This window comes from Oncorhynchus tshawytscha, linkage group LG20, assembly GCF_018296145.1.
Source record: "Oncorhynchus tshawytscha isolate Ot180627B linkage group LG20, Otsh_v2.0, whole genome shotgun sequence".
NCBI classification, from domain to species: domain Eukaryota; kingdom Metazoa; phylum Chordata; class Actinopteri; order Salmoniformes; family Salmonidae; genus Oncorhynchus; species Oncorhynchus tshawytscha.
Window position 1 is genome coordinate 24409890 of NC_056448.1, and position 126920 is coordinate 24536809.

The 126920-nt window shown below is 43.8% G+C and overlaps 1 protein-coding gene across 1 annotated transcript; it reads left to right on the forward strand.

Annotated features, from left to right (window-relative positions):
• Positions 1–2466: 2466 nt before the first annotated feature.
• Positions 2467–106967, forward strand: mmp17a (matrix metallopeptidase 17a). Its single transcript, XM_024382236.2, has 10 exons — positions 2467–3079; positions 51290–51422; positions 55733–55868; positions 77210–77496; positions 81725–81901; positions 93261–93363; positions 95179–95261; positions 97629–97781; positions 102122–102379; positions 105808–106967. Exons 1-10 carry the CDS (start codon positions 2843–2845, stop codon positions 106134–106136), a joined length of 1896 nt encoding a protein of 631 aa, XP_024238004.1. The 5' UTR covers positions 2467–2842; the 3' UTR covers positions 106137–106967.
• The last annotated feature ends 19953 nt before the right edge of the window (positions 106968–126920 follow it).

Sequence of the window (126920 nt, forward strand, 5' to 3'; positions counted from 1 at the left end):
CCCACAAACAACAGGTGGGAAAAGGCTGCCTAAATATGATCCCCAATCAGAGACAATGATAGACAGCTGCCACTGATTGGGAACCATACCAGGCTAACAAAGAAATAGAAAACATAGATTGCCCACCCTAGTCACACCCTGACCTAACCAAATAGAGAAATAAAAGGATCTCTAAGCCATATTCTAAAATTAATAAAATGTGGAAAACGTCAAGGGGTCTGAATGAACACTTTCCGAATGCGCTGTATAGCCAAGTTATTGTTACTCATTGTGTATACACAGGGTACCAGTACTGAGTCGATGTTCAGGGATACAAGATAATTGAGGTAGATATGTACATATAGGTAGGGGTAAAGTGACTAGGCAACAGGATTGATAATAAACAGTAGCAGCAGTGTATGTGATGAGTCAAAAGAGAGAACAGTCTGTGGCTGGAGTCTTCGATAATCTTTAGGGCCTTCCTGTGACACCGCCTGGTATAGAGGTCCTGGATGGCAGGAAGCTCGGCCCCAGTGATATACTGGGCTGTACACATTACTCTCTGTAGTGCCTTGCGGTTGGATGCCAAGCAGTTGCCATACCAAGTGGTGATGCAGCCAGTCAAGATGCTGTCAATAGCGCAGCTGTATAACTTTTTGAGGATACAGACACCCATTTACATACAAAGCCTTGTATCATAGGACTATCACTGGATATTAATTCAACTTGTTACAGTCTCTCTACTTACTTGTGACTGTGAACGCCACAACACAAAGATGAAATAATGTATATCCACAACAACTAATTGTAACTCATCTGCTAAATAAGAATATGGATGATGTGATTGTCTGTTTTCAATTGTGAACCCCTCTGTTTTTGTGTAATTGTGATGATCTCTACTTTTTTCCAAATTGGTTTGTGGTTTTCTATGATGTCTTTTGAAATGCCAGAGTAATGAGGGGGAGAAAATATAACCGCTTCTGTATTTCAGAGGCATACGCATTATTTTCAGTCCAAAGAGTTTGCTGCTGGCGATATATGTATATTTAATTGGGTGTCAGTTGGCTCCCTGAACACTCACTTGTACATTCTGGGGGCTCCTGGTCTCTAACAACTACAGAAAGCCGTAACATGTATTCCTGGTTTGCTAAACACCCCAACTAGTTAACAAATTATGATATATCTATTTATGGTTTTATACAGGAACCGTGTTTGAAATGCAGATCCATAGGTTCAGGAGGAATGGATACTTAACTATTCTTTAAACTTCATGATAGATTCAGCCTATGGATTCCTATAGCCTACAGTCAGGTCAGGTGGGGCAGAGAATGATGGATAAATGGGGATCATTAGTGAGGCAGGAATCTGCTTTAGAGGAAAGTATATGTAGTATTCAAATAGATGGAAAACTTCTGGTGTGTGTGTGTGTGTGTGTGTGCGTGTCTGCGTGCGTGCTTGCCAGACAAAAATAGTAAATTACATCAGTTATTTGGCTCTAGAAATAATTGCAGGCCGGTGGGCCCTTATTGCGTATCATAATTTTCTAGATACTGCAAGGCCCCATTTGTCAATCATTTCACCCTGAAAACAAATGTCTGGAGAACATCTTACAAACGTCCTAACATGGTCCTCAATTATGTCCTTTTAACTTGCAGGGAACTAGACAAAGGTCCAACAGAGAACGTTCCCTTGGGACCATCACGTGATGTCCTGAAGACTAGTAAAATGAAAGTCCTGAGAACATGTAAAGATTTTCAAAAAAGCTATTGACATGGTCCTCAGTGATATCCTGGTAACTTACAGGGAACTAGGCAAAGGTCCCCCAAAGAACGTTTCCCAAGGACCATCAAACCATGTCCTGAAGAGTAGTAAAATGAAAGTCCTGAGAACGTCCTAAAAAGGTCCTAACATGGTGCTCAGTGACTGACATCCTGGTAACTTACAGGGAACTAGACAACAGTCCCCCAGAGAACGTTCTCCCCATACACTTAACCTAGCACCTTGCCCATGCTAAGCTTAAAGTCTACCTAACCCTCTACACATCGTTGTTTCCACATCAGCTACTGTAGGCTTGCTTCATGTAGTCTACGCATAGGCCTAGGTAACTTTGCAACATCACCAGGTACTATAGCCTATGGGTATGCCTATATAAAATCTCTGTGTTAGGCATGGCCATTTAACTATGGGTTTCACCTCTATAATTTATTTTGGCTAATGATATAGGCCTATATTTTAACCTGTGGACTAACATTGTTTTCATTCGAACAAATCTATTCAGAGATGCCAGACATCTCCAAACTGTGCATGTCTGTCTGATGCACACTGTTGCACCTGTAACTCTGAAACCGAGGTCACAAAATGAAAAGGGTGTCATAGATTCAATACTATGCCCATTCTATGTGGACTGAATTAGGCGCCTTTATTCTCTCCTCCCTTCCCTGGCTAAATTCCTCTCCACTCTCTCACCGTGCGTCAGTCTCAGTTTCCAATGCCCTGCGCAGGGAGCGCAAGCCTACCTCCGTTTGCCGGTATTGCAGTGTTGCAGAGGGAATATTAATTGAACGGATTCATTTTCTTTGCCCCGTGGGTATCTTGAACATTCTGAGATAAATAGCCTACATACTCCTATGCCGGGAAATATAAGTTATATGTATTTGTAAATAATTGTCGGCGTAATGTGGTCCACTGAGGAACAGCAATAGCCTATGACTGAAATGTTTTTTCAGGACGCGGATCTTGGTGGAAACTAACTGCAAAATTCCTCAATGTTTTTATTGGCATCTTCTGCTCTGTGTGATATGTGTTTCATGTGTTTACGCGCAACAGTGAGGTAGACTTCTCTTCCATTCCGTTTTGGAAACGGATGCGAGGGATCCGGACCTGGGTGATTTATTTGGTGGTGCGGGGGCAGGGACCCGTGTCTGAGCGCTGCATGAGCAGCGAGTGGCAGGGCATGATGTGTCAATTTTTTCGTAAGTGGAAATCCGTGCGGCGCGTTTGGATTATTTCTCCAGAGATGCTCCTGCTGCCTATGTTTTGGTTTTTATCTCAGGCTCGAGCGGCACCCTCTCTGACGGCTGAGCAGATGGACATGGGGGTGGTAAGAGCCTATAGTCTTTCGACACTTTTACAATGAATCTTTGAACCTAGGCTACTGCAGTGGACACACATCTTTATGGGTTAAATACGTAGCCTACGCAGTTTCTGGAATAATATAGCTGAACTTTTATCCACATAGGCCTACATGCAGGGCTGTTGAAATAAACTACCTCATAGTTCATCATCAGCATATCAACATGATGCCATCTCTGGTGTGTAATTGTAAGCTAACTCCTGCGCATTCAGTGAACATTGAGAAATCAAATAGGTTGCTTTATAGTCCATGGCATGGCAGTGATGGGGAAACGTCACATTTAGTTGTAACCTAGTTATTGGCTTCAATCATTTAGAAACAGAAGTAGGGCAGATAATACATAATTGGGAGTGAGTAGACTATCGTGCGTCCTGTAGTTTCTCCGGAGCGTTTGCCTAATATATAAAAAATACATGTTCTATGAAACCAGTCTCACTTTGGGTAAATATTTTAATGGTAGGCTTATGATAATTATTTGGGCATACTTCATGGGCTATTCTATGTGAGCGATTGCTCCCTTAATGTCTGTCAGTGGTCAATGTATAGGCTAGATGCCAAGCTCGTTTGAGAGAAAATAGCTCTGCATGGTTCTCTATAGCACTGTACAGCTTGTAATAAATCTTAAAGTAAGGATAAATACAGGAATGACATATAAATCCAGCCCTGTATTTATCCGTGTCCACTTGCACAATGTGATGTATCCTACAATTCCTGTGTCATAATTATATGTAACCTGGTCTCAGAGCATTTTGTTTCATTCTGTATGTAATTTCGAGTATGATATGTACCTTTGTATGGGGTTTATTCATTTGTGTATGTCCATCATCCATTTCGTATCATATGTGAAGAATAACAATTCGTATGATATGGTACGAATTTGCAAAACATACAATATGTTCCTATTTGCAAAACATATGAGATGTTACGAATTCCCATTTGTTGTGGCTAACGTTAGCTAGCTGGCTAAAGTTAGCTAGGTTAGGGGTTAGGGTTAAGGTTGGGCATTAGGATAAAGGGGAAGGGTTAGCTAAAAGGGTTAAGGTTTTCCCAAACTTGTTCCTTGGGACCCCAAGGGGTGCATGTTTTGGTTTTTGCCCTAACGCTACACAGCTGATTCAAATTATCAAAGCTTGATGATTAGTTGATTCTTTTAATCAGCTGTATAGTGCTAGGGCAAAAACCAAATCGTGCACCGAGTTTGAGAAACCCTGGGTTTGTGGAAGGGTTAGCTAAAATGCTAAGTAGTTGCAAAGTCGCTAAAAAGTAGTAAGTTGTTGAAAAGTTGCTAAAATGCTAAAGTTGTCCTTGATGATATTCAAACATGCAACCTTTGGGTTGCTAGACGTTCGCATTCTACGTCCACACATGTCTTATGTAACTATACCAAGCGTAGCATATCATACTAATTTGAGTGTCCCGGATGTAGTTTTATATGTTACATCTAGTCTATGAGACCCTGCTGTGTGGCCACATTTATGCACATGCCACATAACCTTGTATGAATGCTTTGAAGATTTAAAGACACAAATCAGAATCATGACTGTCACATCGCCTTAGGGTGGAGAGGTGAGAGAAGAATTTGCTACCAAAATGTTAGCAGATTTCAAACACAATATCGCCCAAGTGTGTAATCATGGAACCATAGGATTTTGGGGCTCATGGAGAAGTGACCCCTGAAGACATGTCTTACTGTGTGAAATTGCATTTTACTGAGTGGTTCAATATTTCTGCTCGCCAGAGGAGCCACGGGTGATGGTGAAACGATGGCGAGGATGCTCATGCCTCTCAGGTAGTTGACAAAAAATCACCATTAAAATTATCCATTCATAGGTCATTTACACTAATAATCAAAGCATTGAATTAGTTGAGAGTTGAGAAATTCTCTAAATGGCCCTCATTTACCCATTAAAGAAGTTGCCCAAAGCTATTTGATTTAGACTGTATTATCAGAGTAAAATATATATTTTCTCATTCAGGCTTGTATTCAATAAGCACTATCCAAGCTTTATAATGATTGCCCATTCTATTGAGAGGATTATTATCATCCTCAAATTACTTTTGTACAGCATTACAGTAATCTGTCCTGCTCCTACCCTACCCTACTCTACCCACCCCACCCCAAACACCTCTCTCTCTCTCTCTCTCAATTCAATTCAAGGGCTTTATTGGCATGGGAAACGTGTTAACATTGCCAAAGCAAGTGAAATAGATAATAGACAAAAGTGAAATAAACAATAAAAACGAACAGTAATCTCTTTCTCTCTCTCTCTATCACTCTCTCTACCTCATGTAAACACAACACACAATATGTAGCTGTTCCTCCCTAGTTTTCAAAGTTCATTCTCTAATATGGAGACTGTAGGGGCAGAATATGATATTTTCTCAGTGATAGCCCATAAACAAGGGTCACACAAAGGTTTTTTTCTTGTGCTGACCTCCACATGACCCTCTTGGAGCCCAGTGAGTGGTGTAGGTGCTGTAAGATCGCACATTTAGCAAAGCTGCTCCATGTCTCTGTGTAGCTGACACATTAAACCCAGTGGAAACTCTAATTGCTCAGGTGTTACTGTGTGGACCAGGGCCTGCTGGCACCATTGCTGGGACGTGTCAGTGCAGAAGTTGACCAGCTCAGCGGGTAATAGGTTGGCAAATGACTGAACCTTATCAGTGTAGCACAGCAAGGAAGCAGAGGGCTTAGCGAGGGGATAAATCTGCACAACCAGTCCATCCACACCACATGCTTTACAGCAGAGATGTGATCAGGTGATTACACAGACGATTTAACGTACAATACGTAGAAGTTCCCACTACAGGAGGATGTTGGTCAATACCCTGACAGACAGTTTGAAAGACTTCTGTCCCCTGGATTGCCACCCCATCTCGCCTCCTTCTGCGGCCGGCTGGGTTTAAAGTAAGGTTTGCATGGGGCAGGTGGGTGTGTTGCTCACTGAGAGGCCATTTCCCCTGCTCAGCAGAACCATGTCTGAGACTACAATGCACCAGGGGCTTGGGGTGAGCCCCCCTTCAGACAGCCCACCAGAGACACACCAGACACTGTCTCAATGTCGGGATTATTGTAATTGTACGTCACATGCACAGTCCAATATGCAATTTCACAACATACGTCAAATAGACACATAAAAGGTCTAATCAGCACTATATGCTTTCTGCCCATCATATCATTTTTCCAATGTGGTTTTCAGTCTGCTGGTACTGAGAGCCCTAGCTCCCCAGGGGACAACTCTCACAGCTCTCAGACTTCTCTTTAGATGTCATATAGGCCAGTTGAGGAAGCACTGCATTTCTAATCAGCCAGCAAATCACTATTGTATAGGACATGTATTCACAATGAATTGCAGTAGAGAGAAAACAACGTCTTTTGCAAAACTGGAGTTGTTATCACACCCTATATTTAGTCACAGCTCTTATGAGAAACAGTGTGAAATGGTTCTGGCTGAAATGAGTGAAATGTGTGAAGATATGAAGTGATACTGTTTGACTCTTTCATCCTGTTTGGAGATAGGCAGGATGGTAACGACCATACCTCACCAGCCTGTCTCTGTCCTAAAGTGGAGAATCTCATTTTGCTGAAATTTCTTTAATATGACAGCACCATCTGGTCCCATCTTCAATGGAGTGGAGAGGATAGGAGGATACCACTCCCAGAAATATCTCACACAGCCCCGCCAGGCACACCAGCACAGCCACCCTCATGAGGACACTCCCCCCTTGAGCACCACACAGTCCAGCCGTGCCACTTTCTCTCAACTCACTCTGTCCCACCTATAGTGCTTCTCCTCTGGAACTCTATAGATAGGATGCATTCCTTCACCAACACCTGGCTGTTCCAATTACCCAGAGATGCGTCGTCAAGAGAGGGATGAAAAATAGGGATTGATTGACGGGTAAAGGAAAATGGGTAGGAGTTAGTGTGGCTCTGAAAGGAGCAATCAAACAGAGGCACAACAAAGTGCACACCAAACAAAAAAAGCTGTCACCACTTAGACAAGGGGCCCACATGAAATCAAAATTGTCTCTGCATCTGGGAAGGAACTGTCTCTCTGGACTAATGCTTTGGGGAGAGATTTGCAACTGTGGAGAGGAGAGAGAAGTTTTTATTTAATTGTCCTCGTCAGCTGTAGTCGTGACCAACATCAAATCAAATCAAACTTTATTTGCCACAAGCGCCGAATACAACAAGTGTCGACTTTACCGTGAAATGCTTACTTACAAGCCCTTAACCAACAGTGCAGTTCAAGGAGAAGAAAGTATTTACCAAGTAGGCTAAAATAAAAAAGTAATAATAAAAAGAAACAAAATAACAATAACAATAACGAGGCTATATACAGGGGCTACCGGTACCAAGTCAGTGTGCAGGGGTACAGGCTAGTTGAGGTAATCTGTACATGTAGGTGGGGGTGAAGTGACTATGCATAGGTAACAAACAAACAGTGAGTAGCAGCAGTGTACAAGGGGGGGTGTTGATGTAAATTGTCCAGAGGCGATTTTTATGAATTGTTCAGCTGTCTAATGGCTTGGGGGTAGAAGCTGTTGAGGAGCCTTTTGGTCTTAGACATGGTTCTCCGGTACCGCTTGCCGTGCTGTATCAGAGAAAACAGTCATTAACTTGGGTGACTGGAGTCTCTGACAATTTTATGGGCTTTCCTCTGACACCGCCTATTATATAGGTCCTGGATGGCAGGAAGCTTGGCCCCAGTGATGTACTGGGCCGTTCGCACTACCCCCTGTAGCGCTTTGCGGTCAGATGCCAAGCAGTTGTCATACCAGGTGGTGATGCAACCGGTCAGGATGCTCTCGATGGTGCAGCTGTAGAACCTTTTGAGGATCTGGGTGCCCATGCCAAATCTTTTCAGGCTCCTGAGGGGGAAACGTTTTTGTCGTGCCCTCTTCACGACTGTCTTGGTATGTTTGGACCATGATAGTTCGTTGGTGACGAGGAACTTGAAACTCTCAACCCACTCTGCTACAGCCCCATTGATGTTAATGGGGGCATGTTTGGCCCAACTTTTCCTGTAGTCCACGTACAGCACCTTTGTCTTGCTCACATTGAGGGAGAGGTTGTTGTCCCGGCACTACACTACCAGTTCTCCGACTGTATACACAACATGTAATTGATGGGATTGGAACCAGGTGTGATGGAAGACAAGACAAAACCAATGGAAAATGAAAAATGGATCAGCGATGGCTAGAAGGTCGGTGACATCGACCGCCGAACACCGCCCAAACAAGGAGAGGGAACAACTTCGGCGGAAGTCGTGACATTAACACTGTTAACGGTTCCCTTTACTGTGGGAATTGTGATCGAATCAACGCAAAATTAGCCACTTTTAATGCAACATACCGAAACAAAACAAACAACGCAAGAGATTTTGTTGTATGCAGAACGCATCAGACACACACAGTCGTCCGTGTCAATGCAATAGAATACTACTCCGATGCGTTCAGCCCATACTCTACAGACCAGTGCGGCATAACCAATCATAGCTGCAGTAGGCCTACAGTATTTGGAAATAGACCATTGCCCAGTGGTGGGAAAATAACCCAATTGTCAAACTTGAGTAAAAGTAAAGATACCTTAATAGAAAATGACTCAAGCAAAAGTGAAAGTCACCCAATACAAGTAATTGGTTTTAAATATACCTAAGTATCAAAAGTAAAAGTTTGAATAATAAAAAATTCCTTATATTAAGAAAACCAGATGGCACAATTTTCTTGTTTTTTAAATTACGGATAGCCAGGGGCACACTCCAACAATCAGACATCATTTTCAAACAAAGCATTTGTGTTTAGTGAGTCTGCCAGATCAGGGGCAGTGGGGATGACACTTTGGTCAGGGAAAATGTATGGAGTAAACATAATTTTCATTAGGAATGTAGTGAAGTAAAAGTTCAAGTTAAAAAATATGTATAAATAGTCAAGTAAAGTACAGACACCCCCAAAAATACTTAAGTAGTACTTTAAAGTATTTTTACTTAAGTACTTTACACCACTGCCATTGTCATATATACATCTGTGCCATTCACAGTGCCATCTGGGCAATAGAGTTCATGAGTAGATGCACTTGTTTTGAGATAAAAGCGAGAACTGTGCACATTTTATTCATATCCTTTACTAGTTAGTGAGTTATTAGACCAGTTATAAATAATTTGTAGTCAGCAATGGGGGAGTGATTGCTTCCTACAAGAGCACAAACATGTACCTTTGTAGACATCTTTGAAAAGTGAGTCAGGTAAAGAGCTTTTTTTCATCTTAAATGGGCAGTGTTGTATTTTGAGACAGGCTTGAATAAGCTGTTCCAAATATTTTTTATTAAACACACAAGAATGGTGTATAGGTATACAAGACACGTATTCAATTCTTATCTAAACATAAAAGAGCATACAAGAACAACAAGACCCAGAGTTCTGGGTGTAGAACAAATAATACAAAACACGACATACAAAACAAGGACACGTAGAAAGAAAGAGGGAAGATGTCCCCCCCCACCCCACTTATTTCCCCCTATTCCCCCAACTGCTCGGGTGGCAGGGCCAGCACATGCTGCCCAAAGGTAGATTAAAATATTACAATTGAGAGTGCGTTAATAAGTACACATTCACAGCGCCGACTCGTCCAAGTAGGAGAGGAAAGGCTGCCAGATTTGATCAAATGTTGATAATTTATTGTTCAGAATATATCTAATTCTTTCTAAGTGTACAGTGTTTGCCAATTCACTGAGCCATAATTTGGTAGAGGGCGCTTCCCTCCTTTTCCAAAACAACAAGATTAGTTTTTTTGCCGAAATGAGACCGTACGAGATTAGTTGTTTTGGGGGGTTGGTTAATCCGTTTAGGGACTCAGATACTCCCAGGATTATCAGAAGCGGGTCTGGATCTATTGAAGTCTCCAAAACTTCAGAGAGGATCCCAAAAATTCCACACCAATAGCCATGCAAGCTAGAGCATAGGGCAAAGCAGTGGAGTAGTGTACCCTGCGTAGCCTGACATTTATCACATGTAGGGGATGTATCAGGAAATATCCTATGCAGTTTAGTTTTGGAATAGTGTAATCTGTGTAATACCTTGAATTGTATGAGACGATGTCTGGAATTAATGGAGCATGTGTGAATATACTCCAAGCTCTCTTCCCAGTCTGCCACCGAGATGTCAGTCCCTAGTTCTTCCTCCTATTTAGCCTTGATGGCATCTGTAGAAGGTGTGCTAACAGATTGAAAAGCATCATATAGACGCGATATCAGTTTATCTGAGGTGGGGCATATTTTTATGCATCCGTCAAACATGGAAGGTTTAGCATTCCCAAATGTTGGGAGGTGTTTTCTAACATAGTCTCTAATTTGTAGCTATCTGAAAAAAATACTTCTGGGAAGATTATAAGTTTCCCTCAGCAACTCAAAGGAAGCAAAGGTCCCTTCTATGTATAAATCCCCTATGGTACTTATCCCCAGCTCTCCCCATCACTCAAAGGTGTTATCAAGGTTAGAGGGGGCAAAGGAGGGATTCCTGGCGACAGGGAGCATGAATGACATTGGTCTAAGCTCAAAGTGGACTTTAATTTGCTTCCAGATTCGGACTGTGCTATGTATAATAGGATTGTTACAATAAAGTGACATCTCCAGATTGACAGGTGACAAAATCACAGCGCCAATAGAGAAGGGGTGACACTCCTCACGCTCCATACTAAGCCAGCTGGATGCTGGAAGTGCTTCATTCAGCAGAAACGTAACAACGCGGAGGTTAGCAGCCCAGTAATAAAATATTAAATTTGGGAGAGACAATCCTCCTTCCATCTTGGAATTACAGAGGTGTTTATTACCTATCCTGTGTGTTTTATAATCCCAGATGAAAGGATTGATAATTGAGTCCAGTTGTTTATGAAAGGATTTAGGTATGAATACTGGGATGTTTTGATATAGGTAGAGCAGTTGTGGGAGGAAGACCATTTTAATAGCAATAATTCTTCCGAGCAGAGAAATTGGGAGAGTTCTCCAAAATAGTATGTTTGCCTTGAGTTTTTGTATCAGAGAGGGGAAATTCTCTTTAAATAGTAAGGAGTATTGTTTGGTAACTACAATTCCTAGGTAGATTCCTAGGCCCGGGGTCTTGCCACTCTTTAGAGATTTAATTGTTTCTCGAATTTCATCAAGAGATATTTCCTTATTCAGGAAGTTAGAATCTTCCTGGTTCAGGGCAGGAAGATTACAGTCCTCCAAAAATGTTTGCATAATTAAGGGGTTAGGATCCGCTTTAGATGTATATAGAGTCTCATAAAACTGCCGGAATCTGTCATTGATGTCTTTGGGGGAAGAGAGTAATTCCCCAGATGCAGATTTAACTTTGTGAATCATTCGGTCACTCACATTTTTTCGAAGTTGTCTGGCGAGTAATTTGTGTGGTTTGTCACCAAACTCAAAATATTTTTGCTTGGCATAGAGGAAAGATTTAGCAATTTTAGTTGAGAGAATCTGATTATATTCAAATTTTAAAGAGGACATTTTTAATGTTTCTCCATAGATGGGCGGCTAGCATTCTCCCTATCCAGTAAGTGAATTTGTCCCTCCAGTTCTTCCAGTTTTCCTCTGTTTTGCCTACTCCTGGCAGCCTGAAAGGAGATGATACAGCCTCTCAGATAAGCCTTCAGTTTTTCCCACAATAATGCTGGGGAAGTCTCTGTGTTGTCGTTGGTATCAAAGAAAAATGTAATTTGGTCTTTAAGATATTCACAGAATGTTGGTTATGTGAGGAGCTGAGGATTCAACCTCCAGACCCTCTCGTTTGGTACAATGTCACCCAATCTCAGGGAGAAGGTGAGTGGACTGTGGTCCGAGATTATAATATCATGATACCTCACATTACAGGTATAGGGGAGTAGTCTAGCATCCAACAAAAGTAGTCAATTCGAGTGTAAACATTGTGAACATGAGAGTAAAAGGAGTATTCCCTACCCGTAGGGTTAGCGATCCTCCATATATCAAATAAGTTTGATTTTTTAATGTAGGTATTCAAGAATTTGCTTGAATAGGAGGTAGGGGTTCGCCGGGTAGAGGATCTATCCAAATATTGGTCTAGCACACAGTTAAGGTCCCCTCCAATGACCAGGTTAGTATGGGAGATATCTGGAATCAGGGCAAGGACTCTTTTGAAAAAAGAGGGGTTATCAATGTTTGGCCCATAGATATTTAGTAGAGTTACTGAGGTAGAGTGGATTTCTCCTATTACGATCACATACCGACCCTCTTTTTCTGCAATAGTGGTTTTATGTAGAAAGGGAATTCCTTTCCGTACCAGAAGCGCTGTGCCTCTCGTTTTGGCAGAGAAGTTAGAGTGATACACTTGCCCCACCCACCTACACTTAAGTCTGCTATGAGAGTTATTCTTCAGATGGGTTTCTTGCAAAAATATAATATCAGACGAGAGTGCTTTCAAGTGGGCTAGGACCTTGCCTCTCTTAATTGGTTCGTTTAAACCCTTGACATTCCAGGAAGTGAATGTAAGCCCCGCCCTCCTCTCGTTTGTAGTTCCTATGATGGCCTGCATACCATGTAACTTGATAAAAAGGTAAGAAAGCGCACCAATCCATCACGATCAGCATATGTAGCACCTACACCCGAGCAGTATCCAACCCACCCCTCCCCCCTGCAAGCACCTTTACTTCCCACCCTGTTCCCCTAATTTCCCCAACAATTTCCCAATTCCCCAATTTCCCCAACAATTTCCCAATTCCCCAATTTCCCCATCAACCCACATTTAACAGGCATGCACAAACAGGGAAAAAAAAGGAAAAATAAAAATAATAAACACATTGTCTGGCCGATGCCAAAAAAGCACGGCGCGACCTCGAACAAGAGGTAAAACAAAAATAAAATCCCAACTATACGTTCACCTCTCACTATCCTAGAACTTCTACTAACATATGAACTGAGGAGGCTCCCGCGAATAAAGTGTTCAGTTAGCATCTAATAAACCTAAACAGAATAAGTTGCAACTTAAACATATTGCACATTTAAGCGTCATCCATCATCCTGGGTCCATCCCAGAGATAAGCAAGATATAGCCTCAAGATTATATTGCTAAGCACTGCCGGTCAAAAAATAAACCATCCGCAACCGACATAGTCAGCCATACCTTTACATACTGTGGGTCAGGAGATCAGAACAAGGATTTGCTAAATTAAATGTTCCCCCAATTAAAAAAAAAAAAATGTAATAAAAAAAAATATATACACATACACATATACATACATGCACACATATATATATACACATACACACGTACACATACATACATATACACATACATACACATACATACACACAAAAAAATCATATATATATTTAAAGAATATGTATATACATCCATATACACATATACACATACAAACATTCATACCCCAGAATAACAATCTACAACTTGCTAACCAGGTGTCTGCGTCTGCCCCCTCCCAACCATCACCCCCCTGCAAGCAATAAATAAATGGTATGGTAGTAAGAATAATGTAAGGACTGTAAAATAAATAACGAAACAAAACAAAAGTGGGGGAATGTAAGTATATCCATCCGAAGGTGTCAGTGATCAAACCTGGAAGTAAAAATATGCATCGCTCTGAGCACAGCCGGGATGAAAGTGAATTTAGCGTTAAATGAGAGCTCTGACCGCCATCCATTGGTCGGCTCAGCGTCTTACATGTTCGATAGCCCTTGTTGAGCCTGTTTAATACGGTTTCACCCAGTATGGTATAGTATGGATTCGAGTCCATGAGCAGACCCTAACACGCAATGACAAGGCACTCTAACCTGTACGGGGGGGGATTGGTGTATATCCCGGATAAACTTCTCTGCGTCCAAAACCGAGGAGAGCCAAATCTTCTCACCGGAAGGCGGGGTAATTCTTTTAGGGAAGAGTCTTGCAGGGAAGAGCAAGGCTGGGCGAAGATGGAGTTTGTAGAGTTTGGTCATGACATCTCTGTAGTCGGCGCGATGCTTTGCCACATCGGGCGCATAATCCTCATATACACGGAATGGGTGCCCTTTATGTGACAGGTTGCCCCTCATTCGAGCGTCACGCAGGATAAGATCCTTGGTCTTGAAATTGTGACAACAGATGATTGCTGGGCGAGGACGTTGGCCCGGTCCAGGCACTGGGACAAGGGAGCGATGTGCGTGGTCCAGCTGGGGATCCGAATCCAAAACATCCGATCCCATTGCATCCTTCAATAGCTTGGCGAAGAAGTCGGTGGGGCGAGGGCCCGCCTCTACCCCCTCTGCCAGACCAACAACGCGAAGGTTATTACATCTGGATCGGCCCTCCAGGTCCACCACTTTCACAGAAAGCCTCTGCACAGTATCCTGCAATGACGTGCATAGCTTCTCTAACTCGTCGATCCTACCAGCGTTGAATTCAGAAGCTTTCTCAAGGTCCACAATACTCTGGCCATGCGAAGCAACCGTTCGAATGATGCTCTCAATTTTGGTGTCCAGTTCAGCAATAGTGGCCTTAAGATCCTCAGCTATAGCAACACGTAGCTCCCCCAAAGCCCGGGTAAGTTCTGTAAGTGTCACGTTGTTGCATGTGCCTCCCGCCATGTCTGTCTCGTTGTTTAGTGGGGAGCAGGCCTCCGGTGTGGATTTATTGTCCTTTGGTCGCTTATTACTCGGCATTTTCATATAAAAAGTTACAATCTTGTATTAGAAAGAAACATTTGTTGTAAAAAGTGCCATAAAGTAGGTTAGATTAGATTATTTTGCAAAAATGTTGCAGGAGCCTCTCACGCACAGCCATTCACTCCAACATGCTAGCTCCGCCCCCCGGCTTGAATAAGCTAAGTAGCAATAGGCAGAGGGTAGCATAATTTGTCTGATTCTCTGTAATAATGGTATGGGAATAATAATGCATTTTATTTTGTAAAGTGGTTTCTTGCATCAACAACACAACATTTTCAGTCACCTCCTTGTCTGAAGGACAAGTGGATAAACAGGTTAATGTCAAGCCCTGCATGTTTTTTCAGAAGTCTCATGGAATGTAGGCCTACATTGAACACCACACATTGGCTGCTACTGAAGGCTGAATGATAGAACAGCTATTTCCATGTTGAAATGTTATGGGATGCATTTTCTCCGTCGTTTTTGATGGTAGGTCCCTCTGGTAGGCCTACATTATGCTCAAATAGCCACAATAGCCTACTTGGCCACTGTTAAAACTGTAACTTAAGCAGGTACAGCCTCCGTGTTCACAGTAAACTCATGCCAGAAGTTGCAAAGGAATTTTCACAAGTTTGCGCTCAGGAAACCTGCAATTTGCTGTGTCGATCAGAATTTGAGGGAACATTGGTCTTGACTAAAGTGTGTTGAGTTATGTGACTAGGTCAAAATTGTGACTAAGAAAACTGCCTTTTCTTTCTCACAATCCTCTGGTTCCAATGCAGTCCACTTTTAGCACCTCTGTCCTACTTTCAGGAGGCACTGTGGACGCCTGTGACCTCACATCCATTGCACGGTAACGTGGGGGCTCAGATTTGGGGCAAGGAGATTATTTCAGGAACAATGTCTAGGGGGAGGAGGCCACAGTACAAGAGAGAATATTACGGTACGGAGAAAGAGGGAGAGAAAGAGAGAGAGGCACTCAGATGTGTGATATAGTATAGCCATACCCACTCAGAAAGAAAGTGAGATCTAAGACAGCCCTCCAATCCCTCCATATCCAACCTGTCATCCCTTCCTTGTTCAAGTGCATTACGGTGCCGACTGTAGGTTCTTGAGGAGATTGTCAGATTTGCTGAAGGGTTTCGGACAGCATCAAAGGCCCTATCCGTGAGGTTTTGCAGATCCTGACACCTCATTGGCAGGAATCCCAGCTCTGCCTTCTGGGATTCCTGCTTGGCTGCTGTGCTGACCTCATCCTGACCCTGTCAATCAACATGAAGACAGACATATCCAGACCCTTGGTAGATCAAACACTCATACTTTGCAGTATAAGATAACAAAATCAAGAAGTTTGTTCTTGTGAAGCGACCACACGCCGAACAGCCACATAAGCATACATAAATTTACACACACCAAATTGGATTACCTCATAATATTCCGAGCAACATTGACTATGATCAGAGAAACAATACTTCACTGGCCAGAAAGCTGTACTTGCAATCTCTAGATGTATTGCAAGCCATTGTAATCTTGAATGCATCAACAAAAATGTTCAAGGAAATTCCGAATTCCAGAAAGGATGGCAGACAGTAGTAATGGATCACATTGTGTGGGTGATGGAACGGGAATTACTTTTCTCTGCAACAGAGCTGCACGCAATCTCCCTTTTCTCCATTCGCTCACAAGGATTTTTTAAACTGAGGTTTACGAACAAAGCTGCTCCACTCCAAGGCAACCATATTGAAAACCCAAAATCACCTCCATATGCTCCCCTATCTTATGTTATCCAAAGGGGTCCCTGTCCCATCTCAGATCAAAGGAATAGTCACCATCACCATCCAAAGGAGCACGGAGCTCTTGTAATTACTGTGGTTTCTGGTGTTGCGCTGGCTTGCCTGTCGCAGCTCAAAATAACCCAGAACCCAGAGGCCAGCCAGCCATTCTGGCAATGCACAACCTTAAAGCACTATCAAGGAAACGCCAAAGCAACAACATAGGTCCTCTTAGATTGCTTGCAGAAATTAGCAGAATAAAGAAACTGTGTGTATTTGGAGTATACCAAGCAGGCCAAATGAATGTAAAAGGCAACCAGTTGCGGATGTGGTTGACAGCCCCCTTTGGCTTTTAATAAGTTTGTTCATTTTCCATGTTGTTCTGAGCCATGCAGCAGGTTATCCTGCCGTTTGGCTCTCATTAGCATTTGTCAGTTATTAACAAGATGAAGGAGAGCAGAGGAGATCAAAAATGGAAGGGAAAAAGCTTCTTCAGATGCAAGGAACGTCAGAGAAATCATTTTGGTGAGTGGAGGCGTTTGATGTGCAGCCTAGGATCAGCTTCAAGTCTGCCGTGTAATGTTCTCATGACGAGACCCCATTCCTCTGCTGGTCCTTACGGAAGAAGGAAGGAAGGACCAGGCTGGGTTAGCTAGCAGCTTGTTTTCAGAGGTCTGCTAGTGCTAATGGAATTATGTTTAATTTACAAACGCGAGAGGCTGATGCGATCAGGGAATGGAATTGTATTGAGTTATTAGGTGAGAGTAATCAGTCTGTGAAGAAAATCATCTTAACCACACATACAGTATTGGAGAGTAATTGTTACATTCAAGGTTGCATCTATAGGTCCTCATTAGTGCAACAATTAGTTATTGACAGGATTTTCTCTCAGCAGAGCCCGTGGGAGACAAAGAGAGGTGAGAGTCTATTCTCTGTATGAATGTCTTAATGAAAATGTAATGAATTAAAGTGCTGTGTAAAAGAAGTTCAGAAGAAAATAAGTTACTCCTTGATTGACACTGCTTCTCTAGATTTCTCACAGCCCATACAAAGTGCGAAACCACCACGTCACAAACCTGTATCAGTCTATGAGAAATGTTCTAGGGGGAGAAGGCAGGCAGGATCCCTGTGTGGACTGGGTTGGCTCAGTAGGGAGCCAACTAAAGGTAATGCCCCTCGCTGTGTCCTTGATATGGACTCCTCACCTCACTGGCTTCAGTCAAAATGGATTTTCAATAAATGGATTACTGCCTCTGAGTATGACAACAACATTGTAAGTCACACTGGAAAATGTGATCTGCTCAGAGAATAGTGTATATCAGCAGGGATAGAAATGGGCTTATGCTTTAACCTCTTCGCTGCTTGTGGCTTTTAGGTATTCCTGTACTCACATACATTTCACTGGCTTTGTAGAAAAGTCCACAGATCTGCTAAAGAGCTCTTCCCTTCAGATGGAATGGGATGGTTAGTCCCCAAAAGCCAGAGCCGAAGCTGAAGATGAGCTTATTCACAGCGGCACAAGCGGCATGATTTTTGTTTCCTGATTGGTTCATTCTCTGATCTTTATAACAGTGTTGCAGTCGATTCTAGCCCTATACAGGGGGTCGGTATAAAATGTTTGATGTAGACACTATGTTATGTTGTGATACAAGAGGTGCTCAATATCTTACTCTCATTCTCTCTTTGCCATCTCGTTCTTCTCCCACTCTTTCTCAACTCCCTATGACTTTCATTTAAATAACCTGCACCTCCCTTTTTCTTCTTCTCTCTCTCCCATTCTCCCCACCCTCTTTCTCTCAATCCCCTCTATGGCTTTGGCACAGAAACTCATCCCTGGGAAGATGCATAGTGATGCAACTGGAAGCCGGTTGGCATTTAATAACCCAACAAGTCAATATGACCTCTATGGTTGGTCGCTCATTAAGTAATGTGCCGCGTCATCAGTTACATAATTTTTTTTGCGCCATTATTAATTTGATTTCAGCCTGGCGCTGATCTGAGGGGCCGTTATTGGCACATCGACCAGGAGTAATGGGCCGAGCCCAGCTAGAATGAAGCTGGTGCACTTAATAGCAGGGTCACAGTAGGGTGTCTTTTATGTTTATGTACAGCCGTGGTTCCCAAACTTTTTATAGTCCCGTACCCCTTCAAGCATTCAATCTCCAGGTGCGTACCCCCTCTAGCACCAGGGGCAGCGCACTCTCTAATGTTTTTTTTTTTGCCACACGCACACTATACAATACATTTACATTTATTAAACATAAGAATGAGTGTGTTTTTGTCACAACCCGGCTCGTGGGAAGTGACAAAGAGGTCTTATAGGACCAGGGCACAAATAATAATATAATAATAATCAGTCATTTTGCTCTTTATTTAGCCATCTTACATATTAAACCTTATTTGTTCATTAAAAAAATGGAATAACTCACCACAGGTTAATGAGAAGGGTGTGCTTGAAAGGATGCACATAACCCATAATGGGTTGTATTGGAGAGTCTCAGTCTTAAATAATTTCCCACACAGTCTGTGCCTGTATTTAGTTTTCATGCTAGTGAGGGTCGAGAATCCACTCTCGCATTAGGTACGTAGTTGCAAAGGGCATCAGTGTCTAAACAGTGCGATTTGGCAAGGCAAGAACCTGTGAGCGCAGCCCTATCCAGAAATCTGGCAGTGGCTTCTGATTAAATTACATTTTCACAGAACCACTTGTTGCAATTTCGATGAGGTTCTCTTGTTCAGATATTGGTAAGTGGACTGGAGGCAGGGCATGAAAGGGATAACGAATCCAGTTGTTTGTGTCATCCATTTCGGGAAAGTACCTGCGTAATTGCGCACCCAACTCACTCAGGTGCTTCAATATATCACATTTGACATTGTCCGTAAGCTTGAGTTCATTTGCACACAAGAAATCATACAATGATGGAAATACCTGTGTGTTGTCCTTGTTAATGCAGACAGAGAAGAACTCCAACTTCTGATTCATAGCCTCAATTATGTCCCACACATTGAATATAGTTGCAGAGAGTCCCTGTAATCCTAATTTCAGATCATTCATGAAAGACAAAACATCACCCAGATAGGCCAGTCGTGTGTGAAACTCGTCATCATGCAAGCGGTCAGACAATTGAAAATTATGGTCAGTAAAGAAAACTTTAAGCTCGTCTCTCAATTTAAAAAAAACGTGTCAATACTTTGTAAAAGCGTTACATGGTCGCTGCCCATATTGCATAATGCAGAAAATACAGGAGAGTTCAGGGGCCTTGCTTTAACAAAGTTAACCATTTTCACTGTAGTGTGAAAATGTGAATCACATTTTTATTTGGTGTACCCCAGTTTGGGAATAGCCCATGTACAGTATAGGATCGGAAATATGAGCAGCACAATGATGCCCTTAAAGTGACCAAGAGTTCTTACTTACACAAAGACACCTTAAGAGCATGTTTTTATTTAGTGAGGCAAGTCAGTTCAGAACAAATTCTTATTTTTAATGATGAACTAGGAACAGTGGGTTAACTGCCTTGTCAGATTTTTACCTTGTCAGCTCAGAGTTTCGATCTTGCAACCTTTCGGTTACTAGTCCAGCACTCTAATCACTAGGCTACCTGCCGCCCCAAAGAGATCCTATGTAGCCCAAAGAGATCCTATTAAATTACTATTATGTCATTCTAGGATGTAACCTATGTTCAGTATTTTGTTCCTGTATTCATGCATGCACTGTTCCATTTGGTAAACAAATAAAACCTTGCCATGTTCAGCTCTGCAATATCCAATTTTCCTATACATCACTTAACAAAAATATAAACACAACATGTAAAATTTTGGTCCCATGTTTCATGAACTGAAATAAAAGATCCCAGAATTTGTTAATCATCCAGCTGACAGGTGTGTCATATCAAGAAGCGCATGTGCACCTTTTGCTGTGGACAATAAAGGCCACTCTAAATGGTGCAGTTTTGTCACACAACACAATGCCATAGATGTGTTACGTTTTGAGGGAGCATGCAATTGCCATGCTGACTGCAGGAATGTCCACCAGAGCAGATAATTGAATGTTAATTTCTCTACCATAAGCCGCCTCCAACGTCATTTTATATCATTTGGTAGTACTTCCAACCGGCCTCACAACCACAGATCACTTGTAACCATGCCAGCTCCGGACCTCCACATCCGGCTTCTTGACCTGTGGGATCATCTGAGACCAGCCACCCGGACAGCTGATGAAACTGAGGAGTATTTCTGTCTGTAATAAAGCCCTTTCATGGGGGAAAACTGATTCTGATTGGCTGGGCCTGGCTCCCAAGTGGGTGGAGCTATGCCCTCCCAAGCTCACCCATGGCTGCGCTCCTGCTCAGTCGTGTAAAATCCTTTCATTAAGTCTTAAGGAATTTACTTCAATTGACTTATTTCCTTATATGAACGGTAACTCAGTAAAATCATTGAAATTGTTGCATGTTGCGTTTTTGTTCAGTATAATTACCTCTGCATCTAAAAAGAAGAGTTCGGAGAAAGAGAGAGAGGTTCTGTTCTTCCGAGTCTTGTGTGGCATGACTGTTCCTTTTCCTTCCCCATTCCAAGAGTATGGGGACCCAGCTGAATCCTCTACTTTTGTGTGCACTCTCTCATTGTTCAGAAGAATCTTATGATGGACTAAGTCAGGATTTTCAGCGCAAGGTGAAGATAATAGAGAACAGGCTTACTGTGCTCTGCGTCGTGTTATTCTCAATTTCTCCAGATCAATTGTCTCCTCCATCTGCCTGTGGTTTGCATCCCGCAGCCCTAACCACCTTTTCCACTTTACCAATACACTGCTTTAATGAAATGGTTCTGTTTCACCATGTGCCAATATGTCAGACTATAAATACATTTGACCGGGAGACAGTCCCACAAAAAAATCCTCCGGATTCACACGAATATAAACACTCAAGATTTTCCCTGTTTTGGTGGAACGATCTGAAGTCGATGAATATGGTTTGCGATAACTTATGGAAGTGTGTAAACAGGTGAAGTGTTAAATGATATATTTATAATTTAACACATAAGCAGGCATTCTATTAATTTGCTAGTCGCATTTGTCATAGAGCCCCGTAGCCCACTGCTTGCTGCTGCCTGGCTGCCAGACTGCCAGACTGCCATTCATGAATGTTACATTCATGTTTCTGTCCTCTTAGATCTCCCTGCTCTGCCTAGGGGTAAGTGTCTGGGGCTGGGGTTTGACAGCAGGCCCTGCAATAAGGCGAGCCCCATGGTCCCAGTGTGGCGTCACAGACTCATATACATGAAGACGGGATTTAGGGAGAGAGGAGACTGAATAGCTAATTAACAGTCATTAGTCTCATTAGTGAGATGGCTACTGTGATCAGTGGGTGCTGCTGTGTGGGGTGGTATCACTACCCACCCTTCCTACCATGTCAGCTAAGCTCTATATGGGCACTCCTCCTCACCATCCAGCATGGCAAATGAGATCTAATTTAGCATGAGCCAAGCAAGAGGAACTCACAGGCCACTGCATACATTGGATCACTGACACACCCGCACGCACGCACACATACACACATACACACACGCACACTTTCACACACGCACACATACCCACACTCACACATACACACATGCACACAGTGCTGTAATGCCACAGTATGTGGGTTATTTGAGTCCAGACCATTTTATTAATGGGAGTGTTGGTGGAATTTGAACTTTGGCACAATTTCTAAGAACAATCCTGTCTAGGGGTGCCAGGTAGCAGCTAGTGTCCCCTCAGTCTCCAACCAAAACACAATCTCCTGCCTCACCTTATTTCTTCAGAATTGGTTGTCCATTTTCAATTTAAGAGTTTTTTGCTTCAGCAGTACTTGTTTTAACTTTGTTCATTCAAAGTCTTTGCCTCTGCAAATAGCCTTTTCTCCATCACTGGTTGACGGTGATTCACAGTGCGACGTTGTTGTGCTGTTTCATGGCCATAGGTGTTGTGTTCTCTCCATTTCTCTCCATGAACAAGACACAAAATATCTAGACTATGTAGACTGTCTTCGGCCCTGCCATTCTAGTGGCCCCTGGCATTCCACCCACTCTGAAAGCTGCTGGCACAGTCCCCGTACTCAGGTAACATAGGAAAACTTTATGTCACAGTAAGTCCTCGTCACCCAACACTGTGATGCACTTTTCACCACCCGGGGCAATTCTGAAATGTTGTTTTCATTGTGTTATTGTGATGTTCCACTTCCTACCTTTTCTGGGGAAACTGCTAGTGTGTCTAATGCAGTTTGTTGCAGCTAGGGGTTGTAACATCCTTGTGTGTGAAAATGGCAGTAGAAACTTTCACACTGTCTGCCTTGCAGGATGAAAAGTTTGTTTATCCTGTGGCATGATGGGGCTTGTAATATCCATTGTCAGGATTTTTTTGTATGTGGTTTAAGTGTGTGTGGGTTCAAGGCCAGTTGGTGCTATTACTCAATGTGTTGTCAAGGAGGCTCACAGCTTAAACTAGGAGGGCAAATCTGTCTCTATGCCACTAGTCTTTACCTTCCTGGCCATGAATTACATACAGACACATACATAAATACTTACACACATAGTTGTACATAGACATACACACCAAAATATAAGCACAACATTTAAAGTGTTGGTACCATGTCTCATGAGCTGAAATAAAAGATTACACAAATGTTCCATATGCACCAAAAGCTTATTTCTCTCAAATTTTGTGCACAAATTTGATTACATCCCTGTTAGTGAGCATTTCTCCTTTACCAAGATAACCCATCCACCTGACAGGTGTGACATATCAAGAAGCTGATTAAACAGCATGATTATTACACAGGTGCACCTTGTGCTGTGGAAAATAAAAGGCCACTCTAAAATGTGCAGTTTTGTCACACAGCACAATGCCATAGATGTCTCAAGTTTTGAGGGAGCGTGCAATTGGCATGCTAATTGCACAAATGTCCACCAGAGCTGTTGCCAGATAATTGAATATTAATTTCTCTACCATAAGCCCCCTCCAACGCCATTTTAGAGAATTTGGCAGTACGTTCAACCGGCCTCACGATCGCAGACCTTGTGTATTCACGCTAGCCCAGGACCTCCACATCTGGCTTCTTCACCTCCGGGATCATCTGAGAACCAGCCACCCAGACAGCTGATGAAACTGAGGAGTTTTTCTGTCTGTAATAAACCCCTTTTGTGGGGAAAAACCCATTCTGATTGGATGTGGGTGGGCCTATGCCCTCCCAGTCCCATCCATGGCTGTGCCCCAGCTCAGTAATGGGAAATCCATACATTAGGGCTTAAGGAATTTATTTCAATTGACTAATTTCTTTATATGAACTGTAACACAGTAAAATCATTGAAATTGTTGCATGTTGCATTAATTTTTTTGTTCAGTATATATACACATACTGACACTCAACCTCATTCATTTAAATAGTAACAATAACACTTAGACCTACACAAATAACTGCATATGCATACAGTCACACTAACGCACCCTGGCTAGTACACACATTAATAACTCACAGACAAACACAAACCACTCACCTATTCAACCAGCCTGAGGATTTGCATTCTCCCCGGCACGCACACACAATTTCATAGTGTCCACACACACACACACACACACACACACTTAGGGATTCTCCATAACACTGGATGGCGTTTAACAGTTATGCAGGTGTTCCTTGGCAGGTCTGGTGGATGGCAGTCAGACTATGTGTGTGACTGTGCATGTCTTTCTCTTCCCTCTGTGACATATGGAATAAGTATCACAGTAGGGCACCAGGCCAGCTTTATTCAATCCTTTAGTGTGTGGCGTTTGGCACGGCACCATGTCAAATTGGTACCCAAAAGAGATCCAACATCAAATGGTTCTAGAGGTTTGGACCCACTTTGGCAGTTAAATAAAACTACTGTTTTAGGGGGTCTCCAAATTGGCTCCGACATCACAGTTTGTTTATTTTCTAACTTGAGCTGACTTATTTACCGTGCGTGTTCTCCCTGGCGGGGTTAATTCAGAAGCACACATATAAACCGCTGACTAACTGAGAGCCTCTGATGTGGGATTTGGTCTTTATTTTCAGTGTAAATACTTGCCAAGTGGTGATGGGGCCAGAAATGGGTACTTCCTCCACCACAGTGAAAAGGTGCCAATGATGGGATGGATAATATCTGTTATCAGAAGCTGTATTTAGGTGCGCCTTCGCCTCCATCACTGTCACGTTACCACTGTGAATCAGTCTACAGCTAGACCTCCTTCGAAAAAATAGCACGCCAGAGGAACAGCTGCCCTCCGGAACAGCCCCATCCTTCCCCCTTCACACACAGACACACACTTGACTGGTCCAATGCAGATCGCTCTCATCGAGCTGACAACAGTTACCATTAACCGGTTGAGGTAAGCCCCACACAGAGGGCCAGTGTGAAGGATCTGCCATATTGATCCCCCCCCCTTCTCTCTCTCTCTATCCGTCCCGGTAGGTTTGAATGAATCACCTGTCCTGTGTCTATGAGGGGTGACTTGCCTGTTCAATAGAGTCTGATACCCATTAGCCTCGTGTCACTGATGTGCCTGCTGGGACCATGCTGACTGTCTCTCCATTTCTCTTTTTCTATCTCATTTTCTGTCTCTTCCCCTCTATTTCCTCCCTCTCCCTTCCACCCCCCCCCCCTCTCTCTCCACCCAAACCCTCTCGCTCTCCTTCCTCCCTCTCGCCATCTCTGTCAGCAGCCAGTCCCTCATCATCAATTCAAATTAAATCAGATTATATTTGTCACGTTACCTTACAATGAAATGTTTACTTACTTACAACAATGCAATTTAAGAGTTAAGAAAATATTTACTAAATAGACTAAAGTAAATAATATAATAAAAAGTAACACAATAAAATGACATAACAATAACGAGGCTATACAGGAGATACCGGTACCGAGTCAATGTGAGGGGGTACAGGTTAGTCGAGGTCATTTGTAGGTAGGGGTAAAGTGACTTTGATTGGATAATAAACATTGAGTAGCAGCAGTGTAAAAACAAAGGGTGAGTGTCAATGTAAATAGTCTGCTGAACAATTAATAAAATGGTCACCCAATCTTATAGCTTTCCAGCAGGTCAGTTCATCAAATTTCTGTCCTGCTAGAGCTGCCCCGGTCAACTGTAAGTGCTGTTATTGTGAAGTGGAAACATCTAGGAGCAACAATGGCTCAGCCTCGAAGGTAGGCCACACAAGCTATCAGAATGGGGACCGCCGAATGCTGAAGAGCGTAGCACATAAAAATCGTCTGTCCTCAAGTTGCAACACTCACTACCGAGTTCCAAACTGCGTCTGCAAGCAATGTCAGCACAATAACTGTTCGTTGGGAGCTTCATGAAATTACTTTTCTTGTGGCTGAGTGGAAGCAAGAATAGTGGAGGCTGTTATAGCAGCAAAGGGGGGTCCAACTCAATATTAATTCCAATGATTTTACAATCAGATGTTTGACGAGCAGGTGTCCACATACTTTTGGTAACTTAGTGTATACTGTGCAGTACCCTGTCCTTTGTGCACTTCTACAGTAGTACTCTAATGAAGATGGCATGGATGAAGACACAAGCTACTGCAGCAGAAACATTGTATTGAAGTAGTGAGATATAGTGAAGCACTTGGGAGAAGCATTATACAGTGTTTTCTTTCCTTCTTGACTCCCTGTGTAGAGAAACCCCTAGTCATATGAAAGTAGTCATTTATCATCAGGTCTCTCGCTCTCTCTCTCTCGTAGTGCGGTAGATGATATATAGTGAGGAAGCAGTGGGCCTTAATCCTCTCATTATCTACAAAGCCCATTGGAATGATTAAGTGTGTAAATATCCCCTGTACCTGTTTTTCCTCCATGTTAAAAGCTCATATAAAGAGGATGTCTCTGCTTCGTGTGCATATTATCGATGTGTCCCAAATGGCCTACTATTGCCTATATAGTGCACTACTTTTAACTAGACCCATCTCTGGTCAAAAGTAGTGCCCTAACTGGTGAATAGGGTGCCAGTTGGGACGAAGCCTGTGTGTGTGCTGTGCATAAACATGCCGATGTAATGTAATGTAGGGCCTTCGTCTGGATGGGCACACTTAATGGACATGTTATCGCAATTTATTATGCATCCTCTTCTAACATCCACATTATACTAACCTCTGAAGATACATAAATTGTGTTCTCCATTATGCGCCATGCAGCAGCATACCTTTCAGCTGTGTTCTCCATTATGCGCCATGCAGCAGCATACCTTTCAACGGTGTTCTCCATTATGCGCCATGCAGCAGCATACCTTTCAGCGGTGTTCTCCATTATGCGCCATGCAGCAGCATACCTTTCAGTGGTGTTCTCCATTATGCGCCATGCAGCAGCATACCTTTCAGTGGTGTTCTCCAAGTGACTGCGTTTTGCTTGTTGTTGTACTGCATTATTAATTTATTATTAATAGATAAAAGGAAAAAGTGTGGTGGTGTAATGATTTCTATATAATCTGACTGTTTGAACATCTAAAAGCAATGTTCTTGTTCATAGCAGACAACCTTTGACTAAGCTGCCTCCCAGTGTAGAAAGTGTCCTCTGGTAATACCACATTTTGGGAGAAGTTTGACTGGGCTGCTTTGGAGATCTGTTTGAACAGACATGGAAGGCAGGAGGATAAGAAAAGGTAAAAGTATTTTCACAAAGTGTTTGCATGTGGGCGTGCATATGTTTAAATACATTTGTATTTGATAAAGTGTGTGTGTGCGTGCGTGCGTGCGTGTGTGTGTGTGTGTGTGTATTCTCCAGTAGTGGATGGCTTTCGTCTGCTAGATGATCAATCCCCCTCCTGCGGTGTGTATTAATGTAATTCTGTGTTGAATGCTAAGAGGTGCCATTGTATTGATCGACCTAGACCTGTTTGTTTGTGCTGCCAGCAGCTTCCTGAATATGGATGTACTGGAACAATGGAACTGGCAGCAAGGAACACCCTCTCTTCTCTTGTTCTCCCGCTCTTTCTCTCTCCCTCTCTCTTTCTGTCTCTCTCTCTTTCTCTCCTGCTCTTTCTCTCTCCCTCTCTCTTTCTGTCTCTCTCTCTTTCTCTCTCTCTCTTTCTATCTCCCTCTCTCTTTCTGTCTCTCTCTTTCTATCTCCCTCTCTCTTTCTGTCTCTCTCTTTCTATCTCCCTCTCTCTTTCTGTCTCTCTCAATCTCTTCATGCAGTTTATTGTTTTCTCAGTCGAATGTTTTATGGTTAAGTTTGATAGGAACATAAAGCATAATCCTGCATCTATCTTGGCTTGTGGTCCCCTGGAGAACTTTGCTACTTTGATGGAAGTTACATATAAAGCACATTTACTTTAAGTACCCCCTCTTTATTTTAAGTACACCTATTTTATGTCACTTCTCTATCTGTCACTTTCCTCCACCCTTCGCTAGTCAGTACTTTGTCCATCCTATGGTGTTAGATGGAGTTGAGCATTTGGACTGCTCGCTAGCTGGGTTTCCATTCCCTGCTTCACTTGTTTTGGTGGTTAAATCCCCTCTTTCCCTTTAGCTCCTGTAGCTGTTTGTGTGTGTGTGTGTGGGGGGGTGCGTGTCAGTCTCGCTGGTGATTGTTATGGCCCAGGTCCAAAGTATGCCCTCCACAGACTGCACACAGCACAATATGGGAATGAACCAGCTGTCAGTCAGTTGATGTCTAGCATACAGACTATACGCTTCATAGCCTTAGTTAAGGTCATGTTTGGTCCTTTATTATTTATTCAGAACTTGACAGGACATGCATTTTTTTTTACATTAAAGCTGATCTTAGATATGTTTTTACTGGCAACTTTTAGCCAGAGCCGACAACTGCAGTCAGCATTTCATAAGTGTTTACTGTTTTTTCCAGTTATCAGCCTAAGAGACAATTACATCTTTCCTGGGAATTTGTGAGTTCAACTGAGCGAGTTGTGTTTGATAAGGAAACTTTTGATTAACGCCAGGATGATATGGGAACAGAGACCGTTGGAGACCTAACCTCCCCCTAACAACCCCCAGTCCCCAGAAACACAACTCCTTCTGTATTTTGAGAGAAGAGAAGATAGAAAAAAGAATCAAAGACGCAAGATAGCATCAAGACAGGGATTCATTTAGCTCACTCATAATCCACAGCACATCTGGTGTTGGATAAAGTGTCTGTAAGGTTCTGAAACCCCCCAAGCGTCGCCTGCACCTCTCTTCTCCATCTACTTCTCTTATTCTCCTCCCTTGCTCCACTCGTCTATTTCCACAGGTGAGCTCATCCCTCACTAAACTCTGTTTACTCTCAAAGACAAACAGTGTTTTGCTTCTCGACTCCTCTCCTCAGCCAAGCTCAGAGCACATGAGTGTTCAGAATTCCCCCGTCGATATATCACAGACACAAAGAAAGCCACATAAATCGTTTCTCTGAGATTATAGGGCTTTTGATCGGAAATGGGGAGATGTAACTGCTTTGGCGAACGATAAGAAGTTTTTGGCTGTAATGTAAAAGGATCTTGACAGTTTTTGAAACTACCCGGCTTCATTCTTTAAAAAAAAAAGTTGATGCTGTGATGTAATCTCTCGATCAGGAACAAAGAGCCTCTCTGAATATTCTGAACCGGAACAGTTGTGACTATGTGTGTAAGTGTGTGTGTGTCTCCGTAGGAGTGTTTTTTGTTGTTGGACTTTTCACAAAATATGCTAAGTAAAATCAGCCTTTCTTCGATATCAGATGTGCTACTTTTCTGTTTACACTATCCTTTAATTAGCATTGGATGTGGTGTGGCCAAAGCCACGTTCACACTTCATTAGACTTCATATCGTGGAGGAGGTATCAGCTCATCTGATCTAATCTGACCTGGCCCTGCCATGAAATAGCTGTGTAAACACTATTTGGCCAACCCGGGTACTGAGGGCTAGGAAGTACTATGAGAGACAGAGGGGTCAGGGGTTGAGTCTGGATTGATGATTCACTTCCTGTCAATAAGGCAGATGAGGGATCCCTGGTCTGCAGCTGGTCCTGAGGGCCCCACAGAGAGGAGCATTGTGGGATGGAGAAGGTCATCAGAGGGGGACACAACAGGTCCCGCTGTTCGTGGTGGGTGTGGTGGCATGGTGAGTAGGACCAGCTGACTAGTTACAGTGGGGTGGCAGGACGGAGGAGGAAGGGGCAGGGTTGTGCACTTTGACCTCTCGGAGCTCAATGTGAGAGTCCTCCCTTGTTGTCCAATGGAATCTCCCTGCCTCATCTGACAACATGTGTTAAATGTGATCCTGTCAGTGTCCGAATCCACACCAGGAGGGACTGGAACTAAATACAAGGCTCTGTTTAAGACTTGGGTTTCTTTCTTTCTCTCTCCTCCTCCTCCTCCTCCTCCTCCCCCTTTCTATATATCTCTCTGTCTTTCCCTCTGTCTCTGTCTCTCTTTATTTATCTCTCTATTGCCTCTGCCTCTCTCCCTCTTCTCTATTTACTCTCATTTCTTCTAAATGTTCCCTTCCCTCTCTCATGGGGAGCTTCACTAATTATGACATCACTCTTGTTTATCAGAGCATGCCAATATACATGAGACATCCAGCAGATGTGCAGCTGGATAGAGGGATAAAGAGGAAGAAACAAGCACTTTTCCTTTTCCTACGTCTGTTTCAGGGTCCCTACTGTATCATGCTCCGCTGCATGTTTTTAGACGATTAGGATTACTGTTGGTGACTGGTGAGATTAGGGATTACACAGAGAAAAGAGGGAAAGTCGTTTTATTTTACTCTCACAGCGGAATAAAGGAAAAACCTATAACTCCAAATATTACATTCTGTGGATACTAATCTGGTGACTGAAACTCCACATCGGAGTGTGTGTGTGTGTGTGTGTGTGTGTGTGTGTGTGTGTGTGTGTGTGTGTGTGTGTGTGTGTGTGTGTGTGTGTGTGTGTGTGTGTGTGTGTGTGTGTGTGTTCTCACAGCCAGGTGCTAGTCTGTGTCCCCTGCCTGCTCTGAAGCCCACTCTGACTCTGTGGTCTAAAGCATGTCCAAGGTCTCAGAACAACCCAGGGGAGCACAGTATCCACCAGTATCCTCTACAGACCTTCTTGGTGTCCCTTTAAGCCATATGCTCCCCTAATCTGACCCTGAAAGTGAAAGGGTCCAGCAGTGGCTCTCGGGGGGATTGGGAGTTTAGAGGGAACAGGGAAGTGTTTCCTCTCCAGTGTGTGACTGGAAGTCTGAGACATGATCAGAGAGCTAGGACAGCAAGACATACTCTACCAGCCCTGCCTCTGCCTCACTATACTGCTTCTCACCATCTGTTTTATACATACTCTACCAGCCCTGCCTCTGCCTCACTATACTGCTTCTCACCATCTGTTTTATACATACTCTACCAGCCCTGCCTCTGCCTCACTATACTGCTTCTCACCACCTGTTTTATACATACTCTACCAGCCCTGCCTCTGCCTCACTATACTGCTTCTCACCATCTGTTTTATACATACTCTACCAGCCCTGCCTCTGCCTCACTATACTGCTTCTCACCATCTGTTTTATACATACTCTACCAGCCCTGCCTCTGCCTCACTATACTGCTTCTCACCATTTGTTTTATACATACTCTACCAGCCCTGCCTCTGCCTCACTATACTGCTTCTCACCATCTGTTTTATACATACTCTACCAGCCCTGCCTCTGCCTCACTATACTGCTTCTCACCATCTGTTTTATACATACTCTACCAGCCCTGCCTCTGCCTCACTATACTGCTTCTCACCATCTGTTTTATACATACTCTACCAGCCCTGCCTCTGCCTCACTATACTGCTTCTCACCATTTGTTTTATACATACTCTACCAGCCCTGCCTCTGCCTCACTATACTGCTTCTCACCATCTGTTTTATACATACTCTACCAGCCCTGCCTCTGCCTCACTATACTGCTTCTCACCATCTGTTTTATACATACTCTACCAGCCCTGCCTCTGCCTCACTATACTGCTTCTCACCACCTGTTTTATACATACTCTACCAGCCCTGCCTCTGCCTCACTATACTGCTTCTCACCACCTGTTTTATATATGCTCTACTTTATCTGGTCTTGTATGACAAATAACATGTACAAATAGTATGTAAAAACACACACATGTTGCCAAGGGGCTGGTAAAAGACAAACAAATAGGCAGTAGGCAGGTCCTGTACAGTTACAGTACAGCATCAGATATCTCCATAGACATGGAAGACATGGACAGGTTCCCCCAGAGGGCTCAGAAAACTTCCCCTTCCCATCTTTTCCCTTCCCTCCTTCCCCCTGCTCCTCTCATGGCTGCTAGGCATCTCTGCCAGGAAAGAGGGGGGCCAGGGGAGCGAGGGGAGTATAAGGGGGACGAAGGAGGTTGCTCAGGACAGACTGACTGTTTCTGAGATAAGGTCTGAGGCCTAGCTGGTAGACTGACAATGTTGCCACTGGAGCTCATCACCGGGATCGGCTGAGATGCTGAGATGGGATATTTGGAATTCTGGCCAGCGTCTCCTCTCTCTCTCTGGGTTCTTTACGTTAGTGAATCATACAGACCTGAAAAAAGGAAGACTCATTGATTTTACTGCATCTTTCAGAGGTGTGTTTCTGCAGCCAGGACTTATTACTCTGAGACTGTAGCAGGGTTTGGTGTTGTTAGCACCTCCTCGCTTGCCCATCTCCTTACAGTGTCAAACCTCAGGGGTGCTCTTTCACTCTACATGCAGTAGGCTGATGGATGGATGATGCTCCCTGTGTCTCTCCCCCATATCCAATCTGCATATTAACCTTTTACTGCATCAGGTGGCACAGAGCCAGATATCATGCCAGGTACAAGTGGCAGACAGAGAAGACAGTGGGAAGGGAGATATTGTAGGATAGTGAGAGAGAGAGAAAGGGAGAGAGAGAGAAGAGAGAGAGAAGAGAGAGAGAGAGAGAGAGAGAAGAGAGAGAGAAAGAAGAGAGAAGAGAGAGAAGAGAGAGAGATAGAGGGATGTAAGGGAATGGTAAGATAGTGGAAGACAGATGCAGAAGGTAGGATAGATCCAGGAGGATCGATTTGTCTACTTTGTTTCGTCAATAGAGAGCCCAGAGGTCAAATGAGATTCCATAAGGCAACAGCAGCAGCCAGGTCTGAATAAAATACTGTACACACTAATCACACAAGGACAAAGACACACACACATCTTTTTGTTTTGGCCTACAGCTAAACGCTTTTTAAGTCCAATCAATTATAAACTACCATCAAAATTGCTGTTGGTTTTTGATGCGTTGTCTACAAGGTTTTCTGGGGGTCAGGCTCCCTCTCTCTCCACCTCTGATCTGGCTTTTGTGCTTATTAGTGAAGACATACCCATCACTTTCCTGAGATTTTGCACACACACACACACACACACAGGTAATCACAGTCACCCATACGCCTCACTACCACCTGACAGTTAGATAGATTACATCGTTCAGGATTCCTGACACTGCACAACACTGACCTTCCCCTCTGCCCACACACACCCACAGACACACACACACACACAGAGACACACAAACACTTGGACTGCTGGTATCTTACTGTAAGTAACCCAAGGAGAGTGGTTCTTGGGCAAAGTGCCTGTCTGTCCCTTACACTGATTTGTTGGAAAATGTTTTTCTCATTGCTTGACTGATGGACTGATGATATAAGGTGAAATCATCTGTGCTGTGATTGAGTCAAATCCCTTATCCAGACAGGCATTATATTTGTATTCCCTTTATCAGTCCAGTGGTGTATAACTCTGATTCTCAAGGGTGTATGCTGGTGTTTATCCTAGCCTTTCAATCATAGGCTTTTTTAGAGCTGGATAAGCAGGTGTGAGGACTGTTGCAGGGTAGGTGGTCTGGTGTGGTGTGTGTGTGTGTGTGTGTGTGGCTGTATTGTGTTGTAGCTGGTGAGAGGGATCTCATCTTCCACTTCTTAAAGAGCCACACTGGAGTTGATAACTGTGCCATGGCAATGCCACGGAGTGTGCTATAACTCGTCATGCATCGATTTCCAAGCCAGCGGGAGGTGGAGGGCTCACATGCACACACACACACACACACACACACACACACACACACACACACACACGCAAACACATGCACAGGATTCAGCAGGTGTAAAACAGTACAGTGAAATGCTTCTCTTGCGAGCTCTTTCCAAACAATGCACAATAGAAGGTAGAAATACAGATAAAAACACATTAAATAAAATGTGTGAAATAAGACATGTTAAATGCGAGAGTAGAAAATATGAAATAAAAAGAAACAGGAGAATGCAGTTACTGTATGTACAGGTCTTATATGCAGTGCACTGCCAGATCCATTACTTCAATGTGCTACTGGAGTGATTCAGGAAGGAATGTGTCAACAGGGGTTGAAGTGGCTTGACCAGGATAAATACTTATGGTGATAATAATCGTAATAAAAATATAGCATCATCGAATGGTAATATTAATCAATCACTATAATCAATCTAGAGTGAATTAGAATATAATCAATTACTCACATAGAAACACGCACATATGTGCACACACACAAAGAGAGTGAGCTCTCTCTCCATACAGAGACACAGCTGGAAGCTCAGTTAACACACAAACAGTGTAAGCAGGGAGTGGAGCCCAGAACAGTCAACATGAGACTGGGATGAGAGAAGAGGAGAGGAGAGTTGTCACTCTATCAGTCCTGCTGGTTTGTTAATATGTCAACATAACCAGGAAAAGTGACCTGCCACGGAAAACATCTTGACCCTAACGTGACATCCGTCCTGATATCAGTATGTCTCCACAGATGGTAACGTATGTCCAGTCGTTGTTCCATCCGAGGGTCAGAACAGTGTGGTTTAACTGTTGTATGATCATGTCCTCCTCTGAGACTGTTGTGTTGATGGTCAGTGATTAAAGAGTCGTGCCTCCACTATCTATACCAGGCCTGGGCAACTCCAGTCCTCGAGGGCCTGATTGGTGTCACCCTTTTCCCTCATCCCCAGCAAACACACCTGATTTAAACTAATTACATTTTTAACTGAAGATGTTTATTATTGGAGTCAGGTGTGTTAGCTGGGGCTGGGTCCAATCAGGCCTCTGAGGACTGGAGTTGCCCAGGCCTGATCTATACTGTCCTCCTGCTGCGTCATCAAAGATTTATACACAGTGTTCTCACACACACACACACACACACAAACCCCTGTCACGAACTCGGATACCTCCTGCGCCTCGACCTGTTGCTTCCTAAGTTTTATTTTGTTCATAAGTGTTTGTGTCAAAACCTGTTGCTAGCTAGGTTGCAGTAGAGCCCATTTTGCCTGCAATCGCTCACGAAAGTTTCCAGCGCTGTATAATCTGTGTTTATTACTCTCTTGTCCGTGACAATATTGACAATCTGTAGTTCCAGTGCAGCAATTGTTTGCTTGCGTGGGATTACAGGAATGAGGTGGCTATCCTTAGCAAGCAATTTCTTTGTTCTCAACTCCTGTGGCTGGACAGCACTCGGGCTTGATGGATGTATCCCACCCTATCATCTGTCCCTATCCGAATGGCCTGTGCTACCTGGAACTTGCCTGCCAAGGAGTCGTTTCCATCTGCTTCTCCTCCTCCATCACGTAGTGGAGCAAGATGATTCTCTAACCAGGGCTGGTCCCATGTCACAAGTTGTGGAAACCGAAGGCAGTGGTATGTTGCTAAGTGGACTAGAGTGTCTGCGAAAGGTCCGGAGCAGATTGACATGAGGAATATCTTTGCCACCCTGGTGGCTGATGTACCGGTGCCTTCATTGCTGGGACTGCCTCCAACTACTCTGACTCCAGCAGTGGCTTCGTCTATTTTCGGCTCCTTTCCCTCTCTCTGGATCTGACAGGGCTCTGCCTGCTGTGGGAGGACTGGACCTATTGTCAGGAGCTGCATGCACACGCTATTCTGCTTCTCGTGGGCCCGTGAAAGGTTCCACAAACTGTGTGAGGGTTAGGAATGGGCGGATTTCTCCATCCCCTTCTCCGGCCATTGTATTGGGCAGTTCAATGGTGAGAAATGTCTCAGTCCCTGGAGCAAAAACGTATCCAAGAGCATGAGTACAGGTCATCAATAAGCTGCTCCCAAACATTTTAAACCTGCATCAGGAAAGTGAGTCTATCATAGTTCATGTGGTATTCAATGACATCATGAAGGTCAACTCAGAACAGTTGAAGATGGATTTTAAAGAACTAATTGGGTGTCTGCTTGACACCAACAGAGGCCCATAATATCTGGCCCTCTGCCCTCCCTAAATCGTGGCATTGAACGGTTCAGCAGACTTTTATCCCTTCATAACTGGCTACTTGACTATTGCAGCTCTGTTGAGGTAACATTTATAGGCAATTTTGATACCTTCTGGAAACAAAGCTAATTTTATAAGGAGGATGGGATCCACCCAAATGATTTGGGTTCCTGGATCCTTTCACAGCATTATAAGGCTGCATTGAGACAATGACTTATCAATGACCCAAGCCCAGCTCAGTTAATCCCAACCATTGGGTTGCTGAGTTATCATAATACTTCAGCAAATGTACATTATTACAGGGGCATTGGAAGACACAATGTAAGTAACCAAATGTATGTCCCTCTAAATGCCCTAAATGCCTCTGCTGATCCTACAGCTATTGAATGCAGTAATCATGTGTATGAACCAGAGTTATGCTGTTAGCACTGAGGTGGTGTGCCCTAGTAGGAAGTCCACTGTGTGCAGCTCACCCTGCACTATCAGCTCAAACATAAATAACTTGAGAACATCTACTTCTGCTAAGCTTCCAAGTAAAATAATGAAAACAATCAAGCATCCCAGAAAAGTGCTAAAAATAGCCCACATTAACATATGTAGCAAGGTTCATGAAATCAAATCATTTGCTAGTAACAGATCACATTCATATTCTGACAATCTCTGAAACTCACTTAGATAATACCTTTGAGGATACAGTGGTAGCAATACATGGTTGTAACATCTATAGAAAAGACAGAAGTGCCAATGGTGGAGGTCTTGTTGTTTATATTCCGAACCACATTCCTGTAATATGACTACAGGTTAATCTGCCTCACCTTAAGCCCATTCTTGTGTGAAGCTGCTATACACCACCAAGTGCTAACAGTATCTGGATAACGTGTGAAATGCTTGATAATGTATGTGACATCAACAGAGATCTATGTTTTCTGTGTGATGTAAATATTGACTGGCTTTCATCAAGCTTCACACTCAAGTAAAAGCTTCAAACTGTCACTAGTGCCTGCAACCTGGCTCAGGTCAACCTATACGGGTAGTTATAAACAGAACCATGTCACGGACACACCAACATCTTGCTTCCAGACAAACTAAACACCTTCTTTGCCCACTTTGAGGATAACACAGTGCTATCTAACCGGCCCGCTACCAAGGTCTGTGGGCTCTCCTTCTCCGTGGCCGACACGAGTAAGACATTTAAACGTGTTAACCTTCGCAAGGCTGCCAGCCCAGACTGCATCCCTAGCCGCATCCTCAGAGCATGCACAGACCAGCTGGCTGGTGTGTTTACAGACATATTCAATCTCTCCCTATCCCAGTCTGCTGTCCCCATATGCTTCAAGATGGCCACCATTGTTCCTGTACCCAAGAAGGCAAAGGTAGCTGAACTGAATAAATATCACCCCGTAGCACTCACTTCTGTCATCATGAAGTGCTTTGAAAGACTAGTCAAGGATCATATCACCTCCACCTTACCCGTCACCTTAGACCTCAACCCCGCCCTGTGCGATTGGGTCCTGGACTTAATGACGGGCCACCCCCAGGTGGTGAAGGTAGGAAACAACATCTCCACTTCACTGATCCTCATCACTGGGACCCACAAGGGTGCGTGCTCAGCCCCCTCCTGTACTCCCTGTTCACCCATGACTGTGTGGCGATGCACGCCTCTAACTCGATCATCAGGTTTGCAGATAACACAACAGCAGTAGGCTTGATCACCAACGAAGATGAGACAGCCTATAGGGAGGAGATGAGGGCACTCAGAGTGTGGTGTCAGGAAAACAACCTCTCACTCAACGTCAACAAAACAAAGGAGATGATCATGGACTTCAGGAAACAGCAGAGGGAGTACCCCTTATCCACATTGACGGGACACCAGTGGAGAAGGTGGAAAGTTTCAAGTTCCTCGGCATACACATCACGAACAAACTGAAATGGTCCATCCACACAGACAGTGTGGTGAAGAAGGTGCAACAGCGCCTCTTCAACCTCAGGAGGTGAAAGAAATCTGGCTTGTCACCTAAAACCCTGACAAACCTCTACAGATGCACAATTGAGAGCATCCGGTCGGGCTGTATCATCGCCTGGTACGGCAACTGCACTGCCTACAACTGCAGGGCTCGCCAGAGGGTGGTGCGGTCTGCAAAGCACATCACCTTGAGAGACTACCTGTCCTCCAGGACACCTACAGTACCCAATGTCACAGGAAGGCCAAAAAGATCATTAAGGACAACAACCACCTGAGCCACTGCCTGTTCACCCCACTATCATCCAGAAGGCGAGGTCAGTACAGGTGCATCAAAGCTGGGACTGAGAGACTGAAAAATATCTTCTATCTCATGGCCATCAGACTGTTTAACAGCCATCACACACACAGAGAGAGGCTGCTACATACATACTTGAAATCATTGGCCACTCTAACAAATGGATCACTAATCACTTTATTAATGCCACTTTAATAATGATGTTTACATATCTTGTCCCAGATGTATATACTATATTTTATAAACTATCAAAATAAAGAAAGTCGCACACTCCATGTATAATCTCCCAGCAATTTAATGGGTATTAACCAACGTTGGCAAATACCCATTAAATTGCTGGGAGATTATACATGGAGTGTGCGACTTTCTTTATTTTGATAGTTTATAGTTTATTCGCCGTTAGTCAGCACCTCCACACAAACTATTATTCTGGGTGTGCGCCAGCTCATATAAAAAAAAAAATGTATATACTATATTTTATATAATCTATCTCGTCTATGCCGGTCGGTCATGGCCTATCCATATATTTATATGTGCATATTCTTATTCTATCCCTTTACTTTTGTGTGCATTAAGTAGTTGCTGTGGAATTGTTAGATTACTTGTTAGATATTGCTGCACTGTCGAAACTAGAAGGACAAACATTTCGCTACACTTGCAATGACATCTGCTTACCATGCGTATGTGACCAATAAAATTTGATTTGATTTGACAGCACAGGAATGAAATCATCAACATGTTTCTTTGTTTTATTTATTTATTTTATTTCACATTTATTTAACCAGGTAGGCTAGTTGAGAACAAGTTCTCATTTGCAACTGCGACCTGGCCAAGATAAAGCATAGTAATTCGACACATACAACACAGAGCTACACATGGGATTAACAAAACATAGTCAATAATACAGTAAAACAAAAGAGAACAAAAAGTCTATATACAGTGAATGCAAATGAGGTAAGATAAGGGAGTTAAGGCAATAAATAGGCCATGGTGGCGAAGTAATTACAATATAGCAATTAAACACTAGAATGGTAGATGTGCAGAAGATGAATGTGCAAGTAGAGATACTGGGGTGCAAAGGAGCAAGATAAATAAATAAATACTGCATGGGGATGAGGTAGGTAGATAGATGGGCTGTTTACAGATTTTATTTTATTTTATTTCACCTTTATTTAACCAGGTAGGCAAGTTGAGAACAAGTTCTCATTTACAATTGCGACCTGGCCAAGATAAAGCAAAGCAGTTCGACACATACAACGACACAGAGTTACACATGGAGTAAAACAAACATACAGTCAATAATACAGTATAAACAAGTCTATATACGATGTGAGCAAATGAGGTGAGATAAGGGAGGTAAAGGAAAAAAAAGGCCATGGTGGCAAAGTAAATACAACATAGCAAGTAAAACACTGGAATGGTAGATTTGCAATGGAAGAATGTGCAAAGTAGAAATAAAAATAATGGGGTGCAAAGGAGCAAAATAAATTAATTAAATACAGTAGGGAAAGAGGTAGTTGTTTGGGCTAAATTATAGGTGGGCTATGTACAGGTGCAGTAATCTGTGAGCTGCTCTGACAGTTGGTGCTTAAAGCTAGTGAGGGAGATGAGTGTTTCCAGTTTCAGAGATTTTTGTAGTTAGTTCCAGTCATTGGCAGCAGAGAACTGGAAGGAAAGACAACCAAAGGAGGAATTGGCTTTGGGGGTGACCAGTGAGATATACCTGCTGGAGCACGTGCTACGAGTGGGTGCTGCTATGGTGACCAGTGAGCTGAGATAAGGCGGGGCTTTACCAGTAGAGGTTTGTAGATAACCAGTAGCCAGTGGGTTTGGCGACGAGTATGAAGTGAGCGCCAACCAACGAGAGCATACAGGTCGCAATGGTAGGTAGTGTATGGGGCTTTGGTGACAAAACGGATGGCATTGTGATAGACTGCATCCAGTTTTTTGAGTAGAGTGTTGGAGGCAATTTTATAGATGACATCACCGAAGTCGAGGATCGGTAGGATGGTCAGTTTTGTTAGGGTATGTTTGGCAGCATGAGTGAAGGATGCTTTGTTGCGATATAGGTAGCCAATTCTAGATTTAATTTTTTGATTGGAGATGCTTAATGTGAGTCTGGAAGGAGAGTTTACAGTCTAACCAGACACCTAGATATTTGTAGTTGTCCACGTATTCTAATTCAGAGCCGTCCAGAGTAGTGATGCTGGACGGGCGAGCAGACGATACGAAAGAGAGGATCAACGGGCTAGTAATAGGGGTGCAACAATTTCAGCAGATAATTTTAGAAAGAGAGGGTCCAGATTGTCTATCCCGGCTGATTTGTAGGGTCCCAGATTTTGCAGCTCTTTCAGAACATCAGCAATCTGGATTTGCGTAAAGGAGAAATGGTGGGGGCTTTGGAGGGTGGCTGCGGGTGGCTGTGGAGGGTGCCGGGCAGTTGACCGGGGGAGGGGTAGCCAGGTGGAAAGCATGGCCAGCCGTAGAGAAATGCTTATTGAAATTCTCAATTATAGTGGATTTATCGGTGGTGACAGTGTTTCTTAGCCTCAGAGCAGTGGGCAGCTGGGAGGAGGTGATCTTACTCTCCATGGACTTTACAGTGTCCCAGAACTTTTTTGAGTTAGTACTACAGGATGCAAATTTCTGTTTGAAAAAGCTAGCCTTAGCTTTCCTAACTGTGTCATGACGTTGGCCTGGGGGTAGGCTTATGACAGTCATAAATACCTCTTCCCCTCTTTTTCCTCTCTCTACCCTACTGATGTGACATTTGCAAACGCTTGGTTAACATAGAGATTCTGGGAACATCAGAAGGTGGGGGGAAATGAACTATATTCTAGTAATGCGACCAATTGAACATATGCGGTGATACTTAATGAAAATGATGTCAGTTCGGTTGTCATCTGAGATATTCTCATCAATGAGAAGATGACATAAACTCTACAGTGGAAAGTCTACACATCAGAGTTATCGGATTCACATGGAATTGTTGTTCAATTTAAATGTTTGAATATGAAATTATTCGTGATGGGATGAAATGTGATTTTAGCTTCTAAAATGTAAGATTTGGGTTTTCATAAGATAGGGCTCTGCTCAATCAGTGTTCCGCCCCTGTGAAGGGACATGGGTTATAAAACTTTTCAGACACGCCCTCCTCTCCCTTCCTATATAAAGCCTTGACGACAATGTAACCTCCTGTTCCGAGGACGTGAGGGCGAATGGTTTAGATAATAACAACAGAATGAAGCCAACATCAGTGTGAGCTTTGGTTGCGAATGGTATGAACTTTGAACTCTTATTCACTACAGAAGTGATACCTCATAGCCGTTGAGTTAGCAACAGCCGCTGCAAACAAGGGTTAGGAAGGAACAGACAGAGTATCCCGTCTACCACACAACGACTTTACTACAACGTATTCAATTTACCAGCAGAGACATTCTTCAAAGGACGAAGGACTCGTTTGGGCAACACGGCCTTCCATCTACCACAAACCTACCGAAGCGCAGCTCAGAGTAAATAGTTATTGCATTTTCCTTTTCCAAATGGGTGGTAATTTAGAATGCATAAGATACTGTATTTACGATAGCACAGCTTCGCCCTTTGTTCCTCAGTCTTCCCGCTCTTTCACTCAAACCCAGCCCCTTTTCTTTTGTGTAACAAGCTGTCATATCTGTTCCGCCCTCTAGAGACGTTTTCCTTTATGACATAATTTGTAATCAAGTTATGATTTAATTATGTGTATGTGTGATTAGTTAGGTATTTAGTAAATAAATAATTAAACCCAATTTTGTATCGCTGGTTCAACTTGTTAGCCAAGGTTTGTGCAGATAACCAAGAATTTACAACTTTCAGATGAGACTGAATTAAGATGACGATTAATATTGACTGCTATTGATGTAAAATATTACTCGTTCTTTAAGAGTTCATGTGGAAGATAACAGCTCTATAAATATTATTTTGTGGTGCCCGACTCTCTAGTTAATTACATTTACATGATTAGCTCAATCAGGTAATATTGATGACGGATAAATTATTTTATAGAATAGCATGTCATATCACTTAATCCGGCATAGCCAAAGACACGACAACTGCCTGTGTATATTTGTTCCTAACTTCCCTGAAAAGTTGCATATCACGGGGGCTATTCGATGCTAATGCAGAACGCCACATGATGTTTTTGTGCTGGTCAAGGGCAGACAGGTCTGGAGTGAACCAAGGACTATATCTATTCCTAGTTCTACATTTTCTGAATGGGGCATGCTTATTTAAGATGGTGAGGAAGGCACTTTTAAAGAATAGCTAGGCATCATCTACTGACGGGATGAGGTCAATGTCATTCCAGTATACCCCGGCCAAGTCAATTAGAAATGCCTGCTCGCAGAAGTGTTTTAGGGAGCGTTTGACAGTGATGAGGGGTGGTTGTTTGGTCGCAGACCCATTACGGATGCAGGCAATGAGGCAGTGATCGATGAGATCTTGATTGAAAACAGCAGAGGTGTATTTGGAGGGCGGAGTTAGTTAGGATGACATCTATGAGGGTTCCCGTGTTTACGGATTTGGGGTTGTACCTGGTAGGTTCATTGATCATTTGTGTGAGATTGAGGGCATCAAGTTTGGATTGTAGGATGGCCGGGGTGTTAAGCATGTCCCAGTTTAGTTCACCTATAGCAGCACGAACTCAGAAGATAGATGGGGGGCAATAAATTCACATATGGTATCGAGAGGGCACAGCTGGGGGCAGAGGGAGGTCTATAGCAAGTGGAAACTTGTTTCTGAAATGTGAATTTTTAGAAGTAGAAGCTTGAATTGTTTGGGTACAGACTTGGATAGTAATAGAGAACTCTACAGGCTATCTTTGCAGTAGATTGCAACACCCCCTCTTTGGCAGTTCTATCTTGGCGGAAAATGTTATAGTTAGATTTCAGGGTTTTGGTGTTTTCCCTAAGCCAGGATTCAGACACGGCTAAGACATTCGGGTTGGCAGAGTTTGCTAAAGCAGTGAGTAAATCAAACTTAGGAAGTAGGCTTCTAATGTTAACATGCATGAAACCAAGGCTTTTACGGTTACAGAAGTCAACAAATGAGAGCACCTGGGGAGTGGGGGTGGGGCTAGGCACTGCAGGACCTGGATTAACCTCTACATCACCAGAGGAACAGAGGAGAAGTAGGATAAGTGTACGGCTAAATGCTATACGAATTGGCCGTCTAGCACGTTCGGAACAGAGAGTAAAAGGAGCAGGTTTCTGGGCACGATAGCATAGATTCAAGGCATAGTGTATAGTCAAAGGTAAGGTAGGATGTGAGTACATTGGAGGTAAACCTAGGCATTGAGTAATGATGAGAGAGATATAGTCTCTAGAGCCGTTTAAACCAGGTGATATCATCGCATATGTAGGAGGTGGAACAACATGGTTGGTTAAGGCATATTTAGCAGGGCTAGAGGCTCTACAGTGAAATAAGACAGTAATCACTAACCAGGAAAGTAATGGACGAGGCATATTGATATTAGAGAGAGGCATGCGTAGCCAAGTGAACATATGGGTCCAGTGAGTGGTTGGGCTGACTGGGGACACGGCGATTCAGACTGTTAGCAGGCCGATGCTAACACGCTAACAGTTAGTTGGCCGGGGCTAAACGAGCTAGCAGTTAGCAGACCGGGTTAGCAAGCAAGCAGTTAGTAGGGGCTAGCAGTTAGCAGACCGGGGCAGGCTAGCCAGCAGTTAGCAGACCGGGGCTAGCAAGTTAGCCTATGGGGGACGTCGCGAAGGGGGGTAAGTGTTTTTTTGCCTCTTCGTGCGGTGACGTCGTTAGACTAGTCGTGGAGTTAGTAGGGTTTCAAGTAGCTCTAAGTAGCTGGCCTAGCAGGTTAGCAGAGTGGGACATCAAGCGGGCATCAAGCGGGCATCGCGCCTGAGAGGCCTGTTGGAATCCTCAGGCAGGTTATGTCGGTATTCCAGTCGTAGAGGATCGGTGGGGTTTCGTGCCTCGTACCGACAGTAGAAGGGGTCCAGATATTGTAGCCCAGGAGTGAGCCGGGAGATGAGTCTAGCATGGGCTAGCCCCAGGCTAGTTGGTGCTAGCTCCAGGACGGAAACATTAGCTAGGAGATGTCAACCCGGGTTGCGGTTAGCTAGCTGTGATGATCCAGATGAAAAGGTTCAGAGTTTGTGGTAGGAATTTGGGGATAGGGAGAGAAAAATAGGTCCGGTATGCTCTGGTTTGAAACGCGTTGTACGAACTGGCGTGAGCTTTCCGAGCTGAAGGTTAGCTGATGACCGCTAGCAGTGGTTAGCTGACTGATAGCTGGTAGCTAGTTAGCTAGCTAGCTTCAGTTGAGGTATTCCAGTTCAGAGGTAAATGGAAATACTTTAGGGGAAAAAAACAGATCCACACCACATTGAGTGAGGCGGGTTGCAGGAGAGTATTTTGAAGTTGAGGTTTAGGAAACATATTAAAAAGAACGTGAAGAAAAAGATATATACACATGGGACGAGACAAGACAAAGACAAAGACGTCTGACTGCTACGCCATTTTGGATTATAGAGTCCTAATGTATTGATCATATCTTTACTACTAGAAATTTGCTTTAAAGCAGTATTTAAAGCTATTTGATATAGTAATCACAATATAGTAGCCATATCTAGGAAAACCACAGTTCCGAAGGCTGGGACTAAGTTTTGTGGTGATTCCTATGTTGCTGATGTAAATAATATTTGTTGGTCTGTGGAGCAACCAGAGGCTAAACTTGACACATTTATGAAATTGCTTATTGCAGTTACTAATAAGCATGCACCCATTAAGATGATGACTATAAAAATGGATAAATCCCTGTGGATTGATGAGGAATTGAACAATTGTATGGTTGAGAGGGATGAATGACAAACGTAATGGCTGCACATCTGATTGGCAAACATATTGCAAATTGACAAATCATGTGACTAAAATGAATGAAAAGAATAAGAAACTTTACTTTGAAACTAAGAAAAATGGTGTAAAGTATGATAGTAATAATCTTTGGAGCACCTTAAATGAAATTTTGAGCAAAAAGGCAAATTCAGCTCCATCATTAATTTAATAAGATGGCTCATTCATCACAAAGCCCACTGATATTGCCAATTATGATTTTTTTATTGGGAAGATTAGCAAACTTAGGCATGACATGCCACTAACAAGCACTGACACTACACATCCAAGTATAACTGATCTCATTATGAAATATTTTGAATTCTGTAAAGTGAGTGTGGAAGAGGTGAAAAAATTATTGTTGTCTATCTAAGCCTTCTAGAAAGTGTGTGCCTTCTGGCCTGGAGTGAAGCAAAAGTAATTCCGCTACCCGAGAATAGTAAAGCCCCCTTTATTGGCTCAAATAGCCGACCAATCAGCCTGGTACAAACCCTTAGTTAACTTTTGGGAAAAAATTGTTTTTGATCTGATACAATGCTATTTTGCTGTAAACAAATTGACAACAGACCTTCAGCACGCTTATAGGGAAGGCCATTCAACAAGCACAGCACTTACACAAATGACTGAGAGAAATTGATGATTAAAAAGGAGACTTCAGTGCTGCTTTTGTCATTATTGATCATAGTCTGCCGATGGAAAAACGTATGTGTTTTGGCTTTACACCCCCTGCTATATTGTGGATAAAGAGTTACCTGTCTAACAGAACACAGAGGGTGTTATTTAATGGAAACCTCTCCAACATCATCCAGGTAGAATCAGGAAGTCCCCAGGGCAGTGACATGCCATTGGCTTTGAGTAAAATAAGTGTGTCTATGTATGCAGGTGACTCAACACTATACACGTAAGCTACTACAGCGAGTGAAATCACTGAAACACTTAACAAAGTGCTGCAGTTAGTTGCATTGTATTTAGGATAAAATCATTCACTAAACCATAAACCTCAACATAATCTTGTAAATAATTATGTAGAAATTGAGCAAGTTGAGGTGACTAAACTGCTTGAGTAACCCTGGATTGTAAACTGTCATGGTCAAAACATATTGATGCAACAGTAGCTAAAATGGAGAGAAGTCTGTCCATAATAAAGCCCTGCTGTACCTTCTTAACAGCACTATCAAGAAGGCAGGTCCTACAAGCTCTAGTTTTCTCGCACCTGGACTACTGTTCAGTCGTGTGGTCAGGTGCCACAAAGAGGAACTTTGGAAGATTACAATTGGCTCAGAACAGGGCAGCACGGCTGGCCCTTAAATGTACACTGAGAGCTAACATTACTAATATGCATGTAAACCTTTCATGGCTCAAAGTGGAAGAGAGATTGACTTCATCACTGCTTGTGTTGAAATGGGTGAATGCACCAAGGTGTCTGTTTAAACTACTAGCACACAGCTCGGACACCCATGCATACCCCACAAGACATGCCACACATAGTCTACTGATAAAAGCAGTAGAATCAGATTTTAAAAAACAGATACAAATACACCTGATGGACAGCGGTGACTGTGAAGAGACACACAAGTACAGACACATGTACACCTGATAAGACACACAGTCTACACACACATACACATGGATATTGTATTGTAGATATGTGATTGTAGAGCAGTGACCTGAGGGAACACACTTAGTGTTGTGAAAGTTTTATGAAATGTGATATTTTAAATTGTATATACAGTTGAAGTCAGAAGTTTACATACACTTACATTGGAGTCATTAAAACTCGTTTTCAACCACTCCACAAATTTCTTGTTAACAAACTATAGTTCTGGCAAGTCGGTTAGGAAATCTACTTTGTGCATGACACAAGTCATTTTTCCAACAATTATTTACAGACAGATTATTTCACTTATAATTCACTGTATTACAATTCCAGTGAGTCAGACATACACTAAGCTGACTGTGCCTTTAAACAGCTTGGAAAATTCCAGAAAATTATGTCATGGCTTTAGAAGCTTCTGATAGGCTAATTGACATAATTTGAGTCAATAGAAGGTGTACCTGTGGATGTATTTCAAGGCCTACCTTCAATCTCAGTACCTCTTTGCTTGACATCATAGGAAAATCAAAAGAAATCTCAGAACTCATAAAAACAATTGTAGACCTCCACAAGTCTGGTTCATCCTTGGGAGCAATTTCCAAATGACTGAAGGTACCACGTTCATCTGTACAAACAATAGTACGCAAGTATAAACACCATGGGACCACGCAGCCGTCAAACCTGTTCAGGAAGAAGCATTCTGTCTCCTAGAGATGCGAAAGGTCAAATCAATCCCAGAACAACAGCAAAGGACCTTGTGAAGATGCTGAAGGAAACAGGTACAAAATTATCTATATCCATAGTAAAACGAGTCCTATATCGACATAACTTGAAATGCCGCTCAGCAAGGAAGAAGCCACTGCTCCAAACCTGCCACAAAAAAGCCAGACTACGGTTTGCAACTGCACATGGGGACAAAGATCGTACTTTTTGGAGAAATGTCATCTGGTCTGATGAAACAAAAATAGAACTGTTTTGCCATAATGACCATCGTTATCGAACGCCGCCCGAACAAGGAGAGGGACCGACTTCAGCGGAAGTCGTGACAGGTTAAATGTCAGGATTTGTGAAAAACTGAGTTTAAATGTATTTGGCTAAGGTGCATGTAAACTTCCGACTTCAACTGTAACTGCCTTAATGTTGCTGGACCTCAGCAAGAGTAGCTGCTGCCTTGGGGATCCTTAATAAATACACATGGTTGCATCTGTCTCTCTCACTATGCTTTCACTTTCCTTTTTCTCTCGCCCCCTCACTCTGTCTTTCCCTTTCTCTTATTACCTCTTTTCTTAATCCGTCACTCTGTTTTCTCTCTGATGACGTGTTGTGTTGTCCTCCTTTAGGGTCTGTTCTCTCAGTACTGAGCACTGTCCTCTCTCCATCTCTCTCTCACCATCTCTCTGTCTGGCTATTAGGAGTCTCTTAGAGGCAGAATGATGAATGCCCAAGCCAGTGTACAGTATGAAAAGGCTTAGACTTATATAATAGGCACTCATAGTTCACTGAATGCGTTATTCTACTGAATCCAATCCATTAAAAAACTGGGGTGTGTGGTGGCAGTTGGCAGACGACTGAAATGCTGATGTCTTCATTTTTCTAAATCAGCTGCTATAGATGTCAAATTTCCCATTTCAGTTCTTTCTCTAGTAGCTTTTGCAGCTATCAAATGTGTTAGATTGGCTTCCATAAATCAGACAGTAAACAGAGTCTCTGGGCCAGTGGCTGTGTGTGAATGTCCACATGTGGTAAGAGTGATGAGTTTTCAGCTAGCTGCTGAGTTAAGCAAGCAGGAAGTCAGAGTGCTTTGTTTTGGTTTGACAGAACTGTTAAGGTGCAAACACACTGCTTACAGCTGCCTCCTTCGCAGAATCAATGCTTTCAGAAGTGTCACTTTTCTCTTTCACACTCCAGGATTTGAGATGTCAAACATACACTTACGCACGTGCACACACAGACACACACACACACTCACAGACACACACACACTGATTAGTGTAGTCCAGGTGACTCACTTTATAATTTCGTTCATTCGGGGTAGTTGGTTTGAATCTGATTAATTTTGTTATTTTACGAGGTAGGAGGAGTTGTACATTTTGATTAAAAAAATGTAACTTGATGTGTTTCTAGTGCAAGTTAGAGACCCTAAAACTTAGCCAGAAAGTTTTTGCAGTTTGGAGCACTGAACTCTAATAATTCCATGGACGGGGAGGCACATATCATCGGTAGAATTGTGGTGTCAGCACAAAGCAATTTGACTAATGGGATATGTGGAGTGTTGTCAATAGAATGGGGGGGTTCCTGGCTATCGATCCAAGTAATTTATCACTCAACGCTGATCAAAAGCCCATTTAAACCCAAACCAGCTCTGACTGCATGCTCAGAGATGAAGGAGAAAATGCTTGAGTGGATATGACTGTTTAAGAGAGGAGGTCAGAACTCTCATTAGAGCCAGACATGATTAACTCTCTGGAGATTTATCTCTCTAGTCATCAGTGTTAGGTGCGAGTAGTGTGCATTTACTGGAAACACACACACACACATATGCAAGCTCAAACACAGGGACGCACAAACACACACACTCATTGTGGGCCGCAGATACGTTTATACTTTTATACTTTGGTTATCTGTTCATAGCCACCTTTTCCACACATACACGTACACACCAGGGTTAGCTGGCAATAAATAAAAGACTATCAATAAAACTGTTACCGGCCAAAATGCCCGGGAGGAAAGAAATCCCATTGCAAAATAATGCTTTTTATTCATTTATTGAAATACATTTGATCGTCATGCTTATCGGTCTATAGGTTAATTAGTGGAATTAAATTGGCCTATGTGTATTTTTGTTAGTCATCATGTAGCCTATCTTATTTATCCAACAAAACTATCACATGTGCACAGCATACAGAACCTATGTTGAGTGGGATTTCTCCTGCAACTCCTCAGCTGGTTGATGCTGGAGTAAAACATGTGCTTGTATAAGCCCATCCAAATTCTAAATACAATCACATGTTAAAACCTGTTTTGGTGCATGATTAAAAAGAGCTACGCCTACTATTTTGATTTCTCAACTGGTAATTGAAGGACGCCTCCCATTCACCATTCAAGTGCAGGCAACAGGCTATCAATGCGTCACCACCACTTTACAATGTGAGCTGAAGGCAGTCTGCATTTTGAAAATATAGCCCTACTTAATTGTTTGAAACCTGAATGTTTTACTTCATATTATGAGACATATCTTACCTTGCTTCAAAGTAGCTCATAGGCAAATCTGACCATAGAAACATGGAGGCAATTATTTTATAAAGACTTCATAGGCAGTGAGTGAATTTGGGGGAGTTTGGGGAAGCTTACAATTTATCCTAACATTACTACCAATCTACATGCCAGTTATGATTTTCATATGCACATTTTCATGGAACATTTTGATTTCAATAATAATGTTTTAGTTTCTCAAAATCATTGTCACGTGATTAATCATACAAATCTGAATTAAAATGGTAAAAATGGTAAAGTTCAAATTCAACTAATGCGAGAGCACCAGGTTCCGCCGTATGGACACATTGATACACTGTGATCCATTGGCTATTAAAGAAAGGAGTGCATGGAACTCAGCCTGTAGACCTATAACTTCCATTGTCATCTAAGTCAAAATACATAAAGCAGACAAATAAAAACAGTAGAAAATATGATAGATTCACGTTCTTTAAATTGCATTAATCTCTCTACTCAGCCTTTCTATATATCTTGACTTGAGCTACTCTTTATTTCAATTCCCCATTACATATATTTACCACTTGTGATATATGTCATGGGGAGTTGATCAAAAATAAACCATCAAAGGGCAAACCATTCACACAACGAAACAGTGAATGTGCAAGAATTAGCGGTAGACAGCTGAGCCATTCTGGAGAGAGACTTGCCTATGTCTTTGCCACACACCCCTCCCCTTCGTTTGACTCAATTTTGAATTATACTCAAGACGCTATCTTCACACTTATTTGAAATGCTTTTAACTAACAGACGCAACTTAATAATCAGCTAGGCCTATTGCCACGAGTTCTGTCCAAATTGCAGGCTTCCCAAATAGGCATACAGTAGGCCTACAAGCTGGTGATTTGAAACAATCGATAGCTCTAAAAGAAAATTGATCTTCGATTCCTCTGTGGCTAAGTAATGCTTTCTGGTGAAGTATTTTGAAGTATTTTTTTTCCTGTACAGGCCGGAGTAATTATATTATTTTGGCAAATTTATTTAAATTGACTTCCCTAGCCTATTCGAAGTGCCACCTATGAAAGACTTCCTAGTATGCCATTTCTCTCCTGTGCTTTTGGTTTTCATATCAACTTTCCTTCGTTGTCCAGAAGCCAAAGGCATAATCCTAGTCAAATTAGCAAACGATCCTAGTTTTAGCATCTTTTGTTCCCCCTCTTTCTAAGTTTCTAACAGAGATTTTCATTTCGGTCAAATGTGAAACTGCTCTCATCAGTTTTCCCGCAAATTGCATCATGGCAAATGTTTGAAAATTATGTTTTATTGTCCGCTTCATTACAGGAGTGGAATGTCCTGTTAAGATGAATTACCATAATTGAAATGTGATTTCTGTCATTCTGAGCACCGTGGGTGGACGGCACCACAACAGAAACCCTGCAACACACATAAACACATTCTAACAAACATCAACTGCATTCATTCAAACATTCACACATTCACAGGAATGATTGGAATGGCTTTTAACACTTCCTGTTGTCTCTTCCAGGATTGGCTGAGTAAGTATGGGTACCTCCCGCCCCCTGACCCAGTGACTGGACAGCTCCAGACCAAGGAGGCCCTGACCAAAGCCATCAAAGCCATGCAGAAGTTTGGAGGACTGGAGGAGACTGGGGTGCTAGGTGTGTGTGTGTGTGTGTGTGTGTGTGTGTGTGTGTGTGTGTGTGTGTGTGTGTGTGTGTGTGTGTGTGTGTGTGCTAGGCTTGGGCGATATACCATATACCGGGGTATTTTTGGGGGGCTGCGTGCTATGCAACTGCTTATAAGTTAAGTATAACTATAAGAAATCTAAGATGTGTCAAATAAGTTATATCCTGCTCAGAGCTCCAGCTCTGCATTTGGTTTCCTAACTTGCTAGATAAGTGGCTAGGTATCAAGATCAACCTTCTTGGTTACAGCAGTGACATTCAATCCCCTTCGGGATCAAGATCACTGTTGCCTAAATAGATTCATTTTTTTTAATAGTGCCCCTTGTGTGCACATTCAGAAGTACCGTATAACCCAGAATGGTACAGAAACGGTATGACGGATATCACCAAACCAATGTTCTCTCAAATAAAATGTGCCACTGAGCAAATTGCAGGTTTGCTGAGCCCAAACTTGAACATTGTGAAATTTCTGTTCAACTTCCTGCGCACTTTACTGTGAACACTGAGGCTGTACTCGCTTTCAGTTACAGTTTTAACAGTGGCCATGGAGGCTATTGTGGCTATTTGATCATAATGTAGGCCTACCAGTGTGGCCTACCATCAAAAACAATGGAGAAAATGCATCCCATCATTTTTTATTATGTAAATTGCTGTTCATTCATCATTCAGCCTACAGTAGCAGCCAATGTGTGGTGTTCAATGTAGGGCTACATTCCATGAATCCTTTGGGAAAAAAACATGCAGGGCTTGACATTAACCTGTTTATCCACTTGTCCTTCAGACAAGTAGGTGACTGAACATGTTGTTGCGTTGTTTGATGCAAGAAACTACTTTACAAAATAAAATGCATTATTATTCCCATACCATTATTACAGAGAATCAGACAAATGATGCTACCCTCTGCCTATTGCTACTTAGCTTATTCAAGCCTGATTCAAAATACAACATTGCCCCTTGAAGACACAAAAAGCTCTTTATCTGACTTGTTTTTCAAAGGTGTCTACAAATGTATAGGTTTTGTGCTCTTGTAGGAAGCAATCACTACCTAATTGCTGACTACAAATCATCTATAACTGGGATACTCACTAACTAGTAAAGGATATAAACAAAATGTGCACAAGTGGCTACATGCAGCTCTCGCTTTGATCTCAAAACAAGGGCATCTATTCACGACCGCTCATGCTGTAAACACAGTCCAGTTCAAAGTAAATGGCACAGATCCATATATGGCAATGGTCTATTTGCATAAAACCCTACTGCAGCTATGATTGTTTATGCCACACCAGTCTGTGTAGAGTATGGGCTGAGTAGTGCGTGTCTCCGATGCGTTCTGCCGACAATAAAATCTCTTGCATAGTTCATTTTGTTTTGGTATGTTGCATTGAAAGTGGCTAATATTGTATAGATTCAATCACAATTGTCACAGTAAAGGGAAACGTTAATAGTGCTAACAGGGAAAGCTCTAGGACAGTGGGCAACAACCTTTTCTGAGTCAAAATCACTTTGAGTCAAAATGCAAGCCGAGACCTGCCACTCAGATTTTTTTTTACATGGCTTAAAAAGCGTAAGCCAGCCTCCCGGGTGGGACAGTGGTCTAGGGCACTGCATCGCAGTGCTAGCTGTGCCACCAGATACTCTGGGTTCGCGCCCAGGCTCTGTCGTCTGCGACCGGGAGGTCCGTGGGTCAACGCACAATTGGCTTAGCGTCGTCCGGGTTAGGGAGGGTTTGGCCGGTAGGGATATCCTTGTCTCATCGCGCACTAGCGACTCCTGTGGCGGGCCAGGCGCAGTGCACGCTAACCAGGTCGCCAGGTGCACAGTGTTTCCTCCGACAAATTGGTGCGGCTGGCTTCCGGGTTGGATGCGCGCTGTGTTAAGAAGCAGTGCGGCTTGGTTGGGTTGTGTTTCGGAGGACGCATGGCTTTTGACCTTCGTCTCTCCCGAGCCCGTACGGGAGTTGTAGCGATGAGACAAGATAGTAACTACTAACAATTGGATACCACGAAATTCTGGAGAAAAGGGGGTAAAAATAAAGAAATATTTTTATTTTTTTAAGTGTAAGGCTATGCAACATTAACCAATTAAAAATAGTACTGTAACAATGAGGTTTGTGCAGTAAGCTATAGGCCCAATACATTATCACCGCATGTTGGCTTTACTTGAATTTCCCAATGCACTGTAGTTCGGGAGATTTTTGAAAATAATATTTAAACATTTGAGGTAGGCTATATGATCACACCGATAATAGATCCTTTGTAGCATTACTTGTGAAGCACAGCTGAGTGAGCATACATTTAAATAATTTGCTTTTCATTTTTATTTTACTGGGCTGATGGTGCCTGCATCTGATGGTCAGTCTCAGAGGAAGGAGAGAGCAGCAGACTGAGGGTCCGCCTCTCAACATCCCTCTGCTCTCCTTTTCCTCCACTGACAATGATCAAAAAGGAACACTGTCTTCCAGATGATGACGAAACTCAAGTCGCACCGCATTAAATTTGCAGATGACACAACAGTGGTAGGCCTGATCACCGACAACAACAAGACAGCCTATAGGGAGAAGGTCAGAGACCTGGCCGTGTGGTGCCAGGACAACAACCTCTCCCTCAATGTGATCAAGACAAAGGAGATGATTGTGGACTACAGGAAAAAGAGGACCGAGCGCACCCCTATTCTCATCGACAGGGCTGCAGTGGAGCAGGTTGAGAGCTTCAAGTTCCTTGGTGTCCACATCACCAACAAACTAACATGGTCCAAGCACACCATGACAGTCGTGAAACGGACACGACAAAACCTATTCCCACTCAGGAGACTGAAAAAATTTGGCATGGGTTCCTCAGATCTTCAAAAGGTTCTACAGCTGCCACATCGAGAGCATCCTGAGTGGTTGCGTCACTGCCTGGTATGGCCTCCGACAGCAAGGCACTACAGAGGGTAGTGCGAACGGCCCAGTACATCACTGGGGCCAAGCTTCCTGCCATCCAGGATCTCTATAACAGGGGGTGTCAGAGGAAGGTCCTAAAAATTGTCTGTTCTCTCTGCTACCACACGGCAAGCAGTTCCGGAGAGCCAAGTCTAGGTCCAAGAGGCTTCTAAACAGCTTCTACCCCCAAGCCATAAGACTCATGAACATCTAGTCAAATGGTTACCCATTTGCATTGCCCCCCCCCTCTCCACACCACTCTCTGTTGTCATCTTTGCATAGTCACTTTAATTAACTCTACCTACATGTACATACTACCTCAACTAACCGGTGATCCCCCGCACATTAACTCTGTACCAGCACCCCCCTGTATATATTGTTATTTTTTACTGCTGCTATTTAATTACGTGTTACTTTTCTCTTATTCTTATCTATATTTTTTGAAACTGCACTGTTGGTTAGGGGCTCATAAGTAAGCATTTCACTGTCATTTGTATTTGTTGTATTTGGTGCATGTGACTAATGAAATTTGATTTGATTTGATTATTTCTGCCTCATGGACAAATTCATGTTGTTACTCTATTAACAGAGATGAATGAAATATTGAAATATTCCTCGATATTAAAAAAGACCCAAGCCACTAATAATAACACCAACGCATGCCTGTAGACACACGTTCCTACTCATTCATTACTGCTGCAGTGTTTGTTGTAGCACTGAGTGGAAATAGGAAGAACGCACATTTTATGGCTCATAAAAGTGTTGAATACAAAGTGTTGACAGTGCTGAGTAAGAACTTAAACATGAACTCACATCTCTTTGCTGTATTCGTTGACAGTCTCTCTCTAGTCAAGGGTTCTTAACGTTTTGAAATCTCACAGTATTAACTTTGCTGTAGCTTTCTTTTATGCCTGCTACGTTACTGCAGACACAGTCATCTGAGCCATCCGATTGGCCAGCGGTAAGCCTATAGTGCACCTGATTTACTCTCTGGGCCCGCCGGGAAGGCAGAGTTTGTACCTTCAGACACATGAAATGGTTCAAAATGGAAACTGTTCACCTGTTCACAGGGCAACTGAATCGGGTGCACCTACCGCCAAAAACCTGATTCAGTTGTTTCAAATTCAAATGTTTGGCGATCGACTAGGAATTCCTTGGAGATCGACCAGTCGATCACGATCGACAGGTTGGTGACCACTGCTCTAGAATCTCGTACTTCTGTCTGTGGGCTGATATTTCTGCCAACCCTAGTGTGTGTGTGTGTGTGTGTGTTGAACACATTGTCTTTGCCTTTGTTGTTTTCGTTCTGCTAAAACAATATAAGAAATGTAATGTGTACATCTGTTTCGGTTCCCCCGATCAGACCAAGCTACCCTGGGCCTGATGAAGACCCCGAGGTGTTCTCTCCCAGACCTGTCTGAGACGGAGGTGATGGTGGGCCGCAGGAGACGAGCTCTGGTCGCCCAGAACAAGTGGAGCAAGAGACACCTCTCCTGGAGGTATAGTCCCTGTCACAGTTTTTGTGTTATTTGATTGTTGCTTCCTTAGGTTACCGCTGGAGGGCACCCTTACCCTGTTTTCTAGTTTCCAGGATACCCTGATTATTACTTTTTAGATTCACCTGTGTTTAATTACCTTCTCTGTTCACCTGGTTGCCTTGTTTCTGTTAAGACTCTAAGTAAAAGGTCTGGATTACCCTTACCTCTGCTTGCTGTGTTTCTCTGCGCCTGGGTTCGAGTTCGTACTAGCATTATTGTTACAGTAGACCTAAGCCTACAATGGACCCATCAGAGATTCCTCAGTCGTCCGAGGAACATTCCGAACTCTATTTATGGTCGGCTCTCACACACCATGGAACTGTGAGGCGCGGCTGCAGACATTGTAGGAGGATTTAAGAACTCTTGTGTCTGCTCTGCAGACAGGACAGGCGGGAGCAACTGCTGCTGCACTGTGGCTGTTTCTAATCCTCCACTCCCTACCAGCTCAGCATCTTCCTACCTTCGGGAGACTCATCTCCCGGCACCGGAGAGCTATGAGGGGCATCCTGGGAGGTTTCGTGGGTTCCTGCTCCAATGCTCGCTGGCCTTCGAGCTGCAGGCATCAACGTTTCCGACCGAGCGTTCCAGAGTGGCATATGTTATCTCCTTGCTCTCAGGACGGGGTCTGGCCTGGGCCACAGCCATATGGGAGCAGCAATCAGACATTTGTTTTAATTGGCAAAGCTTCACCCAGGAGATCAAGAGTGGCAGGAACACTGCTCAAAGACTCATTGTGCTTTGCCAGGGCAGCCGGAGCGTAGCTGATTACACCATTGACTTTCAGACGCTCACCATTGAGAGTGGTTGGAATACAGAGGCACTTCACTCAGCCTTTCTGAACGGACTCAGCGAGGTTCTCAAGGATGAACTGGCTTCCCGGGACAACCTTGACACTCTGGATGAGCTTATCGTTCTGGCCATCGGGATTGACAACCGGCTTCGGAAACGTCGTCGTGAGAGGCCGGAGGGGCTCCGAGTTGTTTCCAGTGTATCAGGTGCCGCTGAGGGAGTCAGAGTTCTCAATTCGGCTATCGGTTTCCTTCATATCCTTCAGAGGAGCTGATGCAATTGGGATGCACCAGACTTTCCGCTCTGGAGAGAAGGCGCAGGATTAACAAGCAACGTTGTCTTTACTGTGGACAGTCTGGAGATTTCCGTGTCTCCTGTCCTGAGCTGACTGGAAACAGGATGACTCATCAGTAGACGGGAGAATACTGGCGAGTCAGATACAGTCTCCAGCTGCCGACACGGTATGCACCTTGCTTCCAGCCAACCTGCGGTGGGACAATGGGCAGTTGGACATTCCTGCATTCATAGACTCTGGGGCTACCGGATGTTTTCTGGATCGCATATTAGCTCGCCAACAGGGGCTGCCTCTCACTAAGCTGGACATTCCGTTGTCGGCCACTGCGCTGGATGGTCAACCCCTAGGGTCTGGGAAGGTGAAGCAGCTCACCATGCCTATTCAGCTACGAGTTCTGGATTATCATGTGGAGTTTATCCAGTTAAATTTGGTGACTCTCCTGAGCATCCCCTGGTTCTTGGACATCCGTGGCTTTCTATCCATAATCCTCAAATTGACTGGCCCTCGGGAAGAGTTATGGGATGGAATCCTTCATGCCAGTCCACCTGTCAGCAACTCTCTCCACATCTTTCCGTCCCTGCTCGTCTGGAGGCTTCCGATTCTCATGTTTCCCTGACTGAAATGACAAGCCTGATCTTTCCCACGTACCACGGGATTACTGAGATCTGTGTCAAGTCTTCAGTAAACAAAGGGCCAGTGAAATCCTTCCTCACAGGTCCTACGATTGTGCCATCAACCTACGGCTCGTCACCACTCCTCCGAGAGGAGGGCTGTATTCTCTCTCAGGTCCAGAGACTGTTTAAATAACATTATCATCAAGAACCGTTGCCCTCTTCCTCTTATGTTGTCAGCCTATGAGAGACTCCGGGGAGCTGTTTTTCTCTAAATTGGATTTACAGAGCGCGTACAGTCTGGTGCGCATCAGACAGGGAGATGTTGTCAGGGTGTCATGCCATTTGGACTTACAAATGCTCCAGACATTTTCAGGCCCTGTTTATTGATGTGCTGCGCTACTTCCTTCACCAGTTCGTGTTTGAGTACCTGGATGACATCCTCATCTTCTCCAGCTCCATGGTTGAACACATCCAACATGTTTGCCATGTTCTTCAAGGACTCTCACCACTTGTGTCTCAGGGCTCTCATCACTTGTTCGTGAAGGCCGAAAAGTGTGAGTTTCACGTTCCTCAGATGTCCTTCCTGGGGTACATCGTGTTTCAGGGCTGTGTACGGACGGACTCCCAGAAGGTAGAAGCAGTGGTCAACTGGCCGCAACCCAGCACAGTCAAGCAAGTCCAGCGTTTTTTGGGTTTTGCTAATTAGGTGGAGATTTGTGAGAGAATTTAGTTCGGTGTCTGTGCCATTGACAGCGCTCACAAAGGGCTCGGCTGGGCATGTAAGCTGGACCCCTGCTGCTGAGAAGGCGTTGCAGGGCCTGAAACGTACATTTTCTTCTGCACCCCATTCTAGTTCATGCATATCCTTCTCTTCTCTGGGTGGAGTACGCACACAGCACTCTCCAGTGTTCCTCCAACGGCCTGTCACCATTCCAGGTTTTGTATGGATACCAGCCTCCTCTGTTTCCCCATCAGGAGATTGAAGTGGAGATTCCATCCTCTCAACATCTCTCGTTGCTGCGGGACCTGGAAGAAGGCTCGGTCAGTGTTCCTGAGGTCTTCAACTCGGGTTCAACGTCAGGCCAACCGTCATTGCCGTTCGAGTCCTCTCCTGCTTCTACTAGGGATCTGCCTCTGCACGTGGAATCAAGGAAGCACCCAGGTACGTCGGGCCATTCAAGGTTCTACGGCGTATTAATCCAGTGGCCTATCGTCTTCATCTTCCGCGGTCCATGAGGGTTCATCCCATCTTCCACATCTCCAGACTCAAGCCTGTGGTGTTCAGTCTTCTGGTTCTGGCCACTCGGCCTCCACCTCCACCACACATGATAGCGGGACAGCAAGCCTACACTGTGCGACGCATCCTCTCCAGTCGCCAGTTCCGGCGTGGGACTCAGTATCTCGTGGACTGGGAAGGTTCCAGTCCTGAGGAGCGATCCTGGGTTCCGGCTTGGGACATTCTGGACCCCGGACTCATTCGGGACCCCGGACTCATTCGACGTTCAGCTACCCCTGGTGGATCGTCAGCAGCCGTTCCTTGTGGGAGGGGTCCTGTCACAGTTTCTGTGTCATTTGATTATTGTTTCCTTAGGTTACCGTTGGTGGGGCATCATTAACCTGTTTTCTATTTTCCAGGTTACCCTGATCATTACTTTTTGGATTCACCTGTGTTTAATTACCTTCTCTGTTCACCTGGTTGGCCTGTATCTTTGCTTAGGTCTCATGCTTTATTACTGTGTGGTTGCCTTGTTTCTGTTAAGACTCTAAATAAAAGTTCTGGATTTACCCTTAGCTCTGCTTGCTGTGTATCTCTGTGCCTGGGTTCGAGTTCGTACTAGCATTGTTGTTACAGTACCTCTACGATAGACGAAACACACGAGACAATATCAGTCTGTTCTATCAATGTGAAGCTGACTGGGGTTGGAGATGTAGGGTGGACATGGTATGGTAGAGAGTACGGTACTAGGATGGTATAGAACATGTACATACCTGCTTTGCATACAGATGTCGGATCTTAGTTTGTTCACTTGTTTGTTACTGAGAATTTGCAAACTTGTAGTTTATTCAAGGTTTAAAAAGGCTTCTAAAGTCTGTAATTTACACTTTAAAATGTCAGACTTGATTTCCAAAAAGAATCTATTAATTATAATCTACATAATAATTCACATTTCCTGTTGCTGCAGGGTTATTTTCCTGCTGTAGCAAACTGGCTCAAGATCCTACATCTGTAATACAGTCTAGTCCATGGCTGATGATGCACATGATTTTGAGAAATGTGTATTGGATAGCAGGGAGGGTTGGATGTGTGGGGTTACTTTCAAAATGGGTGAAACATTGCACGAACACCTGCATGTGGACCTCTGTGCTGTTGGATGTGTGTGCAGGCCAGGTTCATGGGGAGGGGAGGATGATACCATAACTAGATTGCGTTGTAATGGACAATTGGACAGTTAATTAGCCAATGAGTTGAGTCATAGGGTCATGAAAGGGGTCATCAATGGGTTAACAATGGGTTGACAGCAGCTCGTAACATCTGTCCAATATGTACCTCAACCCAGACATAGGGTTAGTAAAGAGAAGGGGAGTAGGTCTGCCTTTATGTTGATATAAGCATGCTCTGAAGCTTAACCAGCAAGAGCAGGAGGTAGATTGGATACTGAGCTGCTGTAAGCTGGTTTGTGTCAGTGTGTGTGTGTGTGTGTGTGTGTGTGTGTGTGTGTGTGTGTGTGTGTGTGTGTGTGTGTGTGTGTGTGTGTGTGTGTGTGTGTGTGTGTGTGTGTGTGTGTGTGTGTGTGTGTGTGTGTGTGTGTGTGTGTGTGTGTGCTTGTGTATGCATGCGCACGTGTGCATTAGAGAGCTGAGAGAGATGGATGGTAATGTTGCTGACAGCTACATGCCTTTATCCTCTCTCATGCGCACACATACTCACTCACACACACACACTCTCTCTCTTGCTCTCTCGCCTGCGTTTTAGTGCCAATCATATGCCTTACTCCTGTCTGCTTGCTCCTGCTCTCCTCTCACCTCTACTGTCTGTCTGTCGAGACCAGGGAGAATGTGTTTTTATACACACTAGTACTGATCTGCACTGTACAAGAGTCCTGTGCTCACTGGATGGAGAGCTGGAGTTTTCCTTCCCACGTTTGTTGGTTTGGGCTGTAGAGCTCAGAGAGGAAGTATATATTTTCTATGCTTCTTTACCTGGGGGGGTTGCATTTTAATGTAGCACCCATTGATTATCTATTGACTTATATCCAGTCTGACCTCGCTGCATGGTGCAAATGAAAGCATCCCAGAAAAGATATTGAATCCATATACCCTTCAGTCATCTATAGTCAAAAGGAGTTGTTTAAACAGGTAAAGTTCTCTCACAGGCAGTTCTTCTCTCCTCTCTCAGTCACTGACTGGCCTCGGTGTCTACTAGCTCCAGTGAGAGTAAGGTCAGGAGTCAAATACTTTAACAAGGTTCCTTAATGGTTTGTTTGAGAGCGCTGGAAATAAGAGTCTGGAGTAGAGCAGAGGGTCATGGGGCAGAGGCTTGGCTGGGAGTGTAGTGGGCAGAAATATTTGATATGTGTATGATATATATTATATACACATCACATGCAACTCGTAATTAGACTAAGCAATTAGCCTACTAAATGTTTCTCTGACTCTATAAAGATAATTCAAATAAACAAGCAAGCATTTAGGCAATGAGTTGATGTTCACTAGCAAGAATTGGTCTGAGAATTGTCTATATCATAGGCTAGATATTAATTTAATATTGTACAATGAATGGATTCACATACAAGGTATAGAGCTTAAATTACAAGGAATTAACAAGCATTACAAGGCATATACAGTACAAGTCAAAAGTTTGGACACACCTACTAATTCAAGGGTTTTTCTTTAATTTTACTATTTTATAATTCTACGCACCCCCCCGTGGCCGTAGCCGTTGCCGTAGCCATGGCCGTAGCCGTGGCTGTGTGAGAAGCTCGCCTGTATCTCTCAAAGAACTAGAATGAGACTTTCTTTCTATGATCTCTCTGCTGTGATAGACATGAGCCTGCAACTCGCATCTCTCCAGCGTTGCACTTCATCATTTATTACTTATAGAATAATAGACACTGGAGTACCTAAATTTGCCAACATTATAGAATTACTGCTGTCTGTTCAGAAAGAAATTAAATCATTCAGAATATCCTATTACATTATGAGAAGTTCCATAATTTAGCCACAGAGGATCAATAGCTTTTTTCTTTAATAGCCTAGCTGTGGATTGTGTGTAGCCCAATAACAAGGCATAGCCTACAGTCGGGAACATGCAGCAAATCTGTCAGTGAACAAACAGCCTGCAGACAAAACAGGCCTTTGGCAATATTTAAAATCCAATTGCACAGGTTGGAAAACAAATGGCTCCTGCTGAAAAGAGAAGACTTTAATCTGTCTGCTGTAGGCTACCAAAATATTTGATCTACTTCCAAATATTGTTTTAGGCTTTTGACACAAACGCATAGGCAATAACCAGTGAGTGAGCTGCGCATCATTGGGTGAGTCAGTGAAACTGGAAAGCATTCTTAGGACTCTTATTTCCTCGTCAGACTGCAGCCTACAATATTTGTCTCCACACACCTAGGCCTAGGCTATTGATGGATTCAAGACGATGTAGTTTTTATTGATTTCAGATTCTCAGTTTGTGTCCAAGCCTGTCATTTTGATCATTTGTGCGGTATTAAAAAAGATTCTGCCAAAGTCTCCAGTCATGTAAAATTACATAGAATTGCATGAAATGCATTTATAAAAGGCCACATTTTCCTGGACCCTATTTTCTAGGCTACGAAAAAATGTCCAAAGCTGAAGAACATACGCACATCCAGGTACTTTACGCAGGTGCTGGAGTTGTAAGAAAACTCATGGAAAACAGAAAGGAAAACGCTGCACACTGCTGCTCATACTCCCAGGTGAAATTTATTCATAACAATGTTTCGACCCTTAGGTCTTCATCAGGCATCCAAATCCCAGGAGTTGGTGAAAGGTTTTATATATAGTGGCACTACTCAGTGACATCACTTCCTGAAACAGCCTTATTCTAAAATGCATTAAATAAATAAAAATCCTCAGCAATCTATACATAATAACCCATAATGACAAAGCGAAAACAGAAATATCTTATTCAGACCCTTTGCTATAAGACTTGAAATTGAGCTCAGGTGCATCCTGTTTCCATTGATCATCCTTGAGATGTTTCTACAACTTGATTGGAGTCCACCTGTGGTTAATTCAATTAGAGAAAAAAACCAAGCCATGAGGTTGAAGGAATTGTCCGTAGAGCTCCGAGACAGGATTACATCGAGGCACAGATCTGGGGAAGGGTACCAAAAAATGTCTGCAGCATTGAAGGTCCCCAAGAACACAGTGGCCCCAATCATTCTTAAATGGAAGACGTTTGGAACCACCAAACTTCTTCCAACTGGCCACCCGGCCAAACTGAGCAATGGGGGAAAGGGCCTTGGTCAGGGAGGTGACCAAGAACCCAATGGGGTTCCACAGGGTTCCCCTGTGGAGATGGGAGAACCTTCCAGAAGGACAACCATCTCTGCAGCACTCCACCTATTAGGCTTTTATGGTAGAGTGGCCAGACAGAAGCCACTCCTCAGTGAAAGGCACATGACAGCCCACTTTGAGTTTGCCAAAAGGCACCTTAACAAGATTCTCGGGTCTAATGAAACCAAGATTGAACTCTTTGGCCTGAAAGCCAAGCGTCACGTATGGAGGAAACCTGGCACCATCCCTATGGTGAAGAATGGTGGTGGCAGCATCATGCTGTGGGGATGTTTTTCAGCGGCAGGGACTGGGAGACTAGTCAGGATCGAGGGGAAAGATGAATGGAGCAAAGTACAGAGAGATCCTTGATGAAAACCTGCTCCAGAGTGCTGAGGATCTCAGACTGGGGAGAAGGTTCATCTTTCAACTGAACAACGACCATAAGCACACAGCCAAGACAAAGCAGGAGTAGCTTCGGGACATGTCTCTGAATGTCCTTGAGTGGCCCAGCCAGAGCCCGGACTTGAAACTGATCGAACATCTCTGGAGAGACCTGAAAATAACTATGCAGCAACACTCCCCATCCAACCTGACAGAGCTTGAGAGGATCTGCAGAGAGGAATGGCGTCATACCCAAGAAGACTTAAGGCTGTAATTGCTGCCAAAGCGGCTTCAGCAAAGTACTGAGAAAAGGGTCTGAATACTCGTGTGAATTTGATATTAAAGTTTTTAATTTTTAACAAATTTGCAACATTTTCTAAAAACCCATTTTTGCTTTGTCTTTATTGGGTATTGTGAGTAGATTGATGAGGGGGGGAAATGATTTAATCCATTTTATAATAATAGGCCATTTGATAGGCCAATTTCAGACCTGAATGGCGTAAGGATAAAGATTGATTGGCTGGTGAGAGCAGGGGTTGGTGGACCCAGCTGTTGAGACATGTACCCGTAACAGCCCCAGCATTAGTCAGACAGATGACACAGCCTCCTAATCACACTGTTAGCCCAGTTCATCACCCAGAAGACTGCCTCCTGCTCGTTAGCAGCTAGATTAATCACCTAAACAGATAGGTGGGGAAAGCAGTGCAGCCTCCCTCCCTCCTTGTCTGTCTGTCTACTGCTCTAATTCACTTCCCAAAGGATCCTTCTGGCTGGCTGGCTGGCTGGCTGGCTAGCTGTCTAGCTAACTGGCTGGCTGGGTTAACATGCTGCAGTGGAAGAAGGAGACACTCATGATAAGCATCAGTAACTCTGTCAACATGACCTTACTGTACCCTCTGATTCCTATCTGAACCGACTTTCAATAAAATGAGTACAATAGAGCTGAGAATAAGCATGGATAAGAGTGATAGGTTAGACACAGTATAGGTTGTTCACAAGTGTCCAGCCAAGATAGGTGTTAGGGATACAGTATAGGAGAGGAGAGAGTCGGGTGTATGTGAACCAAAGGACAGACCAAAATAACCTAAGGAAGCCCCATCACATTAGCATTATACCATAGCTGGGTGATCCAATGATGAGGCTGTCTCCATAAAGAGATACCTATAAAAAGGGGACACCAGATCAATCCCTCCCCACTCCCTGTGCTGCCATCATTAGAGCTGTGATTGACAGCTGAGATAGAGGAAGAGGGACCTCACTCCTGACAAATGATGGAATATTATCCTACTGAAGGACACTGTGTCTTTAAATCCCATAAATTCACAGATATGTAACTTGCGATTAGCTTTTTTACCTCTCAGTTGTTACTCAGCCCAGTGTGTCAAAGTTGAAGAATAAAGGCACTGTTAAGTTCCTGTGTCAGCGGTCACTGAGGTGTGAGGATAATTTTTAGAATTTTCTCTTCATCCTAGACAGTTTAGCAAATCAAATCAAATCACATTTTATTGGTCATGTACACGTGATTAGCAGATGTTATTGTGGGTGTAGCGAAATGCTTGTGTGTCTAGCTCCGACAGTGCAGTAATAGCTAACAAGTAATATATAACAAATTACACATCATATACCCAATACGCACAAATCTAAGTAGGAATTAATTAAGACTATATACTGTATATATATGGACGGGCGATGTCAGAGCGGAACGGACTAAGATACCGTAGAATAGTATAGAATACAGTATATACATATGAGATGAGTAATGCCAGATATGTAAACATTATTAAGTGACTAAGATACCGTAGAATAGTATAGAATACAGTATATACATATGAGATGAGTAATGCAAGACATGTAAACATTAATAAAGTGACTAGTGTTCCATTCCTTAAAGTAGCCAGTGATGTCAAGTCTATACCTATAAGCAGCAGCCTCTAATGTGCTAGTGATGGCTGTTTAACAGTCTGATGGCCTTGGGATAGAAGCTGTTTTTCAGTCTCTCGGTCCCAGCTTTGATGCACCTGTACTGATCTCGCCTTCTGGATGATAACGGGGTGAACAGGCAATGGCTCGGGTGGTTGATGGCCTCGATGATCTTTTTGGCCTACCTGTGACATAGGATGCTGTAGGTGTCCTGGAGGGCTGGTAGATTGCCCCCTGTAATGCGTTGAGCAGACTGCACCACCCTCTGGAGAGCCTTGCGGTTGCGGGCGATGCAGTTTCCGTACCAGGCGGTGATACAGCCCGACAGGATGCTCTCAATTGTGCATCTGTAAAAGTTTGTGAGGGTTTTAAGTGACAAGCCACATTTCTTTAGCCTCCTGAGGTTGAAGAGGCTCTGTTGCGCCTTCTTCACCACACTGTCTGTGTGTGTGGTCCATTTCAGTTTGTCAGTGATGTGTACGCTGAGGAACTTGAAGCTTTCCACATTCTCCACTGCGGTCCTTCGATGTAGATAGGGGGGTGCATCCTCTGCTGTTTCCTGAAGTCCACAATCATCTCCTTTGTTTTGTTGACGTTGGGTGAGAGCTTGTTTTCCAGGCAATACACTCCCAGAGCCCTCACCTCCTCCCTGTAGGCTCTCGTCACTGTTGGTAATCAAAGTACATTTTTATAGTTTACTTCGCCACTTAGTCATCTCTCTCTGCTCTCTCTTCATGCCTCGTTCCACACAGACCTAGCCCCGCCCCCTGTCACTCAAGGAGCGCATTTGTGTTGTTCTTTGACCACGAGACACTTGCGTTCAGTCTGCATGGTCAATGCAGCACATGCAACAATGTTGATGACAACGATGCTGTTTTCACTTTGCTTCTTAATATCAATTCACTAACGTTCTATAATTACACTATGCGTTTGTGTTTCTTATATCTGCAAACAGCTAGTTTGTCTTTTCTTAGCAAGTTGGGCCTAAATCTTGTTAGCCGCTAATGCGAATCGCTAGTTAGCTGGCTAGCTAGCTATTAAATGTACTGAACCATAGCAAACGTAATTAGCTATACAGCCTAATAATGCCAGTGAAGGTGTAGACCTAAATCAGCATGTCGTTTGTGCAACAGTATCTTCTAAATCAAAGAGGAATACGTGAAGCATGGATATGTTAGCTACATGAAGTAGCTAAGAGAAAACATTCAATGTAGCCAAAGATTATATGGTTCCCTAGGAAACACTTTGGTTCCTACCCTGTCATAATTACTCCTCCCTGGCATTTTAATTTGTTGTCATGTCGAACAACACTTTTCTATTATAGAATTAGAATAAGAATTATATTTCCGTGATTCCTACAGTTCACCCAAGTGTTTTGCTCTAAATTGCAAGTAAATTGCAACATTTGGTTAAAAATAAGGCCTAGGTTGTTTGCCAATATCGTGCAACCCAGTGTTGAAATGATCTCAAATTAGTGCAGGCAATTGAGAAATTTAAAATACTATAAAAATTATAAAACAATCAGAATGGAGAAAGACTCACTTAGAATGTATGTGTTGCAACTCCAAGGTCACTCACTACTCATGAAGCTTTTATTACTTTTATTATTAAAGAACAAAAAATAGCATCAAATATCGTCATTACATACCGTGATGATATGATATTTCGGCCATATCACCCAGCCCTAGTGTGCTTTAGCATTTAGATTTTGTTCTGGAGAATAATGCGTGTGTCTTGCGTGCATGCGGGTGGAGTGCGTGCTTGCATGTGGGTGGCGTGTGTGCATGCCTGCATGCGGGTGAGGTGCGTGCATGCATGCGGGTGGAGTGTGTGCTTGCGGGTGGAGTGCTAGTGTCGTACACCCTCTTCCAAAATTATACTACTGTAAAGTCCCTCAAACAACAGCTCAGGGTCAATTATCCCTTTGTGTGTCACAACCTTATGTCTCCACAAGGATTTACAGTGCTCACACACACACATACACACACAGATAGCCTCCAGTTGCCATGCCCTGTCAGCACAGCCCACATAATGACATAATGACACCATAATGGTTCCAGACTCGTCCAGGCTGGTGAAAGTATCAGAGTCAGAGCCAGAGTCAGGGCCTGTGGTCGAAACAGCAGTCTGTCACACACAGAAAGGTTACCTCTGTCTGTCTTAAGTTTCTAAAGCATAGAAATAAAAGTCATTGTAATTCTATGGTCTAAAGGTTCTATTGGTTCTCAAGGTTCTATCGTCTATTACTCACCTCCAAGAATTGGAAAATGTTTTGTTTGTGCTGTTTGCTCTTGCTTTGTGCACTTAAATTGTGAATGTCAAATAAAGGTTTCACAATATTACGAAAGTATTTATTCATTAAAAGGTTTTTATCACACACACACATTATGTTGGACTTCGCCAGCGGGTATAGAAATTCTCAGCGTAGCAATCATATTTCCTACTTAATGCTATTCCTAGACCGGCTCCAGGGCCATGATGGTCAATGTATTTTTAATGTACTTGCTCAGATAGCGGGTGTGAACACAGCCAATGTCATGGGATTCTAGAGCTCATCTGTGATGCAGGGGAGGCTGCCTCTGACCTTGGCTAGCAGGCTGCTATTACCCACCCCTCCACTACTCCCCCACTCCCTGACTTCACTGCCCTCCCCGTCCGTGCATCAAAAGCTATTGAGCATGTGAACTATCTATGGGTTCCTTTAGCCATATACACTGAAGAAAAATATAAACGTAACATGTCAAATGTTGGTCCCATGTTTCATGAGCTGAAATAGAAAATCGGATATTTTCCATATGCACAAAAAGCTTATTTCTCACAAATTTAGTGGACAAATTTGTTCACATCCCTGTCAGTGATCATTTCACCTTTACCAAGAGAATCCATCCACCTGACAGGTGAGGCATATCAAGAAGCTGATTAAACAGCATGATCATTACACAGGTGCACATTGTGCTGGGGTCAATAAAAGGCCACTCTCAAATTTGCAGTATTGTCACACAACACAATGCAACAGATTTGTTACGTTTTGAGGGAGCATGTAGTTGGCATGCTGACTGCAGGAATGTCCACCACAGCTGTTGCCTGAGAATTGAACGCTCATTTCTCTACCATAAGCTGCCTTCAATGACATTTTAGAGAATTTGGCAGTACGTCCAACCTGCCCCACAACCGCAGACCACATGTAACTACGCCAGCCCAGGACCTCCACATCCGGCTTATTCACCTGCGGGATCGTCTAAGACCAGCCACCCGGACAGCTGATGAAACTGTGGGTTTGCACAACCAAAGAATTTCTGCACAAACTGTCAGAAACCGTCTCAGGGAAGCTCATCTGTGTGCTTGTCGACCTCACCAGGGTCTTGACCTGAATGCAGTTTGGCGTCGTAACCGACTTCATTGGGCAAACGCTCACCTTCGATGGCCACTGGCACACTGAAGAAGTGTGCTTTTCACAGATGTATCCCGGTTTCAACTGTACCAGGCAGATGGCAGACAGCATGTATGGCGTTGTGTGGGCAATGGTGGTGCCCCATGATGGTGGTGGGGTTATGGTATGTGCAGGCTTAATCTACAGACAACAAACACAATTACATTTTATCGATGGCAATTTGAATGCACAGAGATACCGCGACGAGATCCTGAGGCCCATTGTCGTGCCATTCATCCGCCGCCATCACCTCATGTTTGTCTCATGTCTCATACATTTGTCTGTACATTATACCTTGATGCTATTTTATCGCCCCCAGAAACCTCCTTTTACTCTATGTTCCAGACGTTCTAGACGACCAATTCTCATAGCTTTTAGCCGTACCCTTATTCTACTCCTCCTATGTTCCTCTGGCGATGTAGAGGTGAATCCAGGCCCTGCAGTGCCTAGCTCCACTCCTATTCCCCAGGCGCTCTCTTTTGATGACTTCTGTGACCGTAATAGCCTTGGTTTCATGCATGTTAACATTAGAAGCCTCCTCCCTAAGTTTGTTCTATTCACTGCTTTAGCATACTCAGCCAACCCGGATGTTCTAGCTGTGTCTGAATCCTGGCTTAGGAAGACCACCAAAAATTCAGAAATTTTAATTCCAAACTACAACATTTTCAGACAAGATAGAACTGCCAAAGGGGGCGGTGTTGCAATCTACTGCAAAGATAGCCTGCAGAGTTCTGTCCTACTATCCAGGTCTGTACCCAAACAATTTGAACTTCTACTTTTAAAAATCCACCTCTCTAAAAACAAGTCTCTCACCGTTGCCACCTGCTATAGACCACCCTCTGCCCCCAGCTGTGCTCTGGACACCATATGTGAACTGATTGCCCCCCATCTATCTTCAGAGTTCGTGCTGCTAGGTGACCTAAACTGGAACATGCTTAACACCCCAGCCATCCTACAATCTAAACTTGATGCCCTCAATCTCACACAAATTATCAATGAACCTACCAGGTACCTCCCAAAGCCTTAAACACGGGCACCCTCATAGATATCATCCTAACCAACTTCCCCTCTAAATACACCTCTGCTGTCTTCAACCAAGATCTCAGCGATCACTGCCTCATTGCCTGCATCCGTAATGGGTCAGCGGTCAAACGACCTCCACTTATCACTGTAAAACGCTCCCTGAAACACTTCTGCGAGCAGGCCTTTCTAATCGACCTGGCCGGGGTATCCTGGAAGGATATTGATCTCATCCCGTCAGTAGAGGATGCCTGGATATTTTTTAAAAATGCCTTCCTAACCATCTTAAATAAACATGCCCCATTCAAGAAATTTAGAACCAGGAACAGATATAGCCCTTGGTTCTCCCCAGACCTGACTGCCCTTAACCAACACAAAAACATCCTATGGCGTTCTGCATTAGCATCGAACAGCCCCTGTGATATGCAGCTGTTCAGGGAAGCTAGAAACCATTATACACAGGCAGTTAGAAAAGCCAAGGCTAGCTTTTTCAAGCAGAAATTTGCTTCCTGCAACACTAACTCAAAAAGTTCTGGGACACTGTAAAGTCCATGGAGAATAAGAACACCTCCTCCCAGCTGCCCACTGCGCTGAAGATAGGAAACACTGTCACCAATGATAAATCCACCATAATTGAGAATTTCAATAAGCATTTTTCTACGGCTGGCCATGCTTTCCACCTGGCTACTCCTACCCCGGACAACAGCACTGCACCCCCAACAGCAACTCGCCCAAGCCTTCCCCATTTCTCCTTCTCCCAAATCCATTCAGCTGATGTTCTGAAAGAGCTGCAAAATCTGGACCCCTACAAATCAGCCGGGCTAGACAATCTGGACCCTTTCTTTCTAAAATTATCTGCCGAAATTGTTGCCACCCCTATTACTAGCCTGTTCAACCTCTCTTTCGTGTCGTCTGAGATTCCCAAAGATTGGAAAGCAGCTGCGGTCATCCACCTCTTCAAAGGGGGGACACTCTTGACCCAAACTGCTACAGACCTATATCTATCCTACCGTGCCTTTCTAAGGTCTTCGAAAGCCAAGTCAACAAACAGATTACCGACCATTTCGAATCTCACCATACCTTCTCTGCTATGCAATCTGGTTTCAGAGCTGGTCATGGGTGCACCTCAGCCACGCTCAAGGTCCTAAACGATATCTTAACCGCCATCGATAAGAAACATTACTGTGCAGCCGTATTCATTGATCTGGCCAAGGCTTTCGACTCTGTCAATCACCACATCCTCATCGGCAGACTCGACAGCCTTGGTTTCTCAAATAATTCCCTCGCCTGGTTCACCAACTACTTCTCTGATAGAGTTCAGTGTGTCAAATCGGAGGGTCTGCTGTCCGGACCTCTGGCAGTCTCTATGGGGTGCCACAGGGTTCAATTCTTGGACCGACTCTCTTCTCTGTATACATCAATGAGGTCGCTCTTGCTGCTGGTGAATCCCTGATCCACCTCTACGCAGACGACACCATTCTGTATACTTCCGGCCCTTCTTTGGACACTGTGTTAACAACCCTCCAGGCAAGCTTCAATGCCATACAACTCTCCTTCCGTGGCCTCCAATTGCTCTTAAATACAAGTAAAACTAAATGCATGCTCTTCAACCGATCGCTACCTGCACCTACCAGCCTGTCCAACATCACTACTCTGGACGGCTCTGACTTAGAATACGTGGACAACTACAAATACGTAGGTGTCTGGTTAGACTGTAAACTCTCCTTCCAGACCCATATCAAACATCTCCAATCCAAAGTTAAATCTAGAATTGGCTTCCTATTTCGCAACAAAGCATCCTTCACTCATGCTGCCAAACATACCCTTGTAAAACTGACCATCCTACCAGTCCTCGACTTTGGCGATGTCATTTACAAAATAGCCTCCAATACCCTACTCAACAAATTGGATGCAGTCTATCACAGTGCAATCCGTTTTATCACCAAAGCCCCATATACTACCCACCATTGCGACCTGTACGCTCTCGTTGGCTGGCCCTCGCTTCATACTCGTCGCCAAACCCACTGGCTCCATGTCATCTACAAGACCCTGCTAGGTAAAGTCCCCCTTATCTCAGCTCGCTGGTCACCATAGCATCTCCCACCTGTAGCACACGCTCCAGCAGGTATATCTCTCTAGTCACCCCCAAAACCAATTCTTTCTTTGGCCGCCTCTCCTTCCAGTTCTCTGCTGCCAATGACTGGAACGAACTACAAAAATCTCTGAAACTGGAAACACTTATCTCCCTCACTAGCTTTAAGCACCAACTGTCAGAGCAGCTCACAGATTACTGCACCTGTACATAGCTCACCTATAATTTAGCCCAAACAACTACCTCTTTCCCAACTGTATTTAATTTTTATTTATTTATTTATTTTGCTCCTTTGCACCCCATTATTTTTATTTCTACTTTGCACATTCTTCCATTGCAAAACTACCATTCCAGTGTTTTACTTGCTATATTGTATTTACTTTGCCACCATGGCCTTTTTTGCCTTTACCTCCCTTCTCACCTCATTTGCTCACATTGTATATAGACTTGTTTATACTGTATTATTGACTGTATGTTTGTTTTACTCCATGTGTAACTCTGTGTCGTTGTATCTGTCGAACTGCTTTGCTTTATCTTGGCCAGGTCGCAATTGTAAATGAGAACTTGTTCTCAACTTGCCTACCTGGTTAAATAAAGGTAAAATAAAAAAATAAAAAATAAATGTTTCAGCATGATAATGCACAGCCCCATGGCCTGCATACTCACCAGACATGTCACCCATTGAGCATGTTTGGGATGCTCTGGATCGAATTGTATGACAGCGTGTACTTCCGGCTACTACTACTTCCGGCGCCGACAGAGATGGCCGCCTCGCGTTCCTAGGAAACTATGCAGTTTTTTGTTTTTTTACGTGTTATTTCTTACACTAGTACCCCAGGTCATCTTAGGTTTCATTACATACAGCCGAGAAGAACTACTGAATATAAGATCAGCGTCAACTCACCATCAGTACGACCAAGAATATGTTTTTCGCGATGCGGATCCTGTGTTCTGCCTTACAACCAGTGTAACGGAGTGGATTACATGCAGCGACCCAAAAAAACGACTCAGAAAAAGAGGGAAACGAAGCGGTCTTCTGGTCAGACTCCGGAGACGGGCACACCGTGCACCACTCCCTAGCATTCTTCTTGCCAATGTCCAGTCTCTTGACAACAAGGTTGATGAAATCCGAGCAAGGGTAGCATTCCAGAGGGACATCAGAGACTGCAACGTTCTCTGCTTCACGGAAACATGGCTAACCGGAGAGACGCTATCCGAAGCGGTGCAGCCAGCGGGTTTCGACACGCATCGCGCCGACAGAAACGAACATCTTTCTGGTAAGAAGAGGGGCGGGGGCGTATGCCTTATGACTAACGTGACATGGTGTGATGACAGAAACATACAGGAACTCAAATCCTTCTGTTCACCTGATTTAGAATTCCTCACAATCAAATGTAGACCGCATTATCTACCAAGAGAATTCTCTTCGATTATAATCACAGCCGTATATATCCCCCAAGCAGACACATCGATGGCTCTGAACGAACTTTATTTAACTCTCTGCAAACTGGAAACGATTTATCCGGAGGCTGCATTCATTGTAGCTGGGGATTTTAACAAGGCTAATCTGAAAACAAGACTCCCTAAATTTTATCAGCATATCGATTGCGCAACCAGGGGTGGAAAGACCCTGGATCATTGTTACTCTAACTTCCGCGACGCATATAAGGCCCTGCCCCGCCCCCCTTTCGGAAAAGCTGACCACGACTCCATTTTGTTGATCCCTGCCTACAGACAGAAACTAAAACAAGAGGCTCCCACGCTGAGGTCTGTCCAACGCTGGTCCGACCAAGCTGACTCCACACTCCAAGACTGCTTCCATCACGTGGACTGTGAGATGTTTCGTATTGCGTCAGACAACAACATTGACGAATACGCTGATTCGGTGTGCGAGTTCATTAGAACGTGCGTTGAAGATGTCGTTCCCATAGCAACGATTAAAACATTCCCTAACCAGAAACCTTGGATTGATGGCAGCATTCGTGTGAAACTGAAGGCACGAACCACTGCTTTTAATCAGGGCAAGGTGTCTGGTAACATGACTGAATACAAACAGTGCAGCTATTCCCTCCGCAAGGCTATCAAACAAGCTAAGCACCAGTACAGAGACAAAGTAGAATCTCAATTCAACGGCTCAGACACAAGTGGCATGTGGCAGGGTCTACAGTCAATCACGGACTACAGGAAGAAACCCAGCCCAGTCACGGACCAGGATGTCTTGCTCCCAGGCAGACTAAATAACTTTTTGCCCGCTTTGAGGACAATACAGTGCCACTGACAAGGCCTGCAACGAAAACATGCGGTCTCTCCTTCACTGCAGCCGAAGTGAGTAAGACATTTAAAAGTGTTAACCCTCGCAAGGCTGCAGGCCCAGACGGCATCCCCAGCCGCGCCCTCAGAGCATGCGCAGACCAGCTGGCCGGTGTGTTTACGGACATATTCAATCAATCCCTATACCAGTCTGCTGTTCCCACATTCTTCAAGAGGGCCACCATTGTTCCTGTTCCCAAGAAAGCTAAGGTAACTGAGCTAAACGACTACCGCCCCGTAGCACTCACATCCGTCATCATGAAGTGCTTTGAGAGACTAGTCAAGGACCATATCACCTCCACCCTACCTGACACCCTAGACCCACTCCAATTTGCTTACCGCCCAAATAGGTCCACAGACGATGCAATCTCAACCACACTGCACACTGCCCTAACCCATCTGGACAAGAGGAATACCTATGTGAGAATGCTGTTCATCGACTACAGCTCGGCATTCAACACCATAGTACCCTCCAAGCTCGTCATCAAGCTCGAGACCCTGGGTCTCGACCCCGCCCTGTGCAACTGGGTTCTGGACTTCCTGACGGGCCGCCCCCAGGTGGTGAGGGTAGGCAACAACATCTCCTCCCCGCTGATCCTCAACACTGGGGCCCCACAAGGGTGTGTTCTGAGCCCTCTCCTGTACTCCCTGTTCACCCACGACTGCGTGGCCATGCACGCCTCCAACTCAATCATCAAGTTTGCGGACGACACAACAGTGGTAGGCTTGATTACCAACAACGACGAGACGGCCTACAGGGAGGAGGTGAGGGCCCTCGGAGTGTGGTGTCAGGAAAATAACCTCACACTCAACGTCAACAAAACTAAGGAGATGATTGTGGACTTCAGGAAACAGCAGAGGGAACACCCCCATCCACATCGATGGAACAGTAGTGGAGAGGGTAGCAAGTTTTAAGTTCCTCGGCATACACATCACAGACAAACTGAATTGGTCCACTCACACAGACAGCATCGTGAGGAAGGCGCAGCAGCGCCTCTTCAACCTCAGGAGGCTGAAGAAATTCGGCTTGTCATCAAAAGCACTCACAAACTTCTACAGATGCACAATCGAGAGCATCCTGGTGGGCTGTATCACCGCCTGGTATGGCAACTGCACCGCCCTCAACCGTAAGGCTCTCCAGAGGGTAGTGAGGTCTGCACAACGCATCACCGGGGGCAAACTACCTGCCCTCCAGGACACCTACACCACCCGATGCTACAGGAAGGCCATAAAGATCCTCAAGGACATCAACCACCCGAGCCACTGCCTGTTCACCCCGCTGTCATCCAGAAGGCGAGGTCAGTACAGGTGCATCAAAGCTGGGACCGAGAGACTGAAAAACAGCTTCTATCTCAAGGCCATCAGACTGTTAAACAGCCACCACTAACATTGAGTGGCTACTGCCAACACACTGTCAATGACACTGACTCTACTCCAGCCACTTTAATAATGGGAATTGATGGGAAATGATGTAAATATATCACTAGCCACTTTAAACAATGCTACCTTATATAATGTTACTTACCCTACATTATTCATCTCATATGCATACGTAGATACTGTACTCTATATCATCGACTGCATCCTTATGTAATACATGTATCACTAGCCACTTTAACTATGCCACTTGGTTTACATACTCATCTCATATGTATATACTGTACTCGATATCATCTACTGTATCTTGCCTATGCTGCTCTGTACCATCACTCATTCATATATCCTTATGTACATATTCTTTATCCCCTTACACTGTGTATAAGACAGTAGTTTTTTTGGAATTGTTAGTTAGATTACTTGTTCGTTATTACTGCATTGTCGGAACTAGAAGCACAAGCATTTCGCTACACTCGCATTAACATCTGCTAACCATGTGTATGTGACAAATAAATTTGATTTGATTTGTGTTCTAGTTCCCGCCAATATCCAGCAACTTCGCACAGCCATTGACGAGTAGTGGGACAACATTCCACAGACCACAATCAACAGCCTGATCAACTTTATGCGAAGGAGATCAATCTGCATGAAGCAAATGGTGGTCACACCAGATACTGACTGGATTTCGGATCCACGCCACTACCTTTTTTATGTATCTGTGACCAACAGATGCATATCTGTACTCTTAGTGAAATCATGTGAATCTGTAGTTTAGGGCCTAATGAATTTATTTCAGTTGACTGATTCCTTATATGAACATTAATTCAGTAAAATCTTTGAAATAGTTGCATGTTGCATTTATATTTTTGTTCATTTCACATATTGAGTAGCCAGCAACCTTGGCTAATGGTAGTTATATGACTCTGGTTGCTAGGAAATAGAAAGAGGAGAATGGAAGAGAGAGGGCGAGAGTATGACTGCCCCACTGTTTATTCAAATCCTATTACTGCTGTAGCAGAGGGAGAGACAGAGATACGAGGGAGAGAGGGAGGAAGAGAGTGAGAGAGAGAAGGGAGGATAGTGCCTCGAAAGCTATTCCCTGAAAGCTCATTTTGTGTCTTTCTCCTCTCTCTCATCTCTCCGCAACTTCAAAGATGTTGATGCATTTGAACGCTATGGTCAATCTGTTTTCCACTGCGAGGACTCACCAAGCCATGAAATGGAAAAGGAGATACAATCAGTGTGTATCTGCAAACAAGGCCTATACTCATTCATGAACTGACAACCTGTTGAAATTTGTTGACCAGTGAATGCAGCTCTGCCAGTGTACTTATACAGTATTCTAATATTGACCTTTCCTCTCCCCATCTCACTCTCTCCTCCTCTTATCTTTTTTCTCCTCTCTCGCCCTCTTTTCCTCTACTCCTGTTCCTACTTTCATCTGCTTCCACTCGACTTGTCTCATCCTCTCCTTCTTCCCCTCTCCTCTTCTCCCACTTGGTCTCTTCCTCTCCCTCTTCTCCTCTCGTTCCTCTCCACCTCCAGGATACGTACCTTTCCTAAGGAGTCTCCTCTGTTGGGTCGAGATACGGTACGGGCTCTCATGTACTACGCTCTCAAGGTCTGGAGTGACATCTCCCCCCTCAACTTCCATGAAGTGGCGGGCAACGACGCAGACATCCAGATCGACTTCACCAAGGCTGACCACAACGACGGGTACCCCTTTGACGGGCCGGGGGGCACTGTGGCACACGCTTTCTTCCCCGGAGAGAGGTTCACGGCAGGGGACACCCACTTTGATGATGATGAGGCCTGGACCTTCAGATCACCAGGTGAGTGGTTGGTAGTTTACTGTGTCTTCAGTGACTAGTGTGTATTGTACATGGATTGTATATGTGCTATACTGTTCATTTATTTGTATGAAGTACATTTCCAGAAGTTTGTGTGTGTGCGTGTGTGCATGAGTGCGTGCGTGCAATGCCCAGTGACACCTCACGGCTCTAGCAGTTGGTTGGTCAGCAATGGGTCACTCAGTCTGACTAGCCGCTCCCAGAATCACAGATGCTCTCATTAATCATTAAGTCCGCCTGCTGCTGCTAGGCTGATCGACTGCCCACCACTTCCCCCTCTCCCATCTCCCTGTTCTCATCAGCCTGAGTGGACTCAAGGTGCCCCCCTCCATCTCTCCCTTCCTGTCCATCTCTGATGGAGAAACTAATGCATTTTCTGTTATGTCCTGCCTGAGACAGAAGGAGGAAGAGGTTAGCAGGTGAGCATAGACAGTGTTGGGTAAAAGAGAATGAGCTCCCCCTTCGTCTCCCCACCTATGATGAGACTAGAACTACTGAGAGCACCCAGAGTCATATTCCACTCTAGCCAAGCCCAATACCTCCACATCGCTTGCCTTGATAAAGATAGCAAGACAACCAAACACATCTGGAGAGGTGAAGTGATGTAATGTGTGATGTATGCTGACCCCATGACCTCTCTGACAGGACAGATACAGTACATCACTCTCCCAAAGATACACCAAACCAGACCTCAGTGTGGGGGGAAGGAGAGGAGCAGGGCTGCGTGATGCAGACTGACCCAGCTGGTGTGCCATGTTGATGGGGCCAGGCCGCCAGGCCGTGCCCTGGTCTCCCCCTGTCCTGCAGGAGGCCTCCTGGACAGCGGCTCAGTCTGCTCCAATTAGGGCTCCCAACCGGCCAGACCAGGCAGGCAGCAGATGCTTCCACGGCGCCTGGAAGGTGGAGTACAGGGGGAGGGAGGGGAGAGACGGTAGTGGTCAGGGGAATACACTTAGAAGATGGGCGGATAGAGCGGCGGATTCACTGATGTGGGAGAAAATGGAGGAAGATTATTGAAAAATCCATCTTTTCTCCAAGAATCTCACATCATTGGCACATTGCATGAATAAATTATGATGATGAGCAGGAAGAGAAGGATAATGGTAATGATGAAAATGATGACTTACCCTTCTCAACCCACACAAGGAATGAGATCGCTCCAGTATTTGCTTATGATATGAATCCTTTAACTGAAACTATTGAATGCCCCACACCACCATCTAGATTCCTAGTATAATTGCATTGCTTGGATTGAACAAGGAATTTAGTCCTCTATTTATTTGTGTTTGTTTGCCTTGACTCTCTGGCGGCAGACGTGAGTCGTCGAGGCAGAGGAGCCAGTTAATTAAACAGCTCTTAATTTCTTCTCAACTTCACAGTCCGTCGGGTGGACACCACGGCTCAGTAGGCTGTGCTAACCACGAAGCTCTCTTGCTAAAACTGACACCAATGCCTTACCTTGGTGAGTTTTTTCATGTGTTGTATGGTTAATGTTGTGTTTACGACACTGAAGGATTGTGTTCTTTGACATGCGTACCGAAAATGTCGTTGGTGCTTTGGGTTAGATAAGAGAGTTAAACGTTAACTAGTTGTCCCTAGTTTTCTGTCATAATAGCGAGCCATACAGGTGATTCTGTCATCAAGGTGCTTTTTAGTCAGTCTGCAACAGGATTCAAGGCCTGGCCTTGGATCTCTTCCCTATCCCCTTTTAGATATTGGAGTGGGTTGTTGTTCCTGCAACTTTCAAACAAGAAGATAATCTTTGGAGAAGTTGTAAACTTGTAAGGTCAGGAGCTAGAAGTGAAACACGGCAGTTCAGCAGATTTCTGGGGCCCTAATCTTCTTAAGAAGGATGGACCTTATCAGAGGAATAAGGATTCCAGTAATTGCTTTCCCTCTCTCCCTTCTTTTCTCTCTCCCCTTGCCTATTTTCTGAAAACTTATCCCAGTGTATTGTTCTTGGCAGAGCCTTAGAACATTCCCCCCTATTGAGGGCCATCTGCTAATGTGTTGTAATTAGCAATGAATTGAAACGGGGCGTTTGGAGAACAGCGTAGCTAGCAGAATGCTAAATGCTCCATTTAAGTTTGCTAGCGTTCTGCTCTCCACTGGTTGATTGACAGGGGAGACATCCAATGGGGTGGCCTGGGCAGACTCTCGGGGTCTGGGTCACATAAGTGGAGCCAGGGAAAGGCTGTTTTTGTTTTGACAGCAGGCAGATTGCTTTAATTAATTATCTCTCCGCTGGTTGCTCGCTAATGCGGAATGATTATGCTGGCCGAAACAAAAGGCTCATTAAGCAGGTGTGTTTTGATGACATTCGCAATTTGGCTTTGGTTCGCAACGCGTGTGCACACATCAGTGTGTTCATGTTTGTGTTAGAGAGAGAGAGAGAGAGAGAGAGAGAGACAGATAGACAGACAGACAGCAGACAGACGGACGGACGGACGGACGGACGGACGGACGGGCGGGCGGGCGGGCGGGCGGGCGGACGGGCGGGCGGACGGACGGACGGACGGACGGACGGACAGACAGACACGTGAAAGAGAGAGAGTGAAATGATAGTGTAAAGGGGAGAAATTGCGCCACACTGCTCATCCACAATATCAAGCTGTCAGTCAGTCACTTAGTCCCCCTGCTCTGGCTGACTGGCTCCTCAGCTCCTCAGGGACAAGGCTGCACACCATGGCCAAACAGGCTGTACTCCATCACCACCACCACCACAGAGGAACAGCAGCCCTCTCTTGAGGAATGAAGAGAGACATCAGAATGGAGCGCTATTCATATTTGGAGATGGAGTAACAGGGCATGGAGTCAGAGTGAACTAAAGCGTCCCTCTCTCTCCCCCGATTATCTCAGGTTCCACAAAGCTGATAGCATTTTGGCTGAGTAAACAATCACAGGGCTGAACCAGATGTAGTCTAAAGGGAATATGGTATGTTCCTCTCATCACACACACAGCCTTTACTATCATCCTCCACAGACCTCCTAAAGCCTACCAAGCAGGACCCTGGCCAGCTGTGGCTTGCTTATAGAGGGTCCCCATCCCCAAATCTGATGGGACAGACAGACTCCATCTGGCCTGCACTCTTTCTCTCCCTCTCTCTGCACCTCCTGCTGCTAACCATCCCAGACCAGACACCTCTTTTACCAACAGGGTCCAACTGAATGAATATAGCATTTAATTGAATCTAGAACATCAGCCAAATCTCTGTGTGGCAAGGTTGGACACAGGCAGTCAGTTTGTTGTGTAGTCACAGGGATGAACACCACAGTGACTCTGTGTAAAATAAATGGCGCTGTAGATACCATGACCTCCCTGCTTCCCTCCCTGTCTCTCCCATCCTCTCTTTCTCTCATCCTCCCTTCGTCCTCCACCCTGCATACTCCTTAAATTAAATGGTATCATAACCTCCCTCCCTCCTTCCCTCCCTTCCTCTCATACATACTCCATTTCTCCACTCCATTTCTGCACAATGTGCTCCTGTAGATTAGGACATGTATTGGGCTTTCAATCACCCTGGTGACTAACCAGGAGGGAATATACCAGCACCTCGCTCCATTGTCTGTGTTTGAGTACGACATTGAGGCGCAGCCAAGCCTGTGCTAATCTAAAGCTAGCCATGCACACAGCGACAGGGAACCTAGCTAGCTGTGGCATGCTGACACACACACCACACCAACGAGTTTGGTGGAGCCGCAATCTAAATCTCTTAGCCGCAGGTTTGAACTCTTAGTCTCGCTTAGCAGAGCCAGACTAGCAGGTTTTCTTTCTTTTTTTTGTGCAAATTCCACCGAGGAGGAGGAAGAGGTGCTCCAGGTGTCACTACATGCACTGTGGATGACAGCCTGCGGCTCAGACTGTATTTCCATAGCTATCTCTCTATGCGTTGTGCCTAAAAGCATTAAAAGCGTTTGTGCCTGTCTGCTTCTCCTCTTAACTCTGACAATATGGAGATGTGTTCAGAAGTAAGAGAAACACACTCTGCAATCCACACACTTGATAGTAGAGGTGCAGTAGGTCAGTCCAACACTCAAAATGGAGAGTTGAGATAGTAGTAATAGCATTCTTCTGTCTGTCAGTGAGGTGTGTTTTCATGATATGAAAGCCATATCAAAGCTTTTCTCTGCTCCGATGGATGGAGAAATCTCATTGTTATCTTTCTCACGTCGGTCCTCCCTCTCTCTTTCTCTCTCTCTCTCCCCTCAGACTCTCACGGGATGGATCTGTTTGCGGTAGCAGTGCATGAGTTTGGTCATGCTATTGGCCTGGCCCACACTTCAGCCATAGAGTCCATCATGAGGCCGTACTACCAGGGCCCTGTGGGGGACCCACTCAAGTACAACCTCCCCTATGAGGACAAGGTCCGTGTCTGGCAGCTCTACGGTACGTACCTCAAATCTCCTCATCATCATGGGAAAAATGCTGCTAAGGGGTATACAGTACATAGCGACATAACACCACAGCTGCTTCTTACCCCGCAATGTTTCCCAACACTGTGAGTAATACATACAGTGCATTCAGAAAGTATCCAGACCCCTTGACTTTTTCCACATTTTGTTATGTTACAGCCTTATTCCTAAATTGATTAAATAGTTTTTTTCCCTCAATCTACACACAATACTCCATAATGAAAACGCAAAAACAAGTTTTTCGATTTTTTTTTGTGCAAATTTATAATAAAAAAACTAAACTGAAATATCACATTTACATAAGTATTCAGACCATTTACTCAGTACTTTGTTGAAGAACCTTTGACAACGATTAAAGCCTTGAGTCTTCTTAGGTATGACACTACAAGCTTGGCACACCTATATTTGGGGAGTTTCTCCGATTCTTCTCTGCAGATCCTCTCAGGCTCAGTCAGGTTGGATGGGGAGCGTCGCTGCACAGCTATTTTCAGGTCTCTCAAGAGATGTTCGATTGGATTCAAGTCCGGGGCTGGTCGGGCCGCTCAAGGATATTCAGAGACTTGTCCTGAAGCCACTCATGCATTGTCTTGGCTGTGTGCTTAGGATCATTGTCCTGTTGGAAGGTGAACCTTCGCCCCCAGTCCGAGGTCCTAAGCGCTCTGTACTTTGCTCCGTTCATCTTTCCCTTGATCCTTACTAGTCTCCCAGTCCCTGCCGCTGAAAAACATCCCCACAGCATGATGTTGGTACCCTTCCCCAGATTTGTGCCTGGACTAGAAACCGATTCAACATCTCTGGAGAGACCTGAAAATTGCTGTGTAGCACCGCTCCCCGTCCAACCTGACAGAGCTTGAGAGGATCTGCAGAGAATAATGGGAGAAACTCCCCTAATACAGATGTGCCAAACTTGTAGCGTCATACCCAAGAAGACTTGAGGCTATAATTGCTGGCGAAGGTGCTTCAACAAAGTACTGAGTAAAGGGTCTAAATACTTATGAAATTGTGCATTTTCAGTTGTTTGTTTTTGCTTTGCCATTATAGGACAATGACCCCAAGTGTGTAGATTGACGAGGAGGGGGGGACAATTTAATCCATTTTAGAATAAGGCTGTAACGTAACAAAATGTGGAAAAAGTCAGTCTCAATACTTACCAAATACACTGTATATATACCTGCCTATCTATCTACCTCTCCCCTTCTCTCTCTCTCTCTACCCCCTCTATCCATTGTCTTGACGTTGGCCTGGGGGTAGGTTTATGACAGTCATAAATACCTCTTCCCCCTTTTTTCCTCTCTCTACCCTACTGAGGTTACATTTGAAAACCCCTTGGTTAACATAGAGATTCTGGGAACATCAGAAGGTGGGGGGAAATGAACTATATTCTGGTAATCCGACCAATTGAACATATGCAGTGGTACTTAATGAATATGATGTCAGTTTGGTTGTCATCTGAGACATTCTCATCGATGATACGATGACATAAACTCTACAGTGGAAAGTCTACACATCAGAGTAATCAGATTCACATGGAATTGTTGTTCAATTTAAATGTTTGAATATAAAATTATTGGTGAAAAGATTACATGTAATTTTAGCTTCCAAATGAGAGATTTGGGTTTTCATGAGGTAAGGGCTCTGCTCAATCAGTGGCCTGCCCCTGTGAAGAGACATGGGTTATAAAACTTTTCAGACACACCCTTCTCGCTCCACTATATAAAGCCTTGACGAAAATGTAACCTCCTGTTCCAAGTACGTGAGGTCTGCAGCCTCTGCGTTAAAAGGACTAACATGTCAACTACAGAACTAAGCCAACCTCAGCGTGAGTTTTGGTTGGCGAATGGTATGAACTTTAAACTCTTATTCACTACAGAAGTGATACCTCCTAGCTGTTGAGTTAGCCACCGCAGCTGCAAACGCGGGCTAGGAAAGAACAGACAGAGTATCCCGTCCACCACACAACGACATTACTACAACGTATCTATTTGACCACCAGAGACATTCTTCAAAGGACTCGGTTTGGCAACACAGCCTTCCATCTACCACCAACCTACCGAAGCGCAGCTCAGAGTAAATATTTATTGCATTTTCCTTTTCCAAATGGGCGGTAATTTAGAATGCATAAGATACTGTATTTACGATAGCACAGCTTCTCCCTTTGTTCCTCAGTCTTCCCGCTCTTTCACTCAAACTCAGCCCCTTTTCTTTTGTGTAACCAGCTGTCATATCTGTTCTGCCCGCTAGGGACGTTTTCCTTTATGATGTAATTTGTAATCAAGGTATAATTCATTCTGTGTATATTTAATTCTATGTGATTAGTTAGGTATTTAGTAAATACATCATTAAACCCAATTTTGTATTGCTGATTCAACTTGTTAGCCAGGGTTCGTGAAGATAACCAAGAATTTACAACTTTCAGATGAGACTGAATTAAGGTGACGATTAATATTGACTGCTATTGATTTAAAATATTACTAGGTCTTTAAGAGTTTATTCGGAAGATAACAGCTCTATAAATATTATTTTGTGGTGCCCCGACTCTCTAGTTAATTACATTTACATGATTAGCTCAATCAGGTAATATTAATTATGGAGAAAGGATTTTATAGAATAGCATGTCATATCACTTAATCCGGCATAGCCAAAGAGGAGGAATCTAAAATACAATGAAGTTTTCATTTTGATTCAGCCTGTATAAAATTGAAAAGCAGATTACATAATATACCAAGTTTATTGTACACATTTTTGGAGTGATAGAGACAAGCATTATTGGGTGTGTGTGTGCTATTCCCCGCCTCTGTGTTGTTCTCTGACGTAGTCAGTGGGTAACGTAAGCGAATACATTTCTGTATGAGGGCTGATAAAGCTAATGATAGAAATATGAGAAATAAAGCATTTGGCCAAACGCAGGGCTATTTCTGCCTTGCGCGTTACAAACGCGGATAGGCTCGGTCATTATTAATTTCTAGAGCGAGGACAAAGAGCCAGCCGATTGAAATTCAGGAGATATAAGCTTGACCAGCAATAGATATCCCTGTCTCTCTCACATTTCCTCGCAAGTAGACCACGGTGTATTTCGTTGTTTGCCGCGTGTTCCGGTTAAAACATCGTCAAAAAGGGTTTGAACATAATACGTTATAAGTAAAACCTTTCCCTTGCCAAGGGAATCCTATGTGCTGCATTTTCAGATACAAAGGAGGGTTCAAATCAAATCAAATCAAATCAAATTTTATTTGTCACATACACATGGTTAGCAGATGTTAATGCGAGTGTAGCGAAATGCTTGTGCTTCTAGTTCCGACAATGCAGTAATAACGAGCAAGTAATCTAACTAACAATTCCAAAAAAAAACTACTGTCTTATACACAGTGTAAGGGGATAAAGAATATGTACATAAGGATATATGAATGAGTGATGGTACAGAGCAGCATAGGCAAGATACAGTAGATGATATCGAGTACAGTATATACATATGAGATAAGTATGTAAACCAAGTGGCATAGTTAAAGTGGCAAGTGATACATGTATTACATAAGGATGCAGTCGATGATATAGAGTACAGTATCAACGTATGCATATGAGATGAACAATGTAGGGTAAGTAACATTATATAAGGTAGCATTGTTTAGTGGCTAGTGATATATTTACATCATTTCCCATCAATTCCCATGATTAAAGTGGCTGGAGTAGAGTCAGTGTCATTGACAGTGTGTTGGCAGTAGCCACTCAATGTTAGTGGTGGCTGTTTAACAGTCTGATGGCCTTGAGATAGAAGCTGTTTTTCAGTCTCTCGGTCCCAGCTTTGATGCACCTGTACTGACCTCGCCTTCTGGATGACAGCGGGGTGAACAGGCAGTGGCTCGGGTGGTTGATGTCCTTGATGATCTTTATGGCCTTCCTGTAGCATCGGGTTGTGTAGGTGTCCTGGAGGGCAGGTAGTTTGCCCCGGTGATGCGTTGTGCAGACCTCACTACCCTCTGGAGAGCCTTACGGTTGAGGGCGGTGCAGTTGCCATACCAGGCGGTGATACAGCCCGCCAGGATGCTCTCGATTGTGCATCTGTAGAAGTTTGTGAGTGCTTTTGGTGACAAGCCGAATTTCTTCAGCCTCCTGAGGTTGAAGAGGCGCTGCTGCGCCTTCCTCACGATGCTGTCTGTGTGAGTGGACCAATTCAGTTTGTCTGTGATGTGTATGCCGAGGAACTTAAAACTTGCTACCCTCTCCACTACTGTTCCATCGATGTGGATGGGGGTGTTCCCTCTGCTGTTTCCTGAAGTCCACAATCATCTCCTTAGTTTTGTTGACGTTGAGTGTGAGGTTATTTTCCTGACACCACACTCCGAGGGCCCTCACCTCCTCCCTGTAGGCCGTCTCGTCGTTGTTGGTAATCAAGCCTACCACTGTTGTGTCGTCCGCAAACTTGATGATTGAGTTGGAGGCGTGCATGGCCACGCAGTCGTGGGTGAACAGGGAGTACAGGAGGGGCTCAGAACGCACCCTTGTGGGGCCCCAGTGTTGAGGATCAGCGGGGAGGAGATGTTGTTGCCTACCCTCACCACCTGGGGGCGGCCCGTCAGGAAGTCCAGTACCCAGTTGCACAGGGCGGGGTCGAGACCCAGGGTCTCGAGCTTGATGACGAGCTTGGAGGGTACTATGGTGTTGAATGCCGAGCTGTAGTCGATGAACAGCATTCTCACATAGGTTAGCTTGCATGAGGTGCTAAAGCTAACAAGAGAAAATAGCCATTTTGTTTTCTTGTGCCACGTTGAAATTCCTCCGCCTTGCGGAACGGAAGTCCCGCCTGGATTGTTCCGTTTGATTTCAGCGTGTGAAATCATTGACCACTGAAGTGTGCCCTAATATATTCGTTCATGAAGAATTATTCAGGTCACACTCAAGTCATGACTTATGATATTCAGACGGATATCAATGTCTTCTCCAATTGAACTAATAAGTGTAAATCTGGCCATTTACATTCTGAAATAGATCTTTTAAATAGTATCCAAATTGATGAGTTTCTAAATAAGACATTGTAAACTTTTTCCAAACTAACCTAGATGAAACAACTTCTCAGGTTATTTAAAGTTTAAATCCCAAATAGGTCTTATTTATCATTAAATTGATCAATCAGTAAAATTTGTTTTTTGCAAAACCATTCAGTAATCCAGTACTGACAGAAGCCCCGCCCCAGAGGGAATCCCATATGGCTTCGGCCTTATAAGGAGAAGTGTACCACAGTGTTGAATATTCCCAACATTAGATCTACTGTTTACACTTATGATATCCAATCAATGGAGATATCCAATCAATGCAGCGATACCAACCCTAATTATGCCATTAGAGAAAAAACTGCTGAAATTGCGAACGCTCTCCAAAATCAACCATCAAACACAGGCTTTGTGACGGTTCTCCCCACTTTTGCACTGATGTATCGCCATAAAAATGTGGCATCGGACCAATACCACAGTGCACAGCCGAAGCACGTGCCAGACATGGCTAACATGAGGGGACAGGTGGAGAGAACTGAGCAACTATTGACACAAGCAGGAAATGAAAACATTCTGCTAGTCAAGGATCTGCGTTTGAAATCTGAACAATTAAAAGTAATTGCAAATACTTATGACGATGAACGAGCACAAACTCTTCAACAAAATCGTTGTCTCCAGGAACCACTCGATTAAGCCAAAACTAAATATGATGTAGTCCACTCCAAACTAGATAAATCTGTCGAGTTATTTACAAACAGGAGCGCACAATTTGATCACATGCAGGCAGTTTTGTCGAATGTTACACAAGGTAACAATGTTCTACTCCAAATTCTGCAGACTAAAGACAACGAATTAGTGAACACAATGACTAAGTTGGAGGACAAATCAGCAGAACTCATTGAAGTCGCTGACCAAATGAATGATGAGAGAACTCGGGTGATGAAGATGGAAATCTTGATTTCTAAGCAAGCGGAAGAAATCTCATCACTGAATCTCTCGCTCCGTACTCAAGACCTCTATCTGCAAATCATGACAGATAAGTTTGAGACCGAAAGGAGCAAGTGCGACACTCACATGTCCAAAATCAGTACTCTAAGCACTCAAGTGGACTCTGAAATGCAGCAGAATGCCACCCTTAGGTACCATCTGGAGGAAATCTAGAATGGTCACGCTCCTCAGCGTGACTACCCATCCCAAGCAACCGGAGCCCTGTACTCAAAGGAGTGAAGACGATAGGTTTCAGACATTGCCTCCATTAAGTGTCCCTCAGTCTTCTCCTCTTGGCCATTCTGCACTGAGTAATATGGAGCCTCTTGGCCAACAAAGCCAAAGCTTGGCTTCTCCTCTTGGCCTTTTGGCCCCAATTTCCCCACAGGATGAAGCCAACCCTCTCCGCTCACAAACTCATCAAGAATTTCCCCAACTTTGACCCCGTTCCAGGTCAGCCAAACAATACTGACACGTTCCTAGCGACATAGAGGATGCGTTGGATGGCTACCCGAACATTACGGGTTCTGACAGGGTTTACCTGTTGAAGCGAACGTAGAATAGACACGTGATGAGGTTCATTCGCCTACAACAGCAACACGTGCTAAATGACTACGCTAAACTTGCCACAGCTTTGAAATTAGAATTCAGTGGTTCTGCAACTCGCAAACACGATAGCTCACTGGCTAACACGGTCAAACAAGCTCGGAATGAACACGCCCAAGCTTACTATCATAGGCTTCTTTCAGCTTACTTTGGCCTACTCGCTGAAACAGGCATGGAAGACCTGTTACCATTTAAACAAATGTTCCTGTCGAACATGTATCCCACCTTCATTACCTACTTGGGCCCTGCAGCCCACATATACTTGCCTATCTTACAACTCAGAGAGCTTGCAAGCACAGCTTTTGAGGCATCAAAAGCTCGCAATGCTAAGAGCCCTGACCACTCTGTTTTGAAGTTTGACCAGGAGCACTCACTCCAGTCAGAGGGTGAATTATCAGGTATTGGAGCGTTAAGAGATGACGCACAACAACAGTTTCTATCATGAAACCGGTCGAAATAACTGTAAAGTACGTCACCATCAAAACGACTACCGCTACAATCGACCTGTTCACTACGTTCCTGCACCCAACCCACACAGAGTGTCAGAGCACAAGGGTAACAAAGGGTTGAAGGATGATCAAAACGTAGACCAATGTTCTCCAGAAGTTCCACTACGTGAAGAACTAAAGCGAGAAGCATTTGAGAAAAGGATAAAAGATAAGTCACAAGGACTAGACGGGGGATTACCAGACACCAGGTCCGCAGGAATTAACACCCATAGCAAGGACGTTAAAATTCAAATCTCTCCCGCTCTCACTCGGATACCAACACCACCCGGTGGTGGGGGGGTCCCAAGACACAAATTGGGGGAATAGTAGTCCAGACCCATGATGAGCCTTATCGAGGCCGGTGGGGGGGGTTCGAGACTATGGACAATACCGTATGAGGCCGCCAGAGCATAAATCAAATCTAGTTGTAAACTCCCATTTGAGAACAGTGAGGAGCAGACAGGCCCCTAGACGGGGATTATCTTAGAACACATCTAAGATAGTACTGAGGTGTACCACACTGGTCGTAAAGGAAGTCCAGTGGACATGTCCACCTCCAAAGCAAATGGCAACAATAATCATTCCTTGCCATGTGTAGTAGTCACTACAAGACAACTAGTAAAATGCTCTAATCATGTATTCCTGTAGGATAACATTTCAGAATAAATCGGTAGGACAACTGGACCCCTTGAGTACCAGTACCACAGTCAGTCCAGCAACACTCAGTAAGAGGATTAGTAACCTCACAAGTTAAATTGCTATTGATAATAGCAACATAGGAGTCACTCAGAGTGCAACACGGGGAAGGGAATCTCCATTGCAATCTTCCAATGGTTACACACGCCACTAATAAATAGAACCCTCCGTTCAGGAGAAAAGTTATTAGGAGTCATGAACCACGATCACACCACGTACTACTGGTCTAATACTTAGAGTACTTCCGTCATGAGGTTAGCTCCTCCGTGGATAACATAGCTATGAAGTGGACTTCTTCATACCTACCACCACTACAATAGTGGAAGACAGTGACTGGTAGTAAAACCACTACAGACTCCCTCGACACCAATTCTGACTGACCTCCAGGCATTGACCTGACAATTACCTGACTACGTCAGACTCATTCTGAACAAGTTGTAATCTGCCAGGATACTTGGTTTCCTTCCCTTGACATGTGCGCTTGCGTAAGCATAAACGCACTTGCACAACGAAACATCCAATTAGGATTTATGCTAGGATCACTTAAGGGTCCGAGCAAAATACCAGCCTTAGTAAAGTTGAACATTTATTTTGAGGCCTTTAACTCTACCGCAACAGTACTCTCTGCTACAGTTTTCTCCCCAGAAGTCCATAGGTCATCCCTGTAGACTGCCCAAAACTAGTGCCTTACAGCTGTAGACTTAACATATAGTTATCAACTTAGGATAGTACCCTAAGCAACACCCCGCAAATTAGGAAAGCCCTAGATATGACATTAGACAATGCCATGATAGGGTCATTTTGCCAAGACCATGGACGTAGATGGAATACAGTCCAATTAGATGATTAAGGGGGCATAACTATATTTTGTTTTGTTTATGCTTTCATTCATTTTGTTTCATTTTCTTCGGCACGTAGAAAGTGACAGAGCCATAAACAATTTCAGTTAGTGCCACAACGCCGCTCATTTGGGAGGAAATGTAATGATATATTTAATGAGTGTGTGTGCGTTGTTAACATCTGCCTAAGTACCTGCCCAGATCTTCCAGTCTGGACGACCAGACGATGGGTCCGGAATGGCGATCCCAATCCGGACATCCGCTGCCCAGCCATGGAGCGGACTTCTTCATTTGCAGACACCCTACCCGGGTCGACCACACCAGAGGGGGGACTGCAACAGCGATCACCAATTGGACATCTGCTGCCCAGCCATGGAGCGGAAACCCTACCCGGGTCGACCACCAGATGGAGACCACAACGATGGTCCACAACCAGGACAACCCACGGTCATTTTTCTGTTGGTTTGCAACATGCAGGTTAATCGCAAGATTGAACCCAACATTGGGGGACTGTCATGACATTGGCCTGGCGGTAGGTTTATGACAGTCATAAATACCTCTTCCCCCCTTTTTCCTCTCTTTACCCTACTGATGTGACATTTGAAAATCCCTTGGTTAACATAGAGATTCTGGGAACATCAGAAGGTGGGGGGAAATGAACTATATTCTGGTAATCCGACCAATTGAACATATGCGGTGGTACTTAATGAATATGATGTCAGTTCGGTTGTCATCTGAGACATTCTCATCGATGATACGATGACATAAACTCTACAGTGGAAAGTCTACACATCAGAGTAATCAGATTCACATGGAATTGTTGTTCAATTTAAATGTTTGAATATAAAATTATTGGTGAAAAGATTAAATGTAATTTTAGCATCCAAATGAGAGATTTGGTTTTTCATAAGGTTAGGGCTCTGCTCAATCAGTGACCCGCCCCTGTGAAGAGACATGGGTTATAAAACTTTTCAGACACACCCTTCTCGCTCCACTATATAAAGCCTTGATGAAAATGTAACCTCCTGTTCCAAGTACGTGGGGTCTGCAGCCTCTGCATTAAAAGGACTAACATGTCAACTACAGAACTAAGCCAACCTCAGCGTGAGCTTTGGTTGCGAATGGTATGAACTTTGAACTCTTATTCACTACAGAAGTGATACCTCCTAGCCGTTGAGTTAGCCACAGCAGCTGCAAACGCGGGCTAGGAAAGAACAGACAGAGTATCCTTCTACCACACAATGACATTACTACAACGTATCCATTTGACCACCAGAGACATTGTTCAAAGGACTCGGTTTGGGAACACGGCCTTCCATCTACCACCAACATACCGAAGCGCAGCTCAGAGTAAATATTTATTGCATTTTCCTTTTCCAAATGGGCGGTAACTTAGAATGCATAAAATACTGTATTTACGATAGCACAGCTTCTCCCCTTGTCCCTCAGTCTTCCCGCTCTTTCACTCAAACCCAGCCCCTTTTCTTTTGTGTAACCAGCTGTCTTATCTGTTCCGCCCGCTAGGGACGTTTTCCTTTATGACGTAATTTGTAATCAAGGTATGATTCATTCTTTGTATATGTAATTCTGTGTGATTATTTAGTAAATAAATAATTAAACCCAATTTTGTATTGCTGATTCAACTTGTTAGCCAGGGTTCGTGAAGATAACCAAGAATTTACAACTTTCAGATGAGACTGAATTAAGGTGACGATTAATATTGACTGCTATTTATTTAAAATATTACTAGGTCTTTAAGAGTTTATTCGGAAGATAACAGCTCTATAAATATTATTTTGTGGTGCCCCAACTCTAGTTAATTACATTTACATGATTAGCTCAATCAGGTAATATTAATTACGGAGAAAGGATTTACTAGAATAGCATGTCATATCACTTAATCTGGCACAAATCAGAACACCTCTTGCCTAGCTACTCATATATGATTATTTTATACCTGTCCCTCCACACGCCTACCTCACTTATACTAGACATACATCAATGGACTGGTATTCTGCCATCCCTTCTATGTGCATATACTGTGCAGAGAATCCTAGTGGTACTATATACATTAACTGTCTAATCTACAGGCGCAGACCTCCCCACCACCACCCCTCAAACCTCTCAATGCAAATGTCTCCTAGAATTACCCATGATTCCTAATGGGACGTGTCCTCCCATCCCTTAATGCAACATGGCGGTGTAGAGCAGGAAACCCAAGGCCTCGGCACAGGAAGCAGAATTGATTAGTTTGTATGCAGTGATAATTGATTTAATTAATTATTAGTGGAGAGATTGCTTTAATTGGTCATCCCTGTGGCACAGACCCTGCTTATCACTGTGTGCCATGCTACTGAGAGAGGGAGGAGACGAAGACGGATAGGTGAGGGGTGATGAGAAGAGAGGGAGGAAAGGAAGACTGATAGGCGAGAGGGGATAAGTGGCTGGGGGAGAAGGGAAGAGACTGGAGAGGTAACAGGCAAGGTAGGACAAAGAATAGAGAGAGAGGTGAAATAGAGGGAAAGGAAGGGATGGAGAGAGAGGTGAGATAGGAGACAGGGAAAGGAGAGAGAGGTAAGATAGAGACAGGGAAAGGAAGGGAGAGAGAAAACATATTGAATCATGCTGCCGCTGTAGAGTGGGGCTGTATGCTTGGAATGTGTGTATGTGAATGTGGGGTTGTGTGTCTCTAAGTACAGTTAAATTGACCCTTGACCTCTCGTCCTTCCCAGGGGTGAGCGATTCAGTGTCACATACGGCCCAGCCAGATGACCCCTCCCAGACCGCTGACCCACCTGTACTACTGGACCTCCCTGAGAACAGATCTACTGTCGCGTGAGTCACACCCACACAAACACACACACACACACACATACACCTTAGCACTCCATATAATATATCTGCTGACACACATACACTCACCCACTCATATACACTCACCCATTCACATACACTCACCCACTCACATACACTCACCCACTCACATACACTCAGAGGCCAGTTTATTAGGTACTTCACCCCTTTCACGAAAATGGTTCACCCCTACAGACAGTGAGTCAGGTGGCTGTGGCTTGCTATATAAAGCAGGCAGACGAGCATCATTGAGGCAGTTACTGTTTGATTGAACTATAGAAAGGGAAAAACGAGTGACCTAAGCGACTTTGAGCGTGGTATGATCGTCAGTGCCAGGCGCGCCGGTTCCGGTATCTCGGAAACAGATGGCCTCCTAGGCTTTCACGCACGACAGACAGTCTCTAGAGTTTACAGAAAATGGCGTGACAAGCTAAAAACATCCAGTCAGCATCAGTCCTGTTAGCAAAAACAGCTCGTTGATGAGAGGTCAAAGGAGAATGGCAATAATCGTGCAAGCTAACAGATGGGCCACAAGCAGGAAAATAACTATGCAGATCAACAGTTGTGTGCAGAACAACATCTCGGAAAGCACAACTTATCTATCTTATCTTGTCACGGATGGGCTATTGCAGCAGACGACCACACCGGGTTCAGCAAAACAAAAATAAGTAGCTCCAGTGGGAACACTATCAACAAAACACTGGACAATTGAGGAGTGGAAAAATATTGCCTGGTCCGACAAATCACGGTTCCTGACGGAAGAGTTAGGATTTGGCGCAAGCAGCATGAGTCCATGCCCCCATCCTGCCTGGTGTCAACTGTACAGGCTGGTGGTGTTGGTGCAGTGGGGAATGTTTTCCTGGCAGACGTTAGGACCCTTAGAACTGTACCAATTGAGTAATGTTTCCATTCCCCGAAGAATTCAGGCTGTTCTGGAGGCAAATGGGGCCTGACCCGGTACTAGATGGGTGTACCTAATAAACTATACTCTCTGTTTCCAGACTGTTCTGCAGTTCAGCGAGTTTGGACATTGTCACAATGCCGCAGAGAGAGATAACAGTCCTTGTTTCCAAGTGTGCTCAGTATTACATTTGTATGTTTATACCACACCACGTCGCCAGTGTTCACACACCAGACTACACAGCACTCAACAGCAAGTGTCAGAACAGAAGCCCTGAGAAAATAATAGATTTTCATACTTGACTGGTAGCAAGTGGATACTTTGTCCTCTTTTTTGTTCTTTTTCCCCACTCCTCCCTGTAGCTTTCCCTTATCATTTCTCGTCCACTCCATCTTGCAGGATGATGTGTGTGTGGACAAGGTGGATTTAGCCTGACAAAGGTCACTAATATAGTCCTCTCTGCGCTCCTCTGTTAATACTCCCTGAATAGAGATCTTTGTTAATAAGGAGCTAGGCGAGTTGCGTCTCACAAAAGCAGCCCTGTTGTGGTAATTGCCTCATCATTTGCAGCCCGGACACGTCAGGCGCTTAAAGTCAGTCATTAGCACGGGGATAATGCATGTGAGGACCTTGGTCTCCTGCGTCAGGACGATAACATCTCCCCGGATGTTTGGCCTGTTTTTTTAAGTGACACATACACTCAGTAGATAAACACACAAGCATAGTGTGCATGAGCACACATAAACACAAACAGAGACACACACACAATGGTTTAAGATTGGAAGACACTGATTTAGACTGGTATAGTGACTGGGGATAGAGAAGTGGTTTGGTGTACATTCTGTTTTAGTTTCTTTAATTAATTCCCCCCCCCCCTCTCTCTCTTCCTCTCTTAGGCCAGCACGAGATTCCCCTGACAGGTGCACCAGTCACTTTGATGCAGTGGCCCAGATTCGCGGGGAGGCCTTCTTTTTTAAAGGTACAGAGATGGGCCAGAGGGAGAGAGAACAGTTTGTGGCATTACCTGCGATCAATATAAAAGGCAGCCAAGCATCTCTCTCAGAGTTCCACACACACCTTCACACTCAACAGACGGACAGATAGACAGACCCTGGAGGGGCCCATGGTCCCATGTTGACTGTAAAACTATATGGTTTGAATTGAGGAGATTCTTAATTAACATATGTTAACCTCAAGAGATCTCGATGGTAATATAAAAAGTTTTATTTGGCCTGTATGTTATGGACGATGTTAATAGCTTGTAGAGCTGCAGATGAAAAAGTATTATACAACGGGTGGGTCTAATCCTGAATGGTGATTGGTTAAAACCGAATTCTAGCCGGTGTCTATTCCACAAGTTACAACCGGCTAAATCTATGACGCTGAAATGCCTATTTACCCCGTCCCATCTAACTGCGCAGCCAGGCAATTTATGAACTTGATCTCCAGTAATCTCACATTTCTTTTAGAACAGCATTTAGATTTCAACAGCAGAACAGCAAGCAAGGGAACGTTGTCAGGCAGTATGGCAATGAAACATTTAGAACAACGACTGGGTCACGTCCAGAGATACAGAACAAAAATACTGAAAGACTGGGTCGCGTCTCTGGCAACCGAACCTATACAATGAATGACCAGCTGGCTTGGGTAGCAACCCTAGAATTGTGTCAGGACTATATCTTGTGGAAGGATGAAAGTATGAATACATTTATCAAAATAATATATATAATATATAATATAATATGTCAATCACTATTTGAATATGTTGGTAACATGTTGTATAAAAGTGATAATGACATTGAAACTGGTGTTTGGAGGATATATCGGCACAGTTTGCCGGCCCTCAACTTTTTCTTGGGCTTAACAACATCCGTGCCAATGGATCCTCCAAACACCGGCTCCTCTGGCATTATCACTTAAATAATACAGAGGCTGTGACCCAACTCAGACAAACTTAGACTAAATTTGTCCAACACAGATACTGGAAGCCAGGCTGAATCTGCCTCTCTGTGTTCGCTTGGTTGGTTCAGCCAGTTGAGTGCCTAACCGGGTAAAATCTCCTCTGTGGCATCCACACATGTTTGTCCTGTGGACCATTTGAATATGGACAACAGTGTAAACATTGACACACGGGATGTATACAAACACACACTTTTCACTAGCGTACACACATACAGTACACTCCCACACATACACAAGTTGTGTACACACATTCACACAAACACTTACACAAACGCTTAATCAGGCCGCGGGGCCAGACGGATTACCAGGACGTGTACTTAGAGCATGAGCGGACCAGGTGGCAAGTGTCTTCACTGACATGTTCAACCTCTCCCTGACTAGTCTGTAATACCTACGTTTCAAGCAGACCACCATAGTCCCTGTGCCCAAAAAAGCGAAGGTAACCTGCCTAAATGACTGCCGCCCCGTAGCACTCATTTCGGTAGCCATGAAGTGCTTTGAAAGGCTGGTCATGGCTCACATCAACACCATCCTCCCAGAAACGCTAGACCCACTCCAATTCGCAAACTGCCGCAATGGATCCACAGATGACGCAATCTCAATCATCCTCCACACTGCCCTTTCCCACCTGGACAAAAGGAACACCTATGTGAGAATGCTGTTCATTGACTACAGCTCAGTGTTCAGCACCATAATGCCCACAAAGCTCATCACTAAGCTAAGAACCCTGGAACTAAACACCTCCCTCTGCATCTGGATCCTGGACTTCCTGACTGGCCGCCCCCAGGTGGTGAGGGTAGGCAACAACACATCTGCCACGCTGATCCTCAACACGGGGGCCCCTCAGGGGTGTGTACTTAGTCCCCTCCTGTACTCTCTGTTCACCCATGACTACATGGCCAAGCATGACTCCAACACCACCATTAAGTTTGCTGACGACACAACGGTGGTTGGCCTGATCACCGACAACCGATGAGACAGCCTATAGGGAGGAGGTCAGAGACCTGGCAGAGTGGTGCCAGGACAACAAGCTCTCCCTCAACGTGAGCAAGAAAAAGTAGCTGATTGTGCACTACCCCCCATCGCCAACAAATTATCATGGTCCAAACACACCAAGACAGTCGTGAAGAGGGCACGACATCGCCTTTTCCCCCCAGGAGACTGAAAATATATGGCATGGGTCCCCAGATCCTCAAAACGTTTTACAGCTACTCCATCGAGAGCATCCTGACTGGTTGCATCACTACCCCCTGTATAGCCTCGTTATTGTTATTTTATTATGTTACTTTTTTGTTTGTTTTTTTGAATAACTTTGTACCCGTCCTCCTTTACCTATTTACCTACATTTATTTTCTTCCTACTTTCTCTCTCTTCCTCCTCATAGGGAAGTATTTCTGGCGTCTGACGCGGGAGAAGCACCTGGTGTCTCTGCGTCCGGCTCAGATCCACAGGTTCTGGAGAGGCCTGCCTACCAACCTGGACAGTGTGGACGCTGTCTACGAGAGACCTGGGGACCACAAGATAGTCTTCTTCAAAGGTACCCGACCCAGAAACCCAACCATGGTTGTGGTGGTGGCAAGGAGGTCAACCATATACCAACTATGTTACATCAACTATGAAAGGGAGTGTTGTGATGTAATTTAAAGGTTTTTGATTTGTCGAGGAGACTGTTATGACTATTATTTTGAAGTGTCAAGGCTGTTCAAATCAATGTGAAGGTGTTCTGAGAAAGATATGAAAAGAGGTCCATCAAGTGATGTGTCATTATGGGCTTTGAACTTTGTTAACGGTTTTATGGATGATAGAGAGCTTAAAAATGCAATCAACCTTACAAAATAACAAAAACAAGGACATCTCTCTTACACCTCTTGGTAAAAATATTTCTTTCTCTGTCTGTATTTCAAGGTCAATTGAATATTTTCATCACAAAACACATGTATTTTTTATTTATTTTTTGAGCCTACGGCACCTGGTATTTCCAGGCGGTCTCCCGACCCAGTACTGACCAGGTCCGACCCTAAACAGGTGTGTTCAGGGTGGTATGGCCACAAGCGTATTTTTCTTTCTCCCTGAATTTGGTCCCTTGGCTCATCTCTGTAACTCTTCAATGGGCTCGGGAGAGGCCAAGGTGTTTTCTGAAACATGACTCCCCTGGCCACCTATTTCTTATCACATTGCTCTCCAACCTGGATGTCAGCCGCACCAATGTGTCAGAGGAAACACCTTTCGACTGATGACCGGAGTCAGTGTACAGACGCCTGGCCCAGTCACAACATAATCCAGCCTCTCCAACAGAATCCAGGTAGAATCAGGAATTCCCCAGGGCAGCTATCTAGGCCACTTACTTTTTTCAATCTTTGAGTAAAGCCAGTGTGTCTATGTATGCAGATGACTCAACACTTTACACGTCAGCTACTACAGCAACTGAAATGACTGCAACACTTAACAAAGAGCTGCAGTTAGTTTCAGAATGGGTGTCAAGGCATAATTAGTCCTACATATTTCATTTGGAAATGTATTTGGAACAAATCATTCACTAAACCATAAACCTCAATTAAATCTTGTAATAAATAATGTGGAAATTGAGCAAGTTGAGGTGACTAAACTGCTTGGAGTAACCCTGGATTATAAACCGTCATGGTCAAAACATATTGATACAACAGTAGCTAAACGGGAGAGAAGTCTGTCCGTAATAAAGCCCTGCTCTACCTTCTTAACAGCACTATCAACAAGGTAGGTCCTACAGGCCCTAGTTTTGTCACACCTGGACTACTGTTCGGTCGTGTGGTCAGGTGCTACAAAGAGGGACTTAGGAAAATTGCAATTGGCTCAGTACAGGGCAGCACAGCTGGCCCTTAAATGTACACAGAGAGCTAACATTAATAATATGCATATAAATCTCTCCTGGCTCAAAGTGGAAGAGAGATTGACTTCATCAATACTTGTATTTGTGGGAGGTGTTGACATGTTGAAAACACAGAGTTGTCTGTTTAAACGACTAGCACATAGCTCAGACACGCAGGCGCAGACTATGGGAGGCGCACAGTACTACATAGAGCCATGACTCCATGGAACTCTATTCTACATCAGGTAACTGATAAAAGCAGTAGAATCAGATTTTAAAAACAGATACAAATACACCTTATGGACCACGGGGACTGTGAAGCAACACTAACATAGGCACAGAGACATGCACACACACACATGATAACCGACGCACTATACACACGTACACATGGATTTTATGCGGTAGTGGAGTAGGGGCCTGAGAGCACACACTTAGTATGTTGTGAAATCTGTTATGAATCCATTGTAATGTTTTTAAAATTGTGTAACTGCCTTAATTTTGTCAGACCCCAGGAAGAGTCAGCAGGTAATGGGGATCCATAATAAATACAAATAAATACAAGGAGTTTCTAGAGCACGATGAGCCAAGGAAAGCACCACCGTCAAACCCTCCCTTATCCCGGATGTCCAATTGTGCTCTGTTCTATGGGGCTCCCTATCACGTCCGATCTGCGCCACCCAGGACCCTCAAAACACATTTAATCACTTTCATTTGGTTGAGTTATCAAATTAGTTCTTTTTTTCTTCGGTTTGGTGCTATTTTCACAAGTATGTGGTGAATGCCCCCTATCTTATGTTCAGAACCTTTGATTGGGCATTCATTGGGGTTTCACACATCTTTCACCCCTGAGTCATTCATGCGAGTGTTTTCTGTTAATGAGAACATTTTGTTTAGTCACCAATACATAAGATAATGTTAAGCTCACCATTTAGTAATTTTAACTACCATTAAATCCAATGGCCAAAAATAAAAGATACACATTTCAAAACTGAATAGTAGATTTCCATATCAAATTTGGCTATAACTTGACATACACTATTTTTTAAATAATTTCTATCCAATGGCAGGATGTGAACATGTGGAGAAATGTCAGGCCCTGTGATAGACTATAGCGCCCTGTCCAGATGGTGTACTTGTACATCAAACAGCCTTGCCCAACAGAAACAGGAGACAGGCTTCTGCTCCGATGAGTTTCGGCTCGCACAAGCCAAGGCTACTTTTACAGTTTCATTATTCTTATGCAATACATACGTAGGAAAAACCATGACAAATAGGGGTATTGTAAAGCAGTTGGCTATTTTAAAAACATAGCACAGTGTTGTAGGCCATTTATTCCCCATGCAACATTGTCAAGATCACCTTTTCTATGTGACTTGTCAACTGATACAGAATCGCCTGTCTCTCTGCTTGAAATTCATCAGCTTACAGTGCAACAATGAAATTCAGATGAGTGGAATACTGTATATGCAAATCAAATATTAATTGTATTAGTCACATGCGCCGAATACAACAGGTGTAGACCTTACAGTGAAATGCTTACTTACGAGCCCCTAACCAACAATGCAGTTTAAAAAAATAAGGATAATAATAAGAAATAAAAATAACAAGTAACTAAAGAGCAGCAGTAAAATAACAATAGCGAGACTATATACAGGGAGGTACCGGTACAGAGTCAATGTGCGGGGGCACCGGTTAGTTGAGGTAGTATGTACATATAGGTAGAGTTATTAAAGTGACTATGCCTAGATGATAACAACAGAGAGTAGCAGCGGTGTAAAATAGGGGGGGCAATGCAAATAGTCTGGGTGGCCATTTGATTAGATGTTCAGGAGTCTTGGGGGTAGAAGCTGTTTAGAAGCCTCTTGGACCTAGACTTGGGGCTCCGGTACAGCTTGCCATGTGGTAGCAGAGAGAACAGTCTATGACTAGTGTGACTGGAGTCGTTGACAATTTTTAGGGCCTTCTACAACCCAGGTAAATCAGTGCATTGTATAATACACTATAATTCCAAATGGTAGCACATGGTGGCTATTTCCACTTTGTCCTACTGAAGCACCCTGGCTGATGGAGAAGAATGGTTTTATATATAATATATAATTTTACAGTGTACAGCAGAATCAAACTATATACGTTAACTAGGCAATACATCATTGTGGTTCAGTAGTTATCAGTTTTGAGCAGTTTAATTACTGTAAGTGATAGTTTATTGTATTGTTAACAAATTACAAGAAAATCATATCAAAAGTAAGGTAAATATAGCATTTTGAAAAGCAGATACATGTACTTAGAAATAGTGATTTGGTGCAGTGAACAAGTGGTGCAGTGAACAAGTGGTGCAGGGAACAAGTGGTGCAGTGAACAAGTGGTGCAGTGAACAAGTGGTGCAGTGAACAAGTGGTGCAGGGAACAAGTGGTGCAGGGAACAAGTGGTGCAGTGAACAAGTGGTGCAGTGAACAAGTGGTGCAGGGAACAAGTGGTGCAGGGAACAAGTGGTGCAGTGAACAAGTGGTGCAGGGAACAAGTGGTGCAGTGAACAAGTGGTGCAGGGAACAAGTGGTGCAGGGAACAAGTGGTGCAGGGAACAAGTGGTGCAGGGAACAAGTGGTGCAGGGAACAAGTGGTGCAGGGAACAAGTGGTGCAGGGAACAAGTGGTGCAGTGAACAAGTGGTGCAGTGAACAAGTGGTGCAGTGAACAAGTGGTGCAGTGAACAAGTGGTGCAGTGAACAAGTGGTGCAGGGAACAAGTGGTGCAGGGAACAAGTGGTGCAGTGAACAAGTGGTGCAGGGAACAAGTGGTGCAGGGAACAAGTGGTGCAGTGAATGTATTTATTGTATTCAGTCTATTGAAAATGTGCTTCGAGTTTTGAAACATGAGCCATTTTGATGACCTGTTTAGATTTTTGTGATTAGAGTTGTGAAAATGTACCACGTACTTCTGAAAATTGCACCAAAGTGATTGAAATAAAATGTAAACAACTTATCCAGTTAACTCTCGTTGATTGACGTTCCTTTGTCCTGCCTCCTCAGGACTAAAGTATTGGATATTCAAGGACAACAATGTGGAGGAGGGTTATCCTCGGCCAATCAGTGACTTTGGCCTGCCCATGGAGGGCGTGGACGCAGCCTTCGTGTGGCTCCACAACGACAAGACCTACTTCTTCAAGGACAACCACTACTGGCGCTATGATGACCATCTACGGCGTATGGATCTGGGCTACCCCAAAGACAGCACACTGTGGAAGGGGGTCCCGCCCCAACTAGACGACGCCATGCGATGGTCAGATGGTGAGTATTAGACAAATGCAGACACACACACAGTTCCTCTGCGTCCACATCACCGAGGACTTGACATGAACTAACAACACCACCACTCTTGTCAAGAGGGCGCAACAGCGTCTCTACTTCCTAAGGCGGATGAAGAAATTCGGTCCTGGGTCCTCTCCAAATACTACCGCTGCACCATCGAGAGCGTCCTGACTGGTTGCATTGCGGCCTGGCACGGGAATTGCTCCGTCCACGACCGCAAGGCACTCCAGCGGGTGGTGAAGACGGCCCAGTACATCACTGGGAACATGCTCCCGCCATCGGAACAGTGAGGAAAGGACTCCGCATCATCAAGGACCCACACACCCCAGTCATGAGCTGTTTACTCCCTTACCGTCGGGCAGACACTTGAACTGGACTGACCACCTGCACTGATTCTCCGCATCTTAGCACACATACACTCACTCATGCAGACAGACATATACACTCACTGGCCAGTTTATTAGGTACACCCATCTAGGACTGGGTCGGACCCCCCTTTACCTTCAGAACAGCCTGAATTCTTTGAGGCATTCTACTGAAATTTTCCACAAGGATGTTGGTCCATGCTGAAGCGATGGCATCACTCAGTTTCTGCAGATTGGACGGCGGTGCATTCATGCTGTGAACAGCCTGTTCTCTCATCCCAAAAATGCTCTATTGGGTTGATGTCTGAGGACTGCACGGGCCACACAAGTAAGCTGAGCTCGCTGTCATGTTCTAGGCAATATTTTTCCACTCCTCAATTGTACATTGTTGGTGATTGCATGCCCACTGAAGCCGCTTCTTCTTGTTTTTAGCTGATGAGAGTGGAACCCAGTGTGATCGTCTTCTGCAATAGCCCATCCATGACAAGGATCAACGAGTTGTGTGTTCAGAGATGCCGTTCTGCACACCACTGTTGTATTGCACTGTTTATTTGTCTGTTTGTGTCTCACCTTTTCACTTACACGATTCTTGCCATTCTCCTTTAACCTCTCTCATCAACGAGCTGTTTTCGGCAACAGGACTTCAACTGAATGGATGTTTTTTGTTTCTCACACCATTCTTGGTAAACTGTCATGCGTAAAAATCCCAGGAGGGTAGACATTTCTGAGATATTGGCTCCGGCGCGCCTGGCACTGACGATCATACCACGCTCAAAGACGTTTAGGTCATTCGTTTTGCCCATTCTAACGTTCAATCGAACAGTAACTGAATGCCTCTGCCTGTCTGCCTGCTTTATATAGCAAGCCGTGGCCACGTGAATCACTGTCCGCAAGAGCGATCCATTTACATGAACAGGGTGCCTAATAAATTGTACCTAATAAATTGGTCGCTGATTTTACATTCATGCTACACTCGTCACAGCTGCTTCTACCAGACTTATTATAGTGCTCAGTTTTTACACTGCCCCCCATCCCCCCCTTCCCCAATACATGTGTAAATATTGGACTATACATTGTGCCTTCCTGTACTATACTTATGATAAAACAATTATTTAATTCTACTATTTTTCTATTCTTATCTTTTATTATTTATTATTGTCGACAAGGAACCTGCAAGTAAGCATTTCATTCGATGATGTATACCGTACAAATCCCGTATGACTAATAAAACTGCTGAGGGGAGGACGGCTCATAATAATGGCCGGAATGGAGCAAATAGAATGGCATCAAACACATGGAAACCATGGAAACCATGCGTTTGATCTATTTGATACCATTCCATTAATTCCACTCCAATCTTTACCACGAGCCCGTCCTCCCCAACAAAGGTGCCGCCAACCTCTTGTGACACACACACACATCAACAAGCTAAACATTCACGTACTGTATACTCTCACATACACACTCCATATACACACGACACTCACTTCTAAACACTCACACAATACAAGCTAAATACTTACACATACAGTACTGCACTAAAACAAAAATAACAAGCGTTTGTCAAAAAGAATGCAAAAAGAATGGAGTACCTCACTGTATTTTATTCATGCTTGCCCTTAGGGTGCTGACAGAAGGTTTAGTTCCATATCCACTATATTAGCCCACACTGGATACTTTTTCTCTCCACTCCCTCCTGCTTATAATATAATAATAATAAATGCTATTTAGCAGACGCTTTTATCCAGAGCGACTTACAGTCATGTGTGCATACATTTTATGTATGGGTGGATTTGAACCTATTATCCCGGCATTGCAAACGCCATGCTCTACCAACTGAGCTACAAAAGACCAGGGCCCGTAGGGCTCTGCTCTGGTCAGAAGTAATGCATAATAGGGTGTCATTTGGCACAACCATAGTGTTTGGGTGAATGGGGCTGGCTGGTCCAGGAAGAAGAGCGAAAGTAGCTGAGCTGAGTCTGTGTTTTCATTGTTGGGTCGTCATGGCAGCGGGCGCCTGCAGCTGGGATTTGTTTGTGTGTGTGTGTGTGTGTGTGCGTGTGCGCGTGCGCGTGTGCGTGCGTGCAAGAGAGCAGGATGGTGCTAGGGCATCATGTCTCGGCTCATGCACAGCATTCTCAGCAGTGAGCTCCTTATTCATGCCTATCTCAGAGTCAGCCCCTTAATCATGGAGGGCCAGTCTACCTGCAATTAAAGTACACTCACCACCTTAAACATTGGGAAATTTTTACATAAATCATATCACACCAAAGCACACATGCATTATACTCAACTCTCCATCTGTTTCATACAAACTCAAGCCCACACACACACAAACAAACAATCAAGCCTTCACTGTAGCTTCGTAGTACACACGCATATCAAATAGCTTATCAAAATTCTTCAGTAAAGGCATTACACACACACAAACATGACACGATCCCAGTCTTCACATGAACACTACCCTCATTCAGGGTCTGGGCTCTTTACCACTTCCAGCTCCAAGGTCCTGCTCAGAGCTGATTAATGTGTGTGTGTAAGCACAAGCCAAGTATAAAAGCAAGAGTCCCCACACAGCCTAAGCTACCAGAGTGGAAGCACACACTCATACACACACACAGACCTGTGGGCCTGGGAACTGGAAGCAGGTCAGAGAGCTCTCTCTCCAGGCCTATTCCATCACCTCGGGAAGAGAGAGAGCTGTGGCGACAGGGATGGAGAGAGAGGGAGAGATAGTGCTAGGGAGGATGAGAGCTAGGGAGGGAGAGTGAGGGAGAGAAAGCGGCTGGGAAGGAGGAGACAGATAGACAGGAAGGGATGGCGAGAGGGGGAAAGACAGAGATAAGGGAGGGAAAAAATGACATGCGAGAGAGGGAGAGTTTATTTTGTGTAAAAAACGAACTGGTGGATAGAGAGAGCAGCCTGATAGGAAAACAGTGTGACAAAATCAAGCGACATTGATGTATTACCATAGCAATAGCAATCATCATCACAGTCCCCTTGTAATCCTCATGCAGCCTCTGTCTTCTTCCTCTCCTTCAGATTCCTCATACTTCTTCAAGGGGAAGGAGTACTGGCGCGTGGTTGGCAGTGATATGGAGGTGGAGGCTGGGTACCCACGGCCCATAGGAAAGGATTGGCTGGTGTGCACAGAGATGCAGTCGGACTCCCCAGCCACAGAGGCCAATAACACAGCTAACACGCGGCTACATGGGCAGCACCACACCGACCATGCCGAAAATGGCTACGAGGTATGCTCCTGCACTTCTGACTCTGCTTTACCCCTGGGAGCCCGGCCCTCGCCCTCCCCCCTCTGGCTGCTCACCCCTCTCTTGACTCTCTCAGTGGTACAATCCTGCGTCCCTCTATGATGTAAGTAGAGGTGAGCAGCCTCACTCTGTGACATGAAGTACAGCAGCCAATCTGATGAGAGTGGGGAAGTGGCTTAAGGGGTACTGTCAGACCAGCCCCACCGTCCGACAAAACGATGACTGGAGGAATTAGCTGTTATTGTTATTATTATCTTAATTGGGATCCTCGGTGTTTATTTGTTTTTTTGTGGTTTTGTTATTTATTATATTCAATGGATCAACTTGCTTTTCAACTATTTATGTTAAAATTATGATATTGGATTGAATTAGAAATGTGATAACATGACAAATGGAAATAGTTTGTCAATTTGATTATAGTTATGATAAGTTCACAGCAAATTAGTTCCTCTGTGACTAAGCAGTCTAGCAAGAGAGTGGTACTCTGGGATGCCGCACGCCCTGTCCCCTTGTTCCTGCAATCACTATAAGTGCTTTAAGGACCCTCGCACATACATAGACCACTCCATGTGCGGTTTCTATGGACTGAGCTAGCTGGGAAATAATGTTCCGTCTCTGCTCACTCGCTCAAATGGTAATGTCTGGTCTGGCCGGATGGACACTACGCTCTCATTGGACAGCTTGCTCTCTCACTGAGTTTTTAATGTCAAGACTATCTGGATGGAATGGACACTACTTCCTGTAATGACACTGACTGTCCTTCCTTGACTGCACTCACGTGCCCTTTTGTGACCTTTGCACCTGTATCTTTCTTTTTTTTCTCAGCTCAGTAACAGTAGCACCTCTTGCCGTTATCAGAGAGGGTAACCTGTTAGTATTGATTATTAGGACGTATTTTTGTAATAAACACAGAGGGATTGTGGTTGAGCCCTACTCGGGGATGTGCATGATGTGGTTTTCATAATGCCTTGGTCTTGTCTGGTCTGGTCAGTGGTCACCACAGCGATCAGCGGTCAATATTAACCAACAGTCACCCAGGGACACCGTTCTCCTTCTCCAGTGGACATCTCTCCTAACATGAACTTTCTCTAAGGATTGGGGGGATGCCTGGGTACAGGGCAGTGACAGGACATGAATATCCACCAGAGACCTGCCTGCTTATAGGAGTGCACCCACTCACTACACAACTGGATTTATTAATATTACTACGATATATTTACTTACAGTCTATATATATATATATATATATTGAATATAAATTGAACTTTTCAGCTCAAATATATCTGTATATATTTGTATATATTTGAAAATATATCTGTATATATATATATATACAGATAAATAACAAAGTTCAATGGCAGTTGCCCAAAAACAACATGTACATTTTAAGCCATCTTTTCTAAGATGAAATATTTTTGTAGGAAAATAAAGAGGGGGTAATAGAGAGAGTGTGTGCTGGGTTGTGTAATGATTTTGTGTCACAGGGAGCCCAGGTGGAACAGGGAGAGGAGGACATGCAACAGCTGCAGTCACTGGCTGGCAGCTACTTTCTGGTTTGAGTTGTTGGGAGCCAGGTTTCCCATGTACAGGCAGGTTATTGTTTCCTCACTCCAAAACCATGCTAATCAAGATGTGCTCTCCTGGTAATAACACATCTTCTTCTACATGCATTCCTTGTTTCAGATATGTTTATTCAGGATTATGTGTATACATAATATATTATGTGTATGTATGTTTTGTCATAGGAATCGGTGACTTTTGAGAGGAAGACTGAACAATGTTGACTTAGTAAATAGAGACCATAAAACTCCAGATATTATTGACTCAAGGAAAAATAAATGTGCGGCAGACACTCAGGAAGCAGACACGCACACAAACAATGCATGCCGTGAGTATTTTTCAGCATTAAAACCTGTTAGATGTAAAGTCCCCTGTTTTGGGGACCTGCGTGGTTCTGGTACCGGTTCCAACCAACATTTCTGCTTATAAATTGTTATGTGGACATCATACTTTAGATTGAAAAGGCTTGCATTGAGCGGTAGCCTTAATTCTCAGGGACACGGGAGTATGTCTCTTCTGCCTGTGTGACGCAAGATGTAAAATCTGACACCAATTGAAGCTGGGATGTCCTTCCTACCATTTAATTCGCTCTTCCAACTGTCCATCAACTCCTGGCTGAACCCTATGTTACAGCCACTAACAGATATGCCTGGAATCCTTAAATCATAACGCAAAGGGAGAAAGTGGTTTCGTCACTGTAGCACATTCAGAGATCGATTTACAACCAGTAATCTAAAATAATTCATAGATTTTAAACAAAAAAAACACTTTCTGTTTGTCATAGACTGACAATATTAATATTAGATGAAAGGCAAGTTCCTAGCCAAGCTTGAGCTCTGTGAGACATTCACTGTAGAACAGGTGTGTACTGTAGGTCAGGTTTGCACTGTAGGACTGGTGAGCACTGTAGGACCGATATGACGTGTGAGTGTGTGTAGGGTATGAGGTTGTGTGTGCATGTATGTGTCTAACCTGTGTGTTTGAGCTAACCTCAATTCCCTACTCAGCCAGAAGACCGCAAGACTTTGGACCAAGCCGCAGACAGACCAGGTTTAACCAATCCATCACCCCCAGGGGCTCACAATGCCGCCCACATCCAAGACCAGAGAAAACGCTTACAGAGTGCAACATCTGCTGGTATTGATAGCAATGACAGGAGGTGGTGTTGTGATGCTTACTGCAGGTTACACCACCTGCACTGAGGGGAGATTCTAACATGAAAATACACACCGGATGTGAGAACCGAACAACCACTGAATCTTAGTATTGTCTACATTGTATGCAATGTTATATACATGAGCCATGTGCCACTGCCCGCACTCATGCTGCATTTGTCAGTCTGATTTTAGATGGATATTTTGGCCTTGTTTCTCTGCTGATGGTATATTTGACACACAAGCACACTTCTTTAATAACCCTTTCTGATGTGCCTCCTAAAGGCACTGTACAACAACTACATATCACACATGACACATTGTTCACCACACTGACTATTGGAACAGTTAAAACCTTACACTGGCTGAAGTGCTCTGGCTCTCTAATCTCAATTTCTCAAGCCACCTGCTCCTCTACACCCAACCTGCCCTTTTTTTAACCTTTTATTAAACTAGGCAAGTCCGTTAAGAACAAATTCTTATTTTTAATGACAGCCTAGGAACAGTGGGTTAACTGCCTTGTCCAGGGGCAGAACAACAGATTTTTTACCTTGTCAGCTTAGGGATTTGATGTTGCAACCTTTCGGTTACAAGTCCAACACTCTAACCACTAGGCTACCTGTCACCCCAAGGCAGAGCCTAAAGAGGCTGCAGTGCTGCTGTCTGGGAGTTTATCGGGACAAGAATGGCATTGGCATGTATAGCAGTCTTTTTACGGGCTCCTAACCAATTATGCAAAAAAATTATTAACCTGATCTTAGCTTTTTTTTGTACATAGTCTTTCCGCCATATTTTCCTATGACCGAAAATAGCTTTTGGACATCAGAATAGTGTTCACTAACCTCAATTTGTATGAAGAATTCTACTTCAATGACCCGGGACCAGGCCCTAATCCCAGACAAAATAGAGCCCAACGTGGGACAAAATCTGATGAAACTACGAAATAGAGACCGACGTGGGGCAACCTGATGAAACTACGAAATAGAGACCGACGTGGGGCAATCTGATGAAACTACGAAATAGAGACCGACATGGGGCAATCTGATGAAACTACGAAATAGAGACCGACGTGGGGCAATCTGATGAAACTACGAAATAGAGACCGACGTGGGGCAATCTGATGAAACTACAAAAATAGAGCCCAACGTGGGGCAATTTGATGAAACTACGAAATAGAGACCGACGTGGGGCAATCTGATGAAACTACGAAATAGAGACCGACGTGGGGCAATCTGATGAAACTACGAAATAGAGACCGACGTGGGGCAATTTGATGAAACTACGAAATAGAGACCGACGTGGGGCAATCTGATGAAACTACGAAATAGAGACCGACGTGGGGCAATCTGATGAAACTACGAAATAGAGACCGACGTGGGGCAATCTGATGAAACTACGAAATAGAGACCGACGTGGGGCAATCTGGTGAAACTACGAAATAGAGACCGACGTGGGGCAATCTGATGAAACTACGAAATAGAGACCGACGTGGGGCAACCTGATGAAATGACAGCGGCAAGTGAATAAACCGCCTCGATCCCCCCGACCCCCCCGTCTCAGCCTCCAGTATCTATGTTACAGTAGTCTATGTGCCGGGGGGCTCCTGTCTCATCTGGTGAAATTCTCCTGTCTTGTCTGGTGTCCTGTGTGAACTTAAGTATGCTCCCTCTAATTCTCTCTCTCTCTCCCTCCTTTCCCGGAGGACCTGAGCCCTAGGACCATGCCTCAGGACAACCTAGACTGATGGCTCCTGGCTGTCCCCAGTCCACCTGGTCGTGCTGCTGCTCCAGTTTCAACTGATCTGCCTGTTCTGCCTGACCCCCCTCTCTCTCTCTCTCACTTACTCTCTCTACCAAACCTGCTGTCTCGACCTCTGAACGCTCAGCAATGAAAGCCAACTGACATTTACTCCTGGGGTGCTGACCTGTTGCACGCTCTACAACCACTGTGATTATTATTTGACCCTGCTAGTCATCTATGAACGTTTGAACATCTTGAAGAACAATATGGCCTTAACGGACATGTATCCTTTAATCTCCACCCGGCACAGCCAGAAGAGGACTGGCCACCCCTCAGACCCTTTGTCCTCTCTAGGTTTCTTCCTAGGTTCCTGCCTTTCAATGGAGTTTTTTTTCTTTTTATTGTTGAATGTACAATCACTGGAGAACAAACTAGACAAGCTCCGTCTGAGACAATCCTATCAACGGGACCTGAAGAACTGTAATATCGTATGCTTCACAGAGTCGTGGCTTCACAGAGTCGTGGCATAGATAAATCTAGCTAGTTTATCTATGCATCGGCAGGACATAATGGCAGCGTCTCGTGAACTCAAGGGCAGGGTGTGTCTCTTTGTCAACAACAGTAGGTGTACGATCTCTAATATTAAAGAAGTCTCAAGGTTCTCCTCGCCTGAGATAGAATACCTCATGATAAGCTGTAGACATTACTATTTACCATACTATTATTTTTTATAGCTGTCTACTTACCACCACAAACTGATGCTGCCACTAAGGCCGCACTCAACAAGTTATTATAGGGCAATGAGCCAACAAGGAAACGCTCATCCAAAGGCAGTGCTCCTAGTGGCCGGTGATTTTAATGCAAGAAAACTGAAATCCGTTTGACCTAATTTCTACCAGCATGTCACCTGTGCAACCAGAGGGAAAAAAACTCTAGATCGCCTTCACTCCACAGAGACGCATATAAAGCTCCTCCTCGCTCTCCATTTGGCAAATCTGACCATAACTCTATCCTCCTGATTCCTGCTTACAAGCAAAAACTCAAACAGGAAGTAGCAGTAACACACTCAATTCGGAAGTGGTCCGATGAAGTGGATGCTACACTACAGGACTGTTTTGCTAGCAGAGACTAGAATATGTTCCGCGATTCATCTGGTGGCATTGAGGAGTTCAGTCACCGGCTTCATTAATAAGTGCATCGACGACATCGTCCGAACAGTGACCATACGTATATACTGTATCCCAATCAGAAGCCATGGATTATAGGTAAAATAAAAAATAAAAATAGCAAACATCTGGACAGAGCTAAAGGCTAGAGCTGCCGATTTCAAGGAGCGGGACACTAACCCTGACACTTATAAAAAAAATGTGCTACTCATCATACACTGAGTGTACAAAACATTAAGGACACCTGCTCTTTCCATGATATAGACTGACCAGGTGAATCCAGGTAAAATCTATGATCCCTTATTGATGTAACTTGTTTATTCCACTTTAAATCAGTGAGGATGAAGGGGAGGTTAAAGAATGATTTTGAAGCTTTGAGACAATTGAGACATGGATTGTGTATGTGTGACATTCAGAGGGTGAATGGAAAGACAAAATATTTAAGTGCCTTTGAACAGGATATGGTAGAAGGTGCCAGGCGTACCATCTGTGTCAAGAACTGCAATGCTGCTGGGTTTTTCACGCTAAACAGTTTCCCATGTGTATCAACAATGGTCCACCACTCATAGGACATCCAGCCAACTTCACCCAACTGTGGGAAGCATTGGCATCAACATGGGCCAGCATCCCTGTGAAATGCTTTTGACACCTTGACACCCTGACAAATTGAGGCTGTTCTGAGGGTAAAAGGGGGTACAACTCAATATTGGAAAGCTATTCCTAATGTTTGGTATACTCAGTGTACATACATTGACTTATTTACTTGTGGAACAACGCACACAGTGCAACATGAAATAGACGCATAATACATGCTATCAAGGTCGACTTCAAATACTGTACCAACATCAATGTGAAAGTAACCAGAGCATAAAACAGTTGACTGGAAATGCCATATCAGTTTAAAAACAATGTAAAAAAAGATATATTATAAAGCCCTTTTTTGCTTTCTTGATTATTAAGGCATCTCCAAAATGTAGGTGTTTCAGCCTAGCTCAGTGCTTTCTGTGGTGGTGGGGCAGCCAGCGGAAAATACAGAGCGTCGGGGTTGGTAATGTTCTCTAGTTGCGCCGTGATTGGCTCAGTGTTCTGTCACTCATGGGGACACTACGTCACTGCAAAATCTACGGGGAGAGCTCGATAATTCAAGCCCCTTGGGTGCTGCCATAGAGTTACATTAGAAGTGCCCATCCAAGAAGGTCACAGATAAAATGACGTCAAATCACCTCACATGTACCGTACCGTAGCTTAAATTGGAAACTGATAATGTCAACATCCTGCTTTCTAAATCTTAGCTAGCAAGTTAGCAGTCATCATCATGAATCAAGTTGACAATCTACTGGCAAATCATTTTATTTTCAGTGGAGTGGGTGTCCAAGTCTGGGTTTAAGGGTCTCTTTTCCAAGCTTAAAAGGATAAACATTCAACACTGGCCATTCTGTCAATCCAGCATGACTTCTCGGAGCTGGGAAATCTCAGACGTCAGTGAGTTCAAGACAACTGAGATCTCCGACTGGGAAAATACGTTTTGAACGGTAATCCAACTCGGAATTCCAAGTTGGGAACTCTGGCCTCTTTCTAGAGCTTGGAACTGAAGATCACTGATGTCATGATTCAACCTTGTTTTTTTTTTCTTCAAGTTCCCAGTTGTCTTGAAAGCACCATAAATCCAGAGAATGGCAGATTTTGATGACAAAATTAACGACAAAGGATCCCTGCGCCACCTTCCTGTTCAAGTGAGTCCAAAATTGTATTGTTTGCTGCTGCATAAATTATGTAATATGCCAGGGAGATATGTATACTATAGCTAAGAAAGCAATACCAAGTGTATATTGTGTAGTAAGCTGTTCGTAGCCCATGTGCCTCACCCTAATAATTTTCTCCCTTTTCACCTAATAACTTAGCCTACTTTTCTGACTTGGTGGCACACATTTAGCCTATAGTCTGTATTAGAGAAATGCCATCATTGAATATTGTAAGAGCTTTCATTGTCTGCTTATATGCCCCCTTTATTTATCCCACGGTTCTGACTTGGTGTACAGGGAGAATACAGTCAGAACAGCCCATGTTCTGAATTCTGTCGCGGTACATTTCAAAAGTGCTGAACAACTAGTTATATTGAATACGTCCGTCCTAGCTCGCTCATTAACGTCTTAATCTAAATTATGGATTCCTTCCTATCCGCTCATTATCCCCTTCTGCCATAGTTTGTACATCCCAATTGTCAATAGAAACCCCATTTGTTTAAGCAAGTCAGTCATATCAGCTACGTTTTTTAAAGGCAGTAAATGAGACTGAATGAACTGTTTTTCTGCCAGAATAGGCTGCGCTGATAGCCAGGTGTAGCAGGCGTTGGGACTGCTGTAGGAACTAACAGTTTGTGGGCACAGTTTGACACCGTTATAGTGCAATTCATGTATTGTTTAGTGTTGTGTAGAGGCTGTGCTGGCATGCCCCACCAAGAGTTACATGCTAAAATCGACACTGATTGTAGAAACAAAGAAGTCGGCTCTGAGAATATAAAAACATTTTGTATCAACCAGGCAGCGAGAATATTAACATTGCAACATAGTTGCCAACAAGGAGGAGGACCGCACAAATGTTTCCCCAGGACAGCTTGTCTCTGTCTGATTATTGTGGTGCCTACATAGCATTTGCACTATCTGGGTGCTCATTATATTTAGTTAGCAATATTTAATGATGTTTTGCCAGCAAGATTAATCAGTTAGAATATGCCATTTTAATTCAGGAAGAAGGGCAAGCAAGACTGATCGAGTGAGAGGTGGAAATGCATTATACCAGAGGCAGATAGGCTTCAGGAAGGGATTAGGGATGCAGGTAGAGTATGATGATGAAGTAGACCTACAGCAAGAAGTTAAAAAGTTAGCCCAACTAAATCATTAATGATTTGCATTTTCTCAATTATCGTTCTGTCACTGCAATGCAATGCACATTTGTTATTGCCTGCCATTGTTATTGTATTTGAAGCCAAAAACAAGACGTGTTTAGGGGAAATGCTCTAAATAGCAAGTTGTTCAGTTCATACCAATAGGCCTACATGAAACCAAAATTGCACTAGCCTATTGGGCAAATAAATTAAAATAACAATTATGCTTACAGCTATCACAACTTATATTTTAATAGCAATAAAGCAGGTTTTAATTTCGAATGGTCCCCACCTCTCAATTCCCAGTTAAATTAACCCCTGGCTATCAATTTACATTATGTTCAAATGACATCACATTCCAAGCAATAGGTGCACTGCCCTCAGCTTTCTAAAACAGTCATAAAAGGCGCACAGACTGGCTACTCTCCGAGCAGTGCTCCCATGGTCCTAAAGTCACAATGCTCAAATGCCGTTGCATTTTCATCGGAATTGGAATTATTTTTACTTTTTGTTGTTGTTGCCAACTTTAAAGGAATACTTTTTTGGTCTTTACCTAGGGTATGAGGACCCAACTAACGCCCCCGGTGACAACTTTTTGGTGTCACTCATCTGCAGTACATCATCTCTAGCTTCCGTGTCCTCACTTGGGAAGACCTGCACTGTCCCCTAGTGGTGAAAAGAAATCAAATACTATTGTGATAACGTGCGAAAATAATTTTTTATCTTTGTAATATAGGACTTTTTTTGCACTTGCAAAAAAAATCCGACATTCAGAAGATAACTGTGGAAAGATGATAATCCTATCCTAAGGAATGAAGGTAGAATGTTGGTGGAGAAGACAGGAAATAGACTGTGTCTGAGTAGGGGGGCAAAGTCTGACTATGAGGCTAAATCATAGACAGCACTCTGTGGCCAAAGTCTGTAGCGAAACAGAAAGTAAGGTTCGTAATAGGCTACCAAAGTCCGAGTAGGAGGGCAAAGTCTGAGTAGGAGGCCTAATGTGACCACCACAAGAGAGCTCAAACTTGCTTTACTGACCATATTGATACTTTTGATGATTGGCCAAATTATAAAACACAAATTAGCCTATGATATGAATTAATAACTACAAAATTGGCGAATTACTTCAAATCAAATTGTATTTCTCGCATACACATATTTAGCAGATGGATGTTATTGCGGCAGTGGGGGCTGGTAGAAGGAGCTATAGTAGGAGGGCTGACTGTAATTCCTGGAATGGAATCAATGGGACGGTATAAAACAGGAAACGACATGTATGTATGTATGTATGTATGTATAAATATCTAGTACCAGTCAAAAGGAAACAACATGTATGTATGTATAAATATCTAGTGCCAGTCAAAAGGAAACAACATGTATGTATGTATAAATATCTAGTACCAGTCAAAAGGAAACAACATGTATGTATGTATAAATATCTAGTGCCAGTCAAAAGGAAACAACATGTATGTATAAATAAATATCTAGTGCCAGTCAAAAGGAAACAACATGTATGTATGTATAAATATCTAGTACCAGTCAAAAGCAGTCAAAAGTTTGAAACCATCTACTCATTCAAGGGTTTTTCTTTATTTTTTTAACTGTTTTCTACATTGTAGAATAATAGTGAAGACATCAAACTATGAAATAACACATTTGGAATCATGTAGTAACCAAAAAAGGGTTAAACAAATTCTTCAAAGTAGCCACCAGGTGAGGTAGTCACCTGGAATGCGTTTCAATTAACAGGTGTGCCTTGTTAAAAGTTAAGTTGTGGATTTTCTTTCTTTCTTAATGTGTTTGAGCAAATAAGTTAATGTTGTGACAAGGTAGTGGGTGGTATACATAAGATAGCCCTATTTGGTAAAACACCAAGTCCATATTATGGCAAGAACTGCTCAAATAAGCAAAGAGAAACGACAATCCCACATTACTTGAAGGTGACATGAAGGTCAGTCAAAGCGGAACATTTAAAGAACTTTGAAAGTATCTTCAAGTGCGGTCGCAAACACCATCATGAAACAAGTGGTGTAAAGCACTTAAGTAAAAATACTATAAAGTACTACTAAAGTAGTTTTTAAACCACTACTAAAGGACACCAATAAGAAGAAGACATTTGCTTGGGTCAAGAAACACAAGCAATGGACATTAGACCGATGGAAATCTGTCCTTCGGTCTGATGAGTCAAAATGTGTGATTTTTGGTTCCAACCTCCGTGTCTTTGTGAGACACAAGAGTAGGTGAACGGATGATCTCTGCATGTGTGGTTCACACCGTGAAGCATGGAGGTGGAGGTGTGATGGTGTGGGGGGGCTTTGCTGGTGACACTGTCTGTGATTTATTTACAATTCTAGGCACACTTAACCAGAATGGCTACCATAGCATTCTGCAGCGATACGCCATCCCATCTGGTTTGCGCTTAGTGGGACTACGATTTATTTTTCAACAGGACAATGACCTAAAATACACCTCCAGACTGTGTAAGGGCTATTTTACCAATGAAGGAGAATGATGTAGTGCTGCATCAGATGACCTAGCCTCCACAATCACCTGACTACAACATAATTGAGATGGTTTGGGATTAGTTGGACCACAGAGTGAAGGAAAAGCAGCCAACAAGTGCTCAGTATATGTGGGAACTCCTTCAAGACTGTTGGAAAAGCATTCCTCATGAAGCTGGTTGGAAGAATGCCAAGAGTGTGCAAAGCTGTTATCAAGGCAAATAGTGGCTACTTTGAAGAAACTCAAATATAAACTATATTTTGATTTCTTTAACACTTTTTCGTTACTACATGATTCCATGTGTGTTATTTCATAGTTTTGATGACCAATTTGGGAAAAATAAAGAAAAACCCTTGAATGAGTAGATGTGTCCAAACTTTTGAATGATACTGTGTGTATATACAGTAAGCAAAAAAGTATTTAGTCATTCACCAATTGTGCAAGTTCTCCCACTTAAAAGATGAGAGAGACCTGTAATTTTCATCATAGCTACACTTCAACTATGATGGACAAAATGAGAAAGAAAATCCAGAAAATCACATTGTAGGATTTTTAATGAATTTATTTGCACATTATGGTGAAAAATAAGTATTGTGTGTGACCACACAGTACTGTTTCTTATCGATGGCGGTTAAGATATCGTTTAGGACCTTGAGCGTGGCTGAGGTGCACCCATGACCAACTCTGAAACCAGATTGCATAGTGGAGAAGGTATGGTGGGATTCGAAATGGTTGGTAATCTGTTTGTTGACCTGGCTTTCAAAGACCTTAGAAAGGCAGGGTAGGATAAATATAGGTCTGTAGCAGTTTGGGTCAAGAGTGTCCCTCCCCCCTTTGAGGAGGGGGATGACGCCGGAAGCTTTCCAATCTTTGGGAATCTCAGATGACACGAAAGAGAGGTTGAATAGGCTAGTAATAGGGTTTGCAACAATTTCGGCAGATAATTCTATAAAGAAAGGGTCCAGATTGTCTATCCCGGCTGATTTGTAGGGGTCCAGATTTTGCAGCTCTTTTAGAACATCAACTGACTGGATTTGGGAGAAGGAGAAATGGGGAAGGCTTAGGCGAGTTGCTGTGGGGGGTGCAGTGCTGTTGACCGGGGTAGGGGTAGCCAGCTGGAAAGCATGGCCAGCCGTAGAAAAATGCTTATTGAAATTCTCAATTATAGTGGATTTATCGGTGGTGACAGTGTTTCCTATCCTCAGTGCAGTGGGCAGCTGGGAGGAGGTGTTCTCATTCTCCATGGACTTTACAGTGTCCCAGAACTTTTTTGAGTTTGTGTTGCAGGAAGCAAATTTCTGCTTGAAAAAGCTAGCCTTGGCTTTTCTAACTGCCTATGTATATTGGTTTCCAGCTTCCCTGAAAAGTTGCATATCACGGGGGCTGTTCGATGCTAATGCAGAACGCCATAGGATGTTTTTGTGTTGGTTAAGGGCAGTCAGGTCTGGAGAGAACCAAGGGCTATATCTGTTCCTGGTTATACATTTCTTGAATGGGGTATGCTTATTTATGGAAGGCATTTTAAAAAAACAACCAGGCATCCTCTACTGACGGTATGAGATCAATATCCTTCCAGGATACCGCGGCCAGGTCGATTAGAAAGGCCTGCTCACTGAAGTGTTTCAGGGAACGTTTGACAGTGATGAGTGGATGTCGTTTGACCGCTGACCCATTACGGATGCAGGCAATGAGACATTGATCGCTGAGATCTTGGTTGAAAACAGCAGAGGTGTATTTAGAGGGCAAGTTGGTTAGGGTGATATCTATGAGGGTGCCCGTGTTTATGGCTTTGGGGTGGTACCTGGTAGGTTCATTGATAATTTGTGTGAGATTGAGGGCATCAAGCTTAGATTGTAGGATGGCTGGGGTGTTAAGCATGTTCCCGATTAGGTCACCTAGCAGCACGAGCTCTGAAGATAGCTGGGGGGCAATCAGTTCACATATGGTGTCCAGAGCACAGCTTGGGGCAGAGGGTGGTCTATAGCAGGTGGCAACGGTGAGAGACTTGTTTTTAGAGAGGTAGATTTTTTAAAGTAGAAGTTCAAATCGTTTGGGTACAGACCTGGATAGTAGGACAGAACTCTGCAGGCTATATTTGCAGTAGATTGCAACTCCGCCCCCTTTGGCAGTTCTATCTTGTCTGAAAATGTTGTAGTTAGGGATGAAGATTTCAGAATTTTGGTGGTCTTCCTAAGCCAGGATTCAGACATGGCTAGAACATCCGGGTTGGCAGAGTGTGCTAAAGCAGTGAATAAAACAAACTTAGGGAAGAGGCTTCTAATGTTAACATGCATGAAACCAAGGCTATTACAGTTACAGAAGTCATCAAAAGAGAGCGCCAGGGGAATAGGAGTGAAGCTACGCACTGCACCTCTACATCACCAGAGGAACAGAGGAGGAATAGGTTAAGGGTACGGCTAAAAGCTATGAGAATTGGTCGTCTAGAACGTCCGGAACAGAGAGTAAAAGGAGGTTTCTGAGGGCGATAAAATAGCTTCAAGGTATAATTTACAGACAAAGGTATGGTAGGATGTGAATACAGTGGAGGTAAACCCAGGTATTGATTGATGATGAGAGAGATATTGTCTCTAGAAACATAATTGAAACCAGGTGATGTCATCGCATGTGTGGGTGGTGGAACTGAAAGGTTGGATAAGGTATAATGAGCAGGGCTAGAGGCTCTACAGTGAAATAAGCCAATAAACACTAACCAGAACAGCAATGGACAAGGCATATTGACATTAAATTGTCCAATAGACCTATTCAGATAGAAGCCGATAAGACAACTAACGATTAGCGGGCCACAGATGGGCGTTCAGGTAACGTCGCGACGGAGGGGCCAGTTGGATAACTCCCTCGGGCAGATAACGTCGGTAGTCCAGTCGTGAAGGCCCAGTGGGGCTCCACATCGGCAGTAAAAGATTGTAGCCCAAGAGTGGCTGATGGAACTCTTCAGCTGGCTAGCTCTGGAATAATTTATGTTTGCTCTGGGATCGACGTAAGCCAATAGTCACACGGATAGCAACTAGCTGCGAGATCTAGGTGTAAAAGTCCAGAGCTTGCGGTTGAAATCTGGGGATATGGAGAGAAAAATAGGTTTGGTATGTTCTGGTCTGAATCGGTGAGGCGGGTTGCAGAAGAGTGTTTTGAAGTTGAGTTTTTGGAAAAGAAAATATATAAAAGATATGCGAAGAAAGATGTAAATATATATATCCACGGGACACGACGAGGACAAAGGACGTCTGACTGCTATGCCATCTTGGTATGAAAAACTGATGCTGCCACCCCCATGCTTCATGGTTGGGATGGTGTTCTTCGGCTTGCAAACCACCCCCTTTTTCCTCCAAACATAATGATGGTCATTATGGCCAAAGAGTTCTATTTTTGTTTCATCAGACCAGCAGACATTTCTCCAAAAAGTACGATCTTTGTCCCCATGTGCAGTTGCAAACCGTAGTCTGGCTTTTTTATGGTGGTTTTGGAGCGCTGGCTTCTTCCTTGCTGAACGGCCTATCAGGTTATGTTGATATAGGACTTGTTTTACTGTGGATATAGATACTTTTGTACCTGTTTCCCCCAGCATCTTCACAAGGTGCTTTGCTGTTGTTCTGGGATTGATTTGCACTTTTCTCACCAAAGTATGTTCATCTCTAGGAGACAGAGCACGTCTCCTTCCTGAGCGGTATGACGGCTGCATGGTCCCATGGTGTTTATACTTGCATACTATTGGAACGAAGGGGCCTAGCCCGAACCATGAAAAACAGCCCCAGACCATTATTGCTCCTCCACCAAACTTTACAGTTGGAACTATGCAATCGGGCAGGTAGCGTTCTACCAAATGGTGAAGCGTAAGATTCATCACTCCAGAGAACATGTTTCCACTGCTTTAGAATCCAATGGCAGTGAGCTTTATACCACTTCAGCTGATGCTTGGCATTGCACATGGTGATCTTATGCTTGTGTGCAGCTGCTCGGCCATGGAAACCCATTTCATGAAGCTCCCAACAAACAGTTATTGTGCTGACGTTACTTCCAGAGGCAGTTGCAAGTGAGCGTTGCAACCAAGGACAGACGTTGTTTCGCACTATGCGCTTCTGTACTCAGCGTTCTGGTTCTGTGAGCTTGTGTGGCATACCACTTGCTCCTAGACATTTCCACTTCACAATAACAGCACTTACAGTTGACCAGGGCAGCTCTAGCATGGCCGAAATCTGACGAACTGACTTGTTGGAAAGGTGGCATCCTAAAACGGTGCCACGTTGAAAGTCACTGAGCTCTTCAGTAAGGCCATTCTACTGCCAATGTTGCATGGTTGTGTGCTCGATTTTATAAACCTGTCAGCAATGGGTGTGACTGAAATACCCAAATCCACTAATTTCAAGGTGTGTCCATATACTTTTGTGTATATAGTATATGTAGTATATTTGAAGAAAACGTAGGATAAAATAGTATGTGTATGGCAACAGTTGAGTAGGATGGTCTTGACTAGAATACAGAATACAGAATACTTTTTCCACATTTTGTTACGTTACAGCCTTATTCTAAAATGTTTGTTTTTTTATTCATCGGCAATCTACAAACAATACCCCACAATGACGAAGCAAAAAAATGTTTTTTTGAAACAGAAATACCTTATTTAAATAAGTATTCAGACCCTTTGCTACTGTCATTTATGAACATTTTAACATCTTGGCCATGTTCTGTTATAATCTCCACCCGGCACAGCCAGAAGAGGACTGGCCACCCCTCATAGCCTGGTTCCTCTCTAGGTTTCTTCCTAGGTTTTGGCCTTTCTAGGGAGTTTTTCCTAACCACCATGCTTCTACAGCTGCATTGATTGCTGTTTGGGGTTTTAGGCTGGGTTTCTGTACAGCACTTTGAGATATCAGCTGATGTAAGAATGGCTATATAAATACATTTGATTTGATTTGCTATGAGACTCGAAATTGAGCTCAGGTGCATCCTGTTTCCATTGATCATCCTTGAGATGTTTCTACAACTTGATTGGAGTCCACCTGTGGTAAATTCAATTGATTGGACATGATTTGGAAAGGCACACACCTGTCTATATAAGGTTCCACAGTTGACAGTGCATGTCAGAGCAAAAACCAAGCCTTGAGGTCGAAGGAATTGCCCATAGAGCTCCGAGACAGGATTGTGTCGAGGCACAGATTTCTGCAGCATTAAAAGTCCCCAAGAACACAGAGGCCTCCATCATTCTTAAATGGAAGACGTTTGGAACCACCAAGACTCATCCTGGAGCTGGCCGTCCAGCCAAACTGAGCAATCAGGGAAGAAGGACTTTGGTCAGGGAGGTGACAAAGAACCCAACGGTCACTCTGACAGCTCTAGAGTTCCTCTGTGGAGATGGGAGAACCTTCCAGAAGGACAACATCTCTGCAGCACTCCACCAATCAGGCGTTTATGGCAGTGGCCAGACGGAAGCCACTCCTCAGTAAAAAGCACAACAGCCCGCTTGGAGTTTGGCAAAACGCACATAGACTCACAGACCACAAGAAACAAGATTATCTGGCCTGATGAAACCAAGATTGAACTCTTTGGCCTAAATCACAAGCGTCACTTCTGGAGGATTTTATTAAAATTTTTATTTAACTAGGCAAGTCATTTACGAACCAATTCTTATTTACAATGACGGCCTATCAAAAGGCAAAAGACAAAACGACCTCCTGCGGGGACGGGGGCTTGGATTAAAAAATATATGTAACATATAAATATAGGACAAAACACACATCACGACAAGAGAGACAACACAAAACTACATAAAGAGAGACCTAAGATCGCAAGGCAGCAACACATGACAACACATTATGGTAGCAACACAACATGACAACAACATGGTAGCAAAACAACATGGTAGCAGCACAAAACATGGTACAAACATTATTGGGCACAGACAACAGTGCAAAGGGCAAGAAGGTAGTGACAACAATACATCACGCAAAGCAGCCACAACTGTCAGTAAGAGTGTCCATGATTGAGTCTTTGAATGAAGAGATTGAGATAAAACTGTCCAGTTTGAGTGTTTGTTGCAGCTCGTTCCAGTCGCAAGCTGCAGCGAACTGAAAAGACGAGCGACCTAGCGATTTGTGTGCTTTGGGGACCTTTAACAGAATGTGACTGGCAGAACGGCTGTTGTATGTGGAGGATGAGGGCTGCAGTAGATATCTCAGATAGGGGGAGAGAGGCCTAAGAGGGTTTTATAAATAAGCATCAACCAGTGGAGCGATTACGATAGAGGGAACCAAATCTAGATTTCACTTTAGCCTGCAGCTTTGATATATGCTGAGAGAAGAACAGTGTACTGTCTAGCCATACTCCCATGTACACGTATGAGGTGACTACCTCAAGCTCTAAACCCCCCGAGGTAGTAATCACACCTGTGGGGAGAGGGGCATTCTTCTTACCAAACCACGTGACCTTGGTTTTGAAGGTGTTCAGAACAAGGTTAAGGGTAGAGAAAGCTTGTTGGACACTAAGAAAGCTTTGTTGTAGAGAATTTAACACAAAATCCGGGGAGGGTCCAGCTGAGTATAAGACTGTATCATCTGCATATAAATGGATGAGAGAGCCTCCTACTGCCTGAGCTATGTTGTTGATGTAAATAGAGAAGAGAGTGGGGCCTAGGACTGAGCCTTGGGGTACTCCCTTGGTGACAGGCAGTGGCTGAGACAGCAGATTTTCTGACTTTATACACTGCACTCTTTGAGAGAGGTAGTTAGCAAACCAGGCCAAAGACCCCTCAGAGACACCAATACTCCTTAGCCAGTCCACAAGATTTGGAATTGTCTACCGTATCAAAAGCTTTCGCCAAGTACAATAAAAATAGCAGCACAACATTGCTTATAATCAAGGGCAATGGTGACATCATTGAGGACCTTTAAGGTTGCAGTGACACATCTATAACCTGAGCGGAAACCAGATTGCATACCAGAGAGAATACTATAGACATAAAGAAAGCCAGTCAGTCAAGTTTTTCCAAAACTTTTTATTAACAGGGCAAAATAGAACTGGCCTATAACAGTTAGGATCAGCTTGATCTCCCCCTTTAAATAAAGGACGAACTGTGGCTGCCTTCCAAGCAATGGGAACCTCCCCAGAAAGGAGAGACAGGTTAAAAAGGTTGGAGATAGGCTTGGTGATGATAGGGGCAGCAACCTTAAAGAAGAAAGGGTCTAAACCATCTGAACAAGATGTTTTTTGGGGGTCAAGTTTCAGGAGCTCCTCTAGCACTTTGGACTCAGTCACTGCAGGGGAAAAAGAGGGAGAAGCATCAGGGATAGTCGCATTAGAAAGGGTGGGAGATGAGGAAATGTTGGACGGACAAGGAGGCATGTCTAAGTCAAATAGGAATCCTGACTTAATGAAGGAAACCTGGCACCATCCATATAGTGAAGCATGGTGGTGACAGCATCATGCTGTGGGGTTGTTTTACAGCGGCAGGGACTAGGAGACTAGTCAGGATCCTTGATGAAAACCTGCTCCAGAGCGCTCATGACCTCAGACTGGGGCAAAGGTTCACCTTCCAACAGGACAAATATCTTAAGCACACAGCCAAGACAATGCAGGAGTGGCTTCGGGACAAGTCTCTGAATGTCCTTGAGTGGCCCAGCTAGAGCCCGGACTAAAACCCGATCGAGAGACTTGAAAATAGCTTAGGAGAGGCTTCAAAATAGTTGTGCAACAATACTCTTCATCCAACCTGATGGAGCTTGAGAGGATCTGAAGAGAGAGATGGGAGAAACTCCCCAAATACAGGTGTGCCAAGCTTGTAGTGTCATACCCAAGAAGACTCGAGGCTGTAATCGCTGCCAAAGGTGCAGGGGACATCAGGGGTATGGGGGTCATCACTGGTCAGGTAGGGGGATTCTAGCCTACTTTTAAAATAAATATCCAAAATAAAGATTCTTAATCCATACATTATTTGGCTCTGGTATTTGTAAAAAATATATATATATATTTTAAATTACAGGGAAAAGAATGGCAAACGAATATCATCATGAGCCAACTTTTGCTGTTTTTAACCAAGTGGGAGTAAATACCAGTTGGATGCACTCTTGTGATTTGAACTAGTTGAAAAATGCTGATTGGCTAATGGCCAACAAGCTTGCTCTGTAAACAATAAATTAAAGTATGGATATCATGCTTGTAAACAAATGATAGTGTTCAAAAACTATATTATTAATAGATTGCTTTTTGTAAATGTTTTGTTGTTGCATTTAACTGCTGAAAATACTGTTATCGAGGTAATTTCCTTGGTAGGTGACATCAGAGGTCAGCATATGGGAGCTCAGTATGATAGACAAGTTTCTCACTCATAATGACCTGTTAGAGGGCCATTTAAGTGGATTTTTCCCAGTCGTGTGTGGTCAATTCCCATTTCCCACTTGGTTACGAATGCAGCATTAACCTGCTGTGTTGGTCTACATTTGGCTGTTCCTGATGTTTTGTTCTGTATGTCCTGTCCTCTATGTTGTTTGTTATGTGTGTACTGTGTAGTCTTCTAAGTACTCCAATTCCTTCAAGCGAAAATAAATTGCATCGAATTCAATTGAAATACTGTTTGTTAGTCAGTATGTCCCTAGAATGTTGGAAACACTGTCTACTATAGAGTAGACAACATTCTATTCTCACATTCTATTATATTGTGATGTCAAGCCTTATTATTACATTTTGTTTTGTAGCCATGATAAAACACTCAGGACAACACATAAGGCCTTTTTAATCAATTCAATTATTAACGCTCTCGAGTGGCACGGCGGTCTAAGGCACTGCATCTCAGTGCTAGAGACGTCACTACAGACACCCTGGTTTGAGTCCAGGCTGCATTGTAATCGGCTGTGATTGGGAGTCCCATAGGGCAGCACACAATTGGCCCAGCGTTGTCTGGGTTTGGCCGGTGTAGGCCATCATTGTAAATACAGTAAGAATGTGTTCTTAACTGACTTGCCTTGTTAAATAAAGGTTCAATTAAAAAACAGCTGTACTGTAGTTCAGTGGGCAGCTAGCTAGTGTTCATCATAATGGCCCTTTAATATTCAATAATGTAGCCATTCATATTTAAAACTATAATAAGTAACTCATAAGTCTGTGTACATACACACACACGCTTGCACAGATGGGTATTGGGGATGTGTATGACCCTCATTCAACACTGATTTATAACACATGGTGCCATAATGTTATTATTACACTTGTGTTATAAGATTCCATAAAATGTGTGCTTTTACTATAATAATAATAATAAGACCCATAATAAGACTCGACATCAGTTCTGCTATCAAAGACAACAGCCTATTGTAGTCTAACTACTGGTATTGGCTAGGACTAGGTGGACTATAGCCCCACAGTGGAGGTTTCATAATACCTATAAAACCTACCGGTCAAACAGGGAAATGGTTCCAATCGTTTTTCCACCATTAATTTTTCCCATAGGGGATTTTAGAAACATTTAAAATAAGGGCTGTGTTTTGTGTAGGGTTACCTTGGCATGACCTTTTGATACCCATTTAAATCTCTCTATGACAAGGTGACTTTTATCAATATATTCGGCTCTATTTACTCTCAGATTCTAAAATGCTAATTAGCATCAACGTAGACATCGTTTGATTTGATTTGAAAAACCATGGAAAACTACAAATACCTGCAGGCTCCTGCACGTCATCTCTAGTTGACACCTTTGCTACCAGGTATTGTGTCAATTTAAAACTTGCACAAGACAGTTGAAATGTAGCCAATTTATTAATTACTACATTTAGCTAACATTAGATAGTTAATCCATAGAATCTTACCTTTGTCTCGATTGGGCAGTCTCGTCCAGATCATCATGGCATTCGTAGCACTTTAATAACTAAATGATAAT

Coding starts and splice junctions, on each gene's coding strand:
- mmp17a (XM_024382236.2), top strand. CDS start 2,843: ATGCGAGGGATCCGGACCTGGGTGATTTATTTGGTGGTGCGGGGGCAG. Junction 51,423..55,732: donor GGAGGAGACTGGGGTGCTAG/GTGTGTGTGTGT, acceptor TCCCCCGATCAG/ACCAAGCTACCCTGGGCCTG. Junction 97,782..102,121: donor CAAGATAGTCTTCTTCAAAG/GTACCCGACCCA, acceptor CTGCCTCCTCAG/GACTAAAGTATTGGATATTC.